Below are 144,179 nucleotides of genomic sequence, written 5' to 3'. Positions count from 1 at the left end.
TTTTAGGCTTATTGCCCAACTCTGCCTCTACTTAGATGAGGGCTCCCTCAGGATGTTGGTGCAGGCACTGGTCATATCTTGGATCGACGACTGCAGCGCTCTCTTTATGAGGGCTTCCCTTGAGGCTGACCCACAGACTACAGCAGGTCCAGAATAAGGTGGCCAAACTGGTGGCTGATGTAAGGAAATTCAGTCACATCATCCCAGTTCTGCCTTGTCTCCACTACCTATCTGTTGTGTTTCAGATGAGGTTCAAGGTCCTGACACTCTCATATAAAGCCCTCCACAGTTTGGGACCACATTACTTGTCAGAGCATCTTTCACGAATGTCATTTTCCTGATCCATTAGATCATCTCAGCATAGGCTCCACAGTGTAGCCATCTCAAGGGAGGCCAGAAGTCTTCTACAAGGGGCAGGGCCTTCTTGGTGGTGGTACAGACCTTATGGAATCAGCTCAGAGGAGTTACATCTGACTCCCTCCATGCTTGCATTTAAAAGGCAATTGAAAACTTTACTTTTTAGGGAGGCCTTTCACACTAATCCTGATTGACTCTCCTGATTCTTGTGCTGCTGTGATAGGGAAATCTGCTTTGGTGCCATTTGGTCTGTGTTATCTGTTATTTATGTTTTAATTTATTGTTGTTTGTATCCCCCCCACTGGTTTTTAGCTTCTTTTGAAGCACCCAGAACAGTGCTTCAGCACTAATGGGGTGGTATAGGACAGACAGAGAGAGAGAGAGAGAGAGAGAGAGAGAGAGAGAGAGCGCTCTCCTAGCTTACAGGTTCATTTGCAGTTCACAGTACTAAGGACCACAGAGAAAGTCTTAGCATACAGACACATAAGAACAAATAGATTGTGTTTCAGCCTAACTAAAATTGTACACTGTGGCCAAGGCCCCACAAATACTTCTGCTTTCATGCTAGTTGTCTGGTTCATTGCTTTGGTGGTAAATTGTGAGTATGGGAAACAATACCCAACCAAAATCAGACTATGGTTTGGAGACACAGGATACACCTGCCTTACTGAAGCTGTGCAGCTCCCAGTCTGGGCAGTGGCTAAAACAGTCACCACCTGGAAACACCATACAAGGTACCTTGAGTTCCATGGAAGGAAAAATGCAACTTAAATGTACTGAATATGTGGAAGCAGACTTCATAATGCATGGAGTTCTTTGCATTTAACATGATACTATGCTACTTACATTATGTGGTAGAGCAGCAGGAGTTAGCTGTGAAGAACGGCTTGATCACATTGCGCTATGACTAATTCAGCACATCAAAACCCAATTGTCTCTAATTTCTTGGACACTTTTTACCTGCAGGCTCTGTTTCTAACACAGCACTGCTATTTTTCCATTATGTATGCCATTGCCCCTGTTTTCATCCTATTTAAAATTAATGTCTATTTCTTTCCTGCTATATTACATATATGTCCTCGGTATTCAGCTGTAAAGCTTGTGCATTGAATGTTTCACACTGCAAATTTATTCAGTGAATAAAATCCCATTTAGTGAATCTATATCCTGTTTTCTTTAAAACCATGGCAGCATTTAAGGTTAAAATCATATGAATATATAAAAATATTTTTTCATGTCCATCACAGTCTACCTCTGAGTGATAAGAATGCTGAACAGCTATGTTACTTATATGGTTAGAAGTATGCAGAATCTTCTAATACTTTACAGAAACAAAGAACTAATTAAACATGTTGTCATTACAGATTCTTGGGGATACTTAACACTCAAATGGGCTTTTCAATTTTACTTCCTCTAGCAAGAACATATCATTCACATAACAGATATCAATCTGCATATTTAAATAAGTGCGATTTTTAAAATAGCAGAACCATATGGAACGCACGAGACATATGGCTAGACTGTTGCACTTAAGTACTTAAGTGAGGTGCCTTCATTGTTCTAATGGAGCAGCTGCGTTATCTGTGATTACATTAGCTGAGATATTTAGAGTACATATTATTATTGCATTAATAAACCAGCCTTTTCAACAGCACTGTTATTTGAGTCTTGTTCTTTGAGTTTTATTAGTAACTTTATATTGTCCTCTTGGAACAAATAAAGAGTTCAGAGTGCAGTCTTCATACATAAATGGGTTTCAAGTAAAAATGGATGAAACACTTTTGATATAACTTCAGAGTACCAATTTGGTTCAATGAGAATAACTTTGTAAACTCGGGCTAATAGTCTATTTTTAAAAGAATATTAACATGCCATTTGCTCATTTGTTAGTTTCACAATTTACGTCGGAATAGGTGCATTTGCCTGCTTCTGAATCACTCATTTTAAAATGCTAATAGGATACAAATAGCCTTGGGTGGCCTGTGACTTCACAAAGTGTAGGTGAACACATTAGAAGAAATTGCAAATACCTATCTTCCATACTATTAAAGTATAGCATAGTTACAATGCTGAGAGTTCTATCATGTTAACAGTGAGGGTGCTGACTAACCTTTTTCTATTTCACAACAATCCACATTTTCACTTAGCACATGTCCTTTTCCTTAATTCCTTTCCCCATATTTTCTTCCTTCCACCGTTAAGACATAGAAATTCCTTAGAATTCCTCACAAAACACTTTCCGATGAGGACACTTGTGGAAAATTAGAGATGCTGAAGGACCAAGTGGCACCTGGAAATGAGTGTGCCTTTGCACATAAGTCCCAGTACCAGTTGGTGGAATATCAACAGGTATGGAAGGGAAACATAAATCCTTCATTTTTATGCATGGTAACAATATACAAGGTGTCTAGTTTTGTTAATATATTGTGTAAACAATTACTTTTAACAAATGTCAGAAACAATTCACTTTTGTTTGGATTATATCTCTCTGTTTAATGGCTTAAATGGCCTAATACAATACAGTGGCCAATGTGGATTTATTAGAATGAAAACCATTCCTTATGTTTATCAGACAAATTCTTAATACATAGTTTCCCAATGATAGGCAAAACTCTCATTGGACCCATAACTAACTTCCCTTTTTGACAATAAGAACCACAAGTGCTTGACCTATGCTTCAGAGAACCATTGTGATGTTAAAATGGAGACTCCTGGCATCCTAAATATGCTAACTTCAGTTTGGAAGGTATTTAATCTGGACCTGAAGGCTTTCCATCTTCATTTCATGAGATTTTTAACTTCATTTGAGTCTTTTTCTAGGGTCAGGTAACCTTTGGTAGGAAAGATCCAACAGGTTACTATTGAAACAAGCAGGAGCCAAGCAGAAATCAGGAGATTCAGACTAAATCAATTCAACAATAGGGTCAAGAAGCAACCAAAGCCAGAGTCAGGAAGCAGTCCAGGATGCAAATCAATACAGTAATGGTCAAGCAGTAAGCAGGCAACAGTCTCCTATCAGGCATCAGCAAAACAGTCAGAGCAAAAACCAAGGAATGCATGAATGGCCACAAATGTCCAAAGCCAGATTCTGATGTTATTTCCAGCAGCTCTCCACTTGCTCATGCTATGATACTCCTTTGGGAGGTAGGGAGTGATTGTGTAATGAAATCATGTTTGTTGTGATAAAATTGTCCTAAATTAATATTTTTATCTTGGTGAGTATAGTTTCACATCTGTAACAGGTAGTAGTGTTCTTTATTGTGCTCTTATTTTGGCCTAGCTGGGCAGACAAACCTTTAATCAGGAGTGTAATTTTGTTTTTATAGGAGGCTATGTTGACAGAAATAATTTTCTTTATTAAAACAACACTGCTTTCTTCCTGTTTCCCCTGCTTTATATATGTTGGTAATGTATCTTGTCACAAATAAGTGCGATGAATGGAAGTTGTAGATCGAAGATTATAATGTATCCTATTTCTAACACCGATTAATAGATTACACTCAACCAAATAAATTATTGATTACTTACAGTTTTATGCAAATCTTACATCATTGAAATGATTTTAGAACAACAGACCAGTGTAAAACAGAATGAAAGATCAAATCTTGGTATGATAGAGAACATCAGCATTTGAAAATCAGATTTGTTCTCTGCATCATGTGTATTGTAAAAATAAACTAAATATGCTTCAACATAATGTACCATTATTTTTGCTCTAGTGTTTGAAGTGGAAGATACAAATTGGGAAATAAACAACTGAAACTGTTTTGCACAGAGATGTTAATGCTAAATCTGGGAGGGATGCCTGTGCTCTAACATACTTGAAATACACAACTTTAAGTCTTCAGTTGAGGGTCAACTCCCCAATAGCAGCCTCTCCAAGTGAATGCCCCCTAGAGGGGATGGGGCACAGAACCACAGATCAGCTGTTTGGCTGCGAAATTGACCATGTCGAACCACTGAGCCATCAGTTCATGCCCATCTCTAATTTCAAGCAGAATTTTGGTGAGGGAACAGAAGAGAGCATTCTGCATGAACAGACTGCTCTACCAGAAATACGGGATCCATCCCACATACCATCACATGCAGGTCGGGAAACGGGCCCATCCCATGACCAGTCAAAGTCACCTAGGCTTTCTAGCTATTCCTCCTCGGGGTTAGCAATTTGCTCAAGGCAAGCTCCTGCACAGTTGCAACTCTAAGGCAGGAGTAATCCAGTAAATGACGGTCTTCTTAATATAGGCCTGGTGTCATAAAAGGCACTGCATCTGCCACCTTGCTATCTGTTGAGCCATCGCCCAAAGCACAGGATTCCTGCTGGGTGTCCAGTGGGCACCCTCCTCATCTTCCTCTCCCAAAATTGGTGGGCTGTGATAGTGTTTGGAGGAAAACAGTGCTGTCAGTTATGCACAATTCTTTTACAGAATGCTTTAAGTTGGTATTTTCCTACTTCCTGTTCCAGGCTGGACATGTACTGGATTTTGGGGAGACCCTGGTTCACATCTGGGAACAAAAATGGGGCTCCCTCCTTCAGGAAAAAAAATTTGTTTCATAGGGTTCAGAGCAATGCATTTCTGGTCAATTTAAAATGCAAGTATACAACTACTATACTCACAATGTTTGCATCAGTAAGGGAAAAAATGTGTGCATTTCCCTTTAAATCATGAGTAATTTATAACAGCACTTTTTAATTCCAAGACAACAGTAGATGTGGAGATAGTGTAGGTAGTCCATGTAGATGAGGTTCTCATCAGAAATGTGTTCCTCTTATTGACATAGTAATTGTTTGTTAGATGTGTTGCTGTATTCATAAAATGACATAAACTCTGGATGAATCACAGGGAAAGATGAAAAAAGCTCAGCAAACATTATTTTATGCAGCTTCTGACCTTCTTTAAAGGCATGCCTATTTTTAAACTAAAAATGTGTGGTTTTTATCCCTCCCAGCCATTTAACTTTCCAGAAACATGTTTTGGTCAAATGTATTTTCTGCTGTTGTTGCTGTCTTCTCAGCAAAGGAAGTGCCTTAAATATTTTGTGAGAAGGGGCAGTAGTGTCAAAATGGGAAAAATCAATGCATGTTACTAAGGAAGTTACACACTGGAACAATGCACCTTAGGTAAGTCTGTGGTTCATGATAAAAACTTAACTCAAGAGTTGTTGACCAGGCATACAAAGTCAGCTCAGTCAAACAAATACATATAGTGCTCTAAATTGACTTTTTGTCTTTTCTTAAACAATAACTGAATGGATATTTAATCCTGTAATCACCAAATGTTATAGCTAGACAGCTGACCAAGGCTGGCTTCAAACTCCAAAGTTACAGCAGCTTTACGGGTTACTGATCTGTTTCCAGATTCAGTTCAAGGTATGAGTTTTATCCCAGAAGGAACTTGAATTCAAGCTACCTGAAGGACTGCATTTTCCCGGCTTCCCGGGTTTTAAGATCTCCAAAGGTGGCCATTCTCTCAGTTTCACTACCCTCACAAGGATGTCAAGTGAGAACTTGAGGGCGTCTTGTCAGTAAGTGCTCCCAGGCTGTGGAACTCCTTTGCCACCTCCTTGTTGTCTTGCTGTCAACAGGCAAAGATGCTGACCTTCAGGCAAGCTTTTGGGAACTGAACAGGCCACTGAGAAAGTTTTTAACAGAAATGCTGCACTTCTGTTTTCTTTATTTTAAAAAACTTTTTTATGGGTGTGTATTTTATTTTGGATATATTTACATTATTTTAAGTTAATAGTTCTTTAATTTTATTATATGTTTAACTGTATTTTATTATTATAGCTTAAGTTTCTATCCCTTTCCCCTTTTGTAGGCTGTCTTGGATTTGTGATTTGTGAGAAAGGTGGGATATACTTGACGTGAAATCAAGGAACTGCACCAACGTTGACTGCTGGGCTCATAAAAGATAAACTAACAGATCTGACAGATATGCAATAATGGAAAACAAAATCATACTGTCTGCAGCCAAAACTGTAAGAGGAAGAACAATTTTAAGTGTGCAGGTTGGCTTTGCTAGCAGTTGAGCAATGCCTGGAATTTGGTATTGCAAACAAAACACTAAAGGTATGTGCTGACAGAAGAATAGATGCTTCTGTGTGTTTGGCTTCTGCTCGTGTTGCTGAAGAGTCCCTGTTCTGTTTGTAGCATTAAAGTGTAACAATCCAGAGAGAAACTTGAGTAAATTTGACAAATATCACTGTTTAATATTTTCTGCTTGGTACAACTGAAGCCTATGATGGTTACCCAAATAATATTGTTCAAAATGCACCAAATGCTTCAATAAACATTTTGTATAAATATTCATTTTCTATTTCATAAACAAATGCTTGTAATCTTAGATTCTATAATCTATATTACAAGCACGTTTATTATATTGAAATTATATATTTATTTAATGTTGAAACACTAGATTAACTTCAGACAATGTTATTTGGCTGAACATCATGGACTTCAGTTGTACCTTCCAATTCTACTTACTTAATAGATACATTATAATACTTTTCTTCTCACAGTGGGAACAGTTCACCCAACCATTCACTTCCACAGATCTCACTGTGTACCTTTAAGAACACTACCATTTTCTGGTGCAGCTTCTATGCTCTCTGCTATGGAACAATCTGACAAATTATCGGTGAAGGATACCCAGTGTCTCCCAAATGCTGGTGGGAGCCAAATTAATATCTAATGTATTTTTAAATTTTAAATATATATTAATGTTTTAAAAATGCTAAATATCTATATTCTCTAGGTACCTTAATTTGTCTACCAGAATATTAGTTTGTGTGCTCTGATGTCAAGTGTTGCAATTTTGCCAAGTTTTTGAATGTTAACATGCATAAGATTAGATCCAAATTTAGGTACATACAACTGAGCTGATTGAAGCAAATGTTCTCCTTCCTCCCTTCCCTGCACAACAACCCTTCCAGCTCTCTGGAAATTCTGCAGACAGAAGAATCTGCAGATCTGCTGAATGAGGTGAGCTACTGGATGTGGAGGATGCGGTATCCCTTGAGATATAATTGAGATTTTATTTTCTTAAACAGTTGTTGACACACAGGATATTGAGAGCAGGATATGAAGGAACTACTTTAAGCAAGGACAGGTTAAAGGTATTTAAATGCAAATTCTGTGTTTTCTGGATGATGGGGGCACTGTGTTTTTGCTGCCAGTGCTTGTTCTACAGGTTGATATGCTGAGGGAGTGATTCAGCTGGTGGCAGATCCAAGCAGGTCCCTCAAATCAGTCTTCAGTCTAAAGGTACAACTCTGGCTCAAGCTGCAGCCACTCTTTTGAGAAATTCGGTGCAATCCCCTAGGGATGTTTTGGCTTTCCCACAGTTGCAAGGAAAGAGCCTTCTGTCTGTGCAAAAGAACCTCTATTCGGATTTCTAGAGAAGAGGGGCTGAAGAGAAGCTACAAACCTTTTGCCAGAGATTCTGATCGAGAATGTGTTTTCCTTGCTGGAAAGAATGATGTGAACACCATTAGAGGAAGGAGTGGAGGGAAGGCTTCCCACTCTCAGTGAGTAAAGAGGATCAATGGGGCTGGGTGGGGGTGAGGGGGGTGCTTTGGCTGTCCCCAGTGCACTGTCTCAGACCTGTGCCTCTGCCTAGGTGGATTTCCCAGAGACCCAAATGCAGGGCAGCCTGTGGGCATGGAAAGCAGGAGCAGGACCCCAGGTGGGAGACCAAAGATGGATGAGACTGGAGCTGAGATGGAATGGAATGGTGGGATCAAGGTTCAAAGGGAAAGAAGGAGAGGGGTGATTCTCCGTCCTTGACAGACTGGGCTGAGGCTTTTGAGGAGCCCCTTCCAATCTTCTGCACCCTTGGCGAACACCAGCTGCTGTTGCTCCAAGACCCAGGGACAGGCAAGCAGTTCTGCTTTGCCTCAGGTAAAAAGATGTGGGGAAGGAGCCCAGGTAGTCTCCACCCATCTGGACCCCCCACAACAACAGCACAGGCACCTGGCTGAGCCCCACACACTAGGACCATCTGGACACAGAAGCAGCACTGGTGGATGAGCTGCTGGGGCTTGAGGACTTTCATTGGCTTGGTATTACAGGAAGCAACAAGAGCCTGGAGCCCATGAAGAATACAGTTGATGAGACCCAGCCAGCCACCTTCATCATGGCCACAGTAGGGAATGTGTGTTTGTGTGCACATGCACACTCACATATGCATGTGCAGGTCTCACCTTGTGAACCAGCATCACATGTGGCCCTTCAACCAGAATTATCTGCAATGACCCTTTTGTGTCTAAATGCTGCTTGATGTACATGTTTCCCCTTCTTATAGCAGCTCTAGCTAATGTCTTTTTGTAAAAAATAATGTAAAAATGACTAGGCCTATTTGCATTCAATAGATGTTGGAAGGTATGCCTATGGCTCCTTGCTTGTCCAGCTCCTGAATATGCTTATTTCACAAAGTACCACTGAATTAAATCTTTAGACAAGGATGCTTAAGTTTGAAGCTTTAGATTCAACTCTGGTGTCTCCGAAATACTAATATATTTGTGATAAAAACAAATGACTAGCCACTGTTGTTCTATATTAGTCACATAAATCAGACACCATAGCAATGGATTTCAGTTACATTGTCATAGTAAACAGAAACAAATTAAGATAGATTGGATACTTCATTTATTTGCTTGTGCTGTTGAATGAAAGGCTATAGATAAGTTGGTAATTATGTAGTAAACTAGACTATGTAGCTCAGTTGTTGGAGCGGCAGGACTGCACGTGTCAGAGGAACACTGACTCTTATTTTACAGCCTAGTGTTTGTCACTCTCAGAAGTCTGAGTTAGCACTTGTGCATTGTAAGAATAAAAGAAATGTAGATATTCCCCATGGTTTTATCCCTCTGCAGATGGGGACGAATATAAAAACAGATCATTTTTTCTGATGAATATAGTTGATTCGTTAAATATTTGTTGATCTGTATTTGTAGGCTCCAGAGATCCTGATGAATATGAATGCATGTTTACCCATTTTTATTTATCCATATTTTAAAAAAAACACATTCTGCCTACTGGTTGCCGATCAGCTGATTGGTGGCAGAAAGGCAGCCACCACCCCACACAGCCACCCAATACCACAGCCTACCCCCACCCCCTTGCTTTCCCTACCTTAGGCCCCACACCACCACCACCCCGATACCCTCTTACCTTAATCACTGCTGCTGAGGTCTTCTAGCTTTGGAGCCACATATGTAAAAATGGAGACTGGCTGCCCTTTGCAAAGATGGCAGCTGCAGCTTCCTTACCCTAAACGAAGCTGCAGCTGCCATCTTTGCAAAAGGCAGCCAGTCTCCCTTTTTTACATGCCGTGGCTGCAGAAGCCTGATGGAGGCATTGACATCAGCGATTAAGGTAAGGGGATGTCAGTGGGACTGGGGTGGGGTCTAAGGTAGGGAAAGGAAGGGGTTGTGTGGGTAGGCTGTTGAGGTGGCTGGCTGTGTGTGGTGGGGGTAGCTGCCTATCGGCTTCTGATCAGCTGATTGGCGGCCAGTAGTCAGAATGGACTTCTGTGCCCTGTGGTAAACTCTCCTGGGGGAACCAATTTGTGGGTGAATAACTCAGATGTCCAATATCTAATCTTCACCAAAGTTGGCAGACATAGGAAACTGTGTTGTGATTCTAGAGCAGTGATGGTGAACCTATGGCACACATGCCACATCCGGCGCGTGAAGCCCTTTCTTCTGGCCCGCGAGTGGCCCACCCACTCTTTTGGAAACAAACCTTTTGAAGGGGCTGCAACTGGGATTCCCCCTTTCTCTTCCTCTTCTGGGTCCTTTAACTTCCTGTCCGTCCCCATGATTTCCCCTGAAACTGCCACTTCCTGTTCTGGTTCTGGTCTTCCAAGCGGCACGGCAGCCACTGGTTTCTTCCCCACCCCCTCATTTTGGGCATTCGAGCTGAAAAAGATTTGCCTCCATGTTCTAGAATCTCTAAGTACCTGGGGGGAGCTTTTCCAGGGGGTCCTCTTTGTGACTATATAACTCAGGGGTCCGTGAAACAATGTTCACCAGTGTTGTAGAAAACAAAAACAATGTTGTAGAAAAGCGTCTGAGGAAGAGTCCCTGAAAATTTGGTGTCTCTAGGCCATCAGAGGCCAGTGTTATAGCCATTTAAAGTGCAGATGAATCATTCATATATTTGTATCCGTTAATCTGTTAACCTTGACAAATAACAGATCAAAACAAATTGCCATTTTTAAAATTTGTCCCCATCTCTAGTCAGGACTTAGCGTGAAGGTGTTTTTACACTTTGTACTTTGATATCATTACTGTACCAAATAGCTAGGAGATGGGATTGGAGATGGAACCTCTGAATACATGCATTTCACAAGGCCTCATTCCTTTAAGATCACAAGGCTCTCCCCCTAGACTAACATTTGGTCCTGAAATCTCAGAGTTTGGGGTGCTGCTGACATGATAGGCCTACTCGGGATGGAGCATCCTGCCTTAGTACGAACTGAGACATGAGATCTGTTCAACCAGCAGACGATAACATTCCTAATTGCTGAGGGAAGATAGGGTTATGAATGGATATGGGCACGAACTTACACTTTGATAGTTTGTGCCAGTTTGTTTATTGGCTGAACAGGTATCTGGCCTTTTAAGCCCTGCCTCCTCCAGTTGGGCGCCCACTCAGAGGCAGCAACCTGGATTCTCCATCCCGCCTCCTCCAGATGCTGCCTCTGAGTGGGTGCCTGTTGGAGGAGATAGGACTTTGAAGAGCTGAACATCTATTTGACCAATAAATGAACTGGCACAAACTGCTGAATCTGCAGTTCATGCCCACCTCTTGTTACCATTCAGGCTTGCCTTTGTCAGCACAACATTGATGAGATGCAATCCATTCTGTTCTTCTTGACCTAAGCCATGCTTCTAGTTACAGTATTCTGGGCTTATTGGTGCTTCTAGAAAATCTTCAAGTCCTCTGGAAGAGAGACAATGCAAAACCTATACACTAGTCACCACCAGTTATGCGCCCTTCTGGCCTTTTTAATCTCTATAAAGATACATTCAGTTTGTTCTAATCTTATTGCCCAGCTGCACTGCTTGGAAGCTATTAAAGAAACTTCCATTTGGAACATGATCTATTATTTTTCATTCTGGGCAGTGGCCAAACTGTGTTCTAAAAGAAAAGCTGTTTGTGCTCCACATTATATAGCAATTCTCTGTGTGAAACAAGGGCATTTCTTATACAGTGGTACAGAGCTGCTTGCCATGAAAAAAGGTAATAATAATACAAGTGAGTCATCTATTACTAGCAACAGACTGTATGAGTGCAGTCAGCTCTGGTTACAGAGGCATCTTTAGCTGTGCAGGAAAAGATGGGGGAGCTGAAGTCTCCAAGATGTCTCATTCTGCCTCCATTCTTTCCCACACAACCATCAACATTCTCCTTCTGCCATGGAGTCAGCTGGATAACCTTTAAGAAAGCATCAGAGAAAAGCTCTTCAGTTATAACATTAATTTATCATCATATAACAGTATCCTATGGATATGTAACAGTTGGCTTATACTGTCTTATTGAACTAGAGAGAGAGTGAAGGAAGCAGGTAGAAATGTTTTTTGGTCCCCTTATGTTAGAAGCCGGGCTCATCTAACTAAAACTGATTGACAACAAGATTTAGAACATATAAAAGTATTTCTTCTCAAAATGCTTTGCTGTATGGAATTTGCTGACAACAATGTGACGATGGTCACTAGTTTTAGATAGCTTTGAATCAGGACTGTACAGATTAGTAGGGAATTTACATCATGATGGATGTAAAATATGGCAATTAATACTTGTTTGGGAAGCAGGGGGGAGGGTTTTGTCTTCAGGTCTAAGCTGTAACTCTCTTGGGCATCCACCTTGTGTACAGTTTCTTTAAGAGGCTAGTAATACCTAACAGAGAGTGACTATTCTCTCTACTGACTGCTTTGAAAAACACAGTACTGGTCTGGAAAGATTTCTATAAAAGTCAACTTCATAGGACTCAGCCAAGGCCCTGATATTTTCCAGTCTAAGAATATTGATTATCCATCTTACATTTATAAATGCATACTACTACTAGATGGATCTGAGAACATAGCAAGGGATTATGGGACCTGTCGCTTTAAATATGCCTTCCATTTCCCAAACCACTATTTCTTCCAAAAATATAAGTTTTACAGAATATCTCCAGTTCAAGGCAGAGTCTCAGCTAGCATGTAATGTCACCTTACAGCAACTCACTGTCTAGAAAAAAATGCTTTGGTAGATTTGGTTTTGTTAAACCTTCTTATCCTGATTTCCTCATGCTGAAAAACTTCAGTTTCCATTATTCCAGTGCACCTACAGAAACTGTTCACACTTGTTTGCTTTCTGGCCTTGGTAGTTATTCAGATCACTCCAACACCACTTACTGATGCTGCTTCTGTGTGGAAGTTCTCCCATGAGTTTCCTCATTGGACACAAATGTTGTTTGGATGGCAGTTGCAATTCACTTTTACATTAATTGAGGCCCTGATTTGGAAAATTTCAAAAGAAGTCTCCATGTCAAAAAGTGCACATAGAGAACACAAATATCCCTGCTGCTAGGATTTGAATGTCTCAGGATCACAGCTCAATGGTGCTTGTTCACCTCTCCTTGTTTGAAACTAGTTTTCCTGCACCATTGCCACTTCCCTAGGGCTAGACAGCCCCTCTCCATAGTTTCCCAACCAAGGTCCATGTTGCCATTATTTTACAGATGCCCAGAAACCAAAGCGAAAGCAATTCATAAAAATGAGCTCATCTATCCCCATTTGCAATGAAGTCAACAGAATTTTTGCATTTAAGTGCTTCAACTATATTTTTTAAAAATCTGAATTGCTCATTATAAATCTACAATTGTCCACTCTATAGATTTAACTGTGAAGTATCAGCTTTAGAAGATGCTATTCCAATCTTGTCATTAATGATGCTTTGTAATTAATTATTTAAGTATGTGTAAATGGAAGCCTATTACCCAGCTGTATGCCAGACACATTAAAACCTACTCCTTCCATTAGGCATGTAAGAAATGAGTTTCTAATTAAAAGGGATAATGTTAAAAGCATCTGTATATTTCCCACCAGGCTTGCTCATCTGTTGTATTATTCAGTCCTTTTATGAAACCTTTGAGAGATTCAGTTTGACAACATCGGCTCAAGTGCAAGCAGCATGAAAATAATATTCCATTAAATATTAAATATAAATCCCTAAAAGAAAAAAAAACCACACACCTTTGATGGTTGAAGTGTCAGAAGCAAAAGAATTCAAACCACAGATCATAACAGTTTCCCTTACTCAAAACATGGGCACACTGATGCATCTTTCTTGTACTTTAACTTCCACCCCATGTAAACACAAGCTCTCCAGCCTTTGATACCCTTAAGAGAAAAAAATCTGCTTATTTAGTGCTAAATCCATTAAACATAAGACTCTTGTGTCTCCCAAACACAGATCACTAGACTAATGAAGATTACATAACTGCAGATATAACAGCACTGCAAAACTGCCATTTATACATTTTGATACTATGAAAGCCAGTATGATCATTTCACTCCTCCACACCACCAATGATGTCTTGTGTAGTCAGTCAGGCAGCTGATCAGATTATGTTATACTGTTTACTTCGGGATGGGGGTGGGGGAGGGCCATACAGGTGCAAGAAGATTCCATTAATGTGGCCATTTATTAAATGAAGGGGATTTTCTCTCAATTTCTTTATTTCTGCTTCAGCTATAATAATAATAATAATAATAATAATAATAATAATAATAATAATAATAATAATAATAATAATAATAATAATAATAATAATTTATTGTCATTGTAAGTATATACACATACAACGAAATTCACAGACACCCAGAGACCAGCCACATGCACACACATAAAATTCCCCAAACACTCCCCACCCACTAAAAGTCCCCTACTAAAAATACAAACATCTACACCGCAGGCCAAGTAACACAGTCCAACTAATTATTCACTACTGGTGGTCCTTAAGCTCATTATTAATTGCAATTATAGCTCTGGGATAAAAACTATTGAGAAAACATGTGGTCCAAGTCTTAATTGTTCTATATCTTCTGCCAGATGGTAACAGTTCAAAAAAGTTATAAGCAGGATGGGAAGAGTCTCTCAGGATGCTATGTGATTTCCTTAGACAGCGGGATGTGAAGATGTCATCCAGGGTTGGTAGCTGGAGCCCGATGATATTCTGGGCAATTTTAATGGTTCTCTGTAGAGCTTTTTTGTCCGCTACAGAGCTACTCCCAAACCATGCCAGAATGCCATAGGTTAGGACACTTTCAATGGTGCTACGATAGTATGACAGAAGTAAATGCTGAGATAAATTTAACTTGCCGAGCATTCTCAGGTAATACAGCCTCTTCTGTGCCTTCTTCATTAGCATGTTGCCATTTATAGTCCATGAGAGGTCCTCTGAGATGTAAGTACCCAGAAATTTAAAACTACCAACTCTCTCCACTTCCTCACCGTTTATGTACAGTGGTAAATGTACATATCTCTTCCTCCTAAAATCAATTATGAGTTCTTTAGTTTTTTTTTATGTTAAGTGTGAGATGATTTTCTTTACATCAAAGTATCAACCTTTGTACTTCCTTTCTATAAGCAGACTCATTGTTCTTATTTATGAGCCCCACCACTGTCGTATCATCCGCAAATTTAATAATTGCATTGGTGTTATATAGTGGGGTGCAATCATGTGTGTACAGGGAATAGAGGAAGGGACTTAGCACACAGCCCTGGGGAGCTCCTGTACTTAGTACCAGGGTAGAAGAATGATGAGATCCCATCCTTACTGACTGTGGCCTATCTGTCAGAAAATCCTTTATCCACATGCAGATCTCCTGAGGTAATCCCAGGTTGATCATTTTAAAAAACAACCTATTTGGTAGAATGGTATTAAAAGCAGAGCTATAATCCACAAACAACAGCCTCACATAAATTCCCTGATGTTCTAAGTGGTTCAATACAGTATGGAGTACAATGGACACAGCATCATCAGTAGATCTATTTCTCCTGTATGCAAATTGCCATGGGTCCAAAGAAGCCTTAATGTAATCCAGCACCAATCTCTCAAAACATTTCATAACAACAGATGTTAAAGCTACTGGTCATTGAGAGATACCACAGCTGACTGCTTGGGGACTGGCACTATAATAGATGTCTTCAGGCAAGTCCTTCTTCTTTAAATGAAATGTTTTTCTCCTCCTTGGGGAATTTCCATGCTTTCCAAAACACATGAATACACAAACAGCAATATTTGGGGGGGGGGGAGTCTGTCTTTATTGAACAACTTTAGGTAAGAGGTTTTTTTAAAGTCACTATTTAAATAAACAGTCATCAGTAACAAAGCACCTTGGATTCACAAGCTTCCCCCAAACAATTTGCTTGTTAAAGATTTCACACCCACTCATAAAGGAATGGAAGCTGCTATGTAAGTATCTCTTTTGGAGATAAATCCTTCACAGTCCAAGGTGTTACTCCCATACCTACTCAGCTGTGAGCTGCTGGTGAACTTCTCATAGTATTTCCCCAGAGAATATATTCCAATTACGCTCCATAATTTAAAAGCTAGTCCCTCCAAAGGAGGTGGTAGAAAAGAACAACTTCCCCTCATAAGTGGCCCTGTATGCTATCCATTGAGTTAAAAGGCACAAGTAGAGAATTCAAACTCTGAGAAGCCGGGAGGACTGAAAGGTAAAACTGCAGCAGCTGTGAATAACAGTTATAATTTAAAAAGTTGCCAAAAGGAGAAGCAGTAGCACCAGCTTCCACCCTTCCTTTCTTCACCCAGGAGACATGGGTGAAGAACCCATCAAACTCCCAATCTCTATCTGCACAGTCAAATACCTAAACCATTACCCTCACTCAACTTCCACATAAGTGACTCAAGAACACTCAAAGATTGGAATTTAAAATGTAATGCAAAATGAAATATGTGGCTGTTTAAAAGTCAAAAGAAAAAAGAAACTTTTGGTCAATCTAAGCCCTTCCAGAGACTGTATGACAAAGATTTCCAGGAGAACATGGAATTCTCCTTAATCTTAGTTGTGAGTTTTGAAAATAATGGATAAGACATAGGCATTGTCAAAAATCACAACTAAAAACTAGAACACTATAATAAAAGAAACAGAAATTGAGTCTGAGGGGATAAGATTAAAATATGCCATAATCCCTGTGGAGTAAGAAAGACTCAATTATTTGGCCTCACAACATCAAAGAAGGGGGTAGTCTAATCTTTCCTAGAGTTTTCACAACTTTCATATTATCTTTGTCTTCCCTCATACCTTTTTACTTGGACAACAGTGAGACCAGCTTTTGACTTGGACAAAAGTGAGAAGTGGATACTATTAAATGATGGCTCTAGTGACTGTATGGTTATAGTTATGGATGTTCTTTGGGTGCAGAAATTAGTTGGAATCCTAAATAAAGCAGAGGAATTTGTCAGTTTCCAAAATGACCTGAAGGGGAATGAGTAAGCCTAGGGTGCTGCTCAAATATTGATTCAGTGCCTCATTTTTAAAAAAGGTGATTAAAAAATAAAAACCTTGGCTCCAGCAATCCTCACTTGGAAAGGGTGCTTCTGCTTCTGTTAGGGACCTAACAGAAGCAGAAAACATCAAGAAGAGGTGGCAAGAATACGCAGAGGAATTATAACAGTAAGATCTGGATGTCCCAGACAACCCAGATAGTGTGGTTGCTGACCTTGACCCAAACATCCTGGAGAGTGAAGTCAAGTGGGCCTTAGAAAGCATGGCTAACAACAAGGCCAGTGAAGGTGATGGCATTCCAGTCGAACTATTTAAAATCTTAAAACATGATGCTGTTACGGTGCTACACTCAATATGCCAGCAAGTTTGGAAAACTCAGCAGTGTCCAGAGGATTGGAAAAGATCAGTCTACATCCCAATCCCAAAGAAGCGCAGTGCCAAAGAATGTTCCAACTACCATACAATTGCACTCATTTCACACGCTAGCAAGGTTATGCTCAAAATCCTACAAGACAGTTTCAGCAGTATGTGGGCCGAGAACTCCCAGAAGTACAAGCTGGATTTCGAAGGGGTAGAGGAACTAGAAACCAAATTGTTAACATGCGCTGGATTATGGAGAAAGCCAGAGAGTTCCAGAAAAATATCTACTACTGCTTCATTGACTACACAAAAGCCTTTGATTGTGTGGACCACAGCAAACTATGGCAAGTTCTTAAAGAAATGGGAGTGCCTGACCACCTTATCTATCTCCTGAGAAATCTTTACGTGGGACAGGAAGCAACAGTTACAACTGGATATGGAACAACTGATTGGTTCAAAATTGGGAAAGGAGTACGACAAGACTGTATATTGTCTCCCTGCTTATTTAACTTATATGCAGAATACATCATGTGAAAGGCTGGACTGGAGGAATCCCAAACTGGAATTAAGATTGCCGGAAGAAATACCAGTAACCTCCGATATGCAGATGATACCACTCTGATGGCAGAAAGTGAGGAGGAATTAAAGAACTTCATAATGAGGGTGAAAGAGAAGAGTTGAAAAAATGGTCTGAAACTCAACATCAAAAAAACTAAGGCCACTGGTCCCATCACCTCATGGCAAATAGAAGGGGGAGACGTGGATGTAGTGACACATTTTACTTTCCTGGGCTCCATGATCACTGCAGATGGTGACAGCAGCCACAAAATCAAAAGACGCCTGCTTCTTGGGAGGAAAGTGATGACAAACATAGATAACATCTTAAAAAGCAGAGACATCACCGTGCTGACAAAGGTCTGCATAGTCAAAACTACAGTTTTTCCAGTAGCGATGTATGGAACTGAGAGCTGGACCATAAAGAAGGCTGACTGCTGAAGAATTGATGCTTTTGAATTGTAGTGCTGGAGGAGGCTCTTGAGAGTCCCCTGGACTGCAAGGAGATCAAACCTATCCATTCTGAAGGAAACCAAACCTGAGTGCTCACTGGAAGGACAGAACCTGAAGCTGAGGCTCCAGTACTTTGGCCATCTCACGAGAAAAGAAGACTCCCTGGAAAAGACCCTGACGTTGGGAAATTGTGAGGGCAAGAGGAGAAGGGGACGACAGAGAATGAGGTGGTTGGACAGTGTCACTGAAGCTACCAACATAAATTTGACCAAATTTCAGGAACCAGTGGAAGACAGGAGAACCTGTCTCACGAAGCGACTCACGAAGAGTCGGACACGACTTAACGACTAAAAAACAACAAAAATGTCTTATCCCATTACCTTTCTTCAACTGAAAAGTAAAGCATGTATTTAGTCCACAGAGACCACAGGCAGTTTGGGGCGTGGCAGGAAAGAAGCAGGTGAGATTCAGCATTAATGATGCGAGACAGGCCATCACTAAATATACAATATATGCAAAATGGCATAGGATTCATCCCTGGTGTCTTCATTTGAAAAGTTCTAAGATAGATACGATTTTTGGACAACTGCTGCTAGGGTGCACCAGGACAAATGGGCCAATAAACTGATGCACCAGCATTATTCAGATGTTATTCTGAAACAAACAGAGCTAGACTGTGCCCACATAGGTCCATTAGCTCTGTCATATGCCTGCATTCAGCATGTCTCCAATGTATTATCTCTATGTCGTATCAGGGAAGCCAATACTGTACAGTACACAGATTTTCTGATGATATACCGTATTTTTCGCTCCATAAGACGCACCTTTCCATAAGACACACCAATTTTTTAGGAGAAGAAAACAGGAAAATATAATCTGTTTTCTTCGCTCCATAAGACGCACAGACTTTCCACCCCCGTTTTGTGGGGGAAAAGTGTGTCTTATGGTGCGAAAAATATGGTATATTGTTCCTTTTGTTTTTGAATATGCAAAGAGGATGGGGCAAGGAAAATGATCCTTCTTTCTCACCTCTAAAAAACTAAAAAACTAAAAGTAATGTATACATATACTGCAAATATCAGGGCATTGCCACTTTGTTTCACAAATTGATGGAATGTTTTCTGTTTTGGAATCTGGGTGATTCTGGTAACTGTTCATAAAAAAGAACAGCTTGACATATTCCAATAGAAGCAATAGTATTTACAGATGGTAACCTTATCATTCACCAGCAGTGCTGTAAATGTGGGAAATGTAGATATTGTGTGTTAATGCCACATTTATGTAGAGCTATTAGTTGGGCCTTTCAGCATTATATCTGCCACTATATAGCATATGTTCAGGAGGATTACAAACTTAACACATCCATCATCATGCCTTGTAGGCTTGGAATCTAGATTGTCTAGCCTAAAATCTAATGGCAAATTCCCACTAACATTATCAATCTGGAAAATTTATCCTTACCTTTGTGTCTAAATGGAGCAAAGCACATTCTGGCTTCTCTTCAGATCATTTAAGCTGTATAAAAATAAGCTATCAGTATGATAAAGGCTCAGAAAATAGAAAATCTTCAATAGTTCGGAAGCAGTACTCTAACCTGAGCTTTGTGGTACAGTTGTTAAACTGCAGTACTGCAGCCGGAACTCTGCTTGTGACCTGGATTCACTCAGCCTTGCATCCTTCCACAGTTGGTAAATGGAGTACCCAGCTTGGAGCAGGAGGCAATGTGTGGCTTGCATTTAAATAGCAAACTGCCCACAGAGTGCTTTAAGCACTATGGGGCAGTATATAAGCAGTGCACTTTGCTTTATGTGTCTCTAAGTATGCATAGTAATCACGTTTTCCAAAGTGATTTATATTCCATTGATGTCACCAGTTCCCTAATTACTCATACATTTCAAATTTGCTGTGATTATACACTGCAAAGTTTCCAAGTTCTAGAACCAATCTGGTTTATTATGCATCCATCCACATATTTATGGCATGTTACATTTTAAAAATGCTATCTGGGCTACTGAACTACCAAACACCATTTTTTTTTCTACCTAGAACATAATAATAATGTATTTCAAACCACACAGCTAAATCATTGATTTTTAATATTGAGACTGGTATCCTACTGATGTTTGCATAACTTGCTGTGGCTAATTACAGCTAACTGAGGAGGTGCTAGAACACATCTTGGTCATACACCCAGGCACACAAATGAGATGCACCTCAGAAACTCACAATTAGCCATTGAAAATTATGCAAACTGGATGTGAATAGAATTCTGGCTTGGGAGTGACAGGTCCTCTTATTATTTAAAGGATTATTAATCAGGCTGCTGATATTCAAAGTGGTGACTTCATGCCCGCCTTCCCAGAAGGCTGCAGAACATTTGCAACCAGGCATATCACCTATTGAGAGTCTTATAAGACAAGCTGTTGAATATCATTCTGAGACAAGCTGTTTAGAATGTGGAGGAAGGTATTATATGGTGTTTATGGTGGAGTCCATATAGCATAAAGGAAGCCCAGATAAATTATTTTTCCAGCAAGTGCATAATAATAATAATCTCCAAACAGTTAATATGTTGCTGCAAAGCAAAATCTTTGCAAACACCAGTTAGACCCATAATGTGCAAAAAATGAGAAAAATCTAAACTCAAATGAGGCATGTCTAGGACAGTGGTTCCCAACCTTGGGTCCCCAGATATTCTTGGACTAAAACTCCCAGAAGCCTTCACCATTAGCTGTGCTGGCCAGGATTTCTGGGAACTGTAGTCCAAGAACATCAGGGGACTCACTGGTCTAGAAGATCAAAGACTTCAAGGCAATAAGGAGACCATTATTCTGCCATTGGATTTCAGTTTACAATGGATTACCAGTGCTAAAAGTTTAGTTACACGAATACTGTCAAATAGTTTATTTGCATACATTAGCCTCTGGTTTCTTGATGCTTCAGTTTTCATTGTCTGCTGGTTATGTGACTATATACATTTCAGAGTTGAAGATATCACTCATATACTGTACTTGTTTTTGGCTTCAGTGTTACATGAATCACCATTGGAAAGCACATACTCCCAAATACCAAATTGCCTCCTTCCCTTCTCTTGCTCTTTGAGACCATTGCAGCAAGCGGCAAGAACCAGCCAAACAACTTCCCTAAGATGTAAGCCAGATACTCTGAAATTTTGCCATTCCTCCTCCTCCCTCCCTACTCATTTTGCATGAGCAATTTCCATTCTGTTGTGCTCTCTCACAGATGGTGTTCTGGTGATATGAAAGAAAGCTAAGACTATTTTTCAATCTGTCACAAAGCTATCTGTGGGAATGAGTGCAGTGTGTTTGTTGGTGCATAGACACAAAGTCCTCTAAGGAGGACTGTCACTAATGAATACCACCTTCTATCCATGGAGCTACGGTTAAGTAGGAACGTTGACAATATGGAAGCAGTTGAATTTTCTGGCCCCCCCCATCAGTCAACATCCTTTTAGTATAGTTTTTTTTCTTTACAAATGGCAGAGAGGCATATTATTGAACAGTTAACCATTCTGTGCTGACCCTTTTTCATCTTCAGTGTGACGTTGTCTCTGTCCAAGTATATAACTTGCATATGGGGCATGCTAGAAACAACAAAGAAGACGACTACCCTGTTTCCCTGAAAATAAGACCTAACCTGAAAATAAGCTCTAGTATGATTTTTCAGGATGCTCATAAGATAAGCCCTACCCCCAAAATAAACTGCAGTTAAGTGAAACCCCGCCCTCCATTATTGTGCAGCAACCAGAAGAAGATGACATGACTGTATTTGAACATGAAAAAATGAAACATCCCCTGAAAATGAGTCCTAATGCATTTTTGGAGCAAAAATTAATAAAAGACCCTGTCTTATTTTCGGAGAAACATGGTAGGCTTAGAAAATACAGTGGTGCCTCTCTAGACGATTGCTTCGTGGGACGAAAAACCCGCAAGACTATTGGTTTTTGCAATCACTATGGTGCCTCACAAGATTTTTTTTCTATGACCGTGCTTCGGAAGACTTTTTTTGAGACCGATGGTTCGCAAGACTTTTTTTTTGAGACAGATGCATAGGGAACCTCGCAAGATGATTTTTTCACAAGACGATTTTCACAGAACGAATTAAAATAGTCTTGCGAGGAACCACTGTACACCATAGGAATAAAATGAAGACCTGGGTATATTATTTATTTATTTTTACCCCACCTTTCTCCTTGAAAAGACCCAAGGATATAGCATAAAGAAAGCCCAGAGAAATTACTTTTGCAGTGAGTGCATAATGATGGTCTACAAACCATTAATATGTTGCTGCAAGGCAACATTTTTGCAGTCACTATTTAGGCCTGGTGCAGACATCACCTAAGTTCTAGTAATAATTTGTTGCCTTAAATTTACTTAGAGCCTTGAACACTGACGTGGTGGCGCTGTGGGCTAAACCGCAGAAGCCTGTGCTGCAGGGTCAGAAGACAAAGCAGTCGTAAGATTGAATCCACGCGACGGAGTGAGCGCCCGTTGCTTGTCCCAGCTCCCGCCAACCTAGCGGTTCGAAAGCATGCAAATGCGAGTAGATAAATAGGTACCATCTCAGTGGGAAGGTAAACAGCGTTCCGTGTCTAAATCACACTGGCCATGTGACCACGGAAAGATTGTCTTCGGACATACGCTGGCTCTATGGCTTGAAGACCGGGATGAGCGCCGCCCCCTAGAGTCGGACACGACTGGACAAAAATTGTCAAGGGGAACCTTTACCTTTACCTTTGAACACTGAGACCATGGTTAGTTTGTACAGCTAAGTCCTATCCCTGGAAAACATGGACAGATATTCCAGTGAGCATTGCTTATCACCTCAGAAAAAGAAGAAGGACAGCAAAAGGGCTGCTTTCCTGTAGAGGTTTCTTCGGATGGATGGGTGGGAGACAGCTGCATACTAAGGCATTTGGATTCTGCACGTGTATAGAGGATTCCAGAGCTAAGTAGATTTTGATAGGAGCCTACTTCTCCAAAATATTGTGCTCTAAATGCCCTGGCTTTTTATCTTTTCCCCCCATTTTTTCAAGTACAGTATCTGAAAAAAAAGGGATTTCTAACATGGGGGAAAGGGAGGATTGCACAACTGGATAGATGGCCACTCAAAAGACTACTGTTATGGACAAGCAACTTGACTTTCTTCATGATGATCTCTGTGTTTCACACATATGGGTAGAGATTATCAGGCTAACTAACCAGACATAGAGTTGTATAATGCTAAGAGTGATGACAGTCTCGCCTGTTCAAAAAAAAAAGCCACATCTGCCCTGTGATTAATGAACACTGAATGTTGAGATCAAGACAAATTTCAGGCAGAATGATTTCGTATTCCCACTGGTGAGGTCACAAACAGGTCAACATTTGCTGCCACTCACTTAGCGACACATTACGTGTACTCACAACATCCTTCTATACCAGATGCTGCACTCTTATTTTTCCTCCTCCTAACATGGATTTGGAACAGCACTGGAGTCATGCCTTTTGAGGATACATAGCAGTGGCAAGGAATGGGCTCCAACATTTTCAGAACCAGGTCTACACAAGCATTCAGAGTCAAAGAGACTCTGAATTTGATTGATGCATGTATAATGCCTGAGAATGGTTTACTGCAAACCCCGGTTTATAAATCAACTTCACTTTGAGATCCTGATATGTTATCAAATGTTTAATGGTGGATTATGTATTCATGTACAGCAAAGCAAATTGAGGCCAAGTGCCATGTCTTTTATAGGATCTTATCTAATTGCTGGAAAATTCCTTCCAAAATCTATTTATGATGATGAATTGGGCATTTTTAATTTATTCCAATATGGCACTATAAAGTTTAAAGATCAACAAGAAATTCTACAACCAGATGGGTGGGTCCATCATACATTTCCTTTCCCTGAAATTATTGCCCACAATCCTACAAAAAGGCAGTTTCATGGTAAAGAACTATGTGATTGGCCCTCCTCATGTGGTTGAAACATATTGCTTCCTCTTTGAATTTTCTGAGATAATTTTAATTCATTAGTCTAAATTTTAGGTACATTTAAAGAGTAGGGTAGGAGTGTGGAATGGTCTCACAGAGAACCACATTTCACAGCACTACTGGAACATTAAACTGTATTTTGGACTTGTGAGATGAACAATAAAATCCAAGACAACCCCTCTCTCTTTTACTTTCCTCGGTGTGGCCACTTATTTATTTGTTTATTTATTCATTTTAGCAATACCAATATGGAAGACTGAATGAAACAGGTCGCTGATTTCTGAGAGATGTTCTAATAAATATCAAGGACTAAACTATTAAGAGCTTTTATAGGTCATAAGTTAAGAGATGGAATCTTACAGAGTGGCTGCAGGAATGTCCAGTCACAGGTTCAAAGGCAAGTACATTCTTAAATATCTAATCAATTAGGCTGATGGGTGAATCAATAATAGAGATGGAGATGTAAAGCAACTTGCTATGTTTAATTGAAACTCTGTGATAAAGACAATCACAAAGATGTGAAAACAGTATAGGAAAAAGGGGGAATATGGGTCACAACTCTCAAGAATACTGTTTATGTACCATACTGGTGGTTTAGGCAGAGGGAGTTTTCTAGACTATTTCTAACCTTTCCTTCTAACTGATTCCTGCTGCCAAACATCCTTGCCTTTAGAACAGCAGGCTTTATGTAAGCATGAACACTGTATGTTTGTATTTCCATGTACTGCTGTGGAAGAAATCCAGAAGGGTTTCAGCTATCTCTTTCAATGAAAAGCACCAGTAAAAAGGCTCTTTATACTCCGATCTCTTGGGATCATGTTATTCCTGAATATAATCACAGTTGACACACCAAGATTCTTTTTAAAAAATCTTAGCAAGTAACCAAAAGGAGGCTTTGAAGATCCACAGCCCAGTTATCTGGCAGCCCGCTGCTGTTCTTGAGACTTTTGCTGGTAATTCCATTTAATGGCTCCTGAAATCTACAAGGTTGCTAGAATACTTTCAAGAGCAAATTACATGCTGTCTGAGTCACACTTCTGACAAATGCCTATACCATGGTGAAATATCAAATGTTCTTAATGCAGCAGATGGCTTTTTAAAAATTCTGTCATACAAAATATCACTCTGCTTGTAGCCTAACTTTTAAAATGCATTTTAGCATCCTATGCATATTGATGGTTTTCTCAAATGAATTTAATAGCTTTAAAATGTCACAGAACTGTTTTCTTTCTCAGCCTGACTTTCCAAACAAATATATGCTCCTTAAAGTTTACATGGTTTTTTTAAAAAAGAAAATGAAACCTCTGCCCCTTGATAATGTTATTTTTCAGTCTTAATAACAAATGTCTTGCTTGCATCATACCCCTGAGACAGTATTACAAATGCCAGTTGTCCAAGGACACTTTAAACTCAAGTTCCATCTTGGTAACCACAAATATAACAGTTGACAAGGAATGTAATTTCATAGATAAATAACACTTACTAGGGTTTTATTCAGTTCAAAAGCAACCTAACTAACTCAACCCAAGTCACTTACCTATAAGGAGAATCCATTATAATGAATGCAACTTACTCCCAGCAACACGTTAGAATCTAATTCTTTCAGCATTTGATCCTTTTGCAATTTTTATTTAAAACCATTTTTGGCAATCATGTGTATAAAATATTTTCTTTGGAACTGCCTGCATGAAATGAGTATAAAACCAACACAGATAAAATGCAATGCCAAACATCAATTCTGCACTTGAATTTGTGATTGACAACAGGTTAAATAGCAATGCAACACCAGTTCTGGGAGGAAAATTAATACAGTAATGAAGAAATTTGGGCCAGAATGGCATAAAAACCCAAATGTCAGCTGCTGATCAAGTTAAGTTTTGTTTTAAACTATTTTCATCTAGTACCTGCCTCACAAACATAACTGCAGAAATTAGAATTGTACTGTTGACACGGTAACAACAAAATAAATCCCCAGCAACAATGGGCAATTACTTATTTACAATGTGGCTGTGTAACCTTACAACTGTATGTTAGCTGGAACTGATGAGTCATCAGTTTTGTATTTTTAGCACTTCAGAAAACTGGAAAACTATGCTGCATCTAGCCAGGCTGTGAAAGAAAATGAACACATGTTCCATTGTTGCACCTAAGAGATTAGGTGCAACAACAGAACGTGTGTTCATTTTTTTATAATGTATATGAAAAAAATTATATCTAAACCTGCAAAATTGGTCCTAAGAAAAATATGGCATTGTCCTCCTCTGATCCTTTGGTTTACTCATGATAGATTTCAGCTTGCCTCCACGCAATCACTTTAACCTCCCCTTCCTTATTATGCTGAATAATGGCAATACAAATGATTTCATAGGCAGAGCAAAATACAGTGGTGCCTCGCTTAACGAGTTAAATTGGTTCCAAAAAATTCATCGCTAAGTGAAAACATTGCTAAGCAAAACGCGGTTTCCCATTGAAATGCATTGAAAACCGGATAATCCGTTCCAATAGGAACAAATTGCCATCGTTAAGCGAAAATCGCCATAGGAAACATCGCTAAGCGAAACGCAGTTCCCCAATTGAAATGCATTGAAACCTATTCAATGCATCGCAATGGGGGAAAGATTCAACAACAAATTAAAAAAGAGTAAGAACAAAGTCAAATTTGATTAACAAAGGGTTTATTAAGTGCACTTTATGATTTCAAACATTTTAAACAGTGAACTTTAACTTTATAACATTTAAAAAAGCAAACATAAGTCTGTTTAAACCATCGTTAAGCGAAACAGGGGACCCAAAAATTTAATCGTTATGCAAAGCATGGTCCCAACATCGCTAAACGAAAATCGCCCATAGGGACCATCGTTAAACGGAGCGCAAAAAGTCATTGCTAAGTGAATTCATCGTTAAACGACGCACTCGTTAAGCGAGGCACCACTGTATGTTCATCTGTAGATGTCCATTTATTTTAAAATATTAAAATTAAAATCAGCTAATACCAAAATTGATTTGATTCATTAGGTTCAGATAGGACTAATGAATTTCAAACTGGTAACTAGGAAAAATGTGGTTTGGGTGCTGGCCAGAAGGCTTCATTCTAAGCAACGGTGGCAATTAAAGGATTGCCTGTATCTGTTTTTGAAGCAGGTGCTAACTTAATAGTTAAGAGCCATGTGAGTGAGCCCTCAACCAGTTTCACTGATCATCAGTATTTCAACTCCTCTGTAACTCTCTATGCAAATTTCCCAGCCAATTCTATTTGTCACTAAAATCTAGTTATCATGAAAAGGACAGATATAGAGGTGACAATACTAGTAAGTAGAAACGTATCTATGATTAATTAACTTGTACCATACATAATCTGACAAGCAGATGGGGCCCCTAAAGGTTGAAACAAAACGAGTATGAGACATATGACATAATTTCCTTCTTCCTCATCAAACTAAAATAGCAGATATTCTGGCCTTTTCAAAACATTATTAAAAACCCACTCTTCAGAATGTGGCATTTTCTGCAAATGTGCAGTTTTTTCCTCTGTCTCACAGAAATCAGCATTATTTACAAACATGCAGTCATCCACTGGATTATAGCCTGTTCATGTGCCTGTAAGAGAATGGTGTTTCTTCACCAACAGCCTATAGTTTATAGTAAATTGGATTCAGTAATACATATGCAGTATTCTGGTCAATGTAGTCGTTGCTCTCCATTTGTTTCAACACCTCAGTCAAGGCATCCTAGAAATATGTCAAGTGATATCCCAATAATAATTTAGTGGTTGAGCCACATTTTAAATTTATTAGCTTTGTCTTATGATAGCAGTGGTGATATTTTAGGCACCTAGATTCGCAAAGCACTGTACAAAGCATATATACTTTTAAAGATATGAAGATGCTGACAGAAGAGTTAGAATCACCAGCTGAAATCCTATTGTCCAGTGTAATAAGTTGAACTAAAGTAGACCCATTGAATCCGCGGATATGTGGTAAGTCACTGCTTCATAGGTTCCATTGATGCAAATGGGTCTATTCTGGCTGGGACTTACTTTAACATAATTCCCTCAGTTTTCAAAGAGGCATGAGAAAAATAAAACAATGAGGGAAGTCATAGTTTCAGCCATTCTATTGGAAGAACGGGAAAGAGAAACGAATATGTGGTCCTTCCCATTTTTTCCACAGAGCCATTTAGAATTCCTTGCATTTTTCACTTCATTTTTGATAATGAAAGATTCAGAATGATGTTGCATTAATTCCTGTGCCAGCTGAGCGGAAGTGTTTAAGTGTGCTTATTTTGTTTTATGTCATGGAAACAAAGTGCCAAAACTATGTCAAAAGTACGGACACATTAAGGTACTTGTTGTGTTGTCTCGTGATAATTGGAATTTTAAAAAGGAATTCCCATCTGATGCCTGTGCAATATTGGATTGGACTGAACTGAGACTTTCTCCACTACCTCCAGCCCCTTTGCTTTTCTGGAGAGTTTCCTAGCAATTCAGAGTGCATTTTCAGGATGCTGATTCAAGGCTGCTGATTTAAAAAAAAAAAAAAACTAAGGGGGAGATGGCTGATTCCAATGTTGGAATGATAGAAACAGCAGAATCTAGTGGAAGTGCAACATTGGAAATTGGCCAATGTATTCTCCATTTTAAGACTTGGATACCCAGCTAGGAATTACCAATAAATCTCATACCCTTCTGATTTTATATCTTGTGATTTGGACCATGGACTAAAGGGAGGGAAACACTTCTATGAAGATTTACTGCAATATTATTTTCCTTCTCATTATATTGTGGACAGCTTACCTTTGAAACACTTTTAAAGATTTTTTTAAAAAAAATCAGATTCATTTGCTGTCTCATTTCCCCCCTGTACAAACCATAATGTCTGAAAAACATTTGACAGGCTGGCACTCCATCACCCTGATTATTGCTGACAATGCAGAAAATTTATCTGAGTAAAGCTAATTCCCTAGTCGCTTTTGCAACTGCCTGTCAATAATATATTTCCTCAAGTGTGCCATTGTTTAGACTTCAGAATTATAAAAATCGGGGGTTTTATGTGTGTGTTTCTGTTTTTGGCCAAATCCCACAGAAACCAAACAGACAAATTATCTACGCAGCAAAATATGAGAGTAAACCTTGGGCTGGTGCCTCCTTATATTTAATGTGTAATGACAACCATATCCCAGACCCATCAGTTAAGACTTAACATGGAGACTCTGGTTCTCATTACAGGTTATGCATCAGTGCCTGCAAGCCAAAGGCTCACACATGCATTCCTGTATATGGATAACCAATATAAACTAGCCCGAGTATCACTAGGTGCCATGCCAATATTTTTTCTAGTACTTTTTATGTGGGTTTTAAGGAAGTGTGATGCAAACAAATAAAACAGGGTTGATATCAATTCCAAAAATTATTTCTGTACTGGAAACGACATGAAGCAGCAGGAGTCAAAAAGCCAGAAGAACCAAGAGAGTGCCCACTAAAGAAATGATGACTTCATAAGGAAAGAATATACACTCGGCATTTATATATTGGTAAGAAAACGAAAATAAGCAAGGTATAGATCATTTTATAACTCTCATCCGGGTTCATAAAGAGATGCCTTAGAGCAGCTTCCCTGATTTGCCGCCTTCCAGATGTTGTGGTGTGAACTGCAACTCCCATGGGAGCTCTCATGGTGGATAGTGAGGAATTATGGGAAATGAGGTACAAACATCTGGAGGACACCACACCGGGGAAGGCTGCAGTAGATGGAGCAGGATGATTATGATTTGTGGCAACTGCACAAAGATCCTTGAACGAGATGCAACATCTACCCCTGATCTGAGGCTATAGTTCTTCAGACAACATACAGTTCAATACACAGACAAGATATAAGGATTACGGCTTAAGCATGGATGTTTCTATCACGCAAGTACTTCATACCATTTGCCAAGATTTTCAAAGATATGAGGCAGCTTCCTTAATTGAAATTCAGTATGTGGGATGACTGAGTCATTGGAACAATACTGTTTAGCATGTACTGTCACCAGAAAATGGAGCCATCAAAAATCAAATAGATTCCCACATCACCTGAGGGAGAAGGGGGAATCTATTATGGTCAATTAATGCCTTTGACTCATTTTGAGCGTACGAGCAATTCTATGTTACATAACCTTTCCAATTAATAGTTTTCAAGAGTCAATAGTTATGTTTCTTTTTCCACAAACTTTGTCAATAATCTCTTGACCAACAGAACTGTATGATTTGCTTCTTTCCTAATCCTGAAATATCAGGGAAATGCTGTAGATCAGGTTTCTATAAATCTGGTTACATGTGACAAGAACCAGGAGTTCACATCAGTGACCCCACTATGCTCTCTTACTCTTCAATCTGCTCGAGTCTCTGATCATATGCACACTGACTTGATGGTACACTGGATTAAATCCAGTGCTTCAGAATAAACATGCCTAGCACCAGATTGTAAGGCTCCCCTTCTGATAGACAAACACAAATGAATTATAAATATGCCCACTCCCCCCCAAAAAATCCTTTGAAATGTTGAAAACATTGTATTCTGAAACTTGAAATTGCCTGTAAGTCACTTCGTCAGAGTTATTTCTCTCCACTTGCCTCCTGGCTAGAAAGGGTGGTGCCTTATTCTGTAGTCATCCACAGAATAACTCATTTTACATGGCAGACAAGTAATATATATGGGGAACTTCTTGTTTACTTGTCTGCCATACATTTAGCAGTCCCATAGGTAGGTGTGTGCGTGTGCGTGTGCGTGCGTGTGCGTGTGTGTGTGCGTGTGTGTGTAAAACTGGTAATTTTCTGAACTGGCAAAGGCTTTTAATGTCTATCCTTTTTTCTCATGCATTTGTTTAATGTGAGAAAAGGACATTTTTTTTTCTTTTCTATGTGTCACTGAGAGCAGCTTTTGGGATGGGTATTTAAACAGACAAATCAGTGAATATGCTCTCTCCTCAACCATTCTCACAAATTCACAGAGTAATAGCTTAGTGCATAGCACATCGTGCACAAAGCAGGGGCTGGACCAGCTGATCTCTATGTCCACCGTGTTGCTGTAAGTCTTTCTGCTTGTGAGTCTCTGTTCTACGATGATTCTTGCTTCTGTTTTGTTTCTTGGGATATCACTTGTTCCTGCATTCTTATTCTTCTCCTTCTTCTTCACATGCTATCACTTTTGCATCATAGCACAAAAGTAACAACAAAAATAAGAAGTAAGAAAAAATATAGAGGTTTAAGAATGGTGGATAAGAACAAGGAATGAAGAGAGAAGGGCATAAATGAGATGGGCAGCTGTTTGTACCATAGTACAAAAGTGAAAACAAAACATAAAACTCATTAAAATTGGAAAGCACTGCAGCAGGAACTTGAAGGTTTAAGAATGGGGAAGCAAGGAGAAAGGGAAGTAGTCATGCAGAAGGTAGAGAAGATGTCAGCTGTTCCTACATTCTGCTTTTTTAAAATATCACTTTTGCATCAACATGCAGAAGTAAAACTCAAAACAAAATAAAAAAAATTAGAAAGTACTGCTGCAAAATCATGACAGTTTGAGAATGGTAGATAGGTAAAACAAGAATGGAATGGAAGCCAGAGTAAAGTAAAGAAGAAAAAGACAAAGAAAAGGCAAAAAAGGAGGGCAATCAGTGTTTGGTGTGAGGCCTCAAGGAGCAAATATGGATGTGGGTGGACAGGCTCTCCAGTTTGTCATGTTGTCTGAATTCATCTGGGCAAGTAGCAAAAGGATTCAGGAACACAATGAAAATAGTTTGGGCCAGTTTAATTTTGATTTGAGCCCTTTCATACATTAATCTTCAAAATATCTTATCCTTCCTAGGTGCCTCAGAACTGCCCCCAGTTCTGAGGCACCTAGGGATCCCTTTTGACTGGGGGGAAGCCTTTGAGAACCTAAAAGTGGGAGCTTTAAATATTCAAAAATTAATATTCAGCAGTTTGGGACCATTGGTGGCAATTTTTGGATATTGGTTTCCCCTGCCCCATTTTGTGGCTTCTATATGTTTCTCTGGGTAAAAAGAGATCACCAGGAGCCCCTGAAGGAATAGGAAACTTCAAATTAAAGATTAATGTCCCTAACTGATAATGTCAGCTTTCCAACCATTATTTGTGGGTATGACCGAATATATATTTTTCTAGGTAATTATTACTGAGGTTATGCAAATTGACAGAAATTAACACCTTCAAGGAAACATTATAGTGACATAATTATAACTGTTTCCTGCAAAAACTGTTCCTTTATGTGCATGCAAGTGACTATGATGAATGAACATATGGGGATTAATTTGAGTGTGGGAGTCAAAAGTGTTTATCTCTAACTAATGGCTCTACAAATTAAGAAATAAAGTTTCTGCCTTATTCATAAAGGTCCTTTAACTTAACCATTTTTAGCATTATCCACATGAAAACAAATATCATCATGTGCCGTCAAGTCAGTTATGACTTATAGTGACCCTTTTCAGTGTTTCTTAGATAGAGAATATTCAGAAGTGGTTTACCCTTCCCTTCTACTGGGGGCATCCTGGGACTGTGCAGCTTGCCCAAGGCCCCATAGGCTGGCTCTACTTCACAGCGGGCACATGGGGGAATCAAACTCTTCACAGCGGGCACATGGGGGAATCAAACTCCCAACCTCTGGCTCCACGGCCAGTCAGCCTATGAAAACAAAGCAAGAAAAAAAAGAGGGAGAAAATCTATCAACAATTGCCACATTCATTTGTAATAGAACTCCTGTTTGTAGCACTATGGAAAAGAGTTCTCTTCCTAAGTAGCACTGATTTTTGCAGTTATCAACTAGTGATGGGTGTGAACTGTAAAAAAAAAAAGATGAATCAGGGTGGTTTTCCGACTACTCAGGAACCAGAAGCCACTCCTGAGCCCCAGAAAAATGAACAGGTTTGCCACTCATTTTTTCTGGTTTGTGCCTGGGGGTGGGGAGGGGAACGTAATGTCTCTATCCTTTGCTGTTTCCCTGTCCCCTTCTTCCACTGCCCCAGTTGCCTCTCTACCTGGTCCTGCTACTGCCTCCTCTGCCTCTTCCTCTTCTTTCACTGCCATCTTCAGAGACAGCGCCCGGCTTCCCGTCCACTCCCTCTGCCCAAGTGCCAGCCTATCAGCTGATAGGTGGGCACATGCACAGAGTCATCAGGCCCAGCTCCTGGTAGAGATTTGGAAGACAGAAACAATTTTTATTTAAAATATTTAGAATAAACTACTATAATAAAAAGATGAAATACAAAAATGTAATACTGTAGTGTCTTGTATCTCAATGCACTCAGCAGTCTGTGGAACAGTGAAGCAATTCTACATTAGTCAGATACATCTTCAAATACAAAAGTAATTAACTAAAGAGGTTATCCTAACTAGCTCTGTTAAAGGCAGCAGTCTTTCTTCAAATATATGCTAACTTAATAGGGATAAGATATTATATATATAGCAGCTTGATGGCAGTTTCTCACATCTGCCAAAATTTGTTTAAAGAACTTAATGGGCCGAGGTAGTGTCCTTTGCTTGTCTGTGACTGTATACAGTATTCCAAATCACATCCCTATATGGTCTTCATGCTTTTTGGCAGCAAAATTGGCCAAATGTAAGAGGATTTTGTATATTGTTGCTGCTTTCATCCTTAGGGTACAGTAATGAATTAATTGTCGAGATTTAGTGAGTGGTCTAGTAGCCTGTTCATTCACAGATTTCATACTACTGAAGTGCAGAATTGGGCAGATATGTATCCATGAAATATGTGAAATCAGGATCATGTATTTAATAGTCTAACCCTCTAAAGCTTTATTATGCAGGTAATTTCAAGTTGTAAGATCCACCTCCTTCTATCTTTATCTGGGCATTCTTGTCTGGATGGTGAAATGAGGGGATGCATGAGAAGTAAGTAGTGAAGCTGGTGAAGCTAAATTTTAATCTAGTTTATCAAAATTGAGATACCATTATGCACAGATGGATTTTGTATTTATAACAGCTGTTTAATCTTCACAGACACAAACATGTATTTTCTGATCTGCAGGAAGAAAGTTCGATAATAACAACATAACAACAACAATGTTCCTCCACATGTATTAGCCAATAATAGTACTGTATAAGTTGGCATAGTTGATATGTGTCACAATACAGTAGTTTATTGCAACAAGCTGTCCCAGACCTCTCCAGATAGTTCACGATATTTTAGAGAGTTTGTTACTCTCAGTCTTTTAGATGGAAAAAGATGCTGCTAATTCAATAAAGATTTCACCAGCAAGGTTAGTGGAGGGTGTTTGAAACAGAAAGTTAATTTATGGTGAGAAGTGATTTTTATGGCTACCCCCCTACCTAGCCATGAGATATTTAACAGGGACCAGTTATGTGATTTTTTTTCTTGTCACCAAAGGCAATTAAAATTTATCTTCCTTAGTCTAGTTATATTTCACATGCCTTAATATACAAATATTTAATGACATGTGTATCAATGATTTATATTTAATTGTGAAGTTATGTACAGGATATGCTTTTCTTTGTGAGATCAACAGACTGCCTCTGATTATGTATAATATGGAGGGAACATATTTATTTTATTTATTGATTGATTGATTGGACTTATATACCGCCCCATAGCGCTACAAGCACTCTCCGGGCGGTTTACAATTTTTAATTATACAGGCTACACATTGCCCCCCCAGCAAGCTGGGTACTCATTTTACCGACCTCGGAAGGATGGAAGGCTGAGTCAACCTTGAGCCGGCTACCTGGGATTTGAACCCCAGGTCGTGAGCACAGTTTTAGCTGCAGTACAGCGTTTTAACCACTGCGCCACGAGGCTCATATTAATGCAGATAGAGAAAAAAGAACAAATTATTGAATAAGTAGCCAATGAAAAAGGTCATGAAACACTCGTGGTTGCCCCTTTTGTTATTTCCTTGATTTCTGGTCCAATAAATCCCCTACTGAAAGCACAGTTCTGTGGACCACAGCTGACTTCTAGATCTGGACAACTATCTGTTTGTCACTCAGAAAAGCTCTTGGAAGTGGGTGGGATCCAAGCTGTCAATACAAGATTTTGGAATTGTAAGATTAATAGGCTATATTGCTTCAGACTATTACTTTATTCCAAAAGTAAGATTTAACAGGCTCGGTTTTGTTGTATAAGTTTGCACATGCATACAAAAAAGATCTAGGAAATGGCTGAGATAACACTATTCAAGTGGTCTACTCTGGTAAAAAAATTGTCTAATTATCTTAACATTTAAATTTATATTAATTTTACATATATTTTATGTACATTAATATATTTTAATTGTGCAGTGCTCAGACATGAATAAAGACAAACTGATACAATGGGGAAATCTTTGACAGGTACAGATATGCAAGCACTGTTTCCATATTAAGCAAACAAAAGGATTCACACTTACAGTATTTGTTCTACTGATCTGTACTATTTTTTTCTTAACTTTTGCTGATCAGAAAAGCACACACTGTTTTGAAGCACCTATTAAGATAAAGTATGCTGGAGTAAGGTTAGGGACACTGTGCTTGTAGTTTCACTAGCTGTATTATTCTATATAAATACAGGCCACTCCTCCTAAAAGTACATCCACAGCTCCAAATATTGTACATCACTCGACAGAGGATGCTTTTAATACAAAGAAGCCTATGCAATTTCTACATGCAGTGTGTTCCATGTCACACATAGGTACACGTCTCAAAGAACTGTTTCCACTAACAGAGCTAGGAATATTATGACACTCAAACAAAACTTGACGCTTTGTGTAAAACCTAAGATTATGCCACAAAAACATGTGAGCTGCACAAAACAATGAAAACAAAGCCTATAGACATCTACGTGGTGCAGGCCAACCAAAATTCACTCTTATATTTAAGGCCTGTGATAATAATAATTATATGCTGCCAAGTTGATTCCAACTTATAGTATTTCTGGAATTTTCAAGGTTAAAAAAATACTTAGGAGTGGTTTATTGCTCCCCTTTGGGGGGAGGATGCTCTGGGATTACGAAGCATGCTGAAGGCTACATCGTCTGGCTCTTCTCCTGGGAGACACAGCGGAGAACTGAAGTCCCAATCCCAAACTCGTTGAACTATCAAGGCACCAAGGCCTCTGACTGACATAAGGCACTGGGTTATCTGAAAAAATGGTTCTTTTTCTTTTCTATTCATGGGCACTCAAACATATTATTTCCCATGGAGAAACAACAGTGCAGCATAGAAGACCATTCCAAAGAGATCTAAGATTACCTGGTTCAGTGCCTGAACCTCAATAATGTATCTCATTAGTTTTTTATAGCTGAGCCTTCCATCTATGTCTAAGAACTAGATGAACTGAGTGGAACACATCTACTAGTTTCAGAAAGCAGTGTTCTCAAATGCAGTTTTCAAATGTCTGAGTAAGTCTTGCTGAGCACAGTGATCAGTACAGATGAGGACACTGAGATGCAGAAGAAACAAAAGAGAATTTTGTATCATCTGCGATGCATTTTTACTTTATCCTAGTGAGAGGCCGAGCAACAGAATCATGTAAATTAGTCTGCAGGAGTGCAGGATGCATCTGTTTCATTGTTTTGATTTTTTTTCAATTGACCTAAATATATAACTGGCATAAGGCAGTGCTTAGTTACATTCAGACAGGAAATAAATACTGCAGTGCCTCTTCCTGCTGGATTATATTATTTAAAGGAGGACTGGCAAACTTTGGTTAAAGAGTAATACAGCATAAAACAAAGCCAAACAAGAAATAATGTAGCAATAATGAATCTGACGTCCTTTTATTTGTGAACTTGAGCTTTATTACACAAGCCTGTATTGCCTTCCTTTCCTCAAAACCTATTACAGTACAATGAATCTAAGGATTCCAGTCATTATTACCAAATTCATTTAAGATTCTATACAGCAGTTGAAATCCTATTGTGCAGTAATGCAACAGATGTAACTACTGCAAATTAAGAAATCTCTATAGAGACTGTTGCATACCGAAGTGATACAGCATGCAACACATAATTTTCTGCAAAGATATCCTAACTTATAGCAACTTACTTCTTTAAGCTATACTTTTTGCTTATGTGTTCTATATGTGCAGAAACGCATCACTAAAAGCATGGTAAGTGAGATTGGAGCCCAATCGTACAGGCAGAGATGTCCAGAGCAAACAGTAAGTAGTAAAACGGATTTGCTCGATATTTTTTTTGTTTATATTCTACTACTACTGATAACAATAGTGTGATGTCAAGTCAATTCTGACTTATAGGAACTTTTTTGAGGGTTTTCTAAGTAAAAGTGGTTTATCATTCTATTTTTCTGGGGGCAATGAGAGGCTACACAACTTGCCCAAGGCTAGCAGGCTGGTTCTTCTGGAATGCAAAGTGGGGAAACAAACTCTCAACTTTTGGCTCTGCAGACAGATACCTAACTCACTGAACAATCAAACCAGTTTTTGTTGGCATATCTGTATGATATGACATGGGAAAAACGAGCATTTCAAGATCTTTTCCTCTGCTCTACTTCGGACCTATGAAATATTATTTTTTAGATTACAACTTATGGAATGCTCTAGAAAACATGACCCATTGCCCGGGATAGCAAATTTTCCAAGCTCTAGACTATCTCTATATTTGAGTAGCTTTAACTCTTGCATTGATAATACAGAGAATCAGATTATAATGCAAAAGATAACAATTGCACATCTTGTTGTTTTAGTTTATTATGAATATCAAATATAAATTTTCAGAATATTATTAAAGCAAGGGATAGGAACTAAATTATGTCATAATTCTTGCCTGTAAACACTGGTAGAGACTCGCATCAAGTACTGAAGTTGCTTATTATATTGCCCAGCAACTACCTACGGTATTTAACTTTGGGTAAGGCTGTCCATTTTCTTTCTATTGCTATATTTTTCTTGTTGCTGTTTTTGCGTGCTGTCTTGAAGATTAAAAGGAACAAAATGTTTCTCTTTGCTTTCTATTAGAAAACCTGTCACATTCTCTGATTTTTCATTGAACAAAATGTAATAATTTCTCTTTGCCTTTCTCTGAACCATTTGGTTAGAAAAAGTGTTCATCTTTGTAGGAAATCAAGAATGAACTCCTCCACACTGCAACGTTTGAAATAAATGTTGAAGCTTTGAAAAATGTTATTCTGTCCATGACTGTGACAGCAGATTTTGTGTTCATTTTTTTTTTTTTTACTCTGGATAAAATTTTGGCTAGTGATGAACTTGGGCAAATAAACACCTTAAGTGTAGAGCTTACTCAAGTATAAGATTAAATAATTCAGTTATACTAAGAACAAATTTCAATGGACTTGTGAGCTTGGCCCTCATAGCGCTTAGATAAAACTGGGAAAACAAACACAGGAAAAGATGGGGGCTTTCTCCCTAATAGGAGAGAACAAAGAAAGATGAAGACTTTAAAATGTATCCTTTAATCTTCCATCCTTTACTTCTTTTTTCTTTAAGTACATTTAAATTTTGAAGGGGACGTGGTGGCGCTGTGGGCTAAACCACAGAAGCCTGTGCTGCAGGGTCAGAAGGCCAGCAGTCGTAAGATCGAATCCACGCAACGGAGTGAGCTCCCGTCACTTGTCCCAGCTCCTGCCAACCTAGCGGTTCGAAAGCATGCAAATGCAAGTAGATCAATAGGGACCACCTCGGTGGGAAGATAACATGTTCCGTGTCTAAGTTGCACTGGCCATGTGACCACGAAAGATTGTCTTCGGACAAAACGCTGGCTCTGTGGCTTGGAAACGGGGATGAGCACCACCCCCTAGAGTCGAACATGACTGGACAAAAATTGTCAAGGGGAACCTTTACCTTTTTACATTTAAATTTTAACCCATTTATTTTTTCAGGTAACAACAGTTGCATTTGCATTTAAAACAATATCATCACAGAAAACAAAAATGGTTAAGAATAGTGCTTCCGAATTTATTTTGGTCTGAGCTTTCCTGGATTGCCATCAACTTCAGATACCAGTTTACTCTGGAGAGAGTTTGTTATGATCTTAAAGATTCCACAATACTTTGATTTTTGTTTTGTGGTTCCTGAAACAAACTAACAGGGATCACTAATGCTGCATGTAGGCCATACAGAAAATACTAATACAGAAAATGCAAATATATGTAAATGTAATACAGAAAATGAGAGTCCCCTGGACTGCAAGGAGAACAAACCTTCAGAATGTATCCCTTCTGAAGGAAATCAGCCCTTGAGTCCTCACTGGAAGGACAAATCCTGAAGCTGAGGCTCCAATACTTTGGCCATCTCACAAGAAGAGAAGACTCCCTGGAAAAGACCCTGATGTTGGGAAAGTGTAAAGGCAGGAGAAGGGGACGACAGAGGAGGAGATGGTTGGACAGTGTCATCAAAGCTACCAACATGAATATGACCCAAGTCTGGGAGGCAATGGAAGACAGGAGGGCCTGGCGTGCTCTGTTCCATGAGTCAGACACAACTTAACAACTGAACAACAGCAATCAATACAGAAAATGTAAAGCCTTCGAGAATACTTATTTTCTGTAAAGCTGGAATTCATCCTGTATGGTGAGAACAGGATATGCTTGCAAAGGATTCTCCTGGGGAAAATGAATACAAACTTTTACAGCACGTTTTTCTTACCTCACCTACCAATTGGGTGCAATGCATGCAGCTGATCTACACAACGGCCTGCCATCTAAGGCAGTTCGGTTTGTAGGCAGGATCTGCACCCAGTCCAAACCGCTTTTAATTGGGTGTAACGCATTTAGGCTGGGACTACCAGCTCCCGCGGAAATAAGTGGCTGAGGAAAATATCTGATTTCAGAGAGAGAGAGAAAGATCAAGGAAGTCTACTCGGGGCAAATGCTTTGGTAAGACGAGGAAATGACTAAACATGACACGGTTCGTCATCTCAGCCCTGACGGGGGAAGAGACGACAAACGACAGAGGCAGCAGCCGCTCGCTGCCTCACCAAAGGACTGGGGGCAGAAACTGGCCGGCTGGCTGTCCCTCGTCCTCCCTGTCCAGTCTGCCAAGAGCGGCCCTCAGGGTGGCCTGAGGGGAACGGCTGCGGCTGCCGCTTCCTTTCACCCCTTTCCTCCTCCTCCCTCTCCGGAGCGCCCAAAATTCAGGCATGTTGAAGATTTCCCTCCGTGCGAGCAGAGCCCAACACAGACGGACGCTCCGAGCGTGAACTCCCCGAGCAGCAGCTTCTGCGGTTGCCGCCGCCGCCTCCCTCGGAGGATGCCCTTTCGTGCGTGCGCGCGCGCGTGCTCCCATAGCCATGAATGACTCCCACCAGCAAACCCATCGAGGGCTACCTCGGGCTCCTCAAGCCAGCTGCCGTCAGTTACACTGGCTCCCCGCTAGCCACGCTTCCCAGGAGGCCACACCCTCGCCTCCCGAGGCCTCCGCGCCCTTTCCCGCAGGGTGCCAAGGAGGAGACTCAGCGCACCAGACGACACCCCCCCCTCCCCAGCATGAAACCGTCTCGCCCGCCCACGCACGCACCCACCCCCCGGCAAGGGTCACGGCACGGAGACGTCGCGAGGGCGAAACCGCCTGGAGGAGGAAGACAGAGCTACCTCCTCCCCCGGGAAAAGCTCGCGGCAAAGTCAACGACCCGGAGCCCGCCGGGCCTCATCAAACGCCTCAGCCCCACCCACAGACGTCATGGAAACAAGCACGTCGGGGCGCTCCAACCAATCCAAGGCTAGTGAGGAGGCGGGGAGAAGGAGGCGCACCGCCCTTTTGGGCACTCGTCCCAATCTCTGCCCCTCCTCTTGCCCACCCCCTCCTCCTCCTCCTCCTCCTCCTTCCAGCCCCCACATACACCCATGAAGGCGCTGTGCCTTTGGGCCCCCTCCTCTTCCTCTCACCCGGGCAAGACCCTGTCACGTGACGGAGACCGGGCCGGTTCTGAACCCGGCGCTGGGCAAGAAGTGGGTAAGCGGGCCGGTTCCCCCTTGCTCGTTGGGGGAGGCGGGTGGATAGGTGGGCGTTAAGGTGAGGGAGAAGAACCGTGCTGTTCCGCCCCCCTCGCCAGGCTGGCTCTTGGGGTTGCCGGAGGCGAGACGGCGTCGGCGCTTCCCGCGCTGCCTTGGCCCGCCTGGGAACGGGAGGCGAAAGGTGCTCGCACGCCAGCCTCTCTCCCGCCGCCGCCGACTGACGAGGGCGAGGCGCTGCTGGGGAGCTACCGCTGAGGGCGGGGCAGGCGGCCCGGCTCCCTCCTCCTCCTCCTCTCCTCCTCCCCCCCTCCTCTTGCTGCCGCTGCTGCCGCCGCCACCACAGCCACCTTCCCCTCCCCGTTCGCAGGCGGGCTTGGCGGCGGCGGCGGCAGCTCCGGGTGGGGTGGGGGGGACCCTGAGGACCCTCGTGTGGCGGGCAGACGGTGCTGGTGGCGGCGGCGGCGGCGCTGAGTACGTGTGGGGTTTTGGCGTTGGAGGTGGAGGAACCTGAGGTAAGAGGAGAAGCGGCGGGCGGGGGGAGATTGACGGCGAGAGAGGACGCTGAGGGCACGGGATTGGGCGCTCGGTCCTGAGGCGCAGGTGGCGGGAGTCAACGGAGCCGCGCAGGCCGGGCGGGCTCGGGAGGGGGGGAATTAGCGAGCCGGAAGGAGGACGAGGAGGCGGAGGCGGTGGAGGAGGAACGGAGGCGGAGGCGGCGGCGGCGGCGGTGGCGGCGGCGGTGGGTGATGAGACCTGGCCGGCACAGTGGGGCCTCCCCTCCGCCCCGCTCCGTCTGGGCGCCTTCCTCGGTGGGCCACGGGCAGCCCCCGCCGGCAGCCTCGAGGCAAAGCGTGGCGGGTGACCTTGAGGGCAGCCCGGGGAGCCACGCTGTCGGCGGTCCTTTGCAGCTGCTCTCTCTCCGGGCTACCTGGGCAGAAGCGGGAGGCCGAAGGAAGGGGCGAACGGGGCTGGATCCCCCCCTTGAACGTGCTCTGGTGCGCCTGGAGCCTCTCCGTCCGCGCTCCTCCTCTTAGAAATGGGCCGCCGGACACCGGTTGGGTTAAAGTGCTTCTTGGCCTCCGATGCGCGCTGTCGGGTTAAGTAGCTGGGATTAGACCGCCGCCACTGCACGGCATTATCATCCCCAGCAGCCTCGGTCTTCATTACCCGCTCTGCGGGGAGTCAGCCGCTCAGCTCATCTCGGCTGGGGGTAGAGGTGGTAGCTCTGAACTTGGGTTCTGAGGATTCCTCTTCCTTCACACCTACGTACCTCCCTTTAAAAAAAAAATCTTTTGTATTGCATGACTCTCCTTCCGTCAGGAATATTGCTAATAATAAAACATGGGATGATCCTTCACCTTTTCCGCACAGCCTTTTCTGGGTTATCACGATATTAATGTAATCTATTTGGTAAGTGACCGTTTCTGTTACGAAGGCATTTCCGTCTCTGGATAAATGCACAGTGTGGCCAGCAAAGCTGGGTCGGAATAAGCTTTGGGTGGTGTAGCGCTTTGTCCTACTTCACTGTCAGATTTGCATGACCGGTCTATCTTTGCCAAGTCTGACCTTTGGATGTTGCAGCATGTGAGTTCAGGAAGAAGCCTTCCCACTGGGGGAAGTGTGGGATGGAGGGTGAAGGTTGCTGACTTTGCTTCATAGGCAAGAGGTACTCTTGGTGGTGGTGCCTGCAAAGAAGGGCACTTAGAAAATTGGGGATTGAGATGTCACATATTCATCTTCAAGATAGCTGGAGATGGTTGAATAGTGGTATTGGACAGGAACATATCTGGAAACTGATAAAGTTGAAGCGTTTGCCTTAAATGTTGCTAATATGTATTATAACCCATGATGTAGAAAAGATCAAGTGTGATTAATACAAGGTATGAGGTGCCTAGTTACAGTAAATTAACATTTTTTGATTGGTGCATTTGATTAAATTGTTATTAAACTTTCTGGGTAATTGTCATTTTACCTTGCCACCCTTTTCCCTTTTGTCTTGCTTAAAGTGTTTTGTGCTTATTGTATAGATCTGTCAAGGACAATACAGTATTGTAAATCTTGGTTTTTTTGCATGGTGGATAATTTTTATACTCACACTTGGATTATTGGTTGTATAGTACTGTATAGTGTAAGTTCCTTCTGAAATCTCACCTCTGCAAATTCACTTGTTGGCTTTAGGCGTGCTGCTATTTGAGTTTTAGGCTGCTTCCCATCACTGAAAATAATAACATGTAAGACTTATGGAGAGAAAAATAAATGAAAGATATTATTATGCCATAAAAGGTGAATAGTGGCTAGTATAGAATAGGTCATCTGATGTTAGTAAACACTACAGGAACACAACTAAATACAGCTTCTTAGCTCAGTGGTTTCAGGCATCTGGCTGTGCAGTCAGAGTTTGGGAGTTCGATTCCCCACTGTGCCTTCCTTGACAGGAGCTGGACTCGATGATCCTTCCAGCTCTGCCGTTCTAAGATTATTATTAGATCTAACTTAATGTGGCAGTGAACATAGTAGAAGTCTTCATTATGGTTATCATTAATTTGTGTTTGCACAAGAACTACTGTGGAAACACTTACATTTCAGAAATAATACAATATCTGTAGGCAGTATAGTATCTTACAGATAGAAAACCAGTTGAAAGTTGATTTCTAATATGAGAATTTTTCCTGTAGGAAGGCATGTAGAAATAGGAACAAATAATCACGTGCATGACGTAAGCACATTAGAGTGCCTTAGGGGTTTAAAATATTTATAGCTTATAGGTTCATTATTATGGAATTCTGTGAGGTAATCAGAACAGGTCACTGTAGTGAGGTTCAAAATAACTTCAGTTTTGCTTGCATATTTATGACATAGTGAATAAACTTTTGCTTGAAAATAAGGAAATGGATTATAATCAATGCTAAAAGAAATGTCTTCTCTTTTATAAACATGTGTAGAAAACATTGTAAGTTGGATGGTGTGCTTATATTAGGTATGTTGTCCAAATGGTTTGAGCTATGTAGTACAAGTGAATTTCCTGTATTGTATACTCTAAGGGGGAAGGGGAATTGTTTTACAGCATTGATTAGTAATTCTGAAATCACTGTATTATTCCACTTATTCTGAAAAGTGAAGATGGTTGAATGATGTTCTCACAAAATGGATGAATGAGACCTCTGTTGAAGTACAGGAGACTGAAACATTTGGTACCTGAAACCTGAAGATCCTGGTCAGCATGAACTCATTGTCTTGGCTTCAAATGTCAAAGCTTAAATACCATTTAGCAAGTGGTACGCTTTCTCTTTCAGTCCTCCCCACCCCAGTTGGCTGTTTCTGGTGTTCATAATAGTTACAGTAGCACTTGTAGTGTCACAAATATGTCTATTTGCACTAAATAAGACTATGGGGCATTGCAGATTTCCTTCCCTTGCTCTTGGTCCCGTTTGTCCAACTTTTGATAGAAATGCTGGATAAGTATGTTTTTGCATTACTGCTTCATTTGCTAGAGGCCACAGTCTGCTCCCTTTGCAAGAAACTCTGACAATCTGCAAGTGTGGGATTTCAAATTGATTAGAACTAGCAAGCAGCCTTTAAGTATTTTCTTCATAAATATAGATTAAGTTATCTGTTTCTTCTAAAATCGTTCTGGCCACCTATTTTATAAATCTTGTATTTCAGTGGGATGGTACATTTTGACATGCTCACTGAGATAAGATTAAAACTGATCAGTTGAGAATGAATTGAATTTTTTTTAACCACCAAATCTCCAAACTGGATTTAATTTTCCAAACAATATGCTTCCTTCTAAACTCTTGTTTTTTCATGTTACATCTTTGTGTGGGGAGATGATGAATGGCATGTACACTCTGCAGTGAAGGTGGTAAAGAACAGTGTGCCTAGCAGTATGTATCTGTCCTATAAAGAAAGATAGGAGTGAAGGTGTGCTTTTCACTTAATAGCTCATAGTATGTTTTGTAAATACTGACAACTAGTGGCATTATCTCTCATGAAGATGGATAGATGTAGACATAATTCATGTATAAGTTGGTAGAGGTCTGTCAAACTGCACTATATCTATTTTGTCATTAAGACAACTGACAGTGTAATTTCTTGGTCAGTAGCTGGTAATTATGCTTCTGGATGCCCATCAGTTTTAGGTGAATAGTATTGAGGATTAGTCCAGACCTCATGAAATAGTTGATTTGTGGCCACTTAATATTGTTTCTCTGTAACTTGTGGTTCAGGAATCTGATTTCAAATAAGTAAACTCAGTCCATTATCTTTCACATGGGTCTGTTATAGAGAATATAGCTAAAATACTGTAGATTTTTTCAGCATACATTGGGCACAAGCATTAAGACATCATATACAATTTCTTGATGATATGTAGTATTTAAAAATATGAGATGGTCATAATTTTGACCATGGAGTTAGAATTCTTTGGAAAAATAAAAACAATAAGATAGTAAGTTAAGCAGTAGCTGTCTATACTAGGGAGAAGGAAATAGCTTATCTAGCACCAGGTACTAATACAATTATTTATTTAACAGAAAAGGCTAACACTTTCTGTGCAGCTTCATTTGTATAGCCAATAGACTGCATGGTCAGTCTGGCATAACATTCATATGTTTCATCTCAGTACAGTGGTGCCTCGCATTACGATGTTAATTCGTTCCAGTGAAATCACTGTAGAACGAAAACATCGTAAAGCGATTTTAAAAAGCCCATAGAAACGCATTAAAACCCGATTAATGCGTTCCTATGGGCTTGAAACTCACCGTCCAGCGAAGATCCTCCATAGCACGGCCATTTTCGCTGCCCATGCAGCGAGGAATCCGTCCCAGAAAACAGCGGGCGGCCATTTTTTTACCCGACGGCCATTTTGAAACCGCCGATCAGCTGTGCGAAAATCTTCGTTTTGTGATAATCGGTTAGCAAAGCAGGTAACCTATCATTTCAAAGTGAAAAAACCCCATGGGAAACATGGTTTTGCGATCGCAAAAACTTCTTCGTTATGCGATTTCTTCGTTAAACGAGGTGCTCATCTTGCGAGGCACTACTGTAACAGAAATCCATTTGAGATGGTGGTGAACTGCTGGAAGCTAATTCCAGATACAGCAAAGCCAGTAGCCGGTGGCAAGTTAAATAACCAAAAAAGTGTCCATAATAGAAACAATCTGACATTTTTACCAAGTAAGAGAAAAGCTTTGGAATGTTTTTAAGTTATTAGGTTATGGTAATGTGTTGTGCACTAGAGAGTGCGTGCACTATGGGGTGGTATACAAGTTGAAATATTAAATATATTAATACATACATACTGCTGTTTGGTAGCTATGGATTCATCAAGCTTGACAACTAGCATTTATGTCTTTGTAACCTCAGGACTTAACTTTTGTAATATGTTATGATTGGGTGTGCTTTGATAGTTCAGAGAAACACAGCAATACTATTGGCTATTTTTCTGTGTTTCTTTGATGACTCTTGGGATCCGTATAACTTTGAGAGCAATGCAAGATTTTGCTAGTTGACACTGACTTGTGTTAATATCTGACCTCTATTTCAATGATGTTTTGGCACAATCTAAGATCTGCCTCGAGAATTGAAAAGCAGAAGTAGGCAGTCTGTATAACGGAAGTGCGAAAACCTCTAGAGTTGCTTACTCTAACTTCTTACATTCTGAATCAGCATTTGCTTACTTCCTCCTCTAGTTGCTTGAGCTCTTTCTCTGGTGCTGTCTTTTATCTTGGTTTTTTCATTCTCTTTGATGCTGTATTTTATCTTGCCCTGGCCTTAAGATAATCAGGGAAAGCCTTTCTCTCAGTCCCAACCATCCTCACAGGCACACATGGTGGGGAACATGGGAGAGGGCCTTCTCTCTTGTTGTTCCCAGATTCTGGAACTCCCTCCCATGGGAAGCTAGGCTGGCCCCATCTTTGCTGTCCTTCTGCAAGCAGGCAAAGACCTTTCTCTTCAGGCATTTCTAATTAGGTTCCTGTTAGTGTCTGACTTGTAAATTTAGGAGGTCAGGGTGAGATGGGGTTAGTTCTTCACTGTGGGAAATATGCAGTTTATCTCCAACCATGTTGTTAGATGTTCAGCCTCTAGGAAGCCTATTTGATCACACATCCGCTCCCTGTTTTCAGTTGTGATGTACTTATTGCTCAGGAATATAGCTAAGACATTTTGCATCACTGGGGCCATTTTACATTTTTATTAACTGAGGGCTGCACTGCTATGTTAATGTCTCAGAAGTGTCATGTCCCATGCTCTGAACCTCTTTTGCTCATCATAGCACTTTTCCCCATCTGAATAGTGTCGTAGGTGTGTGCACTACGCATCTGTTAACCTTTTCTGTCGTTTACTTATGTGTCCATACCTTTCAGAATACTGATCTTGTTTCTTCATAATCTATAAGCAAAACTTTCCCTCAAACCATTGGGTTGTCAGAGTCTATGTATTGTCCTTTTTCTTTCGTGTTTTTTTATATGTGAGCAGACATTTTATCTGCCTCTCTTCTCTTTCTTTCCCACAGAGATGTATGTATTTTATGTATGTAGGTGTATTATCACTCCCTCTTCTCTCTCTTCCCCCTTTCATACTTTGAAATCTCATGATATCCATGACTGCTAAATAGTAAAGAAATCAAATACTTAGCATGTTATACTGAACTGGGAATTCTGTTCAAACTAGGATTGGTCTGCAGTCCTAGCTCGTAAAGGGAATGACAAGTTAGGATACTTGGTTTAGACTGCCTTCTAATAATGCATGAAGGGACATAAGTGTTCCTTTATTCTATAACATAACTAAGATAAGTGTGTTGGTGGGATGGTAGAGATTAGCTCCAAAATAGGACTTTAAACTAGATATTTTAAACTTCCCACTTCTGGTCCTATCAGTGTTGGGGGGGGTGTAACTGGTTTACATTCATGTTTTGCAGCTCTAGTTAGGAGAAATTTTCTGCCTCTCCAATAACGACTTCATGTGGATTCTTTCTTGTAGGTTCAATCTTTAAGGGATAGATTAGACTATCTCACAAGCAAAGTTGTATCACAAGAACAAACTCTGAATCCTTGAACTGCTTCTAATATATATGATATAAAGTGTTACTTCACTGTACTAATGAGGAAGTATTATGGAGGTTGCTATATTTAGAGAGAGAACACCCAGTTCAGAATCATTGGCTGAAATCCTGTTGAGTAGTATAGTAAGTTGCAGCTAGAGCAGGCCCACTGAAACCAGGAATCTGATGAGTCAAGTTCAGTTAGCCTATTCTAGTTGTGATTTTATTACTGTATCATGAGCAACAGGATTTTTGACACGGTTCAGACACAATTACTGAGAACACTGACTCAATTGCTTTTTGATGTTTTTATAAGAAAATGAGAGGAGTTGCAGAGATTTGTCTACACTAGAAAATGTTATAGAATTATGTTGCTTCCTTTTGTAGTAATTGTTTGTATCTGCAAGTGATCAATTCCACAATCTACTGCAAATGTGTGAAATCACAGACAGTAGAGAACCTTATGTGCAATATCAAGGGGGTGGGACAAAGGCCACAAGGCTTTCCCTTTGTATATTGTATATAGGGCTATAGTACCCATAGATAACTGAAACTGCAGATGCCAGTCCTGTGAATTCAGAGATCCTGCTAGAGAGTGAGTCTGACTTCTCTTCAACATAAACATATCCTTTTTACAAAGATCCACAACTATTGGCTTAATTTAGTAGTCAGTTACCATTTGCAATTGCCACTGATCCCTGTTTTCAGCATTATAAAGTTTTGACTGCGCTTGTACTGGACTCTGGTGAACAGCAGAAACAGCATCTTGATGTCTTTTGCAATAAGGCACAAGGGGATACTACTGCTTGCCTTTGCTTTTCTAAAGTTCATTCAGTTTGGGTGTCAGCAAAGAGAAGGGAAACCAGAAATTTTGCAGCACCTTTTGAACTAGCTTTTTAAAAATGTTCATATATTTCATTCTTTTGAAGAAGTGCTCTTGGACACAGAAGCTTACGAAAGAGAAAAGCTAGCTAGTCTTAAAGGTGGTATTAGACTACTGGTTTCTTTTTTTTTCTGCAACAGACTAATAAATATGGCTACTGGTTATATTGTCATATATGGAAGAGGGGATCTTTGAGTGAGCAGGGTAGAAGCAGTTGCAGTTGACTAGTGAAACTATAGAACTTGCATGGTTTTGGCTTTAGTGATTCTTCATGAATACTAAGATCAAGTGTAGTAGTATTCAGTTATGCAGTAAATGTATCTTTATAGTAGCAACTTGGCTTCTGTTATTTGTTAATGAGAGTGGTCGATGAAAAGGCTAGTGTCCTTTTTGCATAGTCTTTATGATGTGATATCAGCGGATTTGAGACCCAGATTGACCTTCGTTTTAATGTGCTTTCTCCCCACCCTTGACCTTTTTGCTGACTCTTGTGCCTTTGTTAAGTAATAGATGTTCATCCTCCTCTGATCCCAATTTATACTAATACTGTACAAACAAAAAGAATATCAGTAATTGCACTATTGATGACACTAGTGTGTGATTAGTCAGTCTGTTAGATTTATGTCCACTACTAACGCATATGAGAAGTCAAATTTCTTGTATATATAATATGAGGCTATGTTTTATATTCAGAACATTACAGATAATTGCTGAAATTGTGTCTATTGTCAGCATGCAAATGTGGATATTCTTTTTTGTCTGAGGGGTAATGGTGGTGGGGTCACTTCAGATGCTCAGTTTAAGGATTTTAAGATGACATCTGAGTTGGTGAGTTTTCTGAAAAAGTAAATCTTTGAAACATGAAATGTATGTTTTCCCGTACCATGTAGCTGTGTACAAAATAGCAAATGAAATCTCATAATAAGTTATATGGGAAAGCTGATGCAAACAGTATCTGAACCAGCTTTGTGTGACATAATACTGTAGATCTTGCTAATAACCTTTACATCAGGATGAGGAACATGTGTCCTTCCAGTTCTTGCTGGATTATAGATCCTGTCTTGGATTACTGATCCTTCATGCTTGACTTTGCTTTTGGAGATTGTGCTGTTGGAGACTATGCTGTTGCTGACTGTCTTCTCTAAATTAATTGGGGCTGATAGGAGTTGCAGACTAGTAACATTTGAAGGCCTATGTGTTCTTCCTCCTTTAGGCTTCAAAAAGGGGAAACAGTAATACATCTTAAATCTAGAGAGAGGGCAGTTGTACAGTAACTGCACCTTATTTTTTTTTAAAAAACTGCATATTTAAGGAAAAACGTATGACAGACAATTTAGATATCAAAATTCTGATGTAGGGGAGGGAGAGGGATTAAAATATCAAAGCAAGGTGTGCTGCTTATATGTGCATCATAGCACTTAAAAATTCACTGGGCAGTTTATAGTTTAATTATGCAGGCAATACATTGCCTCCACCCCCAGTAATTTACCAATTTCGGAAGATAGAAAGCTGAGTCAACCTTGAATTGGCTACCTGAGCCCATTGAGATCGAACTCAGGCTGTGAGTGGACTCTTAGCTGCAGTACTGCTGTTTAACCACTATGCCACAAGGCTTCTACAGCTGCATTGCTAAAATAATGGTTGGCAATTTAGTCAGGGATTCTGAACAGCCGCTTTAGGGTTTCTACCTAAAGTTTATGTGGCACCACCAGATGTACCCCTCCGTGACTTCATGGGCCAAGTGGGTGGATAAAGGGAAGATTAGTAGTTTCCAAAGAAGTAGCTGTGTCAGTCTGTTAAATTAACAAGGTAATAATAACATGAGCTTTTGTTAGCCCAGAAGCAGCAGATGTGTTTCCGTGATTAAGCAGACTGCTAGATGTATCTTAATCCATTGTGAAATAAAATAAAATAATTTATTTCAGTGCCTGAAGCTAAGATTGTATTTGTAGCAGTGTAGATCTCTACGTATCTCTTTGAGCTGAGCTGATCAGTTCTTCAGATAGTATGAATGATGAGTATTGTAAATGTGAGAGAGTGTAAAAAATACCTATTTTGGAACAATATGGTAGAGCAGATGAGAGCACGAGCAGATGATAGGTTTCAAATAATTACAGTAAAGAGCTGCTTATATACATACTGCCTCATTCGAGTGGTTTGCAGCTTTTAATTATGCAGGCTATAGTATTTGCTAATTTTAAACATTCTACAATCTGCCTCACTTTGGTGAAATTTCTAGATGCATTGTGGGGTATTAATTAATCACCAAATAAAAGTGCTCTTCAAAGTAAGCTTTCTGTTTAGTGTATCAGTTTGAGAGAGATGAAGACTGTTAGGTGTGTGTACTTGAACCACTCAGGTTGGAGTTGGCTGAGATGGGGGTTGGCTGAAAAGGTCCTGTTCCAAAAGGCTCAAACTTTGCTTTGAATATCACAATATGACTAATTGGCAGGATTGATGTTCAGGTAAGTTTATATGTTAATGCTTTACATAAGGCTGCATTTGAAGAGTCAGTGGAAGCTGCAGTTGATCCAGAATGTTACAGTAGAAACAATAGTGCATGTACTGTACATCTTTGGAATCATCTCACAGTTCTGATGCTTCATTGCACTGGCTGTCAGTTTATTTCTAAGCACAAATATTGGTGATCCTATTTAATTCATTAACTGCTTTGAATCTAAAGTAGCTGGAATATCACCTTTTCCATTACTACCTTGCCTGATAATGGGATCACAAAGAGAGACTCTTCTCCATTCATTACTTTATTGGGAGTCCTAAAGGACAGAAAATACCACCTTTAACAGCTCCAAATGATGTGCAACATTTTGCTTCAAGATGAGAAGGGACCCCATGATTTCATGGACAGCTTTTGAAGATAGTTGTTGAATAGTTGTACTCCAGCAGGCCTTGCCTGCTAAGCATTTGTTTTTGTAATTGCTCAAACTGTTATCAGCAATTTTTAAAGTATTATCACAATATTTTATCCTATATTGCTAAATATTTTGCTTGGTTTTATATTATAGTTTTGAATTATGACTTTTTCTTCATGATATATTAGCTTTAGAAGGGCAAGGAATAATGTCTAAATAAATAATGGTTGTTTCTGATTAACTAGAAAGCAGCAGATTAAATATACCATGCATGTGCTGGTGCCTTTAACTGAACCTTAAATGTAAGTTGCTTAAATTTGCTCCAAGCAGTGACCATGATAATCTGAATTAGCTGTGATCAAGATTAGATTTTCACTATGTTTAGGGAAAACATGGTTTCATTATATTTTCATGGTGGGCTTGCATTTTCCCTTAATTTTCACTTATACCAAGAAGAAGGCTGTGTATATATTTGTGTTCAGAAATTTGAAGTTTTGCTGGACTAGTATCTACCAATTCCTTGATTGTTGAATATATAACTTTTCTTCCTGAAACAGTGGTTCCTTGAGTTGCGAATTTAATTCATTCCCACAGGAATACATTGAAACAAGATTAATCCGTTCCGGCCCTTTTTAAAGGTTAAATAAAGGGCAGGAAAGGAGGGAGGGAGGGACTAGTGGGGAAAAGAGGAAAGAAAGAAGGTCATCACTGGGGTACACAGACCCCTGTTCAGACACAAATGTTTGTCCTTTTAGGCACAAAAAGAGAGAAGATAGAGAAAGAGAAGACAATGCGGGGGGGGGGAGAGTTTGGAGTCTAAAACAAACAAACAAAAAAAACTCATTCCAGCAGGGACTGAAAATGCTACACTGCAAGACCCATCAAAGCACAGAAACATAATCCCCCCAGAATCAAACAAACCCTTTCCAGAAGTACCAGGCAAGGTTGCAAGTCAGGACGGTCATAAGTCGAGGCACCACTGTAATGCAAAAGCAGTTAATCCATCCACTAGGGGAGACTTTTTAACCTAAGATGACCTCTAAGGTTAAAAAAGGGCAGGAAAGGAGGGAGGAAACAGTGGGGAAAAGAGGCCTTTTTTCTGGTTGTATCTCAAAGCGCTGGTTGCCGGTCAAAGCAAAATATTGTGACCAGAGCTGGTTGTAACTCAAATTGCTTGCACGTCAAGACAGTTGTAAGTCAAGGCACCACTGTATTACTGATGTGAAAAATTTTAGGAGCTAAGTATTTGCTTGCTATTTCTAGAATGTATAACCTGAACTGGCATTCTCAAATATATTGTATGTGGTTCTTCATCTGATTGTAGATATCATAATACTTTTCTCAAAAACTTAAATCAGCGTACATTTGCATGTGAGAAAAAAACCCGTATTTTTATATGTTACATGCAAGTATTCTGTGCTAGTAATTGCCATTCCACATTGTCTTTTTGCAGAAGAGGAGGGAATGCTTCCTACATCAGTGATTTTGACTTTCCTTTTCACAATTCTTTTGTGTTAACCATTTTAAATGGTGCTTATGTTAAACATTTTTATTTTAATCTGTTCAGTTAATTAGATCATTAAATCAAACTGTAGAGTTGTCACTTGTGTGGTAATCTTAGTATGATGTTTTGGCTTAATGCAATTTTCCTCAAATATTAGAGGTCAGTTGAAACTTGCATATCCATTTATCATGGTTTTGTATCTGACTTGCAGCTCAATATGTGAATTGCCTCCATGGAAAAGCATTGTTCAGGTTGGTGAATGTGATGCCACAGTCATAGGAATGTGTACAGTGGACCCTCTACTTACGGAGTTAATCCATATTGGAACGGTGGCTGCAGGTCGAAAAGTCTGTAGGTCGAGTCTCCATTGATCTACAATGCATTGAAAACCGATTAATCCCGTAACCGGCCATTTGTGTTCAATTTTTGTTCCATTTTGGTTTTTTTCTAGTCTGTAGGTCGATTCTCAGGCTGCAAGTCGAACCTAAATTTTGTGGCCAGAGAAGTCTGTAATTCGAAAAGTCTGTAAGTCGAGCCGTCTGTAAGTCGAGGGTCCACTGTATGTACATTTAGGACCAGAAATAATTGGACACTGACACAATTTTCATAATTCTGGCCCTGTATGCCACCTCAGTGGATTTGATATGAAACAATTGAGATGCAATTGAAGTGCAGACTTTCATCTTAAATTCATGGGGTTGAACATAAATATTGTATGAAACAAAAACATTTCTGCTTTCTTGGGAGCACCATAGAAAAAAAATTAACTAATCCCAATCAAATAGACTGAATTGACTCAAAAACTTCACAGGTTTAGCTTCCAATTAAAAACTTTATTAAAGTTTGTTTTATTAAGGTTTTTACTGGGAAGCTAAACCTGTGAAGTTTTTTGAGCCCAGTCATTTTGGGATTGGTTATTTTTTTCATTGTATAAAATCTTTAGGAGTTATAACCATTTTTATATACATTACCCTTATGTCAGGGGCTCAAATGTAATTGGACACATTAACACAATCATATACAGTACATAAAATGTTCATTTTTAATACTTCGTCAAGAATCCTTTGTAGCCAATTACTGACATCTGGAATGCTTGGACATCACCAAATGCTGGGTTTTCTCTTGTGATGGATGCTTTGCCAGGTCTTTACTGCAGCTGCCTTCAGTGGTTGTTTGTTCGTGGGTCTTTCTGTCTTACGTTTTGTCTTCAGCAAGTGAAATGCCTGCTCAATTGGGTTGAGATCAGGTGATTGATATGGCCATTGCAGAATATTCTACTTCTTTGCCTTAAAAAACTCCTGGGTTGCTTTCACAGTATGTTTTGGGTCATTGTCCATCTGTGAATTAAAGCTCCATCCAAACAGCTTCACTGAATTTGCTTGAATCTGAGCAGACAATATATCCGTATACACTTCAGAATTCATCTGGCTGCTTCTATCTTCTGTCACATAATCAATAAACACTAGTGACCCAGTGCCATTGGAAGCCATGCATGCCTATGCCAGCACAGTGCCTCCATTGTGTTTTATGGATGATGTGGTATACTTTGAATCATGAGCTGTTCCAGGTCTTCTCCATACTTTTTCTTCCAATCATTCTGATATATATATATATTTGGCAAAGTCTTATGTGGCCTATCTATTCTTGAGGCTTATGAATGGTTTGCACTTTGTGGTGAATTCTCTGTATTTGCTCTCATTAAGTTTTCTCTTTACGGTAGACTTGGATAATGATACTCCTACCTTCTAGAAGGTGTTCTTCACTTGGCTGGATGTTGTGAAAGGGGTTTTTCTTTACCATGGAAAGGATACTGTGATCATCCACCACTGTTGTTTTCCGTGGACGTCCGGGCCTTTTTGTGTTGCAGAGCTCACCAGTGTTTTTTTTTTTCTTAGAATGTACCAGATGGTTGATTTGGCCACTCCTAAAGTTCCTGCTATCTGTCTGATGGATTTTGTTGTGGTTTCACAGCAACAGCTTCTAAATGCGAATGCCACACCCAGAATCAACTCCATACCTCATATTTGGAGAACTACTTAAATAGTTTTATTTAACTAAAACAATAACATCATATACATATTCTTGTACTGTATTTGCTTCTACATCAATGTGTTCGTTGTTTGTACATAGATTTGCAGAACAACAATGGGTTTAAGTATTTTTCTGAACTTTGTTCATTTTGTACCATTTTTACTGTGAAAAAGTGCATGTTATTCCAACTTGGATAATTTGGATTGACTAGTTTACCAAAAATGTAAACATTACATGAATATACAGCTTCATGGTTTGAATTATAATGTATCTTAAATAGAAAGCTGTATTTAGATAGATTTTTCAACTAAAAGCATTTCATTAAAATCTATTTGATTTAATTTTTTAAATTGATTTTAATCCATCTTGCTACATTTTAAGCCCCTGTTCATTATTTAAGTGTAACTTGAATTTATTTTGATGAACAGCCAAAATGACAAAACTTGTGTCAGTGCCCAATTATTTCAGGACCTAACTGTATATGTGGATTCGTACTAAGTATCTTGCAGGCTGTACATTGCAGTCATAAAGTTTGACTACAGTAAAATTAAAGTATAGCAGTATTCCTGGAGTGTAGGCTAAATAAAGCCCATAAGAAGCTTGATCCAGAGTCAAATGTTCCCCTATGTATTAATAGAATATACAGTGGTATCTTGCATAGCGACGATAATCGGTGCAGCAAGAATCGCTGCAAAGCGATTTCGTCGCTATGCGATATTAAAAAGCCCATAGGAATGCATTGAAACCCCTTCAATGTGTTCCTGTGGGCTTCAGACTCACCTTTAAATGAAAATCCTCCATACAGCGGCCATTTTCACTGCACAGTAAGTGAGGAATCTGTCCCAGAAAATAGCGAGCGGCCATTTTTTTACCCGGTGGCCATTTTGGAACCACCAATCAGCTGTTAAAAATCATTGCTTTGCGATGATCAGTAAGCGAAACAGGGTACTGATCATTGCAAAGCGATTTTTTCCCATTTAAAACATTGCAATGCGATCGCTTTTGCGATCGCAAAATCTTCATCGCTATGCAATTTCTTCGTTAAACAGGGTGCCCATTAAGCGAGGCACCACTGTACATTGTAGTGTCTGTATGAGAGTGACTGAAACTTCACACTTCATAATCCCATGCCATGCACTGTGTTTGGATTTGTGCTACTACAAGGGGCTTAAGAAGGAAGGGGAACTAGAAAGGCCTTGAAGTTCCATACAAACCTTTGGATTCCAACTCTAGTGTGCAGCACACACTCCTCTAATACAGGTATTCTAGGTTTGTAACCTTAGCTCATTGCTAGTAACAAGTACTGTAGTTGAAATTATGGTGAAATTCTAGTTCGCCTTCCTTGTGAACTAGGGAAAAAAAGCAGACTATACCATGTATATTTGTGCCTTAAACTTTGCAGCCACATCTAAAATGTCTGCTGTATATCTGATAGAAGAATATCCACCCAGACCATACTGTATAGCATTTTGATAATTTGGCTTCTTCTTGACTTGAAGGGCTTAATGTTGTTTTCTGGAAGGTGGTACTTCCATGTCAGTGATGTGAATGAAACTGTCTTCTTGTATTTGTTTGAAGGGAGACTTTGTAAACCTAAACTAATTTTACATAAACATTCACTGAAGTGGCTGCTTTCCTTTTAATTCTGACTTTTCTAGGTAGCAAGCATTCAAGCAGGGCCTGACTTTGTGTTTCTTTACAAAGTATGTTGTCATAGTAATATGGTTTGAAATTTTAGTGCCACTTCAAACACTGTGGTTTTCATTTTTAAAAGTATCAAGTTTTTATAGGTTGCCATACCTACAAGTTACTGTTTGAGTCCAAAACCATTAGAGGCAGTTAACATGCATTTTCCTTAAGGAGAATTAAGAAGTTTGGTTTATGAAAACATGAGAAATGCAGTAATGGTGGCAGGAAGTTCTCATAGTGCTATCTAGCTAAAAGTGATGTCTTGTAACATGTTTGGGTATTTTATTTCATAATTAGATTGGATCCTTAAATAATACTGTATATGAGATTGATGGAAGCTGGAGAACTGATATTAAAAAAGAAAACAAACCCCAGAAAACTTGACTTAAACTTTATTTCAAGCACAGGCAATGGCACACTGGATGGGAAACTACAACCGATAACAGCCTGAAGGTGTAGTGGAGGAGGGCATAAGCTAGTTGGTTTGTAGTCTGTTGCGATTTTCTGTAGCACACCCTGCTTGTATTTCAGTGGCTTTTTAGATGCTTTTGACTGTCTATTCCAGCATTTGAAATTAAGTGCTCTGTAAAACAGAAATGTTTGTGAAGACCTTGTACTGTTATGGCATGATGCTGTAATCTAATGACAAAGGCAGGTTTAAAGCCCCTATCCTCCCTATTTCTAAAGGAACCTGACATCATTTAGTACAGGTCAGTGACTGGCTATCCCTATGCCCATAGGCATATTTTTAAAAACACCTCTTCTCTTTTTATAGCTGCTTTGTCTCTTCTAAGGGCCTTTGAAGAATGTCAGGACACAAATGCAAGAAAACACTGTAATTTAATATTAAACAAAATTTGTCACTACCTTGTTTACCTGAAAATAAGACTTAACCTGAAAATAAGCCCTATTATGTTTTTTCAGGATGCTCGTAATATAAGCCCTACCCCCAAAATAAGCCCTAGTTAAGTGAAGGCCCGCCGTCCACCAATGTGCAGCAACCAGAAGAACATGACATGACTGTATTTAAATAAACGTAGATTGTACATGAAAAAAAACAAAGCATCCCCTGAAAATAAGCCCTAATGTGTTTTTGGAACAAAAATTAATATAAGACCGTTTTATTTTCGGGAAAACACTGTAGTTAGTTTTTTCTTAGAGTTGGAAACATGAGTCCAACAACTTTTCAGTCTTACAATGTTCTCATATTTTTTAATCTATACAACAGTTTTCAGTAGCTGGCTTCTGTTGGTAAGACATCTCATAGTTTCAAAGTAGCATCTTAATTAGGCCCTTATTTGATCAACATTTTTCTTATAGCAGGTTCCCCTGATCTGGTTCTATTATGTAGTATGGCTCTTTTTAAAACATCTTTCAGTAATATGAATAGTGTTTAAATCAACATTGTAATTGCAGTAATAGGAAATGGAGACAAACAATGCCATCTAGTGAAAACTTCATGCTTTCAGCTATAGAGGAGCATTCATTCATACATAACAACTTATTGAAGACCATGTTAGTGTTATGTTTGTAATATCTATATTTGGTGGTTTGTGCAGCTGCTTCAAATTAATATAAGCACTTCTCAAGAATAATTAGAGCACTAAATACTCAAAACTTTTTAAGCTCTGGGAGTCACCAGTGATCTTGTGGAATTAGTAAAGAAAATGTGGCTTTTCTTTTGATACTTAAGTAATTTGAGAAATAATTTAACTAGAACTTAGAGACAGTGGATTGGATCCAGAGTTAGTAATGCCTTGAGTAGACCTATCTCGGTGAGCTTTATTTTAGCAGAAACATAAATCTAGATCCAGAACTGGAATTTTAATGGTTTCAAAAGTTACCAGCTTCTGTTTTCATTCAAAGATTAAAACACTTTTTGACTATTAATCTGGGTGCAGATTAATGTTATCCTTTATGGCTGGAATTCAACGAGCTTTGCTCAAAAGGAGTGAGCAGCTGTGACTCCAGTTCTTCACACTGCAAGTTTTGTAAGTTTTCAGATTCTGTAGAGCTCTTTATCAGGCAAAGATAGCATAAAATTTGGAGATAATGGAAGAGGCAAATAGTTGCCCAAATTGAGCTAGAGAATCATGTAAGAATTTATTTGTGTGAGGTGAGAGATTCACTAGACTGGGTGCAGCCCTCCAAAATCAAGGAATGGACGTGTGCAGCCTCTGTGCATCTAAGGTTGACCACTTTATACGCATGCCTTATCCAATTTTTATCTCATCTTTCTAAGATGAACTCAAAAACTTGCCTTTTAAGGATATATTGGAGATATTTTTTTAATGTGAAGGAAGCTAAGCTACTCATCACACTCACTATATTGTAAAGATGTATTTGCTATCTCTGCTATCTCTCCTTAAGTGTATGTGTTTTGTACGCTTCTAAACACTGATGGAATTTGTTTCATAGGACTGAGTTCCATAACTCATTAAACATATGTTTATCTCACACTAAGAGGAGTGTGATTGAACTATTTAAATTCTTAAAAGAAAATGCTGTTAAGATGCTACACTCAATATGCCAGCAAGTTTGGAAAACTGAGCAGTGGCCAGAGGATTGGAAAAGGTCAGTCTACTTCCCAATCCCAAAGAAGTGCAGTGCCAAAGAATGCTCCAACTACCGTACAATTGCACTCATTTCACACGCTAACAAGGTTATGCTCAAAATCCTACAAGGTAGGCTTCAACAGTACTGTATGTGGACCGAGAATTCCCAGAAGTAGAAGCTGGATTTTGAAGGGGCAGAGGAACTAGAGACCAAATTACTCACACGCACTGGATTATGGAGAAAGCCAGAGAGTTCCAGAAAAACATCTACTTCTGTTTCATTGACTACGCAAAAGCCTTTGACCATGTGGACCACAGCAAACTATGGCAAGTTCTTAAAGAAATGGGAGTGCCTGATCACCTTATCTATCTCCTGAGATTCTATATGTGGGACAGGAAGCAACAGTTGGAACTGGATATGGAAGAAGTCATTGGTTCAAAATTGGGAAAGGAGTACGACAAGGCTGTATATTGTCTCCCTGCTTATTTAACTTATATGCAGAATACATCATGTGAAAAGCTGGACTGGATGAATCCCGAAGAATTATCAACAACCTCCGATATGCAGATGATACCACTCTGATGGCAGAAAGTGAGGAGGAATTAAAGAACCTCGTAATGAGTATGAAAGAGGAGAGTGCAAAAAACGGTCTGGAGCTCAACATTAAAAAAAAAGATCATGGCCATTGGTCCCATCATCTCCTGGCAAATATGGAGGGAGTGACAGATATTACTTTCTTGGACTCCATGATCACTGCAGATGGTGACAGCAGCCACAAAATTAAAAGACTCCTGCTTCTTGGGAGGAAAGCGATGACAAACCTAGACAACATCTTAAAAAGCAGAGACATCACCTTGCCGACAAAGGTCATAGTCAAAGCTATGGTTTTTCCAGTAGCGATGTATGGAAGTGAGAGCTGGACCATAAAGAAGGCTGAAGAATTGATGCTTTTGGATTGTGGTGCTGGAGGAGCCTCTTGAGAGTCCCCTGGACTGCAGGGAGATCAAACCTATCCATTCTGAAGGAAGTCAACCCTGAGTGCTCACTGGAAGGACAGATCCTGAAGCTGAGGCTCCAATACTTTGGCCATCTCATGAGAAGAGACGACTCCCTGGAAAAGTCCCTGATGTTGGCAAAGTGTGAAGGCAAGAGGAGAAGGGGACAACAGAGGACAAGATGGATAGACAATGTCATTGAAGCTGCCAACATGAATTTGACCAAACTCCTAAAGGAGGGTAGGAGGGCCTGGTGTGCTCTGATCCATGGGGTCACAAAGAGTCAGACATGATTTAACGACTAATCAACAAAAACAATAGTAGTACTTGTCCCCTTACAAGCAACATGAATATGTGGGCTTTTTATTCTGTTGTTAACATATTATAAATGGGTGGGGTGTCTGAAGGAGTTCAACACAACCATATGAAGAATGGTCAATTAGCTCATCATACTTCTTTGATATGAGGTAAAGAGCCATATTGTTTCAGTAGTGTAGCCTGGGCAGGGAGCAACTGTTTTCAAGCATATGTCGGAATTCATTATCGAGAAAGTTTTATAAACATATACATGACAATCTTGGATATGGAGTTTTCCAATGTGCCAATAATTATGTGTGTCCATGAACATTAAGAGAAAGGGAAATTCTTTCTATAGTTAGCTTTGTCTGTACAAGGCAGGTGGAGAATTGCTCTGCCATGTATGAGAATGCAGCTGTACAACTAGCTATTGGCTAAGGTCTTGGGTTTAACACTGTAACAGACTTGTGGCACACTGACATATTTGCCTACTTTTAATTTCTATGCATGGTGCCACATTCTGTCGTCAGGTAAAAAGCAGTTGAACTTCCCTTAAACTTCCAGCTGTCTGTGTTTGCTAAATATAAGCAAGATGCCAAAATCCTTGTGTCCTTACACAAATGGCACAATAATTAAAGATTAGTTGCTTCAAGTTAAGAAACCGTTATGGACATTATCTGTAGCATTGAATAACGAATAACTCAGCCTGAAGATCAATATTATTCATACGACTGTTTCCCTCAGTGCTAGAGAAGTATTCAGAAAGCCTAAAAGAATAAATTGTCCCCTCCCAAACATTTCTTAGCATTGGATATTGTTCTTGAACTCTCCTCAGGCAGATTACTGAGAAGGAGTAACTTTTGTGTGTGACAATGTGTGGTAGACACTTACTCCTCTTGTAATGCAAATTATTCAGAAATGGCTTGTCTTGAGAGGCAATTAAAACCTACTGGATGTACAAAAGATTTGCCTCTACTCCAGATGGAAACTGCTGGAACTGCTTTGTTAATGGGCATGAGAACAGCTCCCCGTGTTTTTGGACTGTATTTGGCATGTGGTGACTCATGGGTGCTTGTTCTTCAAAATTTATTATGAATCATGATTATTTTTACTTTATCCCATTTTGCAGGGTTTTTATGTTGCTTCTGAATGATTGTGTACTGTGTTTAGCTGCAATTTACTGGATCACTAAAATGTGATAAACGTTTGGTTTTCTTTCCAAGATTTAAGTAGTCTGGTAAAGGTATTACACAGTTTTGCAATTCAAAAGAAAGAAAGAAAGAAAAGGTTTACTGCTACCATGGCAAATCTAGCTCTGAGAACCCTGGGAATTTCCGCAGAAATAGGAAGGATGCATGCAGGCTACAATTTGCCTGCTCTATGTTGGGTCCTAGGTAATCTGCATTGCTTTTCAGTACCACTACTATGCTCACTGGAAGGACAGATCCTGAAGCTGAGGCTACAATACTTTGGCCATCTCATGAGAAGAGAGGACTCTGATGTCAGGAAAGTGTGAAGGCAAGAGTAGAAGGGGACGACAGAGGATGAGATCGTTGGACAGTGTCATCGAAGCTACCAACATGAATTTGACCTAACTCTGGGAGGCAGTGGAGGACAGGAGGGCCTGGCATGCTCTGGTCCATGGGGTCATGAAGAGTCGGACACAACTGTGCTCTTGCTGAAGGATATATTATTATCATATATTATGAACTGGATCCCAACATTCATGACTGTGACAAGGGGAATCCTACGTGAATCAGCTTGGTCAGCTTTTGAGCGCCTTTGAGGGATTAGAGTTGCAGAAGAGAGGAATTCATTTTTTCTATTTCTATGGCTCCCTATTTCTAGAGCCTCTCCCCAACCCTCCCGACAAAATTTCATGGGAATAGATGAATTGATGAATGTTGCCTTCTACTTCTGCTCCCACTAAGTTTACCTTGGGATACGAACTTAATTTGGAATGCTTCTGTTGCAGGAGCAAAGTCCCTGTAAAATAGTGGCATATCTAAAGTGTAATAAATCTGAACTTGGATTTGTTCACTTCCAGTAGACCTAGATCCACTATGGATGTAACTAATATTTGTATTTTAAATCTAGAAGTGGGGAAAAAGCTATTTTGTATTTTACGTGAATTTCTTCATATTTATGTGATGGCTGACAACCTGGGGACTGAATATTTTTATGATAGGAATGTGCTTTGATGAAGATCATATAATAATGGAAGGGGCTTATAGGCAGGAATCCAGATCAGTGTATCTGACAGATGGCTGTCTAACTTTCTCTTGAATGCCTCCAGTGTTGGAGCATTCCCCTCTCTGGAAGTGATTGATTCCATTGTCATACTTCTCTAAAGTCAGGAAGTTCTTCCTGATACGTATTCAACTAAACTATGGCTTCCTGTAATTTGAGCACATTATTATGTGTCCTGCACTCTAAAATGATTGGGAACAGATCTTGCCCTTTCTCTGCAATTTGAGTACATTTGAAAAGTGCTATATTATCTTCGCTTAGCCTTTTTCTGTCACATGTCCTTTTCTTTCAGTCTTTCCTCTTAGGGCATGGTTTATAGTCCCCTGGTCCTCCTTGCTGCCCTTTTCTGAATTTGTTCCAGTTTGTTGGCATCCTTCTTAAAGTGTGATGTCCAGAACTGGACACAGTACTCTCAGTGAGGCTTAATCAGTGCAAAATAGAGAGGAAGTAGTACTTCATATGCTTTGGAAACTATACTTCTGTTAATGCAGCTTAAAATAGCATTTGCCTTTTTGCAACCGCATTGCACTGTTGGCTCCTATTCAGCTTGTGGTCTGCAATTTCAAGATATGTAATATAGAACATAAATGGCCTTCCAGTTCTATTATGTTTTCGTAATCAGGAGGGAATATGAATAAAGGTGTCTCAGTAGAGAATATATACTAAGAAAAGTATGAGAAAAATTGTTGTAGTAAAGAGCTGAAGAATCAGTTTGTCCCATTTTGCTACCTACAGCATAGTGTTTCAGTGAAAACAGGAAAATTGTGTTGTTTGTGAGCACTTGTTTGCTTCCACCTCTTAACATTATTTTGAAATCTGTATGCTTAAAAGGCCAACACTTAGTCCTTCAAGCCTCACTGGGTGCTTATTCTATAGGCCCTCAATAGTTAAAATCTACTTGCTGATCCTGTTTTCTTAGGGTGTTAAAAGATATGCCATTCAGGTGAATTTGATTCTAAGAGTCAATGGAGTTTCATAAGCAAATGCTGTTCATCTTACTTAACATGTTCTGGTAAGTCCCTCTTTCTCCTATTTGTCTAAATACTCAAGGGGGTAGTATTACTGTTCTACCTCACCAAGAACATTTCTGCTTAAGGTAATGTACGTGTGTGCTGGCTGACTACCATTTGAAGTGGTTTGAGATCAGTTTTTTCCCCCCAAAACTGATGGTAGTACTTTCCCTCTTCGGACAAGAGCAGATTAATTTGAAAGGTCAGTACTGCACTGGTATATGTCAGTGGAAGATGGGGAAATGCTGAATGACCAACAGAAAATTTAATCATGTCCAGGTTTATTAAGCCTAGATAAGATCATCTCAACTGGGTCATTGACCAGTGGCTAATGGTGGCACTCAAGCAAGGGAAAATATTTCCAGTTGGGGAATGTTAAAAGTAATATAAAGTACTCATTAACAAGGACTTCTGAAAGACTCAGTCCCATCCAAGAACTTGCCAGGTCAAATATAAGTCCATCCTCTGTGCAGTGTATATAGTTAGTTTTTTTATTTTATTTTTTATTTGATTTGATTTATACCCCACCTATCTGGGCTACCAGTCCACTCTAGGCGGCTTCCATACAAAAACAGACAATAAAACACAGATAAATACATGCTGATTCAGTAACAGCTACAATAAAAAAAAAAGGAAAGTAAGAGAAAGAAAAGAAAAAAATAAGAGTTGGCTGGAGGGAAGGCCTGAATGAACAACCGTGTTTTTAATTGGGTTTTAAAGATGCCCAGCGTAGGGGCTGCACAAATCTCTGGAGGGAAACTGTTCCAGAGGCGAGGAGCCACTGCCAAGAAGGCCCGGTTTCGTGTCTTCTCCTTCCGGGCCTCTCTCGGTGTCAGGCTCCTCAGCCTCACCTCCTGACTCGCGCGGGTGATCCGGGTAGACCTTGGTGGAAGCAGGCGTTCCGCCAAATATCGAGGTCCTAAACCGTTTAGGGCCTTGTAAGTAAGCATTAAAACTTTGAAGTCGACACGGAAATGAATGGGCAGCCAATGCAATGCGGCCAGCGTTGGAGAGATATGTTGGTATTTTCTCACTCCAGTGAGGAGTCTGGCCGCCACATTCTGCACCACCTGAGGTTTCCACGTCAGCCTCAAAGGCAGCCCCATGTAGAGTGCGCTACAGTGGTCTAATCTTGAGATTACACGCGCATGCACCAAGGTAGTGTGCGCCCCCGTGTCGAGGTAGGGTCGCAGCCAGGCAATCCGCCAAAGATGGAAAAAGGTGGTGCGGACTACCGACGCCACCTGCGTTTCCATGGTGAGTGTCGGGTCCAAATATGTGCCCAGGCTGCGAACCCCATTCTTCGCAGCCAGGGTCGCCCCCCCAAACTTGAGAGCGGCACCCACCCTCAGAACTTCTGGCTTGTCTGGGTTCAGCCTCAGCCCATTCTCCTGCATCCATTGCAGTACGGCCCCCAGGCAGCGCTGAAGGGACAGGACAGCATCACCTGCAGTTGGTAAAAAGGAGATGTAGAGCTGCGTGTCATCGGAATATTGATGACACAAAGCCCCACATCCCCTGATGACCCCACCCAGCGGCCTCATATAGATGTTAAACAGCATTGGGGAGATGATCGACCCCTGTGTGACCCCACAATTGAGACTCCACGGGGCCGAGACACTCTCCCCAAGCTGTACTCTCTGGGGACGGTCCCCCAAGAAGGAACGGAGCCAGGCGAGTGCCGAGCCACCAATTCCCAACTCGGAGAGCCTCCCCAGGAGGATACCATGGTCAACTGTATCAAAGGCTGCCAAGATGTCGAGGACCACCAGAAGACACATTTTGCCCCTGTCGGCCTCCCTCAGCAGGTCATCGTACAGGGCAACCAATGCCGTCTCTGTACCGTGGCGCGGCCTGAAGCCCGACTGAAACTGATCCAGGGCATCTGTCTCATCCAAGTGGGCTTGGAGCTGATCGGCCACCACCCTCTTGACCACTTTGCTCATGAAAGAAACATTGGCGACGGGCCTATAATTGCCAGTTTTGTCCGCTGCCAAACTAGGTTTCTTTCTTATGGGCCTAATGAGTGTCTCCTTGAGGGCAGATGGAAATCTGCCCTCAAGGAGAGACCCATTTATTATTACTGTGGCCCATTCTGTTGTTATCGGCCTGGCTGCTTTTGATTAGCCAGGCCGGGCAAGGGTCAAGGGAAGAGGTGGTGCCTCGACAGCGATCAAGCACCCTGGCCACAGAGCAAATCACAAATCCAGTCAGTTTAGAGGGGGGAAAACTTTTTTTTTTAAATCAACATTATTGTGCCCTGTTGCATTTGGAAGTTGGTGGTTGTGATCTTCTAGGAAAGGATACTTTGGTTCCTTATGGGTTGTGGAGCTAGAAAAGCTATAAAAAGTGCCTGTGTCTTCCATGTTATAGGAGTAGAGTAAAGAATGGCAATGAGATGTAACAGGCAGAGTTCTGCATCTCTTGGATTAAAATAATAACCCCAAAAGTTGCACTAATCAAGTTATCGTAGACATTTTTGTACAGAAGTATGAAAGGTAAGCTTTCTTACAGCTTTGTAGGTGCATAAAAAAAATGTTTCTTAGTTGTTAGTGTGTCCCCCCCCCCAGATAGTACTGTTTTCCCGAAAATAAGCCCTAACCTGAAAATAAACCCTAGTATGATTTTTCAGGATGCTCGTAATATAAACCCTACCCCAAAAATAAGCCCCAGTTGAGTGAAACCCTGCCCTCCACCATTGTGCAGAAACCAGAAGAAGATGACATGACTGTATTTGAATAAATGTAGATTGTTGTACATGAAAAGTATAAAGCATCCCCTGAAAATAAGCCGTAATGAGTTTTTTGGAGCAAAAATTAATATAAAACCCTGTCTTATTTGATCACCCTGGAAATGGTAGCACTTTTACTGTTACATTCAGCTTTATGAAATGTGAATAGATAAGATCGAAACTTCAGTCTCTACCAGTGAGGTCAAAAGACAGCAGGCAGTTATGTTGGCGTAGAACAGTGGTTCTCAGTTTTGGGTAACCCAGGTGTTCTTGGACTGCAATGCCCACAAGCCTTCACCACAAGCTGTGCTGCCCAGGGTTTCTGGAAGTTGCAGTCCAAGAACACCTGAGTTACCTAAGGTTGGGAACCACTGTCGTAGAAGGAGCTACAGTGCCTATTCCGTCCGTACTGAATTCCAGATCCTGTTTCTGTGTTCTTAATTCTCAAAGTGCTTGGACTGTTTATATGTAGAGGAGCATATACTTTGTTGACCTTTACTTCTTGTAGAGAAACTTGGTACCATCATTTATGCAGGCACCATATATACACACTGTTTCCTCTGTAGCTTAGACTGTTGTGAGCTTGTGAAGAACAGCAGAAACACTTAATTCTAGGAAGCTTATAGAGCAGTGAAAAATGGAATATAAAATGTGCCAATTTTTCCATGATATGTGTTGTATGACAAACATTTTTCAGCTGTGATTTTGGAGAAAGGCAGGACAGAAATTGACAGTTTACCAAATAATAGGAATCACTAGTCTTATGCAACAAGCCAAGCTATTCCACAGATGGGATGGGATGCTTGTTTGTAAGATTTTTGTTGTTCTTGTAGAAATATATTCCTGATTTGGTTTCTCAGATGGAAGCATCTTAATTTCACTAGGAAAGTTTAGTCTCAGTAGGAATGCTGACTATGCATTCCAAGTTCCAGAAGAGAAAATGGGACATAATAACATCTTTGGTTCAGAATATGGGGCCGGTTTGTTTCACAAAGACAGCCAGAAGTGGGTGCTAGAATTGCTCTTTCACCACACAAACCACTTGCAGACTCAGAAGGAAGGATGTCCATGTTTTTAGGCTGAGCTGTATCTTATGTTTCTATCTCGCTGTCTGAGAGGGTTTTTAAAATGGATTGTTGTGCTTTGTTGCTTTTAAATGTGTTCTTAGTATTGATTTTATTTACCATTTTAAATAAAATATTTAATTCTTTTTAAATATTTGTATACTTACTGTGTTTAGCTTTTAAATATTGTATTTTAATTATGTAAGTCACTTTAGGTCCTTTTTAAGAAGAAGTGAGGGGTCAAACATATTTCAAATAAAAAAATATCAAGAAGTCAATATTACAATTTTGTGAGGCTTATTTTCTATCAGAAGGAAAACTGAGGAGTCCAGCAGGGTAATAAGTGCTTCATTGATGGATAATGGTGAACCCGAGCTGGATGTGACCTCTGATCCCCAAGATACCCAGGTTCCTTTCCATCTCTGGAATCTCAAGAAGGAGTATGCGCATATTTGTTATACGTAGTGTAACTGCATTGTGTGCAAACCCTTCACACCCCAAAGTAACAAACAATAAATTACTGTCAACAATATTAATTCCATTGGGCAACAGTATTTCAGCCATAGTGTGACCACAATTGTTAATTGATGTATTGGTCAGTATCTAGAGGTGTTGAGTACTCCCCAGTGTGCTATGTTTGGTTGATCTTTACAGACAACACTGGATTTGTTAAGACTAAAGACTTCAAATACACAGAAATGTTGATAAAATATTCTTTGAAGACTTGCTCTTTCAAGTAGACCATGTCTAGATTGGCGGCATATAAATGCAATAAATAAATAAATAAAATATTTCATTCTGAAAACTAGGCAGAAAACAAAAGTGAGGGTGGACATATCAGATGGCAGCAAAGATTTAAGCAAAGATATTCCTAAACTAAAAATTTTGGAGGCCTCTCTGGAAGCTGGCTGCAGATATGTTTATAATCATGTTTAATTTATCTTATCCGCTCCTTTGTGACTTTTCTAATCATAAAAACTAGACTTTGTGCAGTGCTACTCCTTCATTTGTTTGCTTTTCTTCTGCGTTACCACTTCATTATCCTGGCATCATCTTGGGGTCCAGTTTTAAATTTTATGTTTTAGTCATTTATAAAGAGTAGTTACCGGTAACTTGCTGTTTTTGCCAATATCCAAGTTTATTTACATGGAATCAAGGTATTTGCTATTTTTTTAAAATTTGCTTTGAGCTGAAGAATTAAACTATACTTAGCCTAGAATTTCAGCCTGTATTCTGCACATTCTGTATTTCCCAGACTTTTGGTTAGTTTTGTTTTCTCTTGTGCAGCACCACCAGTTTTATAACATACAGTATTGGGGAAATGTCATAGCAGCATGAGTGTTCTGTGTTTCTGAGCTTCCCCTAAGTATATATTCTCTTGGTATCAAGTGTTCACATTCAGTTTTCTTTTGGCACTTTGTGTAAAAGTTTGTGTGTGGGGGGGGGGGGTTGGGTCCATTTTTATGTACAGTCAGCCTAATGGTTCAGTCTTTCATTTTTGTGTGTACGTATTTGTTGACTACTATTATTCCTAAGGAATAGGCTTCTAAACAGAGTGTTTCTTAGCATCTGTTGTTGTTTTTCCTTACAAAAGTTGGTTTAATGTGAAAATAACTTTTAACTTGAACAAATACTTTCAATTTCTATGTCCAGTTGACAGCTGCTGAGAAGTATTCTTGTGACTAGTGAAAACTTTTCATCTTAGTCTCCCTTTTTATATCTTGTTGAATTGATGTGAATTGAATTGGGCATTTTCTGATTAGTAGATGATAGTTGGAGATGGTTAGATCAAATTATTTATGTATGAAAATTGAAAGGCATATTCTTGACTTCCCAAATAAACATAGTCTTCAGTCTGTGTCATAAGCATGTAAAATGTGTGTGGTGCAAAGAGAAATGCAAGGCCTAGTTGTCAAAAAAGAACAGCATAAATGGGGTCTTATTTAGTTGCAAATTACTAGTTTTAGTGGCCAGATTTGTACCATTATATAGAAAATATAAAGTATTAGTGGGAAACTTGATTTAAATCTATCATTTTTCCATGCTGATTTGAAAGTGTTTTCAATTAAATCTCCAGTTGGAACTTGCAACCCCTATTGACTCTATCTGCTCTCACTCCTGATAGAAAAAGAGTTTTCTGCTTTTCCACAATCATTAACTAGAAATGGGTTTGTAGGCTAAAGCTGACATTTTTTACAGCTGCAGAGGCATTCACACCTCACAAAAGTTTCACAAGCTCGAGCAGTTTGCGTTTATTAAAAAAAAAAGCATTCCCTAAATAGAAACTGAGTTTGAAGATGTTGTATAGTGGAATCATAACGTGGAAGCATGTTTTTAAAGGTTTAAGTAAACTGTGTAGAGGAACACAGGATGAAGGGTTCTTACCTAGAATGTTATGGAAGATGCCTGTTTCTTTGTCCTTGGAAACCTGAATGGCAAACTTTAGAAGAATTGCTTGTTATTGTTTGTTTTACTAAGCAGTATTTTCCAAACAGTTTTAAAATAACTTGTAGTGCAAACAGAACAGAAAAGGGAGTGATTAATGCTTTCATCAGTGTGGAAGGGATTGTCACTCTCAAATTGGCCTTCTCAGCCACACTAGATGCTGTTCCAAGACATCTACTATATTCAGAGCATGTTACCATTGTTTCTCGAGACTGAAGGATGCTATAACAATGCCTTCATTTTATAACCTTCCCTGATACTCTTTGTTTTATTCATTCTGAATATATATTGAATCATTTAAGAGGTTGAATTTTCCCAGTTGTCCTCCTGATTTGTCTTCTGGCATCTGCAGTTGGGAGTATATTGTTCCTTCTTATGTAGAAAAAAAACGTTACAATCAAACAAACTTTTTTCTGCTTATGTGTAAGAGTAGTAAACTTACCTTTTACAATAAAGCAGGGAATGCAGATCATTCTGCTCTGTGTTATTCCAATACAGTTGAATAGCTATATTGCAATTGCCGTCTTGCATAAATCCATCTTTGTTCTGCTCACATTGGCAGACTCTTATATTTTTTAATACAATTTCTTCATTCCCAAGAGTCTGAGGAACACTCTTCAGGCATTCTTTATATTTATAGGACAGCTAAACGGAAATATCCCCTTCATGGATTGCTGCCTTGTCGTGATAAAGGGGCTTGAGTAATTCAGAGAAGCTATGGGCTATGCCGTGCAGGGACACCCAAGACGGACAGGTCATTGTGGAGAGTTCTGACTAAATGTGTTCCACCTGGAGCAGGAACCGGCAAGCCACTCCATTATCTTTGCCAAGAAAACTACATGGACAGAAACAAAAGGCTAAAAGATATGATGCTGGAAGATGAGCCCCTTAGGTTGGAAGGTGTCCAGCATGCTACTGAGGAAGAGCAGAGGACGTGTACAAGTAGCTCCAGAGCTAATGAAGTGGTTGGGCCAAAGATGAAAGGCTGAAAGCTGTGGACGAGCCTGGAAGTTAAAGAAAAGTGCAGTGCTGCTAAGAACTGCATAGGAACCTGGAATGTAAGATCTATGAACCTTGGTAAGCTGGATGTGGTCAAACAGGAGATGGCAAGACTAAACATTGACATCCTGGGCATCAGTGAACTAAAATGGATGGGAATGGGCAAATTCAATTCAGACGATTATCATATCTACTCTTGCGGGCAAGAATCCTGTAGAAGAAATGGAGTAGCCCTCATAGTCAACAAAAGAGTGGGAAAAGCTGTACTGGGATACAATTTCAAAAATGACAGATTGATTTCAATACGAATCCAAGGCAGACCTTTCAGCATCACAGTAATCCAAGTTTATGCACCACCACTGCTGAAGAGGCTGAAATTGACCAGTTCTGTGAAGACCTACAACACCTTCTAGAACTGACACCAAAGAAAGATGTTCTTGTCATTATAGGGGACTGGAATGCTAAAGTAGGGAGTCAAGAGATAAAAGGAACAACAGTAAGGGAGATAGGGGAAGTTAAAGGAAATGGAATGCAGACTTCCAAAGAATAGCAAGTAGAGATGAGGGCCTTCTTAAACGAACAGTGCAAAGATATAGAGGAAAAGAATAGAAATGGAAAAACCAGAGATCTGTTTTAAGAAAATTGGAGCTATTAAAGGAATATTTTGTGCAAAGATGGACATGATAAAAATGGCAGGGTCCTCACAGAAGCAGAAGACATCAAGAAGAGGTGGCAAGAATAAACAGAGGAATTATATCAGAAAGAACTGGATGTCCCGGACAATCCAGATAGTGTGGTTGCTGACTTTAAGCCAGACGTCTTGGGGAGTGAAGTCAATTAGGAAAGCATGGCTAACAACAAGGCCAGTGGAGGTGCTGGCATTCCAGTTGAACTATTTAAAATCTTAAAAGATGACGCTGTTAAGGTGCTACACTCAATATGCCAGCAAGTTTGGAAAACTCAGCAGTGGCCAGAGGATTGGAAAAGATCAGTCTACATCCCAATCCCAAAGAAGGGCAGTGCCAAAGAATGCTCCAACTATCATACAATTGCACTCATTTCACACGCTAGCAAGTTTATGCTCAAAATCCTCCAAGGTAGGTTTCAGCAGTATGTGGACCGAGAAATACCAGAAGTACAAGCTGGATTTCGAAGGGGCACAGAAACTAGAGACCAAATTGCTAGCATGTGCTGGATTATGGAGAAAGCCAGAGAGTTCCAGAAAAACATCTACTTCTGCTTCATTGACTACGCAAAAGCATTTGACTGTGTGGACCACAGCAAACTATGGCAAGTTCTTAAAGAAATGGGAGTGCCTGATCTTATCTGTCTCCTGAGAAATCTGTATGTGTGACAAGAAGCAACAGTTAAAATTGGATATGGAACAACTGATTGGTTCAAATTGGGAAAGTAGTACAACAAGCCTGTACAGTGGTGCCTCGAATAGCAAAAAAAAAAAAAAAAAAAAAAAAAAAAAAAAGAATAGCGATTTGTTTTGGGGGGAATTTTTTCGCTTTGATTAGCGATTTTTCCAATGGGTGATTTTCAATTAGCAATGGTTGGGGCGGCGGTGGGGGGGGGGAAGGGAAAGGGCCCTGACGAGCGGTGCTTCGGCTGCCTCTCTCCCCCCGGGGCAGCAGCGGGGAAAGGGAAAGGGCCCCGGGTGAGCGGCGCATCGGCCAGCTCGCTCCTCGCGGGCAGCAGCGGCCACCCATCTCTCGACGGCCTGGCCGGGCCTCCTCTGGCTCCGGCTCCTCCTGGCGGCGCTGGGGGTCGAGGGAGGAGAAGAACCAAGGGACCCGCCGGGCACCCCCGGCAGGCAGGGACAGGTGCGCGGCCGTGACGCTCCTTCTGGGCTGGCAGGCTGGTTGGCTTCCTCCTCCTTCCTCGCTCCCTCGCTGGCTGGCTTTGTTCTGACTCTTTTTTAATTTATTGTTGATTTTTCCCCCCATTGAGTTGCATTGAATAGGTTTCAATGCATTTCGATGGGGGAACCGCGTTTTGATTAGCAATGTTTTCCATGGAGATTTTCGAATAGTGACGGCAGTTCGTTCCTATTGGAACGGATTAGCCGGCTTTCAATGTATTTCAGTGGGAAACTGCGTTTTGAATAGCGAAGAAATCCAATAGCGATGTTTTTTGCAGAACGGATTAACATCGCTATTGGAGGCACCACTGTATATTGTCTCCCTGCTTATTTAACTTATATGCAAAATACATCATGTGAAAGGCTGGACTGGATGAATCCCAAAATGGAATTAAGATTGCTGGAAGAAATATCAATAACCTCAGATATGCAGAGGATACGCCTCTGATGGCAGAAAGTGAGGAGGAATTAAAGAACCTCTTAATGAGGGTGCAAGAGGAGAGTGCAAAAATGGTCTGAAGCTCAACATCAAAAAAACTAAGATCGTGGCCACTGGTCCCATCATCTCCTGGCAGATAAAAGGGGAAGTTATGGAGGTGGTGACAGATTTTGCTTTCCTGAGCTCCATGATCATTGCAGATGATGACAGCAGCCACAAAATTAAAAGATGCCTGCTTCTTGGGAGGAAAGCGATGACAAATCTAGATAACATCTTAAAAAGCAGAGCCATCACCTTGCCGACAAAGGTCATAGTCAAAGCTATGGTTTTTCTAGTAGCTATGTATGGAAGTGAGAGCTGGACCATAAAGAAGGCTGACCGCCGAAGAACTGATGCTTTTGAATTGTGGTGCTGGAGGAGACTCTTGAGAGTCCCCTGGACTGCAAGGAGATCAAACCTATCCATTTTGAAGGAAATCAACCCTGAGTGCTCACTTGAGGGACAGATCCTGAAGCTGAGGCTCCAGTACTTTGGCTATATCATGAGAAGAGAAGACTTCCTGAAAGGACACTAATGTTGGGAAAATGTGAAGGCAGGAGAAGGGGACATCAGAGGACGCAATGGTTGGACAGTGTCATTGAAGCTACCAACATGAATTTGACCCAACTCCTGGAGGCAGTGGAAGACAGGAGGGCCTGGTGTGCTCTGGTCCATGGAGTCACGAAGAGTCAGACACGACTTAACGACTAAACAACAACAAACAGAAATATGTGGGGCTGAGGTTGCACACAGTTCTATCCCACCATGTCTTTATGTACCTTTGTTCTTTCAGCATTAAGTTGTGAAGATAGATTTTAGATATGTTTTCATTAATACATTGTGATATTGATCCCTGCACTCTACAGTTTTGACATTCATGTTCAAGTGAATACCAGGCAAGTAGAGAATACCTGATACTTATTGAATGTTGTTGTTGTTGTTTTTGTTGTTTAGTCATTAAGTCGTCTTCAACTCTTCGTGACCTCATGGACCAGAGCATTGATTTAACTTCACTCTAGTATATCCATTCTGTATAAAGATAATATTAGGCTATCCACTGTAGAAAATTATGTAAAATGCCATCTTTTTTATAGTAATTTCTAGCTGGCAACTGTGCAGCGCTAGCTCCCATATCTGTTGCATCCGTACTTCTGTCTGGAAGCTTCTGGTGCATCCCTTGCGGGTCAATCAGGGGTTACCTTTATTTGTGGGGGGATGTGGAATGTGTCAAGAGTCCCCAACACACACCTGTCATATAAGAGAATTGCAAGAACCATTTGCAGGAGTTACCAGGGGTCTTCTTGTGCATGGTAGGGAAATTCATGGGTGCTTGTGCAACCAGGAGTGTCTAGGTCTGAAGCCAAAATGTTAAGTCTAGAATACAGATAGCTTAATCTTATTTTCTGTCACTTCTGTAATCATGTTTTGAAACAGATACAGTCAATACTCCTTCTAAGCTACACACATGTGCGCGACTCCACCTCATCTGTGCAGCTTTTTTCTTCTACGCAGCAGTCGTTTTCAGCTCCTTTGGTTCTGATTGCAACAGAACCCTGCGCGGGGTGTGTGTGTGTGTGTGGAATTGCGTGTGCTAGAGGTATAGTCCTGCCTAGTGGGACTGAAAATTAGAAGGTACATTGGATACAGTTTTTGGCAGAGTGTTAATTTTATTAGCTGAAATCTTTTCCCAGATCAGTGTATATTTAATCTAGACCTTCAGGTGTTATATAAAGACGTTACTGATTTCTTTTTTAAGGGTGGCTTTAGTACAGTGCAGGGAACAAATGCTAGAATTGATTAGGGTAGAAGTTTTTTGTGTGTGCATAGGGTTGTTATTAGGGCAGGAATAAACAACATGCTCCTAGAAGTTTGGAGATGAAGGAAAATGGTAGTTCGGAGAGATTAGCCAAGAGATGCATTCTTTCTGAATCCTTCTGAAGCAACACTAGATACTGCCATGTATTGAAGCATACGAGTAGGCAAGGAACTAAACAGGAAGAGGGGTTGATTATAAGAAAGTTACACTTGAGGAAGAGAGAACTGGAAATAAGGGAGCATAAAAAAAGAGAACAGCTTTATAATCACCCCATCAAATGAGATGGAGAATTGAAGAGGGAGAGGTAGGGAGCTGAACAGCTGGTAGAGTGGAAAGAGGGTAGAGGCAATTACTTTGATTTTAGTGCTGGAAATGGGTTATTAGCAGATGGCAAAGAGACTGGAGGTAACAGGACAGGCCTTAGCATTGAGGTGTGATGGATTAGAGAGGTATTAGTAGTGTAACATATTTGTAAATGGCACGTAAGCAGGACATTTTGCTTACATGAAATAGTCCTGAACTATATTGCTATGATCCTTTGTTTCTTGTTCACAGATTGTATTTCTCTTTCATCTGAAGTGGAATGAAGAAACAAACTATGGAATTGCTCTCAAGATAACGCTCCTGGAAAAAGATCCTGATGGCTATCTCCTTTTTGAGTGGTTTATATCTGCACTTTTGATGATCTTCATATCGAAAGGATTTGTTTTCCATTTGGAAAGATTTAAAATAAACAATTGTTCCTACTTGGAAGCAACTTCTTTCTTTTGAACACTGTACAACATGGGAGACATGGCTAATAACTCAGTAGCATACAGTGGTGTAAAATACACTATAAAAGATTCTAATCATGGAGACTTTGGAATCACACTTGAAGAGCTTCGTGCCCTTATGGAATTGCGTGCTGCAGATGCTTTGCATAAAATACAAGAATGCTACGGAGATGTATATGGAATTTGTACAAGATTGAAAACTTCTCCAAATGAAGGTAAGGATCATCATTTCTAAACTGCCAAGTAAGCAAACATATATTTGTGTAGATTATGTGATTGTCTAGGTTTAATTCATGGTTTGCCTGACAATATTGTCAATTGCAGTTGACAGAATTTTATTGATCAATTAATGAACATAAATATACATTGCAAATAGTGAAACTGACAATTTAATGAATTTTGCTTATATTTTCGGTGGTCCCTGAAAATCAGTTGTGGCAAAATAATAATCATTGAATACAAAGAATTGTGTTTGTGTGTTTTCTACAGCTAAATTGGGATTAAAAATCAATAGTCATGACTGAACTATACAAATTTATGAGGTTAGAAATGTTGGGCAATTTTTAATATTTTGCAAACCAAAAATGAAAACTGTGTATTGAAACTTACATATCTACTGGGTCCTAGTTGTAGTTGAAAATTTATCATTTTCTGTATAAATACAGAAAATGATAAATGAAATAAATAATCCAGAAGCTACTTCATATGCAGTTTTAATCTTTTTTCAAAGAGACTTTTTTCAAAGAGTGGTTTGATAGGTTTGTAGGCGCTTGTACACTTTGACAAATTATACTGAATGTTCAAGGTTGTGACAGGACATAAATGTCTGACAGCTTTACTTAGTAATTTTTGAGAAATGTGTTTGTCTGCTGTTTTGACAGTCTAAAGATGCTGATTATTGGAAACACATCTAAGGAATGCTGGTGGCAGTTGCAAACATAATCCTTTCAGCTGTGACTTTATATGCAGTTAACATATAAAGTAAAATGAGTGAGTCCCTTGATCATGTCAAGAAGCTGGGCAAGAACCTCAGGTATGTGTTGCCCAAGAATTTGAGCAACACATACCACAGCCTCCTCCCCATTGTATACAATCAAACCTGTGTGTAATCTTTTCAAGTGTACTGTTCTAGACTTATATTAGAAAATGCTGAGTGTTTTAATAGAAAAGACTTGTAAAATATAAAGATTTAGAAACAGAAACAAAAACCTTCATTCTTCTGATAGGAAAAAGTTTTTCAGTGTCAGCTTTTCTGTATTATTTGATGTCATCTTACTACTACCTAACCTCTTAATATTTCATGAAGAAGTTCATCCAATGCCTTCCAGCACCATCTAGTTACAGTGGTGCCTCGCTTGACGAGGATAATTGGTTCCACCAAAATAACTGTAGAACGAAATCCTCGTCAAGCGAAATGAAAAAGCCTATTGAAATGCATTGAAAACCGGTTCAGTGCATTCCAATGGGTGAAATACCTCAGCGTCCAGCGAAGATCCTCCATGGGGCGGCCATTTTCCGGTGCCTTTCTTGCGAAAAAGCCTTCCTAAACAAAGCGGGGAGCCATTTTAAACAGTGGGCAGCCGTTTTGAAACCCAATGATCAGCTGTTTACTGATAGTCATAAAGTGGAAAAATCGGTTCCCAAAGCAGGGAACCGATCATCGTAAAGCACATTTTCCCTATCTAAACATCGTTTTGCGATCGCAAAAGTGATAGCTAAAAACACATTGTTAAGCGATTTCCTCGTCTAGCGAGGTAATTGTCAAGCGGGGCACCACTGTATTAGTATTTGGGATTAGTCACTTCTTAGCAGCAGAGATTTGCTCATTAACCCGCATGCTTAGAATCAAGGTATTCAGTATTTGAACAAAATTAGTAGCAATATCCAACACTTCTATTTCAGGATGAGTTTTGTTGTTACTCAGAATCAGAACATTTACTTTTGTGTACCTTTTCAAAAGCCCAGTATGTGCTAATTGTCAAGTAATGCTACTATATAGGAAATACTAATTACTGTACCAAGATGGTATTTCCAACAGCCACACCAATGTTCTATGTACCATTTCAGTTGTTCTGTTACATACTACCCTGTTTCCCTGAAAATAAGCCCTAGTATGATTTTTCAGGATGCTCGTAAAATAAACCCTACCCCAACTCAACATCAAAAAAACTAAGATCATGGCCACTGGTCTCATCACCTCCTGGGAAATAGAAGGGGAAGATATGGAGGCAGTGTCAAATTTTATCTTCCTGGGCTCCATGATCACTGCAGATGGAGACAGCAGCCCTGAAATTAAAAGACGCCTTCTTCTTGGGAGGAAAGCGATGACAAATCTGGACAGCATCTTGAAAAGCAGAGACATCACCTTGCCAACAAAAGTCCGAATAGTCAAAGCTATGGTTTTTCCTGTCGTGATGTATGGAAGTGAGAGCTGGACCATAAAGAAAGCAGACCGCCGAAGAATTGATGCCTTTGAATTGTGGTGCTGGAGGAGGCTCTTGAGGATCCCCTGGACTGCAAGGAGAACAAACCTATCAGTTCTAAAGGAAATCAACCCTGAGTGCTCGCTGGAAGGACAGATCCTGAAGCTGAGCCTCCAGTACTTTGGCCATCTCATGAGAAGAAAAGAGTCCTTGGAAAAAACCCTGATGTTAGGAAGGTGTGACGGCAAGAGGAGAAGGGGACGACCGAGGATGAGATGGCTGGACAGTGTCTGCGAAGCAACCAACATGAACCTGACACAACTCCGGGAGGCAGTAGAAGACAGGAGGGCCTGGCGTGCTCTGGTCCATGGGGTCACGAAGAGTCGGACACGACTAAACGACTAAACACACACACACACAAGTGAAACCCTGCCCTCCACCACCGTGAAGCAACCAGAAGATGACATGACTGTATTTGAATAAATGTAGACTGTTTTACATGGGGAAAAAATAAAACATCCCCTGAAAATAAGCCCTACTGTTTTTGTTTTTTGGGGGGGAGCAAAAATTAATATAAGACCCTGTCTTATTTTCGGGGAAACTCAGTATTTCCAAAGAATTTTGTGTTTGAGATGCATATAACCAGCATGGGATAGGTAACATTTTTAAATTGTTCATAGCCCATGTTTCTCCTAACTGTGAAATCTGAAATGGGTTTTTGAGGTAGTAGCATGCTTAAAGAAATATTTTCAGCCGGACATGATTCTGCATGGTGCCTCTGGTCTAACAGCAATTAAAATTAAAAGTATTTCAAACTTCCAAATTTGCCTTCATCAAATTTTATCTTGTGAATGTTTTCTGCTCAGGACAAATGAGAAGAAAAATCACATGAAATAGTGTTAAACAAAAGAACTATATGCAGTGGTGCCTCCACTTATGACCATAATCCATTCCAGAAGATGTACATAACTCGAAATGGTCATAAGTTGAAGCACCATTTCCCATAGGAATGCATTGAAATGCAATTAATCCGATCCTGCCAAAGAAAAAAATCACCAAAAATAATAATAATACATTTTTAAAAAACCTGCAAGACTCATTGGAAACATGATTAATCCTTTCTGGCTGAAGGGGGGGGGGGGGAAGAAAAGCAATCAAGTGTGCAAGACCCATTGGAAATGCACAGAAAACAAATGGAGCAGATCAGAAATGCACAGAGAACAAAGGGGGCAGGTCGGAAATGCAAAGAAAACAACGGAAAGAGCAAGGGAAGCATGCAGGACCCATCAGAAATGGGGAACACCCCAAAAAGCAACCAACCCCCCAAGACCCATCGGAAATGGGGGATTTCCCCCAAGACCCATCACAGCACAGAAACATAACCCCCAGCTCAAAACCATGCTGCAAAACCACCCCGAACAGTTTGAAAAGCAGAAAACAGCACCTTACCTTGCAAGGCAGCCCGAAGCCTCCCTGCAAACACACACACACACTCAGAAGCAGAAGGAGACAGTCCCAAGCCTCCGACGACCATGCACACACTCTAACTGCTGGGGCAAAAGAGCTACAAATAAGCAGCCTCGTCACCACCTACAGTTAGCAATTTGAATTTCCTGCCTTTTTCCCTTGCCTTTTCCTGTTCGTAAGTGGAAGCTCCGCTCGCAAGTACTGCAGAAGCAAAATGGTAGTAAGCAGTGATGTTCGTAAGTCGAGGCACCACTGTATTTGTCAAATGTTTCTCCCTCCCCAAACAGTCTCTGACTGCAGAACCAAAAGTTGGGATTTCAATTCCCCACTGTGCCTGCCTGACAGGGGCAGGACTTTATGATCCATAGGGTCCCTTCCAGCTCTGCAGTTCTAAGGTTATTAAATAAATACAGTGGTGCCTCGCTGTGTGAAAGCATCGTTGAACGGGACAGGAAAAGCCATTGGAACGCATTCAACATGGTTTAATGCGTTCCAATTGGGCCGAATACTCACCGTTCAGCGATGCTTCCCTATGGCCGGCAGCCATTTTCGCGCCCTCCCCTCGCTTAACGAGGGTGCGAAAATGCTGCGCGCGGCCATTTTGGGGCTTCCGGTGGCCATTTTGTAGCCGCGGAACAGCTGATCGGCGGGTCGCAAAGCGAAGGTCGGTAAGCAAACCGCTTACCGACCTTCGCTCTGTGATTTTTGCCCATTGGAGCCGTCGCTCTGCGATCGCATTAGCGATCAAAAAAACGTCCCCGTAGAGCGAATTCATTGCTCTACGGGGCGCTTGTTGTGCGAGGCACCACTGTACAATTATTCCAATACATAGTAGAAAATACATTCTTGTTGTGCAGGCTTTGAATTTTGCAGGGTAACAGCTGCTCTTTAGATTCAGAGCCTGTGCTTGGATATCTTCTAACTCTTTCATCTCAGTAGAATAAACTTTTACTGTTGGGGTGGTAGCAGTCAGGAAATGCTAGTAGGGGCTGCTGTTATGGCTTTTATAATTTTTTTGTCTCTCCAAGTATTCCATGAATAAATATTACTGTATTTGACTAAGATTCCAGTTAAGATTAATATGGATAAGAAAGGCAAGGATGTCTCTTTTCGTTTGGATAAGAGAAGCAAGATGTCTCTTTCTTCACACCCATTGTAGTGATTCCTTCATTAATCTGGTGGGAAGACTTTTAAATCCTTTGCCTCAGTTATTCTTGATAAGCAACAACAAAGAAGGTGGATCTTCAAAGTCTTAATATTGAAAAGAGTTTAAAAGTGATCAAAATCTGGCTTGATGTGCCTTAGTAGGAAGCAAGTTTCCTTTAAGCTGCATGGGTGCGTGTCTTTGCAGTGTTGCATTGATGCCATGCACCTGCAGCCGGTATTGCTGCCCATTTGTTTCCAATCACAGCCAGAACTCCAGACACATGGGGCAGGGCTCCCGCTCATCGCTGGCAGAAAACTCGAGGGAATGTTGGTAGGAAGACACCGTTATTCTTTGCTCATTAAGAAATAGCAACAATGAAAGTTTTCAGCAATCTTTGGCACATATTTTGTAAATACTTAATTTTTATGCCCACATACTGCTCATGGAATGTGGATGATATAAAGGATGGTAGAATTATTGCTGCTGAAGCATCACAGATAGGAATTGGTAACACTGTGTGTAATGGAGGAATTTGGGAATATATCAGATATTGTTATAGTAATAAATTAGCACAAACACAACATTTGGTTGTTGTGTTTCTATATACTTCTGGTGACATGCTTCCTCAAAAGGTATTTTCGTACAATAGAAGGTAAATTGGGTATTTCAAATGTTGATAAAGCAGTTTCTGCTACCTTTTAGATGAGAGGATATTTAAAGCCAGTGCGACCTGCATTTCTCTGCAGTCTTGATTTCTTTGTGTGGTACATAATATGAGGATATTTTCTCAAGATGTAGCCTTTACTCTCACTATATCTAGTGTCAAGTTGTGTGTCACTGCTGTGTGTATGGGGAAAAATCTGGGTCCATATTGGCTAGCCATGTTCTGCTTTCAGAATTGCTTAACCCACAATTTTGCTGCTATAATAATCATATTTCTGTGAAGTGTGGAATTTTTTTAGCAGATGTTGGTATAGCAAAGGTAATGGATGTTGCTCTTTGTTTTTAAAAAAAAGCTTGGCCTTATGGGGAAGCCAAGTTACTCAATCTAGACTTAACATTATATCAGTGAGAAAACTTCAAGAAAACAAGACCTATAGTAGATGAGCATCAGAAGTCTGCATGTACCTACAGTTATTTTTTTGTTGTACTATTGAAATATTTATATATAAGTTCCTTCTGATGCCTTAACTTTTCTGTAAAACCTAGAAGATATAAACCGTAGATATTTCTGACACATAATGGTTCTTCCAAATTCAGTTTCACATAGATTTGTATGGTTAATTATGCAAACCTTTTGACTTTTTTTAAATGTAATCCATGAGAATGCTAACAGTAATAATGTGTAGGTAATAAACTGTTCTAAAACCAATTTCTCTTTCTAATACTTAGGCTTAAGTGGAAATCCAGCAGATATAGAGAGGAGAGCAGCTGTGTTTGGGAAGAACTTTATACCTCCTAAAAAGCCAAAAACATTTCTTCAGTTAGTATGGGAAGCACTACAGGATGTTACGTTAATTATATTAGAAATCGCAGCCATAGTATCATTGGGCCTTTCTTTTTACCAACCTCCTGGAGGGAACGAAGCATGTGAGTAGAAAAGTAAAATAGGTATTTTAATTCACTTTGTAGTGTATTGTATTATGAAGCCATAATGTTGTTAGGAGTTTTTAAACTATAAGAAAACATAACGTACAATAACCAGTATTTCTTTTCTTGCTTGTTAAGTCCCCAGTGATACAACTTAAACAGTTTGGTAGATTATTTTCAATTAGAAATGCTTGTTAAAAGATTGGTATAAATTTGCATTTGCATCGGCATTTTGAAGTTTATTATTTGTTTAATCCCTCAGAAGAGTAGGGTTTGCTTGTATGTTTCCTTTTTCATAGGAGTGCAGGGATAGATTTTTCATGTACTCTCTTTTGTTACTGGTCAGAAAATAAGAAATTGTGAATACTGAAATAAAAACATTTTAATGTGGAAATTCATGATAATTTAATTGATTCATCTCCTGTTAAAGGAACAGGAGGAAGGCATGGAGACAGAATAATGTTCACTTTGCTTATTCCACTCATCACAGACGAAAGCAGATAGTGGGATATAACAGTGCTGGTAAACGTGAACATATTTAAACATGATAAAATTGTACCAAGCCAACAGATAATTTTTTCAGTACTTATTGAGATAAATATGAAATCTGATAAGACAAACAGATTTCCATATTTGCAGTGATACAAACCAGGGGCTCCCTCTCCAGACTTGTGTTCCCTGTCAAACATTCAGCAGATGCTGCTGCACTATAATATTGTTGGCCTGAAATGTAAGTAGTTTGGTTCCAGTCAGCCACTTATAATTCATCGAACGTACTGGCTGTTGTATAGCTCCACAGGAATAACTTAACATTATACCCATGATAGCTGTAGTAGCACCATGGCAGGACCACTATCCATGAAGTACTTACACCGTGCATTGAGCAGCTGCAGTGAGAACCACATGACTGATTGCACGATCTGTATTGCCTAGGTATAACACCTGGTAAATAATAGACATTTACATTACATAGTGATGATCTGGATTCTGGCCGTTAAAATAGAAAATTTATAGTGCTAAAATGCACATTACAGAATACAGTGGTGCCTCATATAACGAGCGCCCTGTTTAACGAAGAAATCGCATAGCGATGGCTTTTTTGCCATCGCTTTTGCGATAGCACTACGATCTTGCCTATGGGGAAAAATCGCTTTGCGATTTTTCCCCATAGGCACCATTTTCCCCCAGCTGAGCAGAGGGAGCTTTGAAGCCCCGCCGCTCAGCTGGGGGAAAATGTCAGCAGTGGGCTGCGGCCTCGGAAGGACCCCGAAGCCACCATCCCCTGCCGACAATTCCCTTCCGAGCTCTCAAAGGGCCCCCTCCAATATTGGAGAAAGCCCTTTGAGAGCTCGGAAGGCTCTCAGCGGCGGCGGGGGAAGGGTACGGGGGTGTCGAAGGCTTCCAGGCTTCCGGACACCCCCCCACCCTGTCCCCGCCGCCGGCAGCCTCCCCGCGCCGCCTCCCCGGCCGTTCTCGGACTTCTGGAAGTCCTAGAACGGCTGGGGAAAGCGGCGCGGGGAGGCTTCAAGCATCGGGGACAGGGTGGGGGGGATCGGGAAGGCTTGAAGCCTAGCCGCACCGCTTACCCAGGCCGTTCTCGGACTTCCACCTAGGTGTCCGAGAACGGCCGGGGTAGGCAGCGCAAGGAGGCTTTAAGCGGCGGGGACAGGGGGGGGATCGGGAAGGGTTGAAGCCTACCTGCGCCGCTTACCCAGGCCGTTCTCGGTCTTCCAGAAGTCCGAAATCAGCCTGGGTAAGCGGCGCGGGTAGGCTTCAAGCCTTCCCGATTCCCCCCCCTGTCTCCGATGCCGGTAACCTCCCCGCGCCGCCTACCCCAGCCGTTCTCGGACGCCTGGAAGTCCGAGAATGGCTGGGGAAAGCGACACGGGGAGGCTTCAAGCGGTGGCTGCTGGGTGGGGGGGGGGTGTCCGCACCCAGCCTCCCCCCACGGCTTTGATCCAAGCCGTGGGGGGGGAGGCTGGGAGGGTGGTGGGATTGGGATGCCTGAAAGGCATTCCAATCCCACCACCCTCCCCCCGCGCCTTGGATCCGAGCCGCGGCGGCTACCCCAGCCATGGCCGGACTCTAGGGAATCCAGCCATGGCTGAGGTAGCCGCCGTGGGTCAGATCCAAGCCGCGGGGGGAGGGAGAAAACCGGATAATCAGTTCCAATTTTCAATGCATTGCTATGGGAAATGGTGCTTCACATAACGATGTTTTCACATAACTTTTTTTTTCGTAACCAATTAACATCGTTATGCGAGGCACCACTGTAAATGTTTTGGAGGGTTGTTTTTTTTTAAAGCCAGTATCTGATTTTCAAGCCTGATTTTTCCCTTAAAAAATTAGGACTCTTTTCCCAAATATAGAAGTTCAAACATCATGTTTTGTATGGGATTGTACAACAAAAAGCAGGCACAATACAGTATATGGGAGGAAATAGAACTTACCTATAAGGTGCTTAATCTTCTGTTCAAGAAATTTATGAAAAATGAAGAAAAAATTACCAGCTTTTCAAAGAGTCTTCCTCTTTAATTTCACCTTCTGTAGGGCCTGTTCTGTGTCTTAAAAGGGCTTCCATAGGAATTGGAAGTTATTAGTGGCCAGCTAGTAACTTCCAATTTCAGAACAGCATTCCTCGGTTTAATAAATAAATTCTGCCAGAATCAGCCATGTCTCTCCCTCCACCCACAACCTCATACCTGTTTCAAAGGGCTAGAGAATCTGTGGAGGGCTGCAGCAGGAGAAGGCCGAAGAGAAAGTCCTGGTTGTGCTGGTGCTGAATACAGAAGTACATCACTGGATCTTAGCCTAGAACTGCAGTATTTGGAATATTTACAAAGCTCCACTAAACTTGATCGTTGTCATTTCTGAGTTAACATGCATAGGCACAACTTGTAAAACACTGAGCTAGTCAAAATATACAGCCTTGTTATCAAAAATGGAATCTTTACACAAACATTTTACGATGCTTAAACTGCTAGTTTCAAATAGGAACCCCATCAGAGAAAATGAGAGAAAATGAGAAATAAAAATTATTTACCATGTGTCCCTCATATTTACTACTTGGAAGTAGGGAAAACTAGTTCGAGTGTTTTGTTCCCCCCCCCCCCCCAGTGACTGCAAAGGTCAGTTTGGAGACCAGTGGAGAGGATCAAGCACAACTCTTGCATTCCTCTACCCTTTTTAAAGCCAGAATCTTGCTTGCTCTGATTAACATAGATAAGGTAACTGACCAAGCATTCTCCTGGGCAAAGTAGATTAGTTGGGCTTCCTCTGACTTGCATTCAGTAGTATCTGTTAATCAGCACAATGGTATCTGCTAGTAGAGCAGGTTCCCGTTTCAATCCTGTAGCCCTCCTTTTGTGAAGGACCTTTCCCCATGCTGAGATTTGTTAGAAGGAAGGTCCTGATGTGCATACAGATCAATTCTGGTAAGGATGAGTACATCCCTCTCACCATACCTTTTTCAATTTACATAATCATAATCACATATGATAATTGGTGTACTTAATCTCTCAGAGTGAACTGAAAAATATCTTTCTGATGAACTTAACACCAGAATAATAACAATTTTTCTTGTGCCCACTATCACCATTCCTCTTTTTCTTGGGTGGAATGTAGTGTTTGGTTGACAGAACACATATATACCTAAAATCACTCTGAGCCAGATAAACTTGCACTGTGAAAACATAATGAGAGAAATATACAGTATAGGATGCCAGTATTACATGTAGGGCAAATTACTAGTGCTTTCTCATATGCAAGGAGTGTGCATACATTATAGATGAGTGGAGGATTGGGGGGAAAACATGCTGTATGCTGGTGTTTCAGTATTCTTTTTATTATATTGGATTCAATAAAAGGTATATGCTTCTACTACATGCACTGCTTTAAAGTAGAAATATTTAATAGTTGAGAGGGATAATTGCTGCTGTACCACCAGTTTTCAAACTAAAACATGCTTTGTGCTTTTCACAGTGTAGTAGCAATAGTAGCAACAGTAGAGACCCCTGTGAAGTCGCCGAAGTGGCTAAAGAAATACAGTACATGCCAGTTTGGGCCATGTTGCCTATTTTTATTTTAAACCTGACATGACTCTAATTTGTATACAGTACCACCTTATTTGTATTGTTGCTTTGGGGTGGGGGGAAATCTCAAGATTGCTTTGCTATGGGGACATGATCAGTGATTAGGTAACTTGTATAATCAAGGTTTCAGTGATTGCAGATTTCAGTACGAAGTGCTGATTGTTTGCTTGTTTGCAGTATGTGGAACAGTATCAGTTGGAGAGGAAGAAGAAGAAGCTGAAACAGGATGGATTGAAGGGGCTGCAATCCTTTTGTCTGTCGTTTGTGTGGTATTAGTCACAGCTTTCAATGACTGGAGTAAAGAAAAACAGTTTAGGGGGTTGCAAAGCCGCATTGAACAAGAACAGAAGTTCACCGTCATCAGGGGTGGCCAAGTCATCCAGATTCCTATAGCTGATATAGTCGTTGGTGACATTGCACAAGTAAAATATGGTAAATATACCTATTTATTTTATTTCTATTCCTGGAAATGTACTGGGTTGAAAGTATTTCAAAGAGTAGCTTATGTTAAAAGTAGATATTGTCTTCTTTTTTAGGTGACCTTTTACCAGCAGATGGTGTACTTATACAAGGAAATGACCTCAAAATTGATGAAAGCTCACTGACTGGAGAATCTGATCATGTTAAGAAAACATTGGATCGAGATCCTATGTTGCTCTCAGGTAGGTGATTAGATGATAGCTAAGATCTGGGCTTCAGGTATTTTGGAAACTGGACAAAGTTTCCTACATCTAGAGATCTAGGTTATGTGAAACATTGTCTTCCCAGGTAACAGTGTGCTAAGATCTAGTGCTCTTATGTATTATGTATTATGCTTTTAACCTCCCTGGGACCAAAAAGATAGGACTTAAGAACCAGCTAGGGTTTCAGACATACAAGCATCCTTTAATGTGATTAGTTTATGCAAGTGTTTGTAGCTGCAATACAGCCACATTCCTTAAAATTAAACACAGAGCAGTTTTATAAGAAATTGCCAGTGCTGGTTTAGTGATCTCTTGCATTTTGCCTATTTAGCCAGCATATGTTAATTAGCTGTTTAATATATGAAGTGATTTTTGTTTTTAATGAGATGACTCAAAGGTGAAGTGAGTTATGTGGTTAAACTACGAAAGTTATGCATTCCAGCATGCATTCTTTGCAATTGTTACTGCCTTGCAATGAGTCTTAACCACTATACAGATTTAATATGAATGGTAATTTTAATTAATCATAAGCCACTTGGGAGTAAATCATTAATTACAATATAGAGGGTAATGGTATCTTCATGAAGAAGAACTTAATGCATGGAGTTAGCAATAAAATATTGCACTGAATTTTAAGCATATGATATGGTACCAGTCAGCTTTGCCATTCTTGACCAGGCCATTACTTCTCCTTAAGATTTATGTTTTAAAAAAAAACTTAAATTATTATTCTGTACCTGCTAAATATGTTAATTGGGCTGTTTATGGAAGTTCTTGCATTATTCTTCTTGTTGTTGTTTGTTGATTTTTGATTCTGTAAACTTAAGGTTTGTCCCTGGGTATATTGAACTCTCATTTGCAAGCACTTGTTTTTCATCTGTTTCTGTCAGCACTTGCTGCCTGTATTTGTTGTCTGAGAGAGTGATAAAACTGTATATAGCTGGATGTTGCCCAGTGTCATTAATACTTCAATATGATATTTTAAACACTTTTTGTTGCAAATATTTTAATGGGTTGGTCTGTTCATTTTTGTATTGGTGATGTTTATTAGCCAAGTGGAATACTATTTGTAGTGAAAAGGCGGGATAAAATTTAGAAAGAAAGGGATAGACTATGGCAAGATAGGCTTTGTCTTTACAGACCTTATGAAAGTGAATGGGTTGTAACAGAACACAAGATACTAATCTTACTCTATTTTGCTTGGTGGAATACCTTCATACCTGGGTGTGCGGGAGTTTTTGCAGCATTAGATTTATAGTATGCCATTAGAAGCTCATTTGTACTCCATATATACAGGGCTGGATATAGTTGTTCTGTACATTAGAAGATTGAAGGTAAAGTTGCATGTAATTATGTAAATGCTAATATATGGTGCACCGTCTTGCAGTTTGTTGCAGTGTAAGACCATTTCTCCCGAAAAAAATGATTTACACCATGAGCAATTTGATATTTTTGTTTATTTATAATAACTGTGGTATATTAAATCATTAGACCAAACATAGTATCATTACATTTGTTATAATTTTCTGTTGTCTGAACACAAGACATATTAAGGTAGCCATGATGAAAACGGCCTTATGAATGCAGATTCCTCCGAGGGCCACTTTAACATGTTAAGTTAGCAGGGCTGTTCAGCCCATACTATTAATTTTCTCAACCCTGCATTAAATAGCTGTCTTCTTTCTTTCATCTCTATTAAACCATCCCTCTGCCTCTGAATGCCCCACAGCAAGAGATGTGTCTGTACCACTACAGGTACCTTCACCTTCTGTCTTCTCAATCACGAATCTCAGCATACTGTGTTTTTTGATCATTGTTCTGCCCTCTATAGTACTTTCTGTAATTTCTACATTACAACAATCTATCCAGAAGCCCATTTTTTTCTTCAACATACCATATTTTCCTCTCTTTCCAGCGCTTCCTCCTTTCGTACCATCTTGTGCAATCTGTTTTGCACCAGTGCAGAGGTTTTCACTCACCTCAGTATACAACGTTTTTGAACATTTAGCATAGGAGAGAAAAGTAGCATGGCTAAACAGGCTAGTTAGAACACGTGTCATATCTGGATTGCATATAAAAGCTTCTGTAGGCATAATAATGCAGATGCTCTTCCATATCCCAGTGGGCTTTGTTTGTTTCTATAGGAATGCATGTGGAGTACAAACAAGCATTACAGTATTTCATGTTTCATCTGTGCAGATGGCTTGTGAATTGTGAAGACCTGCTTTTTTGCTGGATAATTCATACTCTGACATTCAGAGGCTTGTGGCTGTGACCCAGGTTCAGGCCTATCTTTCTCTCTTTCCAGATGGCATCAGATATATTTTCACAAAACACATTTGGCCAGTCACAATATCAGGATAGGTGTCTTCTGGACCAGATACAGAATCTAGAAGGACAATTACATCCTCAATATTAACTTACTTAGTTACTTATTTTGATTTCCTTTTCAAAGATCCTTCAAAAGAAATTCCAGATGGCTCTTTGGCTTTATACAGTGGTGCCTCGCAAGACGATTTTAATTCATTCCACTAAAATCATCATCTTGTGAAAAAAATCATCTTGCGAGGCACCACCTATGCATCGGTCTAAAAACAAAAGTCTTGTGAAGCATCGGTCTAAAAAAAAGGTTTCAAAGCATCAGCCTCAAAAAAAAAGTCTTGTGAAGCACAGTCATAGAAAAAACCGTCTTGCGAGGCACCATAGTGATCTCAAAAACCAATAATCTTGCGGGTTTTTCGTCCCATGAGGCAATCGTCTAGCGAGGCACCACTGTATCTCAAACCCCTCCCTAATGGAGTTAGTCATGTTACCTTGCTCTTAATTAGCCATGTGGTCTTACTCCACTGATGATTGAGAAATCAGAAATGAAATTAGGAACTGTATGTGCATTTGATGTACAGTATACTGAGTAGGATTAGCCACCAGAGAGGTTCTGTTGGTATGCAGAAGAGGAAGATGCGAGATGGCCTATCCTTTCTTAATTCCTGTTTACCAAGAGCAAGTGAAAGCTGAAAGCACTGGAGCAGTGAGGGTGTGTTTAAGTCTTAACTTCTTCCAATCCCATGTTATCAAAGCTCTGAAGTTTTCTAGGCCTACAGGTTACTCTTGTTCTTGCACAAGTTGTTTAACATATATGTGCCCTGTTGTGTACATAGGTTGCAAAATCAGCTTCAGACATCCCAAATCTAGTGTTCAGTGCAGAAACTTTTTATCCTGGGGAAAAAAGGAGATGGAATAGAAACTGATCATCATGCTCTCCTGCACAGCAGATGGAGCACTGGGTGCAGCACTATTCTGAGCTGTATTCCAGAGAGAATGTAGTAACCAAAGAGGCATTAAATAACATTGAGTGCCTGCCTGTCTTGGAAGACTTGGACAGCGAACCAACTGCAGCAAAAAGTGGCCTTGGATTCCTTCACCTCCGGCAAGGCACCTGGGAAAGATAACATCCCTGCTGGAGTGCTATAAAGAGATCATCATCACCGAGCTGTATGAAATCTTTGTCTTTGCTGGAGGGAAGGTGGAGTACCACAGGACATGAAGGGTGCAAACATTGTCACATTGTATAAGAACAAAGGAGACAGGGGCGACTGCAATAATTACCGTGGCACCTCTCTTCTCAGCATTGTAGGGAAGCTGCTTGCCCATGTTGAGCTGAAGAGACTCCAAGGGCTTGCAGACAGAGTCACTTTGTGGATTTTGAGCTAATAGATCCACCACTGACATGGTATTTTCCCTCAGATAGTTGCAGGAGAAATGTAGGGAACAACAACAGCCACTCTTTGTGGCCTTCATAGATCTTACAAAGGCCTTTGATTTGGTTAGCAGGGACTGCCTTTTTAAAATGCTTCCCAAGATTGGATGTCCACCCTGACTCCTTAACATCATCAGGTCCTTTCATGAGGAAATGAAAGGCACTGTAGTTTTTGATGGCTCAACATCAGATCTTTTTGACATCTGAAGCAGAGTGAAACAGGGCTATGTCCCTGTGCCTGTTTGGGATCTTTTTTACTGTCATGCTGAAGAACGCCTTTGGAAGCGCAACAGAACTAGATCAGATGGAAAGCTCTTTAATCTCTCTAGATTGGTTTTCGCTCTCAAAGTCCAGCTGAAATGCATGTGGGACTTTTTCTTTGCCGATGATGTAGCTGATGTTGCCCATTCTGCTGAAGACCTCCAACAACTAATGAATCGCTTTAGCAAGGCCTGTCAAGACTTTGGATTAACAATCAGCCTGGAGAAAACACAAGTCATGGGCTTGTGGACTCATCTCCCTCTATTAACATCTCCACACAAGAACTGGAGGTTGTTCATGACTTTGTGTACCTTGGCTCAACAATCTCTGACACTCTCTCCCTAGATGTCGAGCTGGATAAACACATTGGCAAAGTAGCTACCATGTTCTCTAGACTCACAAAAAGAGTCTGGCTTAATAAGAAGCTGATGGCATATACCAAGATCCAGGTTTATAGCGCCTGTGTCCTGAGCACACTCCTGTACTGCAGTGAGTCCTGGACCCTTTGTGCATGGCAGGAGAGGAAGCTGAACACATTCCATATATGTTGTCTCTGAAACATTTTTGGTATCAGCTGGCAGGGCAAAGTTCCAAATAGAGTAATCCTAGAACGAGCTGGAATTTTTAGTATGTATACATTACTGAAACAATGACGTCTACATTGGCTTGGGCATATCGTGAGAATGGCTGACGGGCAGATTCCAAAAGATCTCCTGTATAGAGAATTAGTGCAGGGAAAGTGCCCCAGAGGGAGACCACAGCTGCGATACAAGGATATCTGTAAGCAGGATCTGAAGGCCTTAGGAATGGACCTCAACAGATGGGAAACTTTGACATCTGAGTGTTCAGCTTGGAGGTGCGTCATGGCCTCACCCATTTTGAAGAGACACTTATCCAGCAGGCCAAGGCAAAGAGGAAGTCCTGAAATGAGCAAAATCAGGGAGCTGGACAGGGGATAGATTGTTTTTTCTTCAGTGTAGAAGGGGTTGTCACTGTCAAGTTGGCCTTCTCAGCCACACTAGACGCTGTTCCAAGTCCTCTATCCGGAGCACATTACCATAAGTCTCTTGAGACTACTTAAGGCGAGGACAGAAGGGTGGCAGAAGGGTTCAGACATGTACTCGTAATCAGTCATAGCTTCAGGCTATCTAAAAGCAATGCTTGGTATTTGCAAAGGTGAGCATTTGAAAGCCAGAGCCCCCCCCTTTGTTCCAGCACCGTCACTACAGTGTGGGGCACATGTACTGTTACAGTGCTCCCAACAAAAATTAGTGTGCCTCCTTTGTGAGAAGGACAGCGACTGCTACGGCTCATAAACATAAGGGCCAGCTCTTGGACACTGTGTCCAACAACTTTGAAAGGTAGGTCACTGGCCTCCGCCAGCTGCTGATCCTTTGCGTGAGACCCCAAGTGCCATGCCGTCTCGCTCATGAACAAACAATTCAAATGGCCATTCTGTGTCAGGCAGAGAGAGCTGGGACAGAGAGCAGCTTCTGCTTTATGAGCGTAAAAGCCTTTTTAATGCATGGCACATTTTCCACCCTGTCCCCTGGCCCTTTAAGTGCCTCATATGGGGGAGGGGTGCCAAAACAGAAAAATTTTAAATCCACATTTTTGCAGAATCCCGCCATGCCTATGAATGTACACCAGCCCCGCTTAGCGTCTGGGAGGGGAACTTGGCAAATAGTGTTCTTTCTATCCATTGTCAACTTTCTCTGTCCTTTCAAAATAATAATAATAATAATAAAAAATCCAAATAACTCACATCTGTCCTTACAACCTGTGTTTTGTCCTTCAAAACTCTGAAGCCTTTGTATCCCAGGAAGTTGAGGTCAATAAAGACTTCCAAACACGTACAGTGGTGCCCCGCATGACGACCCCGCAGAACGATGAAATCGTATGACGATGACTTTTTTGCGATCGCTATAGCGATCGCAAAAATGACATTTCCTATGGGGGATTTTCGTTTGACAATGGTTAGGTCCTTGCTTTGCGAACCGTTTGTTCGCAAAACAACGATTTTTCCTGCTCCGCAAAATGGCTGCCCTGTGTTTTCCGGACCCATGTTTCGCAGGGCAGCCATTTTAACAGCTGATCAGCACTGGGAAAATGGATTCTTTGGTGGACGATGAGGTAATTTCCCCATTGGAACACATTAAATGAGTTTCAATGCATTCCAATGGGGAATTGTTTTTCGCATGACGACAGTTTCGCTTAACAGTGATTTTCCTGGAACTGATTATCATCGGGGCACCACTGTACTCTGGTCCTCTGCTAACAGTAAGTCATTTACATCCTGCATGACCCTGCATGTTTCTGTGGGATTCCATAGTCAAAATTTTTTCCTAGCGTCTCAAGCCCCCCCCCCCCCCCCCTGGAATGTGGAGCTACTTTTGTCTCTCCTTTTATGTTCCTCCTCCTGCTTCTGATTTTTCCTGGTTACTGGAGGGGATCCCGAAAGCCTCAGCTCCCTCCGGCCTCTACGCTTTTGTGTGGAACTGACTTCATCCTCACTCTCCTCTCCAAGAACTCGTCTGGGGGCAGGGGAGGAGGAAGGGGAAGTCCCGACGCTTCTCCTGTTGCTGAGTCTGTTTTCTCCTTTCTTTCTCACCTGCCTTGTCTTTTTGTGTTTCCTTATATTCGTTAAGAGCTGCCACTAAAACTTTATAATATCCTTGCAGGTTTGGTGTTGGTGGGGGGAGCTATATAAACCATAGAACCATATGGGTTCTTGTTCTTCTTCAGAGGGACTAACTTTAAATCTCCCTTGTATCTTTCTGGCTGCGCTACTGAGGCAAAACAGCCTATGAATCTCAGATGATCTTCCTCCTCCCTCTTTGTTGCCTCCTCTGCCCAATCAACCAGGAAAACCAAACACTCCGAAGCGAAGCTTCCTTCAGAGGGCCACAGAGGTGACAAAGAAAGAGCCGCTGGCCAAATTTCTGTACATAATTTAATCGTGTGTCTCTTCATCAGCCCTGATCACCTGCCCACAAGCTCTCTCCAGTTTTCCAGAACACAGCTGAGGGGCGTCCCCCTTACCAGGTGTACCTTGCTCGCACACGTTCCCATGCCTCGCAAGTGTACCGCCTGTCCAGGTCTTCCTCCAAGGGCACCCAGGGGGACACCCAACCCATACATGTATCACAAGCAGACCTCTATTCGCTATGCACTGGCTTTCACCCCCAGGTGTCGCAGGCCACAGCCTCAGCACAAGGGATGGGGCGTCTTCACAGCAGAGGGGAGGTTGCCAACGAGACCCCTGGGCCCCACCAGGGGCACCGTCTTTCAGGTCACCCCCCTGTCTATGAGCATCGGCTTTCAGGTCACTCACCTAGGAGAGCAGGTGGCAGACAGGATTACTGGTGTGAATGTTTTGACCTGTTATCACTGGTTTCCTCCTGCCTGCATTCCAGGACCAGGCCATCTACCAGATCGAAAGGAGGATGGGCAAAACAAAAGCGTTACAGTGACAGTATACTATGTGTGAATGTTCCTGGGCCTAGTTTCTCTGAGGCCTGTATTTTCTCTGCTAAGGGTTATACTAATTGATATAGCAGTTGATTCTGCTCCGGTATCAGAAGGATGCCTAAATCATGCTATCCTATATACATTTCTACCATGTTGTATTAGGCAACACTGTCCTTGAAGAGTTCACAATTTCATCTTCTTTAGGCACTAATGCATAACTTTACTTGAGCTGTCTGTTGAATTGTGGTCATTTTATGTTTCCCACTGTAGGAGTGGGAAAAGAATACTGGGAGACTCTTCTTGTGACCTTTCATATTGTGAAGATCTGCCTTTACTGTCATGAAAATAGTTTGTCCCAAACTTTGTAACTTAAAATAATCATTTTCTCCCTCTGTGTCATGATTAGATCATGGTAACCGTGAAATAACACTTATCCTGCATGTGCTGCTTCCTGGTTCATAAGCAGCTAGTGTACAGATATCACCATAAAAGTAATTACAATACTGAGTGTCCACAAAAAACATTTAAGGTTCTAAGTTCAAATTTTGGTTGTCACTAAAGGATGGTCACCTATCTTTGGGTTACTATTGCAATCGCTGGCTAGGATCCAAGAGAGTATGACTGCCAATATAATCACTTCTGTTGGTGGTATTAAAAGGAGGCAAGTTCTCTGTCCTCTACAAATCCCTGTTTGTCCCAAAAGCCTGCTCCAGATAACATGGGTAACACTAAGAGCTGTAGAGCAGGGGTCCCCAACCCCCAGTCTACGGCCTGATGCCAGTCCATGGCCATGGCAGGACTGGACCACGGAGACAGATCCCCACCCCCGCATGCACTCCCCCCACGTGCACCACCCTTACGCAGGGCCCACCCACCTACAAACATGTCCCACCCATCCTTGCAGGTGCGTGAGCATGCTCCGCCCCACCGCTCATACACCCGCTCACACGCCCCACCTTCCTGCAAGCACGGGGGGTGCTCCACACCCCGTGCATGGACCCTGCTCCCAACTGGTCCACAGTTCAGAAAAGCTTGGGGAAGAGAAGCAGAAGAAAAGAAACGTCTTTGTTGGTGGTAATTTAGTTGTAGCATAATGTTGGTTTTAGGCCACGCTATCCATGTAAAGTCTAGAAATAAGCAGATACAGGAATTTCAAATGGCTGTTGTTTATCTCATTATTGTGAATTGATTCTGAATGTCTGTTATTTTAAAATCTTTTGCCTTTTTATATTTTCTGACTATACTTTTTCTTACCAAACCAACGTCAGTTGCAAAAGAGTCATGGAACTGTAGCATATTTTTCACTAAACTGTACCAAGATTCTAAACTCTTCACAAACCTTGCCTTTCAGGGACTCATGTAATGGAAGGTTCTGGAAGAATGGTAGTTACTGCTGTAGGTGTCAACTCACAAACTGGAATTATCTTCACCTTGCTTGGTGCTGGAGGTGATGATGAAGAAGAAAAGAAGGAAAAAGAGAAAAAGGATAAGAAAAGTAAGCATACATTTTAAGAATCTATTTTTTTTAAAAAAATACACATTGGCTATTCAAACAGATACAAAATGTCTGTGTGGAACTCAGAACAAAGTGCTCCCCTCCCCTTCAGCCGTGCAAAATACAGTGGTGCCTCGCATTACGACATTAATCTGTTCCAGCGAAATCGCTGTAGAACAAAAACGTCGTAATGCGAAAATAAAAAGCCCATTGAAACCCCTTCAATGCGTTCCAATGGGCTGGAAACTCACTGTCCAGTGAAGATCCTCCGTAGGGCGGCCATTTTCGGTGGCTGTCTTGCGAGGAATCCATCCCTAAACACAGCGGGGAGCCATTTTATTTACCCGGTGGCCATTTTGAAACCGCCGATCAGCTGGAGGAAAATTGTCATTTTGCGAAGAATCGGTTCCTGAAGCAGGGAACCGATCATCACAAAGTGAAATCCCCTCATTTAGACCATCGTTTTGCGATCTCAAAAAGATTGCCGTAATGCGGTTTCATCGTAATGAGGGGCAATTGTAAAGCGAGGCACCACTGTAACTCATGAACTCTCCTATCTCTAAATTAGCTTTGGCTGACAGTTTACTACCCACTTCAACATAATCAGTTTTCACTCAAGTGCTCTTAATAGTATCAGAAGGATAGAATGTGTTAAGTGAGGTCTGTCAGATAATGGAAAGTTCTACAGAGCATATTATGGAAGCAGAAACAGCTTAAACCTGGATCAGGGAGTGTGCTTCCCAACTTTCCCACCACTCTTTTTCTTGCTTGTTCTTTTGTAAGTTTCTAGTAAATATTTTCTAATATGCAGTATCAAATTCAGGACAAGCAATTTGGGGAAATTTTCTCCGTGTTGAACAAATGTTATTTTCAATATTCTTACAGAAACCAGTCCAATAAACAATATCCTAGAACTGCAGAGCTGGAAGGGACTCTGTGGATCATTGAGTCCAGCTCCTGTCAAGGAGGCACCGTGGGGAATCAAACTCTCAATCTCTGGCTCCACAGCCAGATACCAAAACCACTGCGCTATCCAGCAATATATGAGTACCATATATTATGTGGTTCATGGAAAATTTTAGCAAGAATTTCTGAATTTAAGACTGTGGAGGCTGAGAGAGAACAGTCACCTGGAGTGCCTATCAGCTTGGGTTTTTTTGAATTTACACCTCGTTTTTTACTAGCATAACCTTGTGTTAATTGGAGGGGAGGAATATAAATACTTTATTATCATAACATACTGTTCTGAAAGAACACTGTCCAGCACAGAATTAAGCATTTCTGAAATTACAAGAATGAAGTCTCTGTGCCGTTAATCCTTAACGGATGTAGAAAAAAAGAACAGCAGAATTCTCTTCTGTAACTTTTTGTATGCAGTTATTTCTGTAAGCAATTCCTGTTTTTCATTTGCAGGTAAAAAACAAGATGGTGCTATTGAAAATCGTAACAAAGGTAACAAATAGTATTTATGACATAAAGCTGAATGTTTTCGGTGAACCAGACTTGCTGTAATAGATATTACATGCCCTCACAATTTAATATTTGGATACTAGCATAGCTCAACAACAAAACTAGTGGAAATATATTCTTACGATTCTTGCAATTTCATCCCTAAATTTGTTACAAATGGTAATGGATCACTAGTTCATGAGTTCCATTTTCTTCTCCTTTATCAGAATCTTCCACCCCTCCCCCAAACACCTTAAATGAACTTACTTGAGTGTTAATAGATTAACAGATAAAGTGGGAGTACTGATTAATCTGGAATTATAAATGGGGTTCCAAGTTACTGATGGCACTCACGTGTGGTAGAGAAATGAAGTGATACTGTGCCCTTTTAACACTGTTGCTGTAAATGTGGAACTGCTTCTGAAAATGTTAGCTTTTCTGAGTTTTCTCCTCTTAAGAATAATGATGTGGTATTTTTCTCTACCGATGTTTTACTTCCTGGGGAAATTACAGTGTGCTACCAAGACACATGTAAAGTCAAGCAGCAACTTTTAGCATATTTGTTGGCACAAAGAGTTATATTCTAATAAATCCATACCCTCCTAAAGCCTCGTACATCTCAGTCATTTAGGTACTGAACTGTAAGGACTGAGTGACATGGATGTTGTGGTTTGGCTTCACCACCAGCGATTGATGCCACCCCTACCTCACCATCCTCTGATCTTGTGGAATATACAGAGAAATAAAAAAGGCAGTGAGGAATGTCTGTTATCTTTTTGAGAAACAGCTACAGAATGCAGTGAAAATGTAGTTTGTCTTTAAATCCAAAGAAGAGAATATCTTTTACCTTTGAAGCTCTAGGAACTTCAGAAAACTTGGATGAATGTGGGTTCATTTGAATTTTGCATGGGAAACACTGTGGTGATATTCAGCTTACTGCTAAGTGGATATATCAGTATGCTATTAAAGCACTGGAAATTTGACCCACATCGTCTAAATTAAATTAAATTAAGCCTGTTTTCTGAAATTGACTTCATGGAAGGTAACTTTATTGCCACTGTTACAGACTAAATCATGCACTGACAGTAATTCTAGAGTTTGCGTACAAGTTATTTGTATATGCTTGTGTTTCTGTAAACATAGCAAAAGCTCAGGATGGTGCAGCTATGGAAATGCAGCCCCTGAAGAGTGAAGATGGCGTTGATGGGGATGACAAAAAGAGAAACAATATGCCCAAGAAAGAGAAATCAGTTTTACAAGGAAAGCTCACTAAGTTAGCAGTTCAAATTGGCAAAGCTGGTATGTCTTCACTGTTTTTGTTCTATATAAAAAAAATCTGTTTAGATTGAAATGTGAATTGTAACAGTGTTGTTTGAGTAATTACTTGGTCTCCATTAGACTGAGAGTGCTAAGTAGGTGGTGTTAAAAGTGATTCACAAACATCAGCATTAAAGTTTGTGCACTAGTTAGTGCAGTAGTTTAACTGAGTATTGCAGCAGTATTGTGTTTCCCCGAAAATAAGACAGGGTCTTATATTAATTTTTGCTCTAAAAACACATTAGGGCTTATTTTCAGGGGATGTTTTATTTTTGTTTTTTCATGTACAATAACCTACATGTATTCAAATACAGTCATGTCATCTTCTTCTGGTTGCTGCACAGTCGTGGAGGGTGGGTTTTCACTTAACTGGGGCTTATTTTGGGGGTAGGGCTTATATTACGAGCATCCTGAAAAATCATACTAGGGCTTATTTTCAGATTAGGTCTTATTTTCAGGGAAACGGGGTATGTGCTCTTTTGCTTTAGTAGAGTTTTATAAAACATGTATCTTCTCTTTTTTCGCAAACCAAATTCAACATAGCTTATATAACAGAATACCATACAATAAGTGAAAAATGGAACAGAATTATGTTCTTTTTCTGGTATCTCAGAATATGCTTCTGGCCCTACAGTTTTTGGACATTTCCCTACTTTTTTCTGTTTCCCTATGGTGTTTCCAAAATCTCCTATTAAATATTTAAAACAGAACCTGCCTTGTTTGTACTATAGTTAAGAATCTTCGCTTTCGTCATGCTTGTTGATTCTCTGCAGTTGGGTGCTGTTTGTTCCTACCCTTCCTGATTGATATATATATACATCAGTATATATTTAGTGCTCTTTGCTTCTTGCCTTTTAAGATCTGTGTGCATGCTTAGCAAGCACTGCTTGAAAAGTTGATAAAACAGAAGAATCTGTCTGGACTAGACTACTGCCCTGTCTAATCAAGTGCCTTGTTTGCCAACCACATTCCTGGGGATAGCCCTGCAAGCAGAACATGAGATCAGTAGCTATCTCCCGTGGTTTCACAGCAGTTGATATGCAGAGGCTTGCTGCCTCTCCTCCTTGAGGGCAGTATACCATCATTAGTGCTGGTCATCATTGATAAACTTATTGTCCATAAATTTTTCTAACCTACTTTTAAAGACATCAAACTTGCCAGTCATCACCATATCTTACAGAAACAAAATTGGTAGTTTTGTTGTGTGCTTTGTTTCACACAGTTTCACTGGAAAATCCCAGGTTCTTGTAATGTGAGAGGAAATAGCACATCTCTCTTCTCCATACCACATATATTTTTATAAATGTGGTGTCATGTTGCTGTTTAGTCATCTTTTGTCTACACTAAAAAGCTAAGACATGATATTTTTTCCCCATTGGAGAACTGCTCCAGTGACCCAATCTTTTTGGCTGCCCTGCTCTTTCACTTCTTGAGCTCTGTAGTGGTCTCTTTAAGATGTGAAAACCAAACCTATACAATAGTCCAAGTAACGATGCTCTGTATATTTGTATATAGGTGTTACAATATTGGATGTTTTGCTTGGTATTTTATGTAATGTTCTTTATGTGAAAATCACTTTTCATAGCTGCCACATGCTGGCTGAAAATCTGTTCCTTAATGTAATAAGTTCTACTGTAGCAGGTCATTGAATCAATGGGGATTTAATGAATCAGCTTCTCCATAAGTTGCATTGTTTCAAATGGGCTTCCCCTAATTGCAAAGAAAGAAAGTTGAAAGAAGAAACTGCCAATGCAGGACTGCAGCTGAATGTTAAAAAGACAAAAATCATGACTAGGGAATTGCACAACTTTAGCATTGACAATGAAGAAATTGAAATAGTTAATGGTGACAGCAGCTAAGAAATCAGAAGAAAACAGAGACTTGTAAGGACAGCAAAGAAGCAGTGAGAAAAGATAATCAAGTGTAAGGATGTGTCACTGGAGACCAAGACCAAGAGCGTCCACACTCTTCTATTTCTGATCACCATGTACAGGTGTGAAAGCTGGACAGTAAAGAAAGCTGACAGGGAAAATTGATTTGTTTGAAATGTGGTGCTGGAGGGGAGCTTTGTGGATACCCTGGACTGCAAGAAAGACAGATTCTATTTCTGGAGGCAAAAATATCAATACCGAGACAGTCCTACTTGGTCACATTATGAGAAAACATGATTATTTGGAAAAGGCAATGATGTTGCGAAAGGTGGAAGGCAACAAGAAAAGAGGGGGACCGAATACGAGATGTATTGAGTCCCTAAAGGAAGCCACAGGCTTGACTTCACAAGAGCTGAGCAGGGCAGATGAGGACAAGACAGTTTGAAGTCGCTTATTGATATGGTTGCCACAAATTGAAAGCAACAAGTTCTTGGTTGCTTAGTTGTAACTGGAGTAAACCCTTTTGAATGAGTGGGACTTACAAAGGAATTGACTCAGCAAATCCCCACTTATTCATTGGGCCTGTTGTAATGCAATTTGCTACAATAAGCAATAGAATTTCAGCCATTGAGTAAATATTTTCATTGAGCTATGCACCATAAAATTAAAATATCTTTACTGGTCAGTTCCTTCCACTGCAGTGTGTTGGATTATATTCCCCATATCCCATGTACATCACTGTTTACTACCTTTACAGATTCTTGAAGATTTATTAAGTATTCAACTGTAAATCTTCAATCACACAAGACTTGAGATAAAAACTAGAAAAAGTTATTAGATTCTTATTATTTTAGAGTTTGTCAGTTTAAGAAGTATTAACTGGTTTTCTTCTCAATTTAAAAGGATTGCTGATGTCTGCAGTCACAGTCATCATACTTGTATTATATTTTGTAATTGACACCTTCTGGATCCAGAAACGCCCGTGGCTTGCTGAATGTACACCCATATATATTCAGTATTTTGTGAAGTTCTTCATTATTGGAGTTACTGTCCTGGTTGTGGCAGTTCCAGAAGGTCTTCCACTAGCAGTAACTATCTCACTGGCTTATTCTGTAAAGGTATGTGTGAACGTTTCAGTTTCTATGTGCTAATACGTTATACACAATCCATGTCAGTGGTGGTAGTTAAGGATAAAGCCTTCCCACACTTTACTCCAGCATCCATTCATCCTTTTTCCACTCCACACACTTCTCTGCTCTATTACACAACCATGTACCTTATTTACCTATTAATTTTCCTCCCATTTATTTACACATGACCACATCCCATTTTGCTTTTGGTGACCCACCTGTACAGCATGGTCACATCCTACCACAAAGAAAATACTTTGGAGCTGATTGAATTAAGAGGTCTCCCACTCTGAGGACTTCTTGCATCCCACCTTCCCTTGGTTACAAACTCTTGCTTACAACCCACTCCCCTAACCATGGAGTCCTCACCAAAGCCTTTTCCACCATCTCTGTGTTGGAAGGCAATGAAGGAGAGAGAATTTTTGTGGGGGTCTGAATGGTTCACTGAATTCTCCTATCTTTCAAGGATAAAGGCACAGAGGAAGCTACTATGAGACAAAGGAACTATAGTAGAAAGAGGGAAGAAATGCAACCAAGAGGGTAGTGCCAGAACACTAGATGTGGTATGAGTGGAAAGGGAAGCCATTGCTGAGGAGAGAGCAGGCTGTGAGACTTAGAAAGCATAAGGTGTGTGAGAAAACTCCAGGGAAACCAAGCAGCCTTGAAGCTGGTGGTTCCCCAGCACTCCACTAAAGTTCTTTCCTATTAAGTTACAATAATGTACAGGATGTTCATTCTGCTGTTTGATTTTAATCTTTTGTCTAGAATATAAGAAGGAAGTTTCAATATGAGGTTCCACTGTGTGTCTGGGAACTTAAGCTTAGGCATAGACAATGGCAGATTTTTTATTTCGAAAAAAAAAGTGTTAATGTTCTTCAGGCTGACTCTATTTCTTTCTCTTTTTAAAATAGAAAATGATGAAAGATAATAACTTGGTCAGACATCTGGATGCTTGTGAAACAATGGGAAATGCAACAGCCATTTGCTCAGATAAAACAGGAACATTGACAATGAACAGAATGACGGTTGTCCAGGCTTACATCAGTGAAAAGCATTATAAAAAAATTCCAGAGCCACAAGCTATACCTGAGAAAACTCTGTCATACCTTGTAACAGGAATTTCTGTTAACTGTGCTTATACTTCTAAAATCCTGGTAAGTATACTTCTTTTGAAAAAATGCCTTAAAATTGAACACATGGAATGTTGTGTCTCAAAGTAAGCATGCTAACATACCCTGTTTCCCCCAAAATAAGACCTAACCTGAAAATAAGCCCTAGTACGATTTTTCAGGATGCTCGTAATATAAGCCCTACCACAAAACAGAGCCCTAGTTAAGTGAAACCCCGCCCTCCACCATTGTGCAGCGTTGTGCAGCAACCAGAAGATGACATGACTGTAAAATAAACATCCCCTGAAAAATAAGCCCTAATGCGTTTTTTGGAGCAAAAATTAATATAAGACCCTGTCTTATTTCTGGAGAAACACAGTTCTATAGGTTTCCAAGAGTGAGCAGACACATTCAGCACTTTTCCCTGTAGAAATCAATGTGTCGTTTTTGTATTTAGCAGCAGTTAATACATTCTGTGTCTCTTAAAAAACTATTCTCAAAATGTTTCCATTGTGTTACAGCAATATATGCACATTACTGCAGTATCACTAACATTTTTAATGTTTTTAAAATTTACATATTATTAAAATAAAACTACAAGAAATGACTAAAAAAACCTTAATAACACAAAACAACAAATAATAAAAGAATACATCATATGCTCTCCCCCATTGTGATCATTTGGAGATATAACCAGTTTTTCCTCCATTTACAGAGCCCCGTTCTCCTTCCAAAACTGTATTGACTCTTGTGAAGGTGCACAGCCTTTCCTCTGTATTAACACAATTTTGATAAATTCTCCCCAGATATAAATAATCTTTTTTCTTATCAAGCCTTTCTTTAGTTTAACATTACATATTAACTTATCATTATCATTAATAGCCACATATTCAAGATTTCTTTATACCATTCATTTAACTGAAATCATTTTTTACTTTCCAGTTCCTTGCTGCCATTAATCTTGCTACTGTTAATAAATTTGAAATTAATTCTTTTCAGTGCCACTCACAAGGTGGAGAAGTTTACTGTAAATTTCACTAGAGATAGTTGACTGTTTATATGGTTGAATATTTACTGAAAACTGACTTTACAGACATGTTTCTAAATGACAGTATTTTGTAGCAATATAATTTTGCATAGTTAGTTAGGCATCCTTCAGTCTCGAAAGACTATGGTAGCGTGCTCTGTATGGAGGGCTTGGAACAGCGCCTAGTGTGGCTGAGAAGGCCAATTCGAGAGTGACAGTCCCTTCCACACTGAAGACAGACCCAGTCTGTCCCCTGTCCGGCTCCCTGGTTTTGCTGCTTATGTGACTTCCTCTTTGCCTCGGCCTGCTGGGCAAGAGTCTCTTCAAATTGGGAGAGGCCGTGATGCACTGCCTGCCTCCAGGCTGAACGGTCAGATGTCAGGGTTTCCCATCTGTTGAGGTCTATTCCTAAGGCCTTCAGATCTCGCTTGCAGATGTCCTTGTATCGCAGTTGTGGTCTCCCTCTGGGGCGCTTTCCCTGCACTAATTCTCCATAGAGGAGATCCTTTGGAATCCGACCATCAGCCATTCTCACGATGTGCCCAAGCCAACGTAGGCGTCGCTGTTTCAGTAATGTATTCATGCTGAAAATTCCAGCTTGTTCTAGGACTGCTCTGTTTGGAACTTTGTCCTGCCAGGTGATGCCAAAAATCCGTCGGAGGCAACGCATATGGAAGGTGTTCAGCTTCCTCTCCTGCCGTGCACAAAGGGTCCAGGACTCACTGCAGTACAAGAGTGTGCTTAGAACACAGGCTCTATAAACCTGAATCTTCGTATGTGTCGTCAGCTTCTTATTGAGCCATACTCTCTTTGTGAGTCTAGAGAACATGGTGGCTGCTTTCCCAATGCGTTTATCCAGCTCGACATCTAGAGAGAGGGTGTCAGAGATGGTTGAGCCGAGGTACACAAAGTCATGAACAACCTCCAATTCTTGTGTGGAGATGGTAATAGAGGGAGGTGAGTCCACGCCCTGGCCCATGACTTGTGTTTTCTTCAGGCTGATTGTTAGTCCAAAGTCTTGGCAGGCCTTGCTGAAATGATTCATGAGTTGTTGGAGGTCTTCAGCAGAGTGGGCAACAATGGCTGCATCATCTGCGAAGAGGAAGTCCCGCATGCATTTCAGTTGGACTTTGGTCTTCGCTCTCAATCTAGAGAGATTAAAGAGCTTTCCATCTGATCTAGTCCGGAGATAGACGCCCTCGGTTGCAGCTCCAAAGGCATGCTTCAGCATGACAGCAAAAAAGATCCCAAAAAGTGTTGGTGCGAGGACACAGCCCTGTTTCACTCCGCTTTGGATGTCAAAGGGGTCTGATGTTGAGCCGTCAAAAACTACAGTGCCTTTCATTCCCTCATGGAAAGATCTGATGATGTTAAGGAGACGCGGTGGACATCCAATCTTGGGAAGTATTTTAAAAAGGCCATCCCTGCTAACCAGATCGAATGCTTTTGTAAGGTCTATGAAGGCCACTAAGAGTGGCTGTTGTTGTTCCCTACATTTCTCCTGCAGCTGTCGGAGGGAGAATACCATGTCAGTGGTGGATCTATTAGCTCGAAATCCGCACTGTGATTCTGGATAGACTCTATCTGCAAGCACCTGGAGCCTCTTCAGCACAACACGGGCAAGCAGCTTCCCTACCACACTAAGAAGAGAGATGCCACGGTAGTTATTGCAGTCACCCCTGTCTCCTTTGTTCTTGTACAATGTGACGATGTTTGCATCCTTCATGTCCTGTGGTACTCCACCTTCCCTCCAGCAGAGACAAGAGACTTCATACAGTTCGGTGGTGATGATCTCCTTACCGCATTTCAGCACTTCAGCAGGGATGTTATCCTTTCCAGGTGCCTTGCCGGAGGCGAGGGAGTCCAAGGCCGCTTTTATTTCTGCTAGGGTTGGTTCGTTGTCCAGCTCTTCCAAGACAGGCAGGCACTCAATGTTATTTAATGCTTCTTCGGTTACTACATTCTCTCTGGAATATAGCTCAGAGTAGTGCTGTACCCAGCGTTCCATCTGCTGTGCTCGGTCCTGGATAAGCACACCTGTAGCAGACTTCAGGGGAGCAGATTTCTTCTGTATTGGACCTAAGGCCTGTTTGATACCGTCATACATTCCTTTGATGTTACCTGTGTCCGCTGCTAACTGTATCTGAGAGCAGAGCTGGAGCCAATAATCATTGGAGCATCTCCTGGCAGCCTGTTGGGCTTGACTGCGAGCAGCTCGAAGAGCTTGCAAGTTGTACTCGCTAGGACAGGCTTTGTATGCTGCTAGAGCTCTTCTCTTATCCTCGATGGCTGGCATTAACTCCTCTGAATGGGCTTCGAACCAGTCAGCCATCTTTTTGGTCTTCTTGCCAAAGGTGGACAAGGCGGTGTTATAGACAGTGTTCTTGAAGTGTTCCCATCGTTCAGATGCATTTGCATCAGCCGGACCTGGAAGGGCTTCCTCAAGTGCTTGGGTAAATTCCTTCACTTTTCTTTCATCGCAAGTCTTGCTGATGTCAATACGTGGTCTTCCTTCCTTTTTCGTGTGATATACTCTCTTTGTTCGTAGTTTTACTCTACTACACACCAGGGAATGATCAGTATCACAATCAGCACTCTGGTAACTGCGTGTGATCGTAATACTAGGAAGGCTGGAACGTCTAGTGAGGATTAGATCAAGCTGATGCCAATGCTTGGATCTTGGATGCCTCCAGGAAACTCTGTGTTGCAGCTTCGTGTTAAAGAATGTGTTGCTGACACAAAGACCATAATAGCAGCAAAACTCCAGCAAGCGTTGGCCATTTTCATTCATCTTTCCAATGCCAAAACGGCCTAAACAAGTGGGCCAAGAATTATGATCAGCACCAACTCTAGCGTTAAAGTCTCCAAGAATGAACAGTGCCTCTCTTTCAGGGACTTTTTTGATAGTAGCTGCCAGATCGTTGTAGAATTTGTCTTTCACTTCTGGAGTGGATGACAATGTTGGTGCATATGCGCTAATGAGGGTTACTGGTCCTGCTGATGAGTGGAGCTGCAGAGACAGGATTCTTTCACTCCCCACAGTAGGTGGAACAATGCATCTCAGAAGAGTATTTTTGACTGCAAAGCCAACACCATATTCCCTGGTCTCGTTCGATGGTTTTCCCTGCCAGAAGAATGAGAAGTTTTTTTCTTTGACAGATCCAGAGTCTGGCAGTCTTGTCTCTTGTAAGGCAACAATGTCCATCTGCAGTCTACTCAGTTCCATGTCAATGACAGCTGTCTTGCGCACATCATCTATTTCTTGCAGGTCGTTAGGAAAGCCGTAGTCAGGAAAGCCAGGGGTCATTGTCCGTACATTCCAGGTGCCCAGCTTTAGGGCAGAAGTTTTCTTACGATTGTTGCATGGTGCACAGTTATCGATCTGCTTGTCGGGTTTGACCCTAAACCCCACGCACCCCGTGGAGTTAACAGACCGTGGCGAGGTAGCACCTTACTGGCTGGGGGCTGCCCAGCTTAAGGCGGGCGGTATCTACCTAGTGAGGTGCAATGACCTCTCCCACCGTCAGAAGTAGCCCCTGGCGTCCTGCTCTACGCCAACTGAGCAAAGACTTATAACCGGTAACTGCTACTTCCCGTGTTGTTTCGACGCTGTATGCAAAGCTGGAGTGTCCTCTCCAGAGCACGAAGCCTGGGTAAAATAATATGGAGGATAGGCTGTTACCCAAGCAGCAAATCCCCCCTCTCCACGTCGCTGAAATGGTCCAGTGGAGAGGCAAGAGCCAATACAACTGGTTCCAGCAACGTCGCAGGAGTTGGCAGAGTGACACAAAGTGCCTCCGGGACTCCAGCTCCGGATTTTGCCTCGAGGTTATCTCCTGAAGCCCTTTCCATGAGTGGATATAGCCACAAGGCAGTGGAGGTTTAGATTCAGAGTTTTCCTTCTCCTAGATGGGCTGCCTTCCAGGGCTGACGAGCCCCACCTACCCGGAATTTTGCATAATATTATCTCTTTATGTAAAAGTTTGAAGATGAGTACAAAAATCGGCAAGCATTGTTTTTGTTCATGTATTAGAAACAGACTTGTTTACCAATCCCATACCAAATATCAAAATACACATTTTGACCTTTCTTACTCCATGTACACAAAAATAAGTGTAAGGAATTAACCCTTTTAGGCACTCTTTAGTTTGGCTGTTTTTTAAAATGAAGGCATATGACTTCTGAATTTGTACAGTGTACACAAGTCATGTCATATCAAGTCCGACTTGAAGACAAACAAGTTTTGTTTGTTTAATTTAATATACTTGTTTAACTTTTGTAAAGTGCTCTGTGAGAGTTGCACATTCTTTGAGATATGTAGCCTAATATACCTTAATATCAGAATGTAACTTACAGTAGTTCTAGTCTAAGTTGCCAGCTCGTTGTTCCACTGTAATGTACTTGAAGAAACTCAAGCCAAATCCTTCTCAAAAGGTTTGTTCTGTCTTTCAGCCTCCTGAAAAGGAAGGTGGTCTGCCTCGCCATGTTGGTAATAAAACTGAATGTGCCTTGTTGGGATTGCTTCTGGATTTGAAACGAGATTATCAGGAAGTTAGAAATGAAATACCGGAAGAGGCACTCTACAAAGTCTACACGTTCAATTCTGTCAGAAAGTCGATGAGTACTGTGCTAAAGAACGCTGATGGCAGTTTCCGGATATTCAGCAAGGGTGCCTCAGAGATAGTACTTAAAAAGCAAGTTAGCTTTTGTACTTTTGGTCTTTGGTGTGATAGTAGTTTGATTAGATCATTGAAATTGTGTTATTTCTTGACATTTAAACACTACATTTCTGATTTATTCTGAGTAACTCTTATGAACTGAGGGATCTAGCTTGTCTCTTTTAACTTGAATACTTAATCAGGTAAATATAGGTCTTCCCCCCCCTAAGCAGTTTGCATGATCTTCCCACTGAATTCAATATAGGTAAGCTTAAACCTGTTAATGGTTTTTAAATGCAAAACTGGCATATTAGTGAGAGATATAGTTGAAATTAGTTGAATTAGAAGGCTCCTTCTGGAGCAGTCATTTCAGAACTTTTCAGTCTGTTATATTGTGTTGAGGAATCTTAACATTTATTGAATTTATTGTAGGAAGCAGAAACATCTGTTCAAAAGTATATATGGGTTCACTTTCTGAACTGTATTTTATCAGAACATTTTTCAGTGGAGAGAGAGTTAGCTGTAAGCATGAAGTTATGCATTTTTAGTATCTGCTAAGTACTTGTCCTGTTACAAAGGTTTTGAAAAAAATACCAAGTTTACATCATTGTTGGATTGGATCTTGCTGCTCTTTTAAGCCTGCCTTTACTGAAGCTTACTGTAGCTTCAGATGTGTGTAATGTCTGTTGAGCTTGGGCCCACATACAATGGAAAATGGGAATGTCATACACTTCTCCATTCTCACTTCAATGATGGAATTACAGCAGTCTAAAAGAAGAGAAGGCTGCTCTATCCAAGTAGCCTCTATAAATCCCCCATGGGGCTTGATATGACTTGGAGAAGCTACCTGCATAGTGTGGAATCTCTTTCTTCACACTGTTGCATTGCTGTGATGAAAGTGATGATGGGGTGGAGCTAGGGTGCTCCCCTTATAGTGGGTGTACTGAACAGGCCTTCTGTTGAACCAAATAAAGAAAAACATAGTCAGGGTTGTTGGCGTGTGGCCAACTCCAGAAGCTTTATATGGCTCTTGCTTCTCCAAAAACCTGGAGTTAGATTCGGATATGAACTAAAGACAACAAGTTACCAGAAGTTATCCATCTTATCTGGCTGCTTCAAATCCTTCTCTTCATTAGCAGAGTAAAGACGCAAACATAGAGAGTTCGGATTCAAGTTATAACATTATGTATTAGACTTGGTTAGATATATATACATTGGCATAGACATCTCAGAGCAACATTATATACATATTCAAGTAAAGCGAATAGCCACCAGACTCACAGCTGAGTGGCAAAATGGTACTCTCATACACTTGCTTATATACTGAGATCAGCCTATCACTGCACACGTGGGAGATGAACATGTTTAACAAGCATTACCTAAGCTTGTCCCATCTGTATGCTATCAGTCATCCATTGGCTTGATGTTACAGGTATGACTTTGCATTCTTTACTACAATATTAAATTTAACCCTTTGTTCACTTAAAGGAACAAATCCTAACAAGGGTCCCATTGAGTGATCTTTGCTACTCACAGACCATAGCTGCCCCAAGTAGATGTTGTCTAGGAGGGTGGGGTAAAAATCTAATAAATAAATAAATAAGTAAGTAAATAAATAAATAAATAAATAAATAAGTACACACACACACACACACACACACACACACACACACACACACACACACACACACACACACTTGCAGAGGGGGTGGTGGACTTCTAAAATAGGTGGGCAGATTTTTACCTTTGGTGTCCCCCAAAAACATGTACGAAAGTTATCAAAACTTTTTATTTTCTGCTTCTGGAAACTTCCAGCAGCAACAGTTTTGCTATAAAATAGGAGGGTGCAGGTCTCCTCCTCAACCCTCAAACCTGGAATTAATATTCTGGGAACAGATTTTGTAATATTTGTTTTCTTTTTTTGGACTTGTGGTGGTGGTAGTGGTACATGTTTGAGGTGGAAAAGTGGCAGCTTCCAATGTCTCCACAGTTGCACACTTCTGTTCCATAATATCATGGGACATCTAGGCCATGGCAGATGGTGAGTCTGATATCCATCACTTTTGTGTGTTCTCTACACTACCCACACATGTCAGCAAGCAGTATCTCACAAGTTCCCATGCTGGGAAAATGAGATGGAGGAAAGCAGTTTTTACTCTCTGAGAATGAATTAGTCACTGTGATGGGAGGTAAGCCTGTATGTGAGTCTGTCTGCTATGAGACTTACAAAAAGTCAGTGTTAGTCTGTGACTCAGGTTGTTCTGAATGAAGAAAATTATATTTTGTTTTCAGATGCTTTAAGATACTGAGTGCTAACGGTGAACCAAAAGTATTTAGACCAAGGGACCGTGATGATATTGTAAAAACTGTGATAGAGCCCATGGCTTCAGAGGGACTGAGGACCATATGCTTGGCATTCAGAGATTTCCCAGCTGGAGAACCTGAGCCAGAATGGGACAATGAAAATGACATTGTCACTGGTCTTACATGCATTGCTGTTGTAGGCATTGAAGATCCTGTGAGACCTGAGGTAAGGAGAAGACCAGAGTGTTTATAAATATTCTTTGTTAAACTAGCCTATTGCCTTTTCTGGAGTATCTGCTCGACTTGAGTATTGAAACAAGTGTAAGTATACTAGGACACTTAATTAGCTACTGAGAATTTATGTTTAATGTTTAGATTATGATATAATGCCCAAGACCTAATGTAACTTGGCTAAGACAGGCTGTAATTATGTTCAATTTAAGATCTTGTCTGCAGGGATCTTCTGTGGGTGAACAATAATTGCTATAAATAATTATGGGGCTGGAGGGACCATCATTATTCTAGGAGCCAATGAGGGCATCCTCACCTCATTAGGAAACTGTTATCATTTATGTGTCAATGTAATAATTGTTGACATTGGAAATCAACTTATTTATATATTTAAAGTAATGTACAGTGGTGCCTCGTACAAGGGGTGCCTCACACAACGATGAATTCACACAACGATGCCTTTTTCTGTTAAATTTGCCACCTCACACAACAATGTTTCCTGTGGGGAATTTTCACACAACGATGCCTCTTTTTCGCTCCTGTAAAAGTGTCTTATAATGTTTGGAACCTGTTTTAAATGCTTGCAATGGTTAGCCCACCTCCTGAACCCTATGCAAACTTATTTTGGTGTTGTTCTGACACTTCGTTAATTTGTGGTGATTTTTTGTTTTTCCCTCATTGAACCATGCATTTCAATGAGGGGAAAAACAAAAAATCACCACAAATTAACGAAGTGTCAGAACAACACCAAAATAAGTTTGCGTAGGTTTCAGGAGGTGGGCTAACCATTGCAAGCATTTAAAACAGGCTTCAAACAGTTTAAGGCACTTTTAAATGAGTGAAAAGAGACATCGGAAAGAGCTTTAAAAGGGAAACGGAGATCAAAGAGCTCTTTCCGATGCCCCTTTTCACTCCTGTAAAAGTGTCTTAAACTGTTTGAAGCCTGTTTTAAATGCTTGCAATGGTTAGCCCACCTCCTGAAACCTATGCAAACTTATTTTGGTGTTGTTCTGACACTTCGTTAATTTGTGGTGATTTTTTGTTTTTCCCCTCATTGAACTCCATGCATTTCAATGAGGGGAAAAACAAAAAATCACCACAAATTAACGAAGTGTCAGAACAACACCAAAATAAGTTTGCATAGGTTTCAGGAGGTGGGCTAACCATTGCAAGCATTTAAAACAGGTTCCAAACATTGTAAGACACTTTTACAGGAGCGAAAAAGGACTTCGCAAAGCCATTGAAATGCATTGAGTCGGCTTCAATGCATTTCAATTGGGGAACCGGGTTTCACTCAACGATGTTTCCTATGGGGATTTTCGCTCAAGGACGGCAATCCGTTCCAATTGGAACGGATTAACCGGTTTTCAATGCATTCCTATGGGAAATGGTGTTTCACAGAACGATGTTTCACACAACTTTTTTTTGGAACCAATTAACATCGTTGTGCGAGGCACCACTGTATATTTAAATAAATTAAATATTTAATATAAATATCTGAAACTTACTTTATTGTGTTAAAAATTACCCTAGATTGGAAAGAGAAATCCATATGTATTTAAATGAAAATGACTATCCAGAATCCTGTTACACATGCAAGTGTAAATGAAATGGTGTGAAAGTCAGGTGCAAACTGTGTTAGGTAAGGAGACCATGCTTTCATTCCTTGTTTTGTGCCAGATAATGTACTTGGTTCTTGACAAGGAATACAAACATGAACTCCTTAACTAGCAACAATTCATTATTGACGTTTCTGTTATTTGACGTATGCTAACATATATGAATAATAGGATTCTGGCTACCAAATATTAACAGTGAGTGGTGCATTTAATTAGTTGATTCTGTTAAAGTATAACAGTGCTAGTCAAACTGATAGTTATGGATATCCACTGTCCAGACTAAAATATCCATTTTGCATTTGAACTCATATTCTGAAATCCTGTTGTCTAATATAGTAAGTTGCAGCTAGAGCAGACGAATTGAATCGGTGGGGACATAGTGAGTCAAGTCTTCCATAAGTTCCATTGATTCAGTTAGCTACCCTAGTTGCTGTGCTAAGCAACTCTCTTTCATCCATAGTTAAAGATTTCCATGGTCAAAATATTGGGTCTGCTTACCTGATTATAGTTGCACTTTATGCTTGGCACTGTTAAGATCAAATAGGTCAATCTATATTATTTCAGTAACAGTTTTGAGAGGGAAGAGAGAAGTATTTGGATGCATTTCCTTTTGGCAGATTACAATAGCAAGGCTTTTCTATAAACAGGTTTTTTTCTCCCTTAGGTACCAGATGCAATTAAAAAATGCCAGCGTGCTGGCATAACCGTACGTATGGTTACTGGTGATAATATTAACACTGCCCGTGCTATTGCTTTAAAATGTGGCATTTTGCATCCTGGTGAAGATTTCTTATGTCTGGAAGGCAAAGAATTCAATAGACGAATACGTAATGAAAAAGGAGAGGTGAGTGTGGTTAAATGACATTCTGATATTACTTCTGGAAAGCTTACTTCTGGAAAGTATGAAACTAATCTAATCTGTCATTACAGATTGAACAGGAGCGAATAGACAAAATGTGGCCCAAACTCCGTGTACTTGCAAGGTCTTCCCCCACTGACAAACACACACTGGTGAAAGGTAAATAAGTACTTGTGGACATTAATGGGTTCATCTAGAAAAAAACTTCCCCAAACACTTTCTCAATGTTTGGATATAGATATTTAGGAGCAGGAGACCATAAGTCTTGTAATATAAGATTGACATTGCATTTAGACTCATCTTTGGTGAATTTTCAGCACAAATGTATAGTTTATAATGATATAAATATTGTGCTTTCATTTTAGGTATAATAGACAGCACCGTTTCAGAACAGAGGCAAGTTGTAGCTGTGACTGGTGATGGTACCAATGATGGGCCAGCATTGAAAAAAGCAGATGTTGGCTTTGCTATGGTGAGTGTTATGGCTGTTTCTACTGTTTTTAATGAACATTTCTATTGAAGAGAAGGGCAAGCTGAGGTTAAGATGAACATTTATCTTATATTGAAGAGATATCACTGCCATTGAGGGGGAAAAACAGAATAGTGCTTTTGAAAAGGATCTTAAAGAGATACATTTGTGCTTTTATCATTCTGCTTCTGGAAATATAAGAATCTTGCATTTGATTATTTTAGACCCAGGTGTGGTAGTTCGTGAGGTGATAATGTGATCCATGTTAAGCTGATGTTCCTTTTGAACACCTAATTTTAAGATCAAGTGCCATCTCCTTCCCTTTCCTTGCCACAATAAAATTCTGACACCACACTGATAATGCAGACTTCTTTGTCTTCGTAGAATTTGGTATCAGATAGATCTTTTACATGAGGCTGAGCTTGTGTGCATCTAAGTATTTTTACCCTGTTTTGGAGTCCATGACAATGATACTCTTTCCAAGAAGAAGAAACCTTTCAGTCCTTCTAGATCCTTGGGAAGCCAAACTGTAGTTCTACATGCTACGTACATGTAGCAGTTTAAGATCACAACTTCTTGTTTAGCTGCATCTAACTGGAGGGAAAAACATGAATAAAAACAGCTATGTTACTATAAATGAGTATCTGTAATATGTTTCCTCTTATTGTCAAACAGGAAGCTTTTTAGACAGTGTAGATCTAATTATTTGATATCAATAGCTGACTTGATCATCTTGTGGTTCCAAAACACACTGCTTTCCTGGTCTAGACCTTGCAGTACTTGTGATGTTAGTGAAACATCAAAGAATGGTACTACTGTGCCACCTAGTGATTTTCCAGATTAATGACTGCTGTCTGGTACAGAAGCAGCAGCAGCAGCAGCCTATGTTGTGATTTTCATCTTAGCAGAAATATGCAAAATAATTATAAAGACAAGTAATGATTTAAACGTGCAATTTTACACTATTTCATTATATGTTTATATTGCATTGTATTTGAATAGCTTTGTTTCGTTTGTGTTCATTGCTTTATCTGTACCTCTTTCCAATGGGAATAGAGGAAATACTTTTGAGAATTGAAAGGTCTGTTCGGCTGAAATGTACTTAAACACTTTTGAATTCAGTAGGATGTCCAGATGCACTAGATTGGACAGTATGTTTACTGTGCCTGTTAATACTAATTGGTCATTGTTCTTAAGAAATGTAGGGATCAGCATTTGTGTGCTAATACTGATCATATATAATTTCTTAAAGAAATCAATTGTGTATTACATAATATTTTTCCCTGTCAGAGATTGTTTTAAACTTGATAGTCTCAAGGTAGAGTAAACCAAATTCAAGACTACTTCCACTACTCAAGGTTTTTAAGGTGTATTAACCTTGGATCTATTTGTAGAAAGGAAAATTTGAGTCCAGTTCAGTGTTTTCAGGAATTTAAATGCAATTTTTAAGCAGTTTTGTATTTAAGCACTTGCCCTGTAGCTGTAGGTGACAAAGATTGCATTTAGTAGAGAACTGAGTGGACTGGGGCTGAGCACCCACCTCTTAGCTGAGCCTAATGTAAAAACCAAACAAGCTACTAGAGGGAATCCCCTCTCTGAAATGCAGCATGCTGTTGGAAGAGAGGCGAATCTCTCAGTTCTTCCTTTCCCCCACCCAGCTAGTGTTTATTTGCAGGTTTTGCAGGCTAGGAATACAAAGTTTTTGTATGCTGAAATGTGATGATGATCTTTGTTTGTAGTTTTGTGACTTTTTTAAATGTTTCTTTTCAGGGTATTGCTGGAACTGATGTAGCTAAAGAAGCTTCTGATATTATTCTTACAGATGACAATTTCACAAGCATTGTCAAAGCAGTTATGTGGGGACGAAATGTCTATGACAGTATCTCCAAATTCCTTCAGTTCCAGCTTACTGTGAATGTAGTAGCAGTAATTGTTGCTTTCACAGGAGCATGTATTACACAAGTAGGTATAATGTAATCTTTAACTACTAATGGGTTTGAAAGTGCTCCCATCATAACTCTGATGTAGTAATCTTTAAGAGAGACTTACAAAAAGTATTCTTAAAGCACAGTACCAAAGATCACTAGAGAATGTATGTAACTGTTAAATACATTTTCCTAGCTATTTATGTTCATGTATTAGGAAACATATCATTTTTATAGGATTCTCCACTTAAAGCTGTTCAGATGTTATGGGTAAATCTCATAATGGACACACTGGCTTCACTCGCATTGGCAACGGAACCCCCCACTGAATCTCTCTTGCTGAGAAAACCTTATGGTAGAAATAAACCTCTCATCTCACGTACAATGATGAAGAATATACTGGGCCATGCTTTCTATCAGCTTGTGGTTGTCTTTACACTTCTGTTTGCAGGTAAGAATATTAGATGTTTGTATTTTGACATTTTGAAAGCTGATTGCTTTATTCTGGCTGTTTTATGAAATGAGTCTTAAGATAGAACTTTTCAAAATTTTATTTTATTTATTTAATTTATACCACACCCATCTAGACCAAAATCTACTCCGGGCAGCTAACAACAATCCAATAAAATAAAACAAGACCATTAATACAATTGAAGATGGCAATAAATAAATTAAGTATTGACAGGAGGGAAGGCCTGCCTAAAGAGCCAGGTCTTGAGTTTGCTCTTAAAGGCACCCAGCAAGGGAGCCAGACGAATTTCTCAGGGGAGATTGTTCCAGAGGCAGGGAAATGACTTGTCTGAGAATCTGGATTTAACATGACATAGTAAGAATACTATCATTCATTTGCAGGTGAAAAAATCTTTGACATCGATAGTGGAAGAAATGCACCTCTTCATGCTCCTCCTTCAGAGCACTATACCATTGTATTTAATACATTTGTGATGATGCAGCTTTTTAATGAAATAAATGCTCGAAAAATTCATGGTGAAAGAAATGTATTTGAAGGAATTTTCAATAATGCTATATTTTGTACTATAGTACTTGGCACATTTATTGTACAGGTGAGTAGATTATTAAAACACAATTGAAACAGTATTTTCAGTTTTGCCTTTTCAGTGGCTAGGGCCTTATGTATAAGTACTTGTGTTGGACTTTAGAATCTATAAGCAGACATAATGTAGGATATAACTAACCTATTGAAGTGCCTTTTGAAATTTTAGTTAGAACTGTTTTCTAATTTTACAGTTAAATGGATATTATACTTGCATGTCAGATTCCTGTGAAAGATGGAATTGACAGCTCCAGTACTCTTAGTGTTTACTAACAATAGCTAGAATCCAAGACAACAAGTGGTCACTTTAATGATTGAGTCTGGCACTGATTCTTGTTACCACAAGTACATACTTAATGCTTTGATATTATAGTATAAAAGTAATTGTTCATAGAACTATACTGATGACTTGATACTTAAACAAAGAATGCATTTGTATTTGCTAGCCTGAATAAGTAGAAGTAAGGCTATATTATTGCACAATTCTGAAAGTTGAGGTAGATGGTTCAGCATGTGCCTCTGTGTTTGTGGTGCCACATGCTGCCGGGTTTTAACATGAGGTTGATAGCCATCCCCTGCCCCACAATGACGATTATACCTAACGCTGGAATGATGAGTGCTTTTGTCTGGCTTTAGCTGGTACACCGAGAAGGCCACTGTGATTCACACTTTAGTTGTTCTGGGTTTTTCGGGCTCTTTGACCGTGTTCTGAAGGTTGTTCTTCCTAGCGTTTTGCCAGTCTCTGTGGCCGGCATCTTCACTCTGTGCTGTCCTCTGAAGATGCCAGCCACAGAGACTGGCGAAACATTAGGAAGAACAACCTTCAGAACACGGCTAAAGAGCCTGAAAAACCCACAACAACCATTAGATCCCAGCTGTGAAAGCCTTCGCAAATAGATTGACACTTAATTCACCACATGGGCCACTTCAGCATGCTTCACATGAGGCATGCCTTAAAGAGCATACTGTAACTGCAGCTACTGCAGAACATGGTGGCTGAATTACTTCTTGGTGTGCATTTTGCTGACCAGATATATCTTCCTACACTAACTGTATTGGCTTCGTTAAATTCCATACACAGTCCAAAATGCTGGTACTTATCTAAAAATCTCTAAATACAGTAGTGTAAAATATTTTAAATACAGTATTTTTCGCTCCATAAGACGCACCTTTCCATAAGACACACCAATTTTTAGGAGAAGAAAACAGGAAAATATAATATGTTTTCTTCACTCCATAAGACGCACAGACATTCCACCCCCGTTTTGTGGGGGAAAAGTGTGTCTTATGGTGCGAAAAATACGGTAAATTAAATAAATAGGATATTAGCTAATTTACTGATTAAATACATGGATGTCACTTAAACAGCACCAGCCTCTGGAAATGAATTGGGAATTATATCTGACTTCTGAAATTCTCACACTGGAATCAGAAGTTTTCATGCAAACAAGAAAAAGTTCTGGAGCTGCTTTCAGAAAAGGAAGGTTGATATTAGGGGTGTGCTTTGGCAGTCATTTGGTGCTAATGCAAAACAGGGGTATTTGTCCATTTCTGAAGGAATCCAAAGCAACATGAGGGTGTTCAAAGTGTTGATTGAACTGAGCAGGTCTTTCTGAGCCTTCTCAGTGGTAGTGCCACAGCTATAGAGTTCTCTTCCCAGGTGGCTCATCTGATACCAAGTTGCTTTCAGCCTCTCTCAGTAGTGTCTGTGCATTAGAAGAGCAGGTTTTATGTTTTTCCAAAAATTATATTATTGTTTTGGTACAGTCAAAGATATTTGTTGCTAGTGTTTCCCAGCTTTTTACCTAGTTTAATGTGTTTACTTTGGATTTCTTGTAAATTGACCTTGAACTTGGATAGAAAACTTTATAAAATGAAAAAAAAATTACCTGCCATTGTAAAGTATATATACTGCTTCCTAACCTAAATTAGACTCACAAATTGTTGATTTTCAAAACAGTTTGGAAACACTCATTATTTTTTTCTTAACAGATAATTATTGTGCAGTTCGGTGGGAAGCCATTTAGTTGTTCAGAACTTACAATAGAACAGTGGTTGTGGTCTATATTTCTAGGAATGGGAACACTTCTTTGGGGCCAGGTGAGTAACACTTTTTGTGGTAGTAGTTTCTGAAACTACCTGTGGCTGTGTTCTGAACACTCTTTTGATTTTTCGAAGCGGTTCTCTGAAAGAAAGTATTTGACACAATCTCTTTGCTTCTGCTGCTGTCGTCAGTTACTGTAACATCCCAGTGTATACCAGTGTTTTGTATATTTTATGTTTTTTACTCAACTTTAAAAGATTGGTAAAAACAAATGGCTTGATCACAGATGAAGGAAAACTTTTGTAAAAAGAACTGTTCTGAGCAAACGCCAAAAACTCAGCAGTAATGGTATCTGGATAATACTACTTCATAAGAGTTCTATAAGTTTGGTGTAGCCAGAGTAAATGCTTTTCCTTTAGTAACCGCAAGGTAGACAGTATATGATACTGTAAATAAGGTTATGGTAACCAAGCAAATAAGTTAAGCAGGTATATTGTATCAAGTTGCATAAGGCTGTATACACTAAGATGGAAATCCTGAATCTGGTCTGATTAGCATATTGGCAACTAGTGCAGAATCTTCAACTCTGGTGTTGTGTAAGGTTGATAGCTTGTTCCAGTCAGGAAACAGCAGTATGCTTTCACTAGATGTAGCTTTTGTACCAGTCTCAAGGAGAGCTCTGCATAAAATGAGTTACAGAAATCCTGTCTTTATTACCAGGGCTCAATCTACTATGTATGTCCACACAATCTCAAACTAAGAATAGGCATAATGGTCTAGCCAGCTGAAGCTGGTATCATTATAGCTCCATACTGTTTCTTAAACTTGAACTCCCTGGAAACCTATAGTCACCTTTTCCTCTGCATAGTTATAAGGGAAGATTCAAAGTAAATGTTTGGAAAAGAAATTGAGAATTAATGTTGAATTAATTCCTAAATGGAGTTTAAATGTGATAGTACCGTAGCCTTTGTAAATCTGTTAATGTAATTTTTTTTCATAACTGTAGCTGATATCAACAATTCCAACCAGCCATTTGAAATTCCTTAAGGAAGCTGGCCATGGAACACAGAAAGATGAAATTCCAGAAGAAGAGTTAGCAGAAGATGTAGAAGAAATTGATCATGCTGAAAGAGAACTACGACGTGGTCAGATCTTATGGTTTAGGGGTCTAAACAGGATACAAACTCAGGTATGGTTTTAGAAAAGGTAGGCAATGGTGAAGATTAAGGGGTTTGCAGATATTTCTGTCATTCTTAGTATTGGTTTGGGTGGTAGTTCTAAACTGTGTGACTGAGCTCTTTTTATATGGGGAAATGGATGTATCTTTAATCCTTCAAATTCTTTCTTTACTTCACCTCTTAATGCGCTGCTTGCTTCTTTACCTGCTCTGTAAAAGTGCCTTTTTCTTTACTTTTTATGTGTTATAGATGGGATGCTCCTTTCTCTTGTTCTCTCTCTCTCTTGCTGAGCAAGCTGTCACAATCTCTGATTCCTTGCAGATGGATGTAGTGAATGCTTTCCAGAGTGGAACTTCCATTCAGGGGGCTCTAAGGCGGCAGCCTTCCATCGCCAGCCAGCATCACGATGTAACAAATATTTCTACCCCTACACATGTAGTATTTTCCTCTGCTACTACTACTACTACTACTTCTGCTTCTACTACTGTGGGGTGTGAGTGTGTGTTCCTAAGTGCATGAAATTAACATTTCCTAATTCACGCACCTAACGCTTCATTCTCTCCTTCAGTCCTTAAATTCATCGTTAAAGCCTTTCATAATTTTTTCTCACAAAATGGGAGTCCTCAAATCCCTTTTTTCTTAGAGGGCTACAACGAGGTGGAACAGTTGCAACAGTGATTTACAATGAAAGCTGTGGGCCTGCATATATTGTGCCTTCATTATTGCACATAGAGGGATGGAGTTTTTTTCCCGAAAAGAAAAATCAGAAATAACTGCTGCAAATGTTTGAGTATATGCCTTCAAATGTAACTTTACAAGAAGATGTACAATATAATTCAAGTGATATGTTTAAAACTGGTCCAGCATATATGTTTGCTAATCAGAGACAGCAAGCCTAAATCGTATTCTCAGTGCAGATAAAAGTAACGTCATCATTTTGAAAATCGGACATAAAACTCAATCAGTTGCCCCTAATTTTGGACTGAACCTGAGGGTGCATATTTTTGTTTGACAGTAAGTTATTGACAATGGATTTTTTTTCTCCCTGGGCATTGGATTTCCTACAAAATTTCAAGAATCAGGTTATTTATCAGGACTTGAAATAAATACTTAGAATTGTTTGGTGCTAAGAATATTTATTCAATTAGATGCATTTCCTTCTAGGTCATCTTGACAACAGTACGTAACGTTCCAGTTACTTTAAATCATGTTTTTCTTTCTAGCATATTTCCCACATAATAAAGACGTCATTTTGTGTGATAGCTTCCCTCTAAAGTACATAAACTCAGAGCTACTTGTGTTACAATAGTTTAAGTCTGTAGATGTAACAGAAATCCTCTCATGTCTTAATACAATTTTAATCAAATTTCAAGAAAACTTAAATTTTGAAATTTTGGGAAATAATGAAGATGCCTAATTATGCTATTTCTCTGATCTAAGAAATATTCTGTAGAAATACCAGCTCTTGTGGAGAATTTGAAATGAGAGAGACACAACCCATAGAGAAAGGCCTTGTAAGAGCATGCTGTTTATATACTGCCCCATAGTGCTTAAAGCACTCTCTGGGCAGTTTTACAATTTAATTAAGAAGTTGCATCTTTGTCTAAGTATGTAATAAATTACACTGTATTTCTGTAGATTCCAGTCAACAGAGTTTTGTTTGCTTGATTTTCAGTAGGTTTGAACTAAAAGATGCAGTATCCCCTTTGTCAACCTGCTGTCTTCCAAATGTTTTGGGTCAGCTCTCAGCATTCCTCACTTTTTTTCATTGGAGCTGATGAGGGTGGTAGTTCAAGATTCCTGGACAGCTCATCATTGAGAGAAGGTTAAAATGTGCATCAAATATTGCTCATTACTATTACATGATTCTAATATAACACAATCATGAGCAATGTACTCATTGCCCAATATTCTTACTATTGAAAATATAGGAATAAACAACTTTTTCTCTGTTGCTTCCTCTTTGTGTGATTAGATTGGTGACAGTCTCTTTTTCGTTCATATCATGACTCATCTTCCCCATCAGAACAATCCTTATGTCATTTGGTTAGATTGTAGCCTACATGTATTCTTACATGTATACTTATGTGAATATCCATGTTTTAAAATGGAAAATGTTAAAGATAATGCCTCTTTCTAACACATGCATTTTGAAATGTTCCATAGGGTTAAATTCTGTTGTGTACTTATATGAATGGCATAACTTTTAGGCACAAATTCCCATAAATTAAAAAATATCTGTAGATATTCCCTGTTGCATGCTGAGTCAACCCAGTATTCAACAGGTAATGTCTATAGAAATTTTTTAACTTATGGCAAAAGTTATGCTATTTGCATAGTTTCTTTTCTCATTGTAGTCAAAAGTCCATTATTAACCCAGGAAAAACATTTTCATGAAGTAAGTAGAAGTGCAACTTTTTTTCTTGTAGCAAAGTTAATCTCATTGGAAGTGCAAAATGTCAGAATAGCATCTGAGAAGGAGACTTGTGTGGGATTGCAGTGCTTTTCTAAGTAGGCATATCACAAGATTAGAAGCATCATCATGAACTAGGGAATCTGCAGAAATTACTTCCTGCAACAAACAGTTCTTGTGTGAAAGTCATGTATGAACACTGTACTGCCCAAGTTGGTGAGAGATTTTAATAAGCATGTAACTAAGGAGATAACCTGACAGCTAGTTAAGAAGTATTTGGGATAAAAATAATGTGTGCTTTTTCATTGGAACCTGTTTTATCTGGAGTTCAATCTGTAAAAAGGCTATTTCTACAAGTGTCAGAATTACAAGTGGGAGTTATACCACTGCTCCTGTACCACAGATCCTTAGCTTTTGAACGTGCTTCCTTAACCTCTAAGGGGTATCTGGTTTTGTGATTCATTATATTAATTGGTAAAGATAAAGTGAAGGTTTTCTCTCAGTGGGGTTCCATAGTTGAAACTGCAAAAGTGTAATATTTGAACAAAGTGTTTGAGAATGCAGTATGAATCCAGACAGTGCTGGATCAGAATTGTATTCTGAACATAGAATGGTCTGATCTGAAATGTTATACAGGAACAAATGAATTACGATTAATAGCTTTTCACAATATTAACTCTTCCACATACTGAGAGGTGTAGGATGTCAGTTGTCTTCATCAACTAGAAAAGTAATCTGTTGACAAATCGGCTAATGTAAGAAGTGTGTTGGAGGTTTTCTTGTGGTTAGTGCTCAGAAAAAAAACTGTTATAGTTACTTATGTCACCACTGGCATTGAAAATCTGTCTTCATAGCTCAGTTCTGGCTACATAGCTCAATTATTTCATATGCTTTTGTTTTTTATTTGGCTGAATGTATACATGTGCATATAGTAAATGTTTATTTGTATATATAAAGTGGTTGCTGTGGTTCTCCATAATGAATAAGGACATATAACTGCATCTAAAAGGTATTTTATCTTGTATTTCTTCTTGGTTCTATAAACCTTGGTACAAATTACTATGACAGTATTGTATGTGGCATATACTCAAATATTTACATTTTGTATAACCTAAGCGGTTTTTGTTTGTTTTTTGCATGCTATTAGAATGACCAGAAATTTTGACGTTGCTTATACTTGCTTGGCTTTTTCATAGTTGAAGGCATCATAATTCCCAACCTTAGCAAAAAATAATTTCTGTAGTATCTGAAATTCCTGCCATTTAGTGTTCCAACATTCTGGTATTCCCCCCCCCCCCAGTTTTTTTACAGTGAATTTTTTTTTTTCAGATTCATTAGATTTTTGTTTACCTGTACCTATTTTTATTTATAACTGTAGCTTCTGTTCAGATTTGAGGGGCCTGGCATTTTTCACAGTGCACTTGACATTTTTGTTCCTCTGGCAGTGCTCTACTGATACGTTCCTCAGTTTTAGTTTTTGGATTTTTTTTTTTTAACAGTTTAATGTAAGTTCCACTGCATTACATACAAATTCAGTTCACTCATGTCTAGCTGTTTGTGGATTCAGACTCATAAAACTGTATTCCCTTTAGAGTAAGTATGCTGTAAACTAAATTTATGCTTTTCCTACTTGCAGATCCGAGTGGTGAATGCGTTTCGTAGTTCCCTGTATGAAGGATTGGAAAAGCCTGAGACACGAAGTTCAATCCACAATTTTATGACACATCCGGAGTTTAGAATAGAAGATTCTGAGACTCATATTCCCCTTATTGATGATACTGATGCTGAAGATGATGCTCCAACAAAGCGCAACTCAACTCCTCTTCCACCCTCCCCAAACAAAAACAACAATGCAGTTGACAGTGGAATTCATCTTACAACAGACTTGAAGAAGTCTGCTACCTCTTCATCCCCAGGGAGCCCACTACATAGTTTGGAAACGTCACTCTGATTGTAAGCTGAATGTTAACACATTAGCTCCGTTGTAAAGAAACTAATTGAAACTGGGTCTTCTCACTCACTCATGGTGATGGGCAAGATGGTATTCTTGTCTTGGACTTCAACAAGAAGATACACTTGTACGAATGTAGATTTATTTTTTTAAAAAAAGTTTTCTGCCAGACTTGAGGGTGCTTTTTGGGGGTGGGAGTAATAATGAACTCTGACAGATAAACAGTAACTTGGCTTAAGTGACCTGTGGATCATCAGCTATACTTAAGAATGGCCCTTAAGAATGTCTTAGCAGAGCTTTAGTTTCTCATTCCTTTTGAGGCGAGGGCTGAAATGGGCAAGGGAGCCCTGGATCACTGAATTGATAACTTTAATGTCTGCTGTTAATAATTTGGATTATTTATGTTTATAAATGATACAGATCTGTTTACAAGGTTTGTAGATACTTTTTTGTTCCTGTTCATAGATGGGAAGCTTCCTTATAAATGATGCAAAGAAAAAAAAACTAGTCCATCGAATACTGCTGTATTTTCAAGAAAGGGTGTTTCTATTGAAACTGTACTAAATTTTTGCCTGCAACTTACCTTGTTTAATATTGTAGATAAAATTGCTACTACTAATAGCCAAATAGGTGACACTAATGCTTTGTAAAAACCATGAGCAGTGGTGTTCTAATGAAGTTATGACCTCTGTCCTAATTAGTTTCTTAAACATTTACTACTTAATGGTTTTGAAACAACTGTAAATTTTTAAAAATTGAGAAACTTACTGGATAACTTCTGTTCAGGATTTAGTAGAGGATTGTTTAATGCAGGGCAATGTGATGGAACTTGCTTGAAATACTTTTGTTATCTCAGGCAAAATGGATTAAATCAAAATACATCAGAACCTTAGTCCTTTTTGTTTTTATCTAAACACAGTAGTGTATTGCTGTCTTGGTGAACTGTGAGTGGAGCTGTTTATTTTTATGATCTTTAGTATCCTTACAGCATGAGGGCTGTTGCCATTTGGAAAGTTACGAGTAAGTAGCATACATGTTTTCTTTTTGTTTTGAAATTCATCTGTGTAAAAATAAATCAGCCCTTTTATTAAAATGAACATGCAGCAATGGTTCTTACAGGATTCAACACCTCTGCAAATATTACTTTAATAGACGTTGGTGGCTTCATTTAGAAGAGAAGTTCCAAAAAATAGTTACTATTCTTATTGGTGAAGCAGGTGAGATATGGCAAATGGTTGAGGCTGGACAATTTCTCAAGACTAAAAGATTTAATGCCAGTAGTAAAATATGCTGTTCTAGAAAATTCCCTTTGACTCTGGTAAAAAGAAAAATCAGTACTTGGAAATATAGTCAGATGGCAAACATTGATTCCCCTTTTAAGTAATTTTCTAAAGTCCAAATGGAGACCAGACAGCTTTTTGATATGTAACAAGAGTAACCTCTTTTTATCAGTCCGTTCCTCTTAACTGTCTCTTTTCTGATTCTTAACATTTTTCTCCTTCAGAAGGTCTTGGATAGTTTTTTTTTTTTTTTTGTCCATTGGAGCCAAATAAGTAATTTCATGAAAGCATTATCGGGTAGGAAGGTGGGAAATAGGATATTTGATAGTCATTCTGGTGTTCCAAAACATGGTTACATCTGCCTGTTTTCATTCATCAGTGTATGGCATTTTTTTTTAAAAAAATTTTTTTTGTTAAAAGCTGCATCTTTATCTTAAGGGAACTTGGCACAGATTAGCTGTCAAAGTAGGAATTTACATGGCCTTTGTTGGAAGTGCATTGTTCTAGAAAGGCTACACTAACAAAGAAAAGGGATACTGCACCATATAGTTGTGCAGAATTAAGTATTTTAGGAATGAGATGTCCAGATCTAGCAATGTTAGTTCAACATATGGAAAGTTATTAACTTGAGTTAAACATACATTGTCGTATGGTTTTTTTTTAGTACAAACATCTAAGTGAAACATTTGTGATCAACATGTTTGAAGAAACAGTCTTTTTCACTGGGCAATGTCATGTTCATCCTTAAAAGCTTTACACATTGAATCCCCTGTCAACTACTCACTTCAGGGTTTATGGGTGGTTCCTTGTAAGCACATCTGGGATGCTTACTCTTTTTATAGCCACATTGTACCTGTACTTTATCTGACATCTCATTTCCAAAGTTCAGTATTGTTACTGAAAAATAAATGATATTTTGGAAATTAGGGAACATAAAAGGGTGTGCCTGCAACATACATAGACAAGTGGAATGTAACTGTTGAATCCATCTCAGCGTTGTGAGATTCAGTGTAATTGTACTTGTTACCTTTTTACCTTGCTATTTAAACAGAAATCTGTTTGGTTTTTTACTGTTCTGTTTAAATGGTAGCAATGACTACACTCTGATGTCCAAAATCTACTGTGAACTCTACATTTCTGGAGGAAATTTAACTGTAGATATGTGCACAGATTATCCTTTTTGATCCTGTTAACAGCAGTACACAAAGTCTTAATAGCAAGTATAAGTGTAAATCTAAAATCAGGCATACATGTTCAGTAACTTGACTACTGTAAATGCAAGATACCATAACATCATGTTAGTTATCAAAGAAACTATCATTATTGCTTCTTAAATGCTGAGCCCCACATTTGTTTTTTCTGGTTGTAAGGCTTACTTAGCTTGCTCAATGTAATTTAAATAAATAAATGTGCTGTTTATCTGTCTCTGGATGGGGACTGAAATTTTTGAAAGTAAAGCCTTGCTCTTCATCTGTATCTTGATTGTTATGTGTAATGTATACTGTATTTCAGGGATAGATGGAAAGTGGACCAAGGAACTACTGAAGAGATCTCTGGGTGGTGTGCAATGGATTGTCCAGGGCTTCTGACTCCCACATATCTAACAATGGCCGTTATTAAGGCCCCCCTCCTATTAAGTTGACGAGGGTGGGGATTTGAATATGCAAGCTGGGTTTTAGATATTGATAACAAATTCTTGGAGCATGTTTTAGGTTACCCTGTTCCTTATTCTTATAGTAGAAATCAAACTAGATGAGTCAGTCAATCAATGCTCCCTATAGTGATAAAAGAGAATGAATGATTCTTGCTTTTCTCACTTTTGCATTTTGCAAATTAGCTTTTTTTTTTTTAATGATGGGTCATTGGAAGGTAAACATGTGTTTCATTTACCAGTCTGGATGCGTAGACTGAAGAGTTCTAAAGGAATACTATGGCTGACAGGAAAACATGCTATGGCCATCAACTTAATAGCTCAGCATCACATGTAGCTTGTCTTGTCTTTTTGATTGAATCACAATTTTACATCTAGCTTTAGTTGGTGGATTTCAACTTTCTCTTGAAACAAGTAGGTTCTACACAACAGAAATCTGCTCATACCTGTTGTATCGGAATAAGTAATCATGCTTGTACTGAATGGCAGTTTAAAAGTTTTATCTTAAATGTAAGAAAGTAAATTCAATATTAGCATCAAATTAATGAGCACTTTAAAAAAAACAGTAGTAAAACTTTAACTGAGAATAGGAATGTTGACATTTCCCTATATTCCATTGCAGTGAAATTAATAGTTATGACTATTTATCTTCACTGCCACTCTGGCCTCATTTGATTTATTGAGTTCTATACCCCAAATGCAAATACACTTACTATTGGTATTATTTATATACAAGTATCTCTGCTTTGCTTTCTTTTGGGAAAAAAAAATACAGGGGAAGCTGATTGTGCCATAAGATGCATTCCGAAATCCATGTCTCTGATACCTTTGTACATTGTTATGAGGCCTAATAAAGTTATCGCCACAACATTGACTACTGTGGCTTTCATATCTCTAGCCTTTCCTCTACTTTTTCTAGTCCAGGTATTTACTGGACATGGGGAAAGCAGAATTAGAGATGGACCCATCTTTCTTATACCCGTCTTTCCAAATGTTTTTTAACAGTAAAATATCAAGGGTGGATTTTTCTCCTATAATAATCATGTGCCTTCCAGTCAATTCCGACTTAAAGGTGACCCTTTCGAGGGTTTTCTAGGTAGAGAATACTCAGAAGTGGCTTGTCGTTCTCTTCTTCTGGGGGTGCCTTGGGACTCTGTGGCTTGCTCAAGGACACACAGGCTGGCTCTACTCGCAGCAGACATAGTAGGGAATCAAACCTTCAAACTCTGGGTCTACAATCAGATACCTAAACCACTGAGCTATCCAACTAGCTTGGTGGATTCTTTCTATGGTTGTAATTAGGAACATGCATCCAAACTATCCCCTGAGCATCAGAACTGGTTAGTTTACTTTACTTAATGTTTCAGTCTGTTTCCAGCAGACTGTTGTGTACTGTGCAAAGTATTTTCTGCGTATTAAAAGTTACGTAACTACTTTAGCCATTGAAAATATAAATACTGTAGTAAGTTCATGTCTTGCAGCACGTGTGTAAATAAATAAATATACACAATTTTCAGGTGAGTTACTGCTCTTCTGAAGGATAGACTTTAGAGGGGTGGTCACATGGGAGAGTCCTAGCCACCAGACACTGGATTTCAGAGCTCCAGTAATTTGAGTTTTTTTCCTTTGTTTTCTTCCTAATTTATGTTGTCTCGTGACCCTTCTGAATTGCTCTTCGTTATAAGCAATCCTGACCCCACATTTTGAGCTCTTTTTGGCTTCTTCACCTTGCCTCTATGCTCTGCGAGCCTACGAGTGATTTACTGCCTGAAGATGCTGGTTACGGAGCCTGTTTACAATTCACGGACTATTATACTTCCCCAATGAGGAAAAAATAACACTTACTCCTTCTAGCTCTCCTCAGGAGATGCTGCCAACACTTAAACAGTCAAGACTGGAAACATATTTTCTGATTTCACAGAGCCTACCACAAATGAATCAACTACTAGACATTCCCCCTCGAGGGTGGCCATTATTCAATCATCTCCTCCTTCCTTGGTTGGGCTACAGGAACCTCAGACCATGAGTGGAGATTCTTCACCTTGTGGAATGGCCTGTGAATTGCTCAGACTACTGAAGGATCAATCCCTATTGACTGCTCAGACGGTTTCACTAATTTTTTCTCAGATTTCTGAAATTTTAAATCTCTTTAAGGGAATACAACAAATTGCCTCAAGGATATCAACTCACTTTCCCAAGCCTCCTACAGTGGCTGAGCTGGATACTCTACATCTTCCTCCTGCTTCAGCTTCTCCTCTAACAGCTCACTATGTGGTGGCTACAAAATCCTTCCAGCTAGTCTACCAAGCACATTCAGCTGTTATTTTGCTTTGCCATGTGACCAGAATTTGAAGACACCCTGCCTGGATTAACATTCAGCATGCCAGGAGGCATTTGGCACGCCTACTTCAGGTGCCTATTTCTGTAGTAGATCTTTCAAATATTGTTCAAATATCTTCTGGCCAGCAATTCTCGCATTTCCTATTGGAGTTCCACTCTGGCTACATTCTATCTCTCCTGTTTGCCGCAGTTAAATCCCTTTACAAATATGGAATAATTCCTCATCGTTTCTTCTGGAATCTAGCTATATCTCATCTTGCTGTGAAGAAAGAACACATCTACAGAAGAAATCTAAGAGCTGGCCCCATTGTGCAACCTTCCTGTCCGTAACGACCTCATCCCCCCGTCGCCATTTTGGATTATCCTTTTTTCAATCCCAAACCCTTTCCCCTCACTTCTCCCTTACAGGCTGTCAAGATGAACACTGCTCCAGTGGAAACTCCAATGCCAAACCCCTCTAATGGTCCAGTTGATTCTACATGTGTTAAGTCCTCGTCAACATCAAATATTTTATTGAATCATGACCTACTTAACAATATTGTGCCTTCTAACACCAATAATGCTCCTGTCATCCCTTTTTTGCTCCTATCACTAATTCTGTGTCTCAAATCCCTTTCTCCCCCTCTGTATTGTTAAAAAAAGCTCTCAAGCTGACTCTTTCTTATTAATTGATGGCCAGTCCCAGTATCCTGATAATTTAAATTCAGCTTCTTCTCCCCTTATAGCTATCTCTGCATATAATTCTATAATTGATTCATTAGTTCAATTTCTCTGCATTTCCTGTCCCTCTCACATACCCAGGGACAACCATAGCTCCAAATTTTGGTTTGACTCAAGATTGTTGGTCCCTAAAAAAAAAAAAAAAAAATCAGGACACTATTCCAACTAATTCGTGAACAACCCACTCCATCACTTTTAAAATTGTATTTTCATTAGTGTAGGGCAGGCTGTGCCTTGTTCGATGAGAAAAGACATTGGTTTGCCCAGCAAAAATGGTCCCAACTTCATCAAGCAATCTTATCACATGATCAAAAGTCTGTTTGGTCTTCGATATCTCAGGTTAATTCTCCATCTTTTAAATCACTCTGGCTATTTTCCAAACTCCTGTTTATCATCCATACTTATACCTATTCATTATAAAGACAATCCCTCTCAACCCTCAAATTATCACCCAATAAGTTTATTTTCCAATATTGGAAAATTAAATTCTAAATATCTCTTGAAAAAAACTCTCCACATGGGCCACTGATAAGGATCTTCCGGGAAAGGAACAGATAGGCTTTCGTGCCGGAGCATCCACTCTGGATCATATCATTTTGCTGACTTTTCTTGCTGAAAAATACACAATACACAACAAAACCAAACTTTTTGTAGCCTTTGTGGACCTCTGAGGGGCATTTGATTCCATAAATAGAGATCTACTATGAAAAAAACTTTCCAATTGGAATATCGATCCACGCCTGCTATTTTTGCTGCGCCAGTTGCATTCCCATAATTCCTGCCAGGTTCGTTTACCTGATTCCAACACTCTTACCGAAAAAAATTCCAATTTTCAAAGGTGTCCACCAAGGTTGCATTTTGGCCCCTCTATTATTTAATTTATTTTTAGGTGATCTTCCCTCTTTTCTTCATCCTTGCAATCAGTCGGCTCCAGCCCTTAACAGTGTTCCCTTATCTATACTCCTGTATGCCAATGATACAGTGCTGTTATTTCGTACTAGATCAGGTTTTCGTTGCACTTTACTTAAATTTCAGGATTTCTGTGAGCTTAATTATCTATCCATTAACCCTAATAAAACCTAAATTTTGTTTTTTCCCCCGCTCTTGGTCCCCTACCCCTTGGACAATAGGATCATCTTCCTGTCATCAAGTACGCTCATATAAGTATCTGGGTCTTCTTGTTCATCACAAACTAAGCTGGACATTACATTAAAAAACTGTTATCTCTTCAATTTCTCCCCAATTAAAAGCTATTTCTAAGTTTCATTATTCTTCCGGAAACTAATATATCCCAGCAGCCATTCAGGTTTTTCATTCCATTCTCCCTCGCTATACAGTGTGCCTATATAGATACACTCAGTTAATTTGGATATTGATCAAGTTGCAGCAATGTTTTTTCGCAGAATATTAGGAGTTCCCAACTTAATTCGGCTTTCTACTGTTTCTTTAGAATTGGGCATTCACCTACCTTCCACAACTGCCTGGTTACTCAGGTTTAAATTTTGGCTCCATCTTTTTTTAAATGTGCATTCTGGATCCCTGATATATGATTTACTGTGTGATTCTTACTCCTTTTCTTGATTCCAGCTTCTTGAAAAGAAACTCTTCTCTTTTCACATATCCCTGGAATCTTTGGTAGATATTTATTTATTTATTTATTTATTTATTTATTTATTTATTTATTTATTTATTTATTTAACTTATATGCCGCCCACACTACCCGAAGGTCTCTGGGCGGCTTACAGTATTTAAAATACAATAAAAAGTCAAAATAAAAGGGCAAAATAATTAAAATGCAATTAAAATATATATTCTAAAAATTGCCATCAGACCCACATTTGATGTCATTTCAGTTAAAAGCCATTTGGAACAGGAAGGTTTTGACCTGGCGCCGAAATGTCATCAGCGTTGGCGCCAGACGAATCTCAGTCGGGAGGACATTCCATAGTCTATGGGCAGCTGCCGAAAAGGCCCTTTCTCTACAAGGCCTCCCTCTTATCTCCTTAAGGGATGGCTCTTTCAAAAGTGTCCCCTGGCTAGATCTTAACTGCCGGGTAGGTTCATATGGAAGGAGGCGGTCCTTCAGGTATCCAGGGCCCAAGCTGATATGAGTCTCCCTAGGGCTTATTCCATAATCAAGGACAAGCTCTGTCATGCCAAATTCAATTACCTATGCAATAACCTTAATTCTGTATGTTCCCCTCTTTCTGTTGGATTTTTTTCCATCTCAGGACCATTCTCCCAAATATTTCCATTCCCTAGTAAACCCACATCTAAGAAGAGCTTTTATGTTAGCCCGTTTTAATATTTTTCCTTCAGCCACCCATACCAGTCGATTTTTTAATATCCCTCGTGAAAAAAGACTTTTTTTAAAAAGACTGCTGACACCCTGGTTCATATACTGTTTCAGTGCCCTGCTCATTCTCACCTCCGAATTTTTTTTTTCTTGAACCTTGGATCTCTTATTTTTTCCAGTTCTTCTGAGTCAACTCTTTCTATTTTCATGAGTGATAAATGTAATTCCTGACTGCTGCTGTTGCAGGTTTCGTATCTGCAATTCTGAAATTGTCCTCTGCTTCTCACTCCTAATTTGTGAAATTAGTGTAATTTTCCTTCTCCTATTTTACTTATGTTGTAGTAGTTTGTAAATGCCATTAAAGGTTTCAGAGCAGAACAGACTTTGGACCAGAATTTGGATAAGTCACCTTTTTTAATTAAGCTGGCTTTGAGAGCTCTTAGAATTACAGTCCAAAACAGTAACTTTCTTAAGTACTGTTCAGTACACTTGGCCAAGAACATTTCTAAGAAATATATTTGGTCCATGTGAAATTTGGATGCTACAGTTGATTATTGTGTCCAAAATTGCCTCAAAACCTTGCGTAAATGTAGATGTGGAGTGTACACACGACTTTAAAATGTTGTATGCAGCAGGTTTAATCCAAAATTAATTGAGATATTCAATCCAAAAGTTATTTGTCTTTGATGTTAGCATAGTTTACATTTCTCTAGCTAAGGATAGCTTCAGAAACCTAGGACATACATTTACCTTCCCAGGAATGAAAGATTCTTCATCCAAAAAAATCCTTCTTTTCCTTTAGTTTTTGCATTGGAATAAAAACCTTCAGAAGTGATAGTTATATCAATATGCAATAGGTTGCAGCAAAGCCACCAAGTAGTCCTTTAGCACAGGGGTCCCAAACCCAGCAGCGGTCCGCAGCCTAGGCAGGACCAGGCCACAGACACAGATCTCCTGCCCCCCGTGAGTGCGCCATGCGCATGAGCGGTCAACAGTTGGGAAAAGGTTGGGGACCACTGCTTTAGCACACTGGAGACTAGCAATTTTTATTGGGTCTTATTGCATTGAAGAAGTGGGCTTGAAATCTCTCCCAGATTAAAAGCTGTTTAAGGAACCACAAGATTTCTTGTTAGTTTTACTGGAATAAAAACTGGCAGACATCTTCTAGTCCTTTAGTATTTGCTCAGCAATGATATACGCCATTGCTCAGCAAAGAATCAATTGTCTTTTTAGCAAGGTGATTACAGTGGTGCCTCACTTAACGATTGCCTCGTTTAGCGATGAATTCACATAACGATGTGTTTTTTTAGAAAATAATATGCACCGTATAACGATGTTTCCTATGGGCGATTTTCGCTTAGCGATGTTTGAGACCATGCTTCGCATAACGAATGCAATTTTAGGTCCCCTGCTTCACTTAACGATGTTTCTTTTTTCAATTAAAAAAGTGTCTTAGAAGGGTCAAAAACGGTTCTAAATGCTTGGATTCGTTAGAGGACCCCTTAAGTCATGTGCAAACCTGATTTGGCTTTGATCTGACTTTTCATTAATTTATGGTGAATTTATTTTTCGGCCCATAGGAACCAATGGACCTGTCAAAATCTGACAGCTCCATGCTTTCCTATGGGGGAGAAAACAATTCACCATAAATTAATGAAAGTTCAGATCAAAGCCAAATCAGGTTTGCACACGACTTAGGGGGTCCTCTAACGAACCCAAGCATTTATAACAGTTGCTGAGTCTTCGTTAATTTTTTGTGATTTTTTTCTTCCCCCATAGGAAATAATGGAGCTGTCAGATTTTGACAGCTGTCAAAAGTTGGGGGGAAAAAATCACCATAAATTAACGAAAAGTCAGATCAAAGCCAAATTAACTTTTGCATTCGTTTTAGAGGGTGCAGAAGCTAATCCAAGCATTTAAAACCATTTTTGACCCTTTTATGACACACTTAATTTTGCAAAAATTCACTTCGCAAAGCCATTGAAATGTATTGAGTCAGCTTCAATACATTCCAATGGAGGATACATTGTTTCACTTAGCGATGTTTCCTATGGGTTTTTTCGCTTAACAACGGCAGGATTAACCGGTTTCCAATGCATTCCTATGGGAAATGGTGTTTCGCATAGCGATGGTTTCACATAGCAATGGTTTTTTTGGAACGAATTAACATCGCTATGCGAGGCACCACTGTATAAATATGCTGGTGCAGGTTTAAATATGTTTAGCTTTATATTGAGTGGTATGATGAGCTTCTCAAGGAGGGAGTCTAATAATTTCTTAGTTCAAATCACCCTTCTCTAAATATTAACCCATGTTTAACATTTAACAAATAAATTTGTTCTCTGAGCAAGGGACATAAGTGCATATTCATGAGCATGCAAACTAACTCCAGTCAAAAGGGATATTCAAAATAAAAGATTTTGAACCCCAACCATGCTTAACATTGTTTGGATTTAGACTGAATTTTAATTAAATATTGTCACATACATAGTGTTCAGTTAAACTGATATCCAAATGAGTTTGAATATTCCTTTGTGAACTAATGTTTTGTTTGACTTATAGCCTCAGGTAAGGCCCTGGTCACACAAGGGAAATGTTTTCTATTCTTACAATACTTTCCATTCCTCTGTTGTACTGAATCGTGATCACATGGCTTATATCCCAGGACAAACATCTCAAGAAGTTTTAGCAGTACCAATTATATTTCCTCCTATTTGAATTATTATGGCCAGCTACACCAGTGGTTCTTAACCTTTGTTACTCGGATGCTTTTGAACTGCAACTCCCAGAAACCCCAGTCAGGACAGCTGGTGGTGAAGGCTTCTGGGAGTTGCAGTCCAAAACTCCTGAGTAACCCAAGGTTAAGAACCAGTGAGCTACACCATAGTACCATTTTATTTACTCTTTTGCTTCAAGGGGCAATTTAGTCCCTTGGGGTTTATGTATATGTGTGTGTATAAAATAATATTTATCGATACATCAGTATATCAGGAACAAGTCTCCCTCTAAGGTGTGTGACTGTGTGAATGTGCAGTTCTGCACAGCTTTCCTCCTTGTGCACCCACAGCTATCATTTTCAGCCCCTTTTTTGTTCCTGTTGCAATTGAGTCCCACACGGGGGCAGATTCTCACACAGATGGTGGAAATTAGACGGAATATTGATCAGAAGGGGGTTTCTGTTTAAGGGAGCATCCCTGTTGCACTGGCTGCTCCTGCAGAAATGCACTGCACACAATGGACTTGGGCTATCCATGCAGCAGTACTGGCAACCACCACCACTCGGTGACATTGGCATACCAGTGTTTCAATGTATTTTCCCACAGGAAGAAAAAGATTATTACAGTGGTGCCTCGCTTAACGAGTGCCCCGTATAACGAAAAAATCGCATAACGATGGCTTCGTTGCCATCGCTTTTGCGATCGCACAACGATCTTGCCTATGGGGAAAAATCGCTTTGCGATTTTTCCCCATAGGCACCATTTTCCCCCAGCTGAGCGGCGGGAGCTTTGAAGCCCCGCTGCTCAGCTGGGGGAAAATGTCGGCAGTGGGCTGTGGCCTCGGAAGGACCCCGAAGCCACCGTCCCCTGCCGACAATTCCCTTCCGAGCTCCGGGGACAGGCTGGGGGGTGGACCGGGGAGCTTGAAGCCTCTCCGCGCCGCCTACCCCCGCTGTTCCCGGACTTCTGGAAGTCCGGGAACAGCCTGGGTAAGCAGCGCGGAGAGGCTTCAAGCTTCCCGATCCACCCTCCAGCCTGTCCCCGCCGCTTAAAGCCTCCTTGCGCCGCCTACCCAGCCCGTTCTCGGACACCTAGGTGTCCGAGAACGGGCTGGGTAGGCGGCGGGGAAGGCTACCGGCATCGGGGACAGGCTGGGGGGTGCACCGGGGAGCTTGAAGCCTCTCCGCGCCGCCTACCCCCGCCGTTCCCGGACTTCTGGAAGTCCGGGAACGGCGGGGGTAAGCAGCGCGGGAAGGCTTCAAGCTTCCCGATCCACCCTCCAGCCTGTCCCCGCCGCTTAAAGCCTCCTTGCGCCGCCTATCCAGCCCGTTCTCGGACACCTAGGTGTCCGAGAACGGGCTGGGTAGGCGGCGGGGAAGGCTACCGGCATCGGGGACAGGCTGGGGGGTGCACCGGGGAGCTTGAAGCCTCTCCGCGCCGCCTACCCCCGCCGTTCCCGGACTTCTGGAAGTCCGGGAACGGCGGGGGTAAGCAGCGCGGGAAGGCTTCAAGCTTCCCGATCCACCCCCCAGCCTGTCCCCGCCGCTTAAAGCCTCCTTGCGCCGCCTATCCAGCCCGTTCTCGGACACCTAGGTGTCCGAGAACGGGCTGGGTAGGCGGCGGGGAAGGCTACCGGCATCGGGGACAGGCTGGGGGGTGCACCGGGGAGCTTGAAGCCTCTCCGCGCCGCCTACCCCCGCCGTTCCCGGACTTCTGGAAGTCCGGGAACGGCGGGGGTAAGCAGCGCGGGAAGGCTTCAAGCTTCCCGATCCACCCCCCAGCCTGTCCCCGCCGCTTAAAGCCTCCTTGCGCCGCCTATCCAGCCCGTTCTCGGACACCTAGGTGTCCGAGAACGGGCTGGGTAGGCGGCGGGGAAGGCTACCGGCATCGGGGACAGGCTGGGGGGTGCACCGGGGAGCTTGAAGCCTCTCCGCGCCGCCTACCCCCGCCGTTCCCGGACTTCTGGAAGTCCGGGAACGGCGGGGGTAAGCAGCGCGGGAAGGCTTCAAGCTTCCCGATCCACCCTCCAGCCTGTCCCCGCCGCTTAAAGCCTCCTTGCGCCGCCTATCCAGCCCGTTCTCGGACACCTAGGTGTCCGAGAACGGGCTGGGTAGGCGGCGGGGAAGGCTACCGGCATCGGGGACAGGCTGGGGGGTGCACCGGGGAGCTTGAAGCCTCTCCGCGCCGCCTACCCCCACCGGGAACGAGGAGGCTTTAAGCGGCGGGGACAGGCTGGAGGGTGGATCGGGAAGCTTGAAGCCTTCCCGCGCTGCTTACCCCCGCCGTTCCCGGACTTCCAGAAGTCCGGGAACGGCGGGGGTAGGCGGCGCGGAGAGGCTTCAAGCTCCCCGGTGCACCCCCCAGCCTGTCCCCGATGCCGGTAGCCTTCCCCGCCGCCTACCCAGCCCGTTCTCGGACACCTAGGTGTCCGAGAACGGGCTGGGTAGGCGGCGCAAGGAGGCTTTAAGCGGCGGGGACAGGCTGGAGGGTGGATCGGGAAGCTTGAAGCCTCCCAGCGCTGCTTACCCAGGTCGTTCCCGGACTTCCAGAAGTCCGGGAACGACCTGGGTAGGCGGCACGGAGAGGCTTCAAGCTCCCCGATCCACCCCCCAGCCTGTCCCCGCCGCTTAAAGGGTAACCGCAGCGGCTACCCCAGCCATGGCCGGACTCTAGGGAGTCCAGCCATGGCTGAGGTAGCCACCATGGGTCAGATCCAAGCCGCGGGGGGAGGGAAAAAAACCGGATAATCCGTTCCAGTTGGAACGGATTAACCGGTTTTCAATGCATTTCTATGGGAAATGGTGCTTCCCATAACGATGTTTTCACATAACGTTTTTTTTTCTGGAACCAATTAACATCGTTATGCGAGGCACCACTGTACTTGCTGGTAATGTAATGGTGGTGGCCCCCTGATGACATACTTTTATCAACGTATTAATGCATCAGGCACGATTTTTTTTCCAAAAAAATTTGCATGCTGCAGTAATGGTGGCCACCCTCCTGGCTTTGATTCTGAAAAGAAGCAAGGCAGGTCACGCACACAGGCAATCCTGGTAATGTCTGTCTTGACTCTTCATCATGTGACCAGGAAAAAAAATACCAGCATAACTGGTAACTACATAACATTAACCTCATGTGACCAGGGCCTAACTTGGTAAAAGCTATTCTTTCATTGGACACTTCATTCTGAACCATTTCGTTTATTTTGTGTACTTAGTCGTCCATAATATATTTGCCTTGAATTCTGTCTAACATATAAAATGGCTACATTTTAATCCTGTGTTCAAAAATAATGTAAGTGTTTTATGAAATTGCTGCCAAATGTTAACAGATACTGGTTCTAGTTTTGCTTCCGTTAGATATGCCTTAGTTACTTAGTTTAGCTAATAGCAGCAATTCTTCTAAGCCAAGTTTGGAATCATTTTATAGATCAGTCTACTGTATTTCAGTTTTCCAGAAACCTGTAGAAATAATAGCATCCACAACACTATCCCATTTACAGGTTTCACAGTGCTCCTTGTTGTAATCACTGTTAAATTGCTTAAGTAGGATAAACGCATTGGCAAAGCAGCCACCATGTTCTCTAGACTCACAAAGAGAGTATGGCTCAATAAGAAGCTGACGACACGTACGAAGATCCAGGTCTATAGAGCATGTGTCCTAAGCACACTCCTGTACTGCAGTGAGTCCTGGACCCTTTGTGCACGGCAGGAGAGGAAGCTGAACACCTTCCATATGCGTTGCCTCCGACGGATTCTTGGTATCACCTGGCAGGACAAAGTTCCAAACAGTGTAGTCCTAGAACGAGCTGGAATTTTCAGCATGAATACATTACTGAAGCAGCGACGTCTACGTTGGCTGGGGCACGTCGTGAGAATGACCGATGGTCGGATTCCAAAGGATCTCCTGTATGGAGAATTAGTGCAGGGAAAGCGCCCCAGAGGGAGACCACAACTGCGATACAAGGACATCTGCAAGCGAGATCTGAAGGCCTTAGGAATAGACCTCAACAGATGGGAAAACCTGACATCTGAGCGTTCAGCCTGGAGGCAGGCACTGCATCACGGCCTCTCCCAATTCGAAGAGACCCTTGCCCAGCAGGCCGAGGCAAAGAGGAAGTCACAAAAGCAGCAAAATCAGGGAGCCAGACAGGGGACAGATTGGATTTGTCTTCAGTGTGGAAGGGACTGTCACTCTCGAATTGGCCTTCTCAGCCACACTAGACGCTGTTCCAAATTCTCCATACAGAGCACATTACCATAGTCTCTCGAGACTGAAGGATGCCTATGATGACTTGTACCTGTGAGTCAGACAATTGGTTTCAATTGGTAGCTGCCCACTAGCAAGAAGTAGTACAAAAGCTCAAACTCTGTGAGTCTAGAAGTGGATTCATCTGAAACGTTAGTGGGCGAAACATGACAGATTTCTGCAAAATCAGAGAAACTGTGATAGTGGGGATTGAACAGGCACCTTTCAACTGTTAAGGAGTAGTTTTAGACTGGATTGTGCACTGTGGTCATGGAACATATTTGTTTTGATGGAATGTGTTACAAGTACAGTGGTGCCCCTCTTGACGATTACCTCGTTAGACGAGGAAATCGCTTAACGATGAAGTTTTTGCGATCGCTTTTGCAATCACAAAACAATGTTTTAATAGGGAAAAATCGCTTCACGATGATCGGTTCTCTGCTTTGGGAATCAATTTTTTGCTTAACGACGATCAAAACAGCTGATCATCAGGCTTTCAAAATGACCACCCGCTGTGTAAAATGGCTCCCCGCTGTGTTTTAGGGCAGATTCCTCGCTTTACAGGCACCGGAAAATGGCTGCCCTATGGAGGATCTTTGCTGGACGCTGAGGTATTTCACCCATTGGAACGCATTGAACCGGTTTTCAGTGCATTTCAATAGGATTTTTACTTTCGCTTGGCAACGATTTTGTTCTACAATGATTTTGTCAAGTGAGGCACCACTGTAATAAAAATATTTTCATTTAGTGATTTTGGGAGATTAACACTATTTCTTTTATGATGTAACAAAATAAGAGGCATGATGTTGCGAATGTCACAAAGTCATAATACATATACATTTGGTATACTGAACTTTTCTACAATCCTTTAGAAGTAGTTAAGGTATATGAAGGCTATGTGTACAAATGTATTGAAATTGTTCTTCCTGCTCCTACTTTGCAATTTCAGCGGCACATTTTAAACAACAGACAGTGGTGATTGATCTACTTACTCTGACTCTTGTTAGTACCTCTTTAAATTCTCTTACTTTGTTCCCCAAGCCATCTGTCTGTGGATGTGTTTTACTGCTACCCCATATATTCTATGTGTAGGTGTCATGTTATGGACACTATGAGAGCACTTTTGCTAATGGCTTGATACAGTTTCATCAATATGGGCCCACTAGGGTTGTTCAGGATTCTTCGTTGCCATTAATGTAATACTGACTAAGTTAACGGGAGAAGACAAGCTATTTGCTGCTATTTAAAGTTGTGGCAAACAGATGGAACTGAATTGGCATGAAGGCAAAATGCTTTTAGGTGTAAGGGTGTACTCTGGGAATGTGTTCTAGGGTTGACAAACCTTAAATATTTCTGTTGAAGTGCTTGCTTCCAGTATAATCTACTTGCTTATCCTCTCTATATAAACCTAAAATAATTCTGTTAAGGGGAGGAGGAAGAGAAATTTTGTGTGTGTGTCTCCACTACAAGACTGGAAACATCAAGACCAGCGATTGGTGAACCTATGGCATGCGTGCCACAGCTGGCACGCAGAGCCCTTTCTGCGGGCAGATGAGCCATAGTTTGGCAGATCACACCCCCCCCCCAGCAGCCCAACCTCAGGAGGCAGCTTCAGCAGTGGTGCTCGTGCTTCAACAGGCAGCAGGCCAGACCCTGGCAATGGAACCAGAGTGGGGTCTCAAGGCACCTCCATGCCCGAGATTCCCCCTTCTGTTGCCACTCCCAGTTCCGCTGCCACCTGCTGGGTTTTTGTTTGTTTGTTTGTTTTTCAGTTTGGGCACTCGGGCTCAAAAAGGTTTGCCGCCACTGATCTAAACCCTTGATATTTTGTATGGTTGTCAAGAGGATAAGGAGTCACTAGAATGTACATTTTGTGAGATTTATGTTGGGTTTTGTAATGGATTAATTTTAATTAATTAAAATTGGTTGGTAGCCTGTAGTGCCATCTTTCAATCACTAGATGGCAGATAAGAAATCATTCCTAAAGGATGACTGCAGTTAGACTTGGGATACTGCAGAAGGCCTTTTAGGCAGTGCTGCATGGTGCTTTCTTCTACATGGCTCCCAGGCTCTATCAACAGTTGGTGAGGGGTGCCAAAGGGGGACCGGGGGGGGGGGGAAGAGCAGAAAGAACAGATAAATTCCAAGTTGAAGAGAAAGAAAGAAAAGAAGTTTGATAGGAGAGGCTGAGAGAAAGAATAGAGGAAAAAAGCAAGCATTGTGGTATGGTAGGGTCCTAAGAGTTTTCTAGCACTTTTGAAGCTGCTGGTTTGTAAAAAACAGACAAATATTCCTAAAGTATCACAACACACCAATAAGATTTCATCCAAAGGAACTTAGATACAGCATTGCCCCTGGAGCTGTTAATATCAGAAGTGTGGCAGTGTGTAACAGTGCTTGGGGGGCGGGCGGGAAGGAAACATGAGCATTACAGTAATTCATTAACGTTTAAATTTATATGTTAACAAAGTAAAACTTACATATGTGTTTAAAATCACAAGTGGAGTGTTAAAACATTTAACAGTTATGTAGAGTTCTAGTGATGAGAACTGCTTGTAAGAAAGGAAGTATGCTGAATCTTGCTGTAAATTATTTACAGGTTTTATTACTGATGTTTTTGCAGTGGTTGTCAGATACTGCATGACAGATATATCTGACTGTGTATGGACATAAACAGCAATTTTGAAAACAAGTACAGTATATAACTGCAGACTGGATTGTTTTCATTATACATTAGTGTTGCTTATAGTGGTTTGTTATCTTACAGTGCTAGGTTTTAAAGGTTGGAAGTCAAAAGGAATAATGTCTCTTGAACACAAACTTGTCTGATACAGTGGTGCCTCGCTAGACGATGATAATCCATTCTACTGAAATTGCTGTTTAGTGAAATAATTGTCTTGCAAAAAGCATTTCCCCATTGGAATGCATTGAAACCTGTTTAATGCGTTCCAATGGGGAAGAATCGTTGTTGTCTAGCAAAGATCGGCCATAGAAAAGCCACTCAGCTGTTTAAATCGCTGTCTTGAGAAGCTTAGGTCCTGAAAACACCTGCTTTGCGAGCGCGGAGGGAGCTGTCAGAATCGTCGTCTAGCAAAAATCAGTTTGCGAAGCAGGGACCAAACATTGTCCAGCGAAATTCCCCCATAGGAATCACTGTTTTGCAAATCAGTATAGCGATCACAGAAAGCCAATATCTAGCAAAAAAAACTATCATACGGGGTAACTGTCTAGTGAGGCACCACTGTACTTACGAAAAGTGATATGATTTTTGTGATATTAATGCAACTGTACTAGCACCAAATGCAAGTGGTGGGATAGGTGAAGAACCACTAAGCTCTTTCTACAACTAGACTTGTTTAGAGTTTGTATGTTGCTTTCAGTTGATTCACTGCATTTTCCTTATATTGTGAGCCACTTCTGAGAACTGAAAAGCAATACAAACTAAATAAATA

At 40.4% G+C, this 144,179-nt stretch overlaps 1 protein-coding gene and 1 long non-coding RNA gene across 9 annotated transcripts; one reads left to right on the top strand and one right to left on the bottom strand.

Annotated features, from left to right (window-relative positions):
* Positions 1–31,268: 31,268 nt before the first annotated feature.
* LOC144589655 (uncharacterized) lies at positions 31,269–33,397 on the bottom strand. Its single transcript, XR_013545903.1, has 2 exons — positions 33,271–33,397; positions 31,269–31,424 (listed from the first exon to the last, which is right to left on the bottom strand). It is a non-coding gene; the product is annotated as an uncharacterized LOC144589655 (long non-coding RNA).
* A 7,561-nt stretch (positions 33,398–40,958) lies between these two features.
* Positions 40,959–128,180, top strand: ATP2B1 (ATPase plasma membrane Ca2+ transporting 1). Of its 8 annotated transcripts, none has more exons than XM_020777462.3 (22): positions 40,959–41,173; positions 76,265–76,697; positions 82,912–83,109; positions 87,378–87,632; positions 87,737–87,862; positions 96,724–96,867; positions 98,281–98,319; positions 99,460–99,615; positions 102,408–102,622; positions 103,546–103,788; positions 109,223–109,464; positions 111,721–111,958; positions 114,247–114,426; positions 114,513–114,600; positions 114,807–114,913; positions 116,681–116,872; positions 117,073–117,286; positions 117,688–117,899; positions 119,882–119,989; positions 120,940–121,122; positions 121,433–121,519; positions 125,161–128,180. In XM_020777462.3, the coding sequence occupies exons 2-22, from the start codon at positions 76,493–76,495 to the stop codon at positions 125,473–125,475; spliced, it is 3,747 nt and encodes a 1,248-aa protein (XP_020633121.2). In that variant the 5' UTR covers positions 40,959–41,173; positions 76,265–76,492; the 3' UTR covers positions 125,476–128,180. The 8 variants fall into 8 exon arrangements, with proteins under 8 accessions (XP_020633121.2, XP_078250945.1, XP_020633107.2 ...); XM_078394819.1 differs by having other exon boundaries at positions 121,433–121,604; XM_020777448.3 differs by having other exon boundaries at positions 41,026–41,177.
* Positions 128,181–144,179: the final 15,999 nt, after the last annotated feature.

Source organism: Pogona vitticeps, chromosome 5 (genome assembly GCF_051106095.1).
Source record: "Pogona vitticeps strain Pit_001003342236 chromosome 5, PviZW2.1, whole genome shotgun sequence".
Classification (NCBI taxonomy): Eukaryota; Metazoa; Chordata; class Lepidosauria; order Squamata; family Agamidae; genus Pogona; species Pogona vitticeps.
This window is presented reverse-complemented; position numbering and strand designations above follow the sequence as displayed.

What these genes read in the sequence shown, in the direction of transcription:
- ATP2B1 (XM_020777462.3), top strand. Translation starts at nt 76,493, where the DNA reads ATGGGAGACATGGCTAATAACTCAGTAGCATACAGTGGTGTAAAATAC. An exon ending in AGAGAAAAAGGATAAGAAAA is followed by an intron (nt 96,868 to 98,280) that starts GTAAGCATACAT and finishes TTTCATTTGCAG; the next exon opens with GTAAAAAACAAGATGGTGCT. An exon ending in CTTTACACTTCTGTTTGCAG is followed by an intron (nt 117,287 to 117,687) that starts GTAAGAATATTA and finishes ATTCATTTGCAG; the next exon opens with GTGAAAAAATCTTTGACATC.